The 142697-nt window shown below is 41.5% G+C and overlaps 9 protein-coding genes across 15 annotated transcripts in view; 4 read left to right on the top strand and 5 right to left on the bottom strand.

Moving 5' to 3' along the window:
- ccdc92 (coiled-coil domain containing 92) overlaps positions 1 to 10329 on the top strand; it is a 10528-nt gene extending 199 nt beyond the window's left edge. The window contains exons 2-5 of one of the 2 annotated variants that reach the window (XM_028578768.1): positions 40 to 229; positions 3833 to 4008; positions 7389 to 7430; positions 9077 to 10329. In XM_028578768.1, the coding sequence (XP_028434569.1) occupies positions 3873 to 4008; positions 7389 to 7430; positions 9077 to 9885 (987 nt within the window). In that variant the 5' untranslated portion in view covers positions 40 to 229; positions 3833 to 3872 and the 3' untranslated portion in view covers positions 9886 to 10329. Of the gene's footprint in view, positions 1 to 36; positions 230 to 3832; positions 4009 to 7388; positions 7431 to 9076 lie in introns of both variants that reach the window. The other variant, XM_028578769.1, reaches the window with a different exon arrangement.
- A 6434-nt stretch (positions 10330 to 16763) lies between these two features.
- On the bottom strand, positions 16764 to 21000 carry chmp7 (charged multivesicular body protein 7). Its single transcript, XM_028577590.1, has 10 exons — positions 20264 to 21000; positions 19998 to 20169; positions 19409 to 19594; positions 18735 to 18868; positions 18160 to 18208; positions 17930 to 18049; positions 17738 to 17836; positions 17576 to 17633; positions 17252 to 17485; positions 16764 to 17123 (listed from the first exon to the last, which is right to left on the bottom strand). Exons 1-10 carry the CDS (start codon positions 20524 to 20526, stop codon positions 17068 to 17070), a joined length of 1371 nt encoding a protein of 456 aa, XP_028433391.1. The 5' UTR covers positions 20527 to 21000; the 3' UTR covers positions 16764 to 17067.
- Positions 21001 to 22299: 1299 nt separating this feature from the next.
- On the bottom strand, positions 22300 to 28325 carry lgi3 (leucine-rich repeat LGI family, member 3). Its single transcript, XM_028577589.1, has 9 exons — positions 28123 to 28325; positions 27316 to 27387; positions 26738 to 26809; positions 24939 to 25010; positions 24668 to 24739; positions 24204 to 24373; positions 23951 to 24115; positions 23307 to 23397; positions 22300 to 23151 (listed from the first exon to the last, which is right to left on the bottom strand). The coding sequence occupies exons 1-9, from the start codon at positions 28323 to 28325 to the stop codon at positions 22422 to 22424; spliced, it is 1647 nt and encodes a 548-aa protein (XP_028433390.1). The 3' UTR covers positions 22300 to 22421.
- Positions 28326 to 42600: 14275 nt separating this feature from the next.
- Positions 42601 to 74928, bottom strand: fgfr1a (fibroblast growth factor receptor 1a). 3 transcript variants are annotated; one of them, XM_028577133.1, is made up of 18 exons: positions 74209 to 74928; positions 67575 to 67758; positions 59909 to 60151; positions 59575 to 59664; positions 57929 to 58101; positions 55349 to 55472; positions 54235 to 54425; positions 53771 to 53921; positions 50249 to 50439; positions 49330 to 49475; positions 48824 to 48945; positions 47412 to 47522; positions 45996 to 46186; positions 45749 to 45871; positions 45597 to 45667; positions 45353 to 45490; positions 43171 to 43276; positions 42601 to 43062 (listed from the first exon to the last, which is right to left on the bottom strand). In XM_028577133.1, the coding sequence occupies exons 2-18, from the start codon at positions 67729 to 67731 to the stop codon at positions 42886 to 42888; spliced, it is 2505 nt and encodes an 834-aa protein (XP_028432934.1). In that variant the 5' UTR covers positions 67732 to 67758; positions 74209 to 74928; the 3' UTR covers positions 42601 to 42885. The 3 variants fall into 3 exon arrangements, with proteins under 3 accessions (XP_028432934.1, XP_028432932.1, XP_028432933.1); XM_028577131.1 differs by lacking the exon at positions 53771 to 53921 and adding an exon at positions 52851 to 52995 and having other exon boundaries at positions 50243 to 50439; XM_028577132.1 differs by lacking the exon at positions 53771 to 53921 and adding an exon at positions 52851 to 52995.
- Positions 74929 to 87654: 12726 nt separating this feature from the next.
- On the bottom strand, positions 87655 to 94494 carry ankrd39 (ankyrin repeat domain 39). 2 transcript variants are annotated; one of them, XR_003692592.1, is made up of 6 exons: positions 94040 to 94494; positions 93783 to 93886; positions 93484 to 93687; positions 93175 to 93381; positions 88003 to 88123; positions 87655 to 87738 (listed from the first exon to the last, which is right to left on the bottom strand). XR_003692592.1 is itself a non-coding variant. In XM_028578524.1 (4 exons), the coding sequence occupies exons 1-4, from the start codon at positions 94131 to 94133 to the stop codon at positions 93235 to 93237; spliced, it is 549 nt and encodes a 182-aa protein (XP_028434325.1). In that variant the 5' UTR covers positions 94134 to 94494; the 3' UTR covers positions 92714 to 93234. The 2 variants fall into 2 exon arrangements, 1 of the variants encoding a protein (XP_028434325.1); XM_028578524.1 differs by lacking the exons at positions 87655 to 87738; positions 88003 to 88123 and having other exon boundaries at positions 92714 to 93381.
- A 477-nt stretch (positions 94495 to 94971) lies between these two features.
- Positions 94972 to 105690, top strand: kctd9a (potassium channel tetramerization domain containing 9a). Its single transcript, XM_028577856.1, has 12 exons — positions 94972 to 95161; positions 95469 to 95590; positions 95684 to 95727; positions 95844 to 95940; positions 98945 to 99003; positions 99116 to 99244; positions 99344 to 99411; positions 101011 to 101106; positions 101202 to 101351; positions 102461 to 102566; positions 102780 to 102913; positions 104309 to 105690. Exons 1-12 carry the CDS (start codon positions 95114 to 95116, stop codon positions 104423 to 104425), a joined length of 1170 nt encoding a protein of 389 aa, XP_028433657.1. The 5' UTR covers positions 94972 to 95113; the 3' UTR covers positions 104426 to 105690.
- A 2473-nt stretch (positions 105691 to 108163) lies between these two features.
- Positions 108164 to 108713, top strand: LOC114555865 (progonadoliberin-1). The gene is made up of 3 exons (XM_028578606.1): positions 108164 to 108307; positions 108412 to 108510; positions 108666 to 108713. Exons 1-3 carry the CDS (start codon positions 108170 to 108172, stop codon positions 108711 to 108713), a joined length of 285 nt encoding a protein of 94 aa, XP_028434407.1. The 5' UTR covers positions 108164 to 108169.
- Positions 108714 to 122049: 13336 nt separating this feature from the next.
- On the bottom strand, positions 122050 to 126706 carry npy8br (neuropeptide Y receptor Y8b). Of its 2 annotated transcripts, none has more exons than XM_028578649.1 (3): positions 126544 to 126706; positions 125976 to 126127; positions 122050 to 124516 (listed from the first exon to the last, which is right to left on the bottom strand). In XM_028578649.1, the coding sequence occupies exon 3, from the start codon at positions 124348 to 124350 to the stop codon at positions 123241 to 123243; it is 1110 nt and encodes a 369-aa protein (XP_028434450.1). In that variant the 5' UTR covers positions 124351 to 124516; positions 125976 to 126127; positions 126544 to 126706; the 3' UTR covers positions 122050 to 123240. The 2 variants fall into 2 exon arrangements, with proteins under 2 accessions (XP_028434450.1, XP_028434451.1); XM_028578650.1 differs by lacking the exon at positions 126544 to 126706 and adding an exon at positions 126436 to 126500.
- Positions 126707 to 137795: 11089 nt separating this feature from the next.
- The window catches only part of klhl22 (kelch-like family member 22), an 8498-nt gene continuing 3596 nt past the window's right edge, over positions 137796 to 142697 (top strand). The window contains exons 1-4 of one of the 2 annotated variants that reach the window (XM_028578765.1): positions 137796 to 138602; positions 139884 to 140049; positions 140144 to 140455; positions 141308 to 141717. In XM_028578765.1, the coding sequence (XP_028434566.1) occupies positions 138379 to 138602; positions 139884 to 140049; positions 140144 to 140455; positions 141308 to 141717 (1112 nt within the window). In that variant the 5' untranslated portion in view covers positions 137796 to 138378. Of the gene's footprint in view, positions 138603 to 139883; positions 140050 to 140143; positions 140468 to 141307; positions 141718 to 142697 lie in introns of both variants that reach the window. The other variant, XM_028578764.1, reaches the window with a different exon arrangement.

Genomic DNA, 142697 nt, shown 5'->3' with positions numbered 1-142697 from the left:
ATGGTTTCCCATGATGCATCGCTTTATTTTGTCTAGTAGCTCAGGGAGATGATAGGAACTGACACAGCCAGCCACCCTCCCCTCTCACCCGACCAAGGCGAGCCCCTAACAGCATCACCGACATGCCCCGCAAGGCAGAACGCTCTTAGTCGGTGAGGCCAGTCTATGTTCAGCGACAATTGACAACATTTTGCAAGATATTCGACGGCAGCGTATTTTTAGCCATAAGGTAAGCTCTCCATAAGATAATGTGCTGTTGTAGCCTCGTTAGCTGTTCAGCTAGGCTAGCATAATTAAAGTCTCATACGTAGGCTACTTCCTCTGTATGGAGAGATTGTTTCATTCAAAGACATTTTAAAATGTCTGTATTTCTTTTTTCTTTTATCACTGCAAAAGCAGGACAGCTTATTTTGCCTATTTTAACGGGCAAGCTTCAAATCGGCATTCATCCAAACAGTTAACGTTATATTTTAACCCTTATAAAGGGGTTCGCCTGTTATATCTGTTGTTTTTTTCATCTTCAATCGTTGAGTCATTTTGTGGCAGGTGCGAATATGTGCCCAATGTTGCTAAACCCCCCGGTTATTACAATTAAGTCCCGTGGGGGATTCAACGTATGCCGAATTTACCAGAACTCCTCCACAATGTCAAAAGAAAACATTGTTTATATTCTACGATTGCTGTATTGCCTTTTGTGTATTGCAGGCTATTATTTGGGTGACGGGTTGTAAAGGGAGTTTGGTGTGACGTTCATTATTGCACATATTGGGGCTAGCTTGTGTTCGGTTCTTAAACTGGACAGCTCCTCCCTGGACAGCTGCAGTACATAACATTAGCTGCAAGGACAGCCTTTGTGATGACAGTAGGAAATGCAGTGATGGCATCTTACAGTAGCTACATCAGGTCATAAAACAACAAGGAATGTTAATTGTTGTGAAGTGGTTAACAGGCACCGCTCGCCTGACCCGTTTTGTTTGATTATTATAACGAAATTCATGTCCTAAATGCTATCGCTGTGTGAAGATTGACAATAACGTTTGTGTGAAGTAATGATCCTCTGGCAGCTCCTGCCAGGACCAGCAGCGGTTTGCTGTGAAATGTGGGTTTGGGGTGCTGTCCGCAATGCAGGTGCTGAAATTGAAAGTGCCGTGGAAAGTATCTCTCCCGGGTTAGGCGTAGCATACGTCCTGTAAGCAGTGTTTTAATGGTTATACTGGTTAACCTTTAGTTGCTGTTGCAATTTTTTATATTATTGTTGACATGGGAGGCGTTCAGATGTTGATGATGTGCTAGGAGTAGGTTGATCATTACTACTTATTATTATCTTAAACGCATTTTGCAGAACCAAAGATAAAGTATGCAGATCTTTGTGCAAAGAAACAGCTTCTTGACCGGAAGACTAGTGACTTCTAAGCTGTATCTGTCTGTTTGTTTGTTTGTTTTTTTAGGCTAAGGATGTTAGCTACTAGCTAATGTTTCATGCTGCTGCAGTTCATTGATTATTAATGTTCTCTGTATGGGGAAATTTGCTGGTTTGTGTATTAGGAAAATTAAATACACAGAGTCGACAGAGTCACTGTGGTTTGACATTAATCTCTGTCTTTTATAACAGTTAATAGAGTTGCACTTGGCCATAAACATTGTTTCTGAACAAAGAGACATCAACTTTATTGTCTCTCTCTAATTCATTGAAGTTCTATACTCCTTTTGTACCACTGTCCCCTCCACGCCATGGCATGAGCCATGTTTTGAGGAGAGGTCATGTCTTCGCAAATGGAAAGCTATCCAAGCTATTCTAGGAAAGAACTGGGATGAGAGAAATGCTTGCAGCACAGGGTTTATCGGAAGGACTTCACGTTACTCATCAATAATAGATGATCTCTACAGCCTTTATGATACGTTGCTGACCCTATTTGGGATCACCAGTTTGTGTGTTTATTATCACGTTTTCCTTTTCCTCTGTTAGCCATGAAAAGAAAATCACACACAGAAGACTGTTGGAACTGGGAAGTGGGTCCAGCGTGGTGTCATGGGATATATTATTCATGTTAGTGAGCTGATTATGTAAGAGTGAGAAGCTCTAGGATGTTTTATTGAAGCACACTTATGTATGCAGGGAGATGCTTTCTCTGCACTCAGGAGGGCTGTTGCAGGGATCAATGTGCTCTCAACTCTCAGCCCAGTACAGATGTCTGGCAGAGGGGAGGGGAGGGGAGAGGAGGGGGGGCTAAGTGATTGTTTCTCTCTCTCTCTAGCTTGGCTCTGGAGACAAGGGCATCCAGTGAAGGGAGGGAGGTGGAAGGTGGGGCAAGGCATGGAAGGGAAGGGAAGGAAGAGGCCTGCTTGAGACTGGCAGCCTTCATGCCACACCCAGTGTATGTCAAAGTGTTCATCTTTGTTGTTATTGACCGTGGTATGGGAACTGAAAGTGAATTATTTGTAACAGAAAGAGATTTTATTCCTGGCATCTTTTTGTACACACCACACTTTCAGTGTTTCTACTGTAAGTTCTAATCAAATGACATTATACGGTGTAGATTAGATTTAGTGTATATTAGATTATTCTTACTATCAGCTGTCTGAGTTTTGAAGGCCCACACTGCTTACTCTCAGTTTCTCAATCAACAGCTTCATGTCAGTGATTGGTTCATTAGTACAGCAAGCAAAAACGGAGTGTGCAGCCTACTGTGTTTATGGTCGTTTAGGCTTTCTCTGCTCCAACCTTTTTTTTTATTATTGACAAAATGCAGTTTACAAAAAATCAGGTAAGCAATAATAGCATGTGAACATCAAGTGCACAAACTTATGAAGATAAAACAAATAAAAATAGAAACATACAGGCAATACAAACGAGAAATAACAGACATTACAAACAACAACAACAAAAGTACAAGAAGACATACATTTACAGTTAGTCAGAGGTTTCAGGGAAAAAAGCTCTACAGTTTCCACAATTTTAATACTTTTTTTGATAGCCAATGTTCTAAGTGACTTTAGTAGAGCTTAGGAGACAAAATTAGGAGATGAGTTAGAACATTTCTGCTTGTGAATATAGAATTTTGCATACAGAATAACAAAATTAATTAAATACTCAAGAGCACTATTACCTGAATTATCGTAGAAACAGATGATATCTTTAAGGTTAAAGGAGTAGATAAAGTTGGTGGGTTCAAAAAAGTAAGACTCCAAATCTGTCAAATCAAAAAAAAAAGTGTGAGATATTGTTTCAATATTCTGTTTACAAAATGTACAGGAAGAGTCAATGTCGGTAAATCTAGCAACAAGGTGATTAGTAAAGTATATGTTATGTAAAATGTTGAGGTGTACTTAGCTTTGTTAGAAACACAGTACTGATACGGTAGAAGCCAAGCCTTTCTCCAATTTATGTTCTCAATTTTGGATCTCCACACAAACTTGCCCCTTGGCACAACTGTATTCTTTCTCTCTGCTACAACCTTAGCATTGACCCAGCCTTATTAATGATGATAGCCTACACATCTGCTCTGCATATTACTGTAATAAATGTGCATCCTCACTTAATTCCCTCAGAATGTTTACTGCTCTTTTTATAAATGGACAGGGTTACAATTTTTACATTTCCTTGGTTAGCTGAACTGTCAAATGGCCTCCATTGCGAATGGGTTTGATGGTATTATCCAATAGTGATTACTTAGATTTGTCGTCTAAAGCAGATCGATGTGACTAGTTGGCAGTCGGAGCACGTCCCAAAATGTAAATGTTTAGAGTGAGAATTAACAGCCAGATGGATGGATTTATGTTTATTGTCTTCTCCTTCTCTCTCTTTTTCCTCCTTGTTTACTTATGTATGGAGGTTGCAAGGCTGGTGTGTGTCTGTCTGAACATAATCAGCCATGGCATCAGCAAATGTTACACTGGAAAATCAGCTGCACAGTGCGCAGAAAAACCTGCTCTTCCTCCAGCAGGACCATGCCAACACGTTGAAGGGGCTACACGCAGAGATCCGCAGATTACAACAGCAATGCACAGGTGAGCACGGCCACAAGTAGCCACCTCTCTTCTCTTCATGCTGCTGGGTAAAACCAGCACATTAAAGAATAACACATTAGAGCACATGTGTCAAACTCAAGGCCTGCGGGCCAAATCCGGCCCGCTGCAGATTTAGATCCGGCCCATATATCAATTTGGGTTCACAATAAATTTGGGCCCGCCTAGTTGTGCGCCACACCAAAAACACAGGAAAGTGATTTTTAAACTGCAATTACCTGACATTCAAAGCAGAATTTGGGCAGATTTGCTGACTCTGAGACTCAGAACTTTCCCCAGAAGCAGAGAAAGAGTTTTCATATTCAGGCTATTCAAAGAACTCTTTTGATGACTTTTGTAGGGCTTCATGTCAACAAAAATGCAACAAAAAGCGTACAAAAATGTCGAAAAAAGCAACAAATTTATAAAAACGTGACAAATGTCTGAGAAAGCCACAAAAAAGTCGCAACAAAAACAACAAAATGAGGAAAAAAGCTACCAAAATGTAAAAAAAAAAAAAAAAAGACATGCAGTAACGTAAGTTTTTCCAGTGTGGCCCTCTGGGAAAATGAGTTTGACACCCCTGCCTTAGAGGATATCTTATGAATACACATGCAGGGCTCTAATTTAACTTTATCACCACTGTCCCAAACCGTCCCAAAATACAATTTAGTAAACCTTCCTGAAGGAATTGCTGGCTGTCCCAATTATTATAAAATCGTTTTCTACAATAAAACTATTTCGATAATTAAAAGTGAAAAGTGGCCTAACTAAAACACCATGGAAATTATTGAATTATGAATTAACTCACATTTTATAAAAACATTTGTTACATACATATTTATTGATTTACTCATATTACATGCATTCAGTATATAAGCCAATTAATAAATCAAGAGAGAGAGAGAGAGAGAGAAAGCAACTTTGTTTTTGTCTCTTCTGTGATACGTTTTTATCGGTTTGACTGCTGGTGACACCAGAAAGCAGGGTTCAAAATGAACTTTTTCAGCCACCAGCAAAGTGGCTTGTGAATGTTAAAATTTCTGCCACTCAATAGATTAGAGTTGTGATTTTTGGCTGATGAGTGAAGCAAATCTTTTGCAAAACTTTTTGAATATACTTGATAAAAGAAACATTTCTTTATTTTATAAAGCAGTGCCAATGCATGTTTTACTTAAAGGTCCCATGGCATGAAAATGTCACTTTATGAAGTTTTTTTAACATTAATATGAGTTCCCCCAGCCTGCCTATGGTCCCCCAGTGGCTAGAAATGGCGATAGGTGTAAACCGAGCCCTGGGTATCCTGCTCTGCCTTTGAGAAAATGAAAGCTCAGATGGGCCAATCTGGAATCTTCCCTATATGTCGTCATAAGGGGAAAGGTTACCTCCCCTTTCTCTGCTTTGCCCACCCAGAGAATTTGGCCCACCCATGAGAGAGAGACATCATGGCTTGCAAACATAGACATTATATAAAATGGACCAACAGATCCCTTTGTTCTGGACGGAGACCAGTGAAGGAACAGCTAATGTAAGTCGAAACTGCCTGCGAGCTTCTCCTATAATTCCTCTACTATGCGACAGTAAGTCGCGTGGTTATGACACAATGTTCTGCTACGGAGCCATAATGTGAGGTACAAGGTAATGGATCGTTTTATACATGGTCGTGTTTCTTTAGAAATGAACAATGGACAAATAGAGTCTCCAAACGCTTCAGATGTAAAGTTATTTGCTGTTAAAGTGACGTCAAAATGAATGGCAGTCAATGGAATGCTAACGGCGGGTGAGCGTCTGGTAGCATCAAAATGGCGCCATAGGAGGTTCGGGTTCTGAAGAGAGGCTTATGGTGCGTTTTTGTCCACCGAAGTCGATTTACGAGTTGTTTTCCGGAGTTACGAACCGGAAGTTGCAAAAAGAACGCCACCGAGGTCGTATACGACTCGTCAAATCGTCTGAACTCAGAGGACCCAGAGTTCACTTTCAAAGATGGCTACGTCGTGCATCACACATAGTAAACATTGTGGTTTTCTTCAATTTTAAGCACTTTTGTCTTTGTTGTAACCAAATGAAGAAGTCGTACACATAGCACTGCTACCTATAGGCATGTCGCTACAGTCTTATTAGGAGTTAAATACCGCCTAATTAGTTATTTTGTAGCTTGTGCAGCTGAAATTGGCTAGAGACCCTCGGTTGCTATATGACATAACATAACAGATATGACATGAAATATGATATAACAACGGCTTTAAGCCGAGCCTTGAGCAGAAAGCAGAGCAGTAGCCTAACGTTAACAAAACGTAATTTTCATGTATCAAACTGTGAAATATATATTTGTGTAATATGTCAATAACTGGGTGAATAGAATCCTAAATGTTACTAAAAATGTTACAAAAAATCCATCTTTTCTCCGACTCGTAGTATTGTGTGACAGAAAGAACGCAACAACCCACGGTTATTCGTTTTCCAACATGGATGTGACGTCACACTCGAGCTACTAGTCGCGATTACAAGACAAAAAGAACGCACCATTACCCCCTTGCTTGCAAACAAGCAAAGCATGGCAGTTGGTCAAGGCCACACCCCCACCCTCCACCTTTCCCTCCCCCCTCTCTCCTCCTCAATAGCATTTAAAGCTACAGACACAGAAATGGCACATCCTAAGGAAAGCTCATCGTGGGACTGGCTCTAGTGGATGCAATTCTGCACCAAGGCTGAATTTCGGGAAAGAGACTTCAGATACAGTATTAGGGGACCACTAAGGTCTATATAAAAGAGACTTCAGATACAGTATTAGGGGACCACTCTGAGGCCTATATAAAAGCATCCAAAAAGCATCCTGTCATAGGACCTTTAAGTTAGAGCCTTAAACAGATGAAAAGACAGCAAGATAAACAATAAAGTATCCCTAAATTAATAACTGGCACAGATGTATTACCTAAATGGATATTTGAGACCAAAAGTCAACAAGACGCTGTGGTGCCACTACACTTTAAACCTTTTAGAGAGAATGGGATTACATATGGGAAATGCACTCAAGCATTAGTGAGTACACCCTGCGCTGTAGCGATGAGAAACCTGTATTGAGCATACCAACAGTAATAGGTATTATACTCTTCCACAAAGGGATAATATCAACATGGACACCCAGGAAAACAGGACACTGTATGCTTTAGCCCTGGTTTCCGTATCCTTGGCTAACCTGTCACTAAAGCTCACGCGGAACTCACTAATCACTAATCTTGTTAAATGAAAACTCCGCCATATGGAAAGCGCCTCAAACATGCGTTGCTGCTAGTTAGTCTGTGTGAGGAGCATGCTGTTTGATAGCGGCCCTTTTGCAACCTCATGTGGCCGCACATGCAAGTAACTCTCTCCTTTTTTCACAGATCTGACCTATGAGCTTACTGTGAGAAACTCTGATCCCTCAGGTAAGACTCCCTCTGCACTGTATAGTACACACGCACATCAGTTTTGCCACGAACATTCTATGTTTAGCATCACTTGTTACCATCACTATTAATTTGCTCTATCTTTTGCTACATTAAGCCTTAGCGCGTCCACACTGCTCCACATTTCTCTGCCTGTTTCCCAGTAACAAAGTCCCACCCAGGGAGCATTGCACTGTGGGACTCCCTGCTGTTCATGAGAGCTCCCACTGCTCATTGCCAACCGCCCCTCCCCCGACGTTACCATGGCCATGACATGGAGTCACTGGTCTGTCTGACAGCCCCAGCTCCACTGTCTTTATACTGGCTTGAAGTACAGTTAGGGAGGCCCCTGGCAGGCTGCATACAGTTTAATTTATGTACATGCTGTGTGTAAGTGAACAGGAAGCATGCTGCGTCTCACCAGGATCACTATACGTATGCTACAGGCTTTTTAACATGGCTTGCAGAGATCATCTGAGCAATATTAGGGCCTCCAGTTAGAGGCACTATTATGTTAGCGTGGGACATCTCAGAGATTGGAGGGCAGGAAATGAGATTATCTGTCACAGCGCTAATGCACAGCCTGCAACCTGCCAAGTGCAGCAGGGCTCAGCTGCTCCAACTGGGGTTAAAAACATGTACCAGCCCCCCTCCCACCCCCCTTCAAAAGATGATGAGAAAGCAACTTCTTAACAAATAAATTAAATATCAGCCAGATTGACATGTGATGTGCATACGTTTTAGAAATGTCTCTTGATACATTGTCTATAGAAGTGTTATTATTCAACTTTTGTTTTTGTCAAAGAAGGAAAAGACAATCACAATACTCAATACTATCAAATCCTAATACTTCGATTCCCAATACTAGCATCACAATAAGTGAAAATCACAATACAAATCTAATGCACCCATGTATCCTGAAAGAATCGAAAAAGTATCAGTCCAGCCCTAATATACACAATTGTAATGCACAATTGTATTTTATCCCCCGGTTTTTGCACACATACAAACATGGCTGAATGGGCTGGAACTGGGTGGGGCAGGGGGTGATGCGGCTCAGAGGAGAGCAGTGCCCTTGCTGTCTAGCAGAGCTGAAATGTGAGACTAGAGCTTTTTGCCCACTGCAGATGAGTCTCCATAGGATCATACTGTCTCTGTCAGCTGACAGACGGTCCATAGTCAGTGTCTGTGCTTAATGTACTAATGATTGGTCTGGTCTGGGAATACAAATGTCTCTGCATTTTTATGGAACATCAAATCAAAAAAAAATCAAATATCATGACATTTTATGACCAAATACACTACAATTGGTGCTTTCACAAAATCTATTTACACAATGAGATTTGTGATAAATGATCATTGGTCATGTGGATATAATGACTAAGTGGGTAAAGGCAAATAACAGAAGAGCTAGAACAGTCTGGTAAATTCATGAAATGACATCACTTTCCTGTAATGCAGCCTCTAAAACCAGGAAAAGACACTTATGTGATATTACGATATCCAAAATCTAAGACGATATCAAGTCTCATATCACGATATTCATATATTGCCTGCTGCTTAGCTGCTGTTTTAACAGGATTTGTGTGTGTGTGTGTGTGTGTGTGTGTGTGTGTGTGTGTGCGTGCGTGCGCGTGCGTGCGCAGACAGCAGTGAGGCCCGCTGCAGGGAGCTGCAAAGGAGGTGTGAGGAGCTGGAGGCCCACCTCAAGAAGAAGGAGGAGGAGAACACAGAGCTGCTCAGGGACCTTGAGCAGAAGAACGCCATGATCTCCGTCCTGGAGAACACCATTAAGGAGAGAGAGAAGAAGTACCTGGAGGAACTCAAGATGAAGAGCCACAAGCTGGCCGTTTTGTCCGGCGAGCTGGAGCAGAGAGCGAGCACTATTGCTTACCTCACCTCACAGCTTCACGCCACCAAGAAGAAGCTGTTAGCCGGCAGTTCATCGGAGGCCAGCCCCAACGTCAGTCCGGTCACCTCGTACAAGCCCACGCCTCCGCCGGCCAAGGACAGGCAGCCCGAAACCCCACGGCGTCGCATGAAGAAGAGTCTCTCCCAGCCTCTTCACCCAGAGTTAACAGAGGTGTATCGGCTCGGCCCGGACGGTAGGCGGCTGGTTCTGCGGGAGACAGTAGACGCCATGCCTGACCCCACACCCTTCCTTCAGGCTGGGAGAGACGCTCCCGAACCGCAGGTAGTGCGAGAACGGCCTGCCGTTATCCCTCCTATTGCCTCAGAGCGCTCCCCCGGGGCTCCCCTGGGTGCTACGGCCAGCCCTCGTCACAGCCCCGCTCGGGACCGTCAGTACAGGGCTCACGTGGGCGTGGCACACCGCATCCCACATGGCACCCCTCCCCTGGCTCCACCGCTAGCGGAGCTGGAGACACTGGCAGTGGACCAGGTCAAAGACGAAAAGGTTGTGCGGAAGCGCTCAGGAGCCGACAGGACAGTTTAACACTGCAACGCTAACATGCACATAAACGCACACACACATCTACTGTATACACATACTGCAAGAGCAGGAAGGAGCCTGACCCACTGTGTAGCTTGCTTTTTACGCAACACTGCAATATGAAAAAAAAAGTACATCATTATAATTTTGTTCATGGTATCCCATAAAGACTTGTGTCTTTCTTGATCTACATTAGAAAAGGACTACTATAAAGCATGCCAAATGTTTCTTATTTACAACCCAATGAGATCTTGTATTATACACAGCTTACTTATTCCACAACGCTGTGGAGATAGGTCTGGCAATGCGAGACTATACACACCTTGACTTTTTTGCTTAGACTTTCTCTTCATTCTGTCTTATGTGGTGCATACAACGAATCCTCAGCCAAATATCTGCATCAGTGCCTGCTCGACCGGATCAACCGTACACAAGCTGTGTAGTGTAGTCATGTCAATATATTAGTATATATTAATATTATATTATTAATATATAGTCATATATCTCTGTCTGCTCCATGTTCTCAACAGTCTGGACATATCAACAAACTATATAACAAGATGTCTGCAGCTGCATAGGGTAGAAGGGAAATTATTAAACTAATATTTCCCGAATGTCTTTTCATCTTCTTGTGATATCAGTATAATAACGTTACTGTAAGTACAAGCTGCATAATGTATAATTGAGATGTGCTGGCGAAAGGTGAAAGAGCTGTAATTTCACCTTTCTTTTGTTGGCTTGCAAAAACAGCAGCGGCGCACATGTGTAAATGCAGCGTGAAAGCACGGTGAACCGGACGTACATTTGTGTGTGTGTGTGTGTGAGAGAGCAAGAGAGAGAATGTGTGTGTTTCAGAGAGAGACAATGAAGGCCATTGAGAGAATTAAGTTCTGGCTTAAACAATATCCGTTATTTGTGATACAAGGGCATTTTTGAAAACACTGCTGTAATAGGATTTTGTGACAATATTACCTGTACTTTATAAAGGCTGTGCATTTGTAATGAATTCTTTTTTTTAATTTATTGTTTAATAGGGAACACAAAAGAACCACAAATATTGACAGTAATCACTGCACCACCAACACGGTAATTATAATCAATTAATAATCTGCTTTTCAAATTATTATCACGTGTCCTTGAAGTTAACATATGATTCAATACAATAAAGCAATGCATTTTTGGTTTGGTTACTTGGTTTCTGTGTGTACAGACGGGTGACAAATTTAAGGAAAAGACTATATTAGGTATCTTAGTAAGGTGTTGGGGGTAATTACGAGCCTGCAGAACAGACTTCTCGAACCCTTCAATGCCCCCCTCGTGCCCTGTAACTAATAGTGTAATTACTTTTTTTTTTTAAAGATTATTTTTAGGCTTTTAATTTCACAGGAAAGCTGAAGACATGAAAGGAGAGAGAGAGGGGGAATGACATGCAGCAAAGGGCTGCAGGTCAGAGTTGAACCCACGGCCACTGCATCAAGGAGTAAACCTCTATATGTATATGTGCACCTGCTCTACCAACTGAGCTAACCTAGCCACACTAATAGTGTAATTACTGATACCAAGACGTGAGAACAGTAACAATATTTTATGTACAAGCCAAATCCCTGATCAGGTCCACTGGATGAGTAGGAAGTATAGTGTCTTGTTAAAGCGCACTTCAGAGCTGATTCCTCCTGATCGAGGAGGAGGAAAGTGACCTATGCTAAGGATTATCTGTCTAAACTAGGGTTTTCCAAAAATTGTTAAAGGTCCCATGACATGGTGCTCTTTGGATGATTTTATATAGACCTTAGTTGTCCCCTAATACTGTATCTGAAGTCTATTTCCCGAAATTAAGCCTTGGTGCAGAATTACAGCCACTAGAGCCAGTCCCACAATGAGCTTTCCTTAGTATGTGCCATTTCTGTGTCTGTAGCTATTGAGGAGGAGAGAGGGAGGGTGGGGGGGGGGATTTCACGCCATGGGACCTTTAAGCCAAGGACCCCTTGACATAGAGAGACGGATCATAGGGAAAAGCCCCAAAAAATAATCTTAAAAAAGAAATTTTTTTTTTTTAAGATTATTTTTTTGGGGCTTTTCCCTTTATTAGATAGTGGATAGACAGGAAGGTGGGGAGAGAGAGAGGGGATAACATGCAGCAAAGGGCCGCAGGTCGGATTCGAACCCGGGCCGCTGCAAAAGACTCAAGCTACGTGGGGCGCATGCACTCTACTGGGTGAGCTAGAGGCTGCCCCTCTACATACAGTATATTGTTTAAAATAGAGTTCAGTGGTTTCCCTAGGTTTGTGGAAGACTTAGGTGCACGGATTTGACGGGGGGTATAGGAGTTTCCTCCCTCAAGAAAATGTTAACGTTTTTCAATAAAAAAAAACAAACATTATTATTACCATATTTGTCTAAAACATTGGAAAAGCAAGAGCAGATAATAGATAACACTCAAAGTGGCTAAAGATGTCCACTGGGGACCGACTACAATCATTAAATGTGAGAAAAGTCTTCTAGTTACATTCATTCAGCTTAGGTGGTGCCCAAAAGGGCTCGGGTGCTGCACCCAAACTTTATAAAGGTAGGGAAAACCATGAAGTTGCATATTAAACTGGGCCTACAATAGCGTGTGGGCAGCCTAAAGCCTTTATACATACCTTTTTAGTGCATAAAATACTAAGCTATTAAAATAATTGACTGATTTTATCAATCATGTTGTAATGTTAAACATACATGTGATCTTTAGGATGAACTGTATCTGTGGGTGGCTACTTTAGTGACTACCTTACCTATAGGCCAGTAAGCCTATCATTAATGTGTTTTTTCACAAATAGGTTGATTTATATTTGCTAATAATATATTGGATTCATGTTAAGACTTTTTAGTTTTTGAAGAAAAAAATTAATTATAATTTGGTTGGACCCCTGCAGTAACTCTAAGGACCCCCTAGGGATCCCAAACCCCCTGTTGAAGGTCTCTGGTCTAAACCACTGACATTCAGTATCATATTAATTACATTATGGTGAAGATCTCTCTGTTACTGAAAAGGGACACCAATCTCATCGATATACATCTGTAGGAACAGCATGGCATCTGTTTCTACAGATGTGTATGTACTTCAGCTAGATGGCCACTAGGTGTCCACGAATCACAGTAAAAGCTGAGTGATGGAAGTTACAGTTATGGAAAATAGGACATGCACATCAGGTTACTTCAGAGTGATACGTCATTGAATCAGTGGATTTCTTTTCCTGAACTGAAAATAAACTAGAAGCTGTTGAAATGCCCATTGATAATAATGTCTTTGGAAAAAACTGAAGAATTAAGGTCTGTCACACACAGACTGACAGACTCTCCAGATCCATTAAACCTACCTTAAACATATTATTAGAATTGCTAAAGAAGTACTAAAGAAGTTTAAAGGAAAAGGACAATTGATATGAATACTTTGCATATCTTGAAATAAGGATTTTGATATAACATCATCCCTGGTGTGGATTTATGGCAGGCATCAATAAATCAGAGCTACTTACCTTCATTAATTCAAAGCACATTTCTATTACAGTATTCAGTAATCTGCAGCAGATTGCATGTTAATGGTCTCTGCCTCTCAAATATCCTACATATCCTTTTAACCTAAATCTGGCATAGCGATCTGGATCTCTGTTTCTTCCACTACTGTTTGTTGTAAGTATGTAAGTATGTTTCCTAATATGTTTTTATATTACTTCCAATAAAATATTTTTAGATATTTTCATATTATCAAGATATTATCAAATCAACAGTCTTAGGTCAATATTGTGCACAAAGATTGACACAATACAAAAGCAGAGCTGTTTTTTTGTTTGTTTTTGTTGTTCTTTACCCTATTGGCTTTATTACATGTGTAACCAGACTTTAAAGGCTACTTGTTGTAAATTATATTTAAAAAGCATAAAGAGGCTGTGCTCAAAACGATCAGTAAAGCTACTTTGGCTCTATTTAACAAGCAGTTCATTATCTGGTTGAGTCTAAATATCAGTATGAATAACAGTGACCCCTGGTGGTCAAATCATGGTATGTACTTAAATGTCCCATGACATGGTGCTCTTTGGATGCTTTTATATAGACCTTACTGTACGTACACACCGCCGCCGACTTGAGCTACAAAGAAGCTCTGGCCGACCTGACGTGGCAGCGTTCTTCGATCATGTTCAACACACAATTGAAGACAAAACACAAGCAGCCACTGCACGGCCAATACACTGACACTAGAAACCTTTTATAAATTACATATATATGGACAGAATTTGTATTGTTTGTTGGTCACAGCGGTGTCCGTTAGCAGTTAGCTCGCTCGTTAGCCGCTGAACCGCAGCAGAATGCAGGCAGAGCGAGCAGCCAGCTGTTGACCCGTGCAGGACTTCACCGTGAGCGGACTGTTTAGAGACCATGTGACGGTAGGTAACGTTAACTGGTCCCTATACGCAAACAACGTCACATCATAAATGATAGGGGAACCCAGCAACGGCGATTATGAGATTTCACTCCATTTTCATGGAACTAATGTCTTGGTAGGAACAAAAGTTTACATCGTATGTTTCTCCAGAATCAGCCAGCGAGAAGGACATCTATATTCCGATTGGTTGCTGCCGTTTGCCGCTGCTTGCCGCTGAACCGCGTCATAGCTCATTACCATAAAGTTGACCAAAGTTCAACTTTCTGATTGACGCCCAAAACGCGACGCCGACAGATTTGACACTCCTTGCAGCTGAGAGAAGCCAGCTTCCATTGAAAATGAATGACTTCCGGTATCTTTAGACGCTCAAGTCGGCGGCGGTGTGTATGTACAGTTAGTGGTCCCCTAATACTGTATCTGAAGTCTCTTTTGCCAAAATGGTGGATGGTGGGGGTGTGGCCTTGACCAACTGCCACTTTGCTTGTTTGCAAGGCATGATGTCTCTCTCTTTTTCATGGGTGGGCCAAATTCTCTGGGCGGGCAAAGCAGAGAAAGGGGAAGTAACCTTTCCCCTTATGACGTCATAAAGGGAAGATTCCAGATCGGCCCATCTGAGCTTTCATTTTCTCAAAGGCAGAGAAAAGGGCTCGGTTTCCACCTATTGCCATTTCTAGCCACTGGGGGACCATAGGCAGGCTCGGGGAACTCATATTAGTGTTAAAAAAAAAAAAAACTCAAAGTGAAATTTTCATGCCATGGGACCTTTAAGTAAAACGTGCATTGGCACTGCTTTATAAAATAAAGAAATGTTTCTTTTATCAAGTATATTCAAAAAGTTTCAAATGTTTTCTTCTATTTAACCATGTTACCATTTTTTTCAACCATAGATAGTAACTAATTATTAAAAGAGGGGTGTCTGCGCGTGTGTGTGTTTGTGTATTGTGTGTTTGTGTATTTTAATGTTTTCTGTATCATAATGCAAGCATACAAAAACAAGTCACTTTTGCTTAGTCCAGGTTTCCTATCAGGATTATTGTTTTCTAAGCCTAGCTGCCTATAAACTAGAGAGAAGACCCCCAAAAGTGCTTTAGTGTTTGGTAGATCAAAGCACAACACTTTTATTATACTATTATTAGGTCTCCCATATATGAAATGGATTATTGTACGTGACGAAGTGACTTTAGCGCCTGAAACCAATGTATCCATAGGGGTATCTCAAGCTAACAGGTGCCTACAGTCTCTGGTACATCTATATGAATCTCCTTGGTAGGTTAAAAATGACACAGACCCCACAAGTCTCCCCGAGGTGTCGCGTCGTCCCTGGAATAAACCAATATTAAAATAGCCTTCATTTCAGGTCCGACACTGACATATTAATACCACTACAGATAAGTGATTAAAATAAATTTTATTTTGAGAAACATATTTGGTTAAACTCACTTTAGGTAGGCCTCTCAGTCATCACAGGAAGTTGCAGTGAGACTAAATATATGTATTGATTCAATCATTTTGGCATAATATTCACTTTACTTTCAGTTTCACATTTACAGTTCAAAAGGCCACTTAATACACTTTACAGGACTGTCAATGAGGGACATCAATAAACACACACTACAAACAACAAATATACGTGTTTACACTCTCGTCCAAAACATACCACAAAAATGAAAAGCATTCCTAGTGGCGGCATACCAAAGAGCATATCTTAAAATGCTAAAATGTTCACTTTCGCCGAGAGATCCTTCAGATCTGGATGGCAGAGTAGATCTAAAAGCTTTCAAGTTGAAAAGCCTGTTAAAGCGTAACTCTCGCCAAAATGGAACCTAGGGTCTTTTTGTGAATGTACCAGAGTCAAACTTTTGTTTAAAAGCATATTTAGGACGGAAGAGCAACTTTTAAGAGTTACCGTATTCTTGTTTTTCAGTAAAATGGCTTTTTAAATGGGAGTGCTAGGGGCCCTTTCATGCTAGCCTCAAAATAGCTATTTTTAAAACACTAAGAAGGCTCGACACAACATGAAACTTTGTTCCAAGTATCACCAGGGGCTCCACACCTTAACTAAACCGGTGGACAAGGGATGTACTAAATCTGTGCCTACTTGTTTTTATATCGACTTGTTTTGACTGCCGAGGTGGTAGCGGCCGGACACAACAAGAGCTACGGTGAGTTGTTTAAAACCTCTCTTTTTAGTAAACTCTGGGTACACAAACAATGTTGTCAACGATTTCGTTAAAGTGTGGAGCACCTGGTGATACTTGGAGCAAAGTTTCATGTTGTGTCGAGACTTCTTAGTGTTTTTAAAATAGCTATTTTGAGGCTAGCATAAAAGTGCCCCTAGCTCTCCCATTCAAAAGGCCATTTGACCGAAAAATGAGAATACGGTGAATCTTAAAAGTGGCGATTCCGTCCTAAATATGACGAACGTTTGACTTGGGTACATTCACAAAAAAGACCTAGGTTGCATTTTGGCGAGAGGTACGCTTTAATTTACAAAAGAAAAAAATATATATTTTTTAAAATCCTTTTTGGCATGCCTCCAAAGTAAAGCCATTTTTAATTTTCATTATTGAAGGAAAGTGCCTTGTTTTCATCCTGATATTGATTTTATAACTCTTACAATATGATGATTTAGCAATTGCTAAAATGTAGTTCCTTAGTACTTTATTTTACTTCTATGAACTCTGGCTCACAGAAAATGTTTTAGTGATACAGTTTGATATGTGGATGCCGAGCTTCAAACTTGCCATGTTTTGCTTGTGCCATCACTGTGCCGATTCTACTCTCTTGGCAGGCGACGTCCTTTTCTCCTTTTGAAAGCCTGGACAGAGTGATGACTGTGTGTTACTTCCCAACTTGTACATTACAGTCCAACAGAGAGAGAGAGAGAGAGAGAGAGAGAGAGAGAGGGAGAGAGAGAGAGAGAGAGAGAAATCTGAAAGTGCCCACCTGAATCTGTAAGCGTTAGCTGATTTAATTCTTCCTCCAGCTGCTCAGCGGTAATATTCAGGGGTGTGTAAGGTACCGCAGGCAGAGAACTGAGCAGGTCAGTACCAGGGAGGCCCGGCTCCCCAGAGGGTCGCAGACCTTTTGTTGGAACTTCAGGCAAACCGGAGACGGAATCCGGCTTTGACTCGTCCAACAAAGATTTCAGTTCCTCCTCCAACTCATCTAAGTCTGCATCTACAAAAAAAAAAAACATGACAAACTTAGACCTCCTTGATATTCACATATACAATGTATCAAAGACGTGGCACTAACAGTATGTCATACCTGCGCTGTTCACGCCACTGGATATAGTTTGGTTCACCTCGTCTTGAGTGTCACATAACTGGTTAAATCATATAAAAGATACATTAAGATGTTTAAATGGAAGATTCAGTTGAAGGAATAAAACATACAATGAATTGTCTTTAAAATCAACAGCTACTGTACCTCCTGGATTTGATCCACGAGGCTCTCGGCACGTTCCACAGTCACATCCTTAAGGGAGAGTCTCAGGGCTGACACCCCGGCCTGATAGGCTTGAATAACCTACAAAACATGTTCGGCACACACTAACATTACTGGCAACAAACTCTGCTAACTACACAAAGAAAGAGCGTTGATGTCCATTCTGCCTCTCACCGTCTTATCAGTCTGTGACTGGGCAATTCTGTCCAGGATTCCTCTGATGGACTCCAGTTTGGCAAACAAGCTGTCGGCTCTCTTTTCCACCCTTTTGCGCCCTCTTAAACACCTCAGTGCCTGTGGGTTAGACAGTGAATATTACCAACGAACCCAGTGCTATGACATTTGGTTGTGCACAATAAAATATATGGGGGGATGAGGGGGGTTTCTGTTAAATGTACAAGTACCTGTGATTTCTTCCCTTCCCGGAGCAGAACCCTTGCTTCCTCTCTGCACCTGCAATTAGACAAGACATTCTGACTTTCAGAACCATTAAAATGCAATGCAGTCCTTCTGCCTATTAGTCCAATACCTGTAAAAAAAGATGGCTGAAGCATCGAGTTGCACACATAGTACTAGTTATTTTACAATGGGAGAAAGTTGAAAATCACATACATCTTAAATAACAGTGTAACACTTTACTTGAAGGTATTGACATAATTGTGACATGACACTGTCATAACTATGACATGACACTGTCATAAACGTTATAAACAAGTCATAAACGTTTATGACTTCTGTCATTAAGTGTCAGTCGGTTTTTGTCATGACAAGTTGACATTGTTTGGGTTGTCTTGATTATGACAACTTGACATTAATCAAAGTGACATTACCAGAAGTTGTCATGACAACTTGAAATTAAATTTCTTTGGAGTGTCCTTATTAAGACAACTTGACATTAAACAGGATGACATTATGTCAAGTTGTCATGACAAAGACATCCTCTGGTAATGTCATCCTGGTTAATGTCAAGTTGTCTTACTTGTCAGCCTCAAGGCCAAGTTTCTCCACCCGCTCCTCCAGAAGCTTCTCACTGCGCTGCAGCTGGTAAATCCCCAAATCCACGTCGCTGACGAGGGAAACTTGAGCTTGCCCAGCTTGACAAAACTTGACAACCTGTAAAGAAAGACACATGAAGACAGTTGAAACATAAAACATTAACGCAAGCATTCATAGGACAAACTATCTCTGAACATGCTTAAAGATAGGGATGTCCTGATCGGATTCGGAGCCGATACGGGCATTTTTAACCGATCGAGGATCGTCAGTCACTCCGATCACCTTACTTCAATCATTTACGTCAGTAAGTTCTACACCATAATAAGTACAAGTGGATTTTGTGAGAGTTTTACCAAAATGCTAAAAGTTAAATTATCGGATCGGGACTTGGCAGATATTCAATATTTAAAAAATTGGATGGGGATTGGGGGCCAAAAAAGCTGATCGGGACATGCCTACTGAAAGATAACTTGCAAAAATTTCCTCTTTTGATAATAATAATAATAATAATAATAATAAATTAGATTTATATAGCGCTTTATCATAGAGATTCAAAGTGCTTTGGGGGGGAAGACTACTCTCTACCACCACCAGTGTGTAGCCAGACGCTCACCACACATCAGCTCGGTAGAGAGTTTGAATAAGCGGTTTGTTTACCTTCTCGCCGTCGTGCAACGAGACCGTCACTTGCTTGTCCCTCTGCAGCTGCAGCAGAGCCATGCACAGGGTGCTCTCATCAGCACAGACCTCAGAGGAGAGAATGCACAGATCTTGAAATGACACGATGGAGCGGCTCGCAAATTCACTGCCCCGGTACACCTTGAGTAATTCCGCTGCTTTCTCCTGGAAAACAAAACATTACTTAGCTTTATATCTAGCCATAACATTTATTGTCTGACTGAAATACCAGAGTTGTGGGAAAGAGAAACCACTCAGCATTGTTGCAAGTTGAAATGCGATCAACGCACACGTGGCGGTACAGTACTCCACACACTAGTTTACATGATTCAGTTTTATTCAGATGCATACCATATTTTATTTAGATGACTGTGTAGTGTTGTACTGTACATCTGTTGCAAAAACTGAAGGATGATTAATATAAGGGAACTTCTAATAAATGTAATGCACAGCATATTACTGCAATAAGTATATTTAAAATGCAAAAATCAGGGGGTCTCACGTATCATGATAATATTGTATTGTAGTGCTTCTAAAATCACATCAGGAAACACTGAGTTAAACAAACCTTCACTAGTTCAATGACAACAAAAGACTCCTCCAAAGGCACCTGGCTGCTTCCCAGAAGAGTGGAGAAGGTCCATTTCAGAGGCTTTACCAACAGCAGGCCAACACCCCAGGACAGCCAGCCACAGTCCACATTGGCAGCAAACTCTGACTCCCTCTGGATCTTCCCACATCTGGCACAAGTTATAATACCAGCGATGTAACGTTAGCGACCAGAATGACTCAGAGACATCAGTGACAGAGCTGACACAAACAAAAAGACGTTACCTGGCCATGGACTGGATGACAGTCGCCAAGCCCAGCGGTGATTTTTCTTTCCTCCTAAAAGTCTTGTTCAGCTCCTGCAGACTGACACACACGATGCCTCGGTCCCTGCAGCCTTTGAGAATCAGAGCCGTCCAGAAGTCCATCTTACTGTCCCAGTCCGTCGTGTTGACATCTCGGTTCTCATTGAAGTCCGAGAACATAACATTCATCCGCTCGTCGTCGTCCCATTCGGGCGGTAGGGTCATTTCTGTGGCGTTAGACATTTACAATACCGAAGTCTAAACTTTAGCTTAACCTGTTTACCGACTTGCTCGTTATGCTAAACAGACAACCCACGCTAAACGTTAGCTAGCGTAACGCTACATAGACAACGTTGACGTGAGCTAGCTATCTAGCTACGTTAGGTTAGCACCACTTGCTCTCACTCTTTCCGGGAAACAAATATCACTGTAGCGTTAACGTCATGTAAGATACAATATCGTCTGTCGAGGGAAAAGTCTAAGCAGTGGTTTGCATGCCGCTGCCAGCTATCAAAGCAAAGCCCTCACTCCAGCATGATGCATTAACATTTGGCTAGCACGAGCTAACGTTTCATATATCAACAACAACAACAACATATGGTCGCGCGAGTTTTAGAGTTCAGAACCGTGCGAAAAAGCGGTGATATGTGCTCAAAAATCAAATGCTTTAACTCCACCCACGCAGACACCCTGAACAACAAAGCAAGCGCCCTACGAACCTCTACGTTACGAACACGCAGTTTGCGCTTTATGAGCATCCCTGCAACATATTTTATATTTTCTTCCCAGGATACATGCTTGGTTTAAGTATTTTTTTAATTTGATTTACGTCCAGTTTTTCTGATGATGTCAGTGACGACTACAAACAAACCGCTTTAAATGTGAGAATGTTCAAATGCGTAAATTCATTATTTTTGTTATTAGCTGTTAGTCTACATCTCAAAGGGCCTCATGCAACATTATCCACATTTAACAGCAAATTATACAGACTGATATGTGCTACCAATTCTTCAGAACATATTTGTACTGCAATGCAAGAGAAATACCCGTGGCTGCAGTAGTTGTGTTTTGGGGTTATTGTGGTTTTTAAAAAGCAATTCTAACCACATAACACAGGACACAGGACCTTTAAGGGGACTTAAATTGGATTTAATCATACCCACTTGCCACCCACCCTTCCATGTGCAAATGGACACAGCAACAATTAAATACAGTTTGTGACTATAAGTACACAAAAACATAGGAAATTATTAGAACTTTTTTATAACTTAAATATGCATTCTCTGATCTTGTTATTGCTCCCCAACACCCCTCAAATTGGTTAGTTATAATCACCAAGATTGCTATAGTGCCCCCAATCTTTCAATTTCAATTTCGCTCATTACCCTCGTCCCCAAAACATCCCACTGTTGGGGGATTTGGGAAGTATAACAAAGTTTAAGGATCATATTTAAAAAATGTAATTCTGAAGAGCAATAGGTTCACATTTTCAGTTAATTTTGGGGCCCCTCACTTATTTGCTCATGCCTCTCTGATCCCAAGTCAATTATTGCAGAATGAACATTAAATCCAAAACAAATTTGAAGGTATCTTATATATAAAGATAAACATAATCAAGGATTTCAAAGTAGGCTATTTAAATGGTGAGTATTGCTTGTTTTACATAATATCATTTCTTACCATGTCATGCAAAATGCTACACAAATAGACTACACTGTGAAACTTACGAAACCTTCATAGTTTTACAGTCAGTTACAATATCCAGTCTCATCCAGTGAATAATTCAGTCGATGCACATGCACATCATTTTCACATTATTAAAGTGCAGTATACAATATAGTACTTTTGAAAAAGAATTGGCCTAAACATATGGTTGGCAGAACAGAAGCAGTATGCGCCAATGACATGACACTTATGTTGACATGTTACCGATGCTGTGTATTATCACATTATTTCATTCAGATGTTAAGGGACAGTGCATAAAAATAGATGAATCATTTAATTAGTTGCCTCGCTTAAAACATCAGGTGAAACAGCAGACCTTTAGTTACATGGCTTGAACATTTTGCAGTCTTTCATTTATTTGGCACATGTTGATGAATGCTTAGACCAGCCTCCTTTTCGCTCTTTTAGCATGTCTACTTAGCACTGAGATCCACCACCAGGTGCTGGTAGGCCAGGGTGTTGCCTTTGAAGCTGGCAGCCAGCAACATGTCCTTGTTGTCGACAGATACCAAGCTGAACGCTCGCGGGGCCCTCATGTTAAGCTCCTGGAAGGGCTGAAAGCGCTGAGTGAGGTCATCCCACAGGTATACTCTGGAGAAGGAGAAATCACTTCCGAGAATGAGGTACTGACGGAGGCCTACTGTGAAAGGATACACTGCCATGGAGCCCCGCGACGGAAGAGTCTGGATCTCCACGAAACGCTGCCCTTCCCAGCGGAGGATCTTGGAGTCACCTATGAAGCGCGTGAGGCAAAGGTAAAGAACCTTCCTCACCCAGAAGTGCTTAACCATCTGCACATCCGCTAGCTCAGTGATTTGGGAGAAGAATGCAAACTGCTTCTGGCCTCGGTTCCACTGGTAAACCACGGGCGGCTGAGAGGCGCTGGAGAGGATGAGGTGAGGCTTTCCCCCAACATCAACGAACTCCACATGGGTGTCCCGGTGCCAGGGATGGAGGGACTGGTGGGTGTAGAAACCATTGCTGTTCCAGCGATAAATGCTGGTGGAACCTGCCTTTGAGCTGTCTGCTACTACGAAGTACCACTCTTCATCCAGCTGGAAGGTGTCCACGAAGTTGGGCTTCCTCACGCGAGTGGTGTCAATGTCTTGGATCTTTACAAAGCGCTGCGGGTCTTCTTCCCACCTGTGGTAACAAAAAGGTTGGCATAGTATTCCTAAAGCTTTCCACAAAAAAATAATATTTCTGGAAAATATGCTTATTTGCTTTCTTGCCGAGAGTTAGATAAGAAATTCCAACAGGTTTGCAGCTGTTTGCAAAGATTATATTGCATGCCTTACTTGTAGATATGAGATCCACCAAAAAGTTGAGCAACAACCATGTAAAGACTGTTGCTTATCACCACTGGTTTGCAGTACACAGCAGAGCGGGCTGCAACAGACATACACAGAAGCATAAACACGTTTTTATTAAGAGCCCCTATTATGCTTTTTGGGATTTTCCTGTCTTTAAGTGTGTTATATAGTTTTTTTGTGTATGTTATATATGTATAAAGTACAAAAAAACAACATTTCACCCCAAATGGAGCTTTCTCTCCTACAGACAGCACTTTCTCTCAACTGCCAGAAACACCTCGCCCACATTCCTGTTTGAATTTCCTCAATTAATGATTTAGAATGCCAGCCCAGTTTTTCAAATGTGCGGCTCATAGGTGCTGCCTGAGCAAGCACAGCCCGTCCAGTGACCAATCACGACAGAGTGGGCCAGCTAACCAATCAAAGCAGACTGGGCTTTTCGAGAAGGTGGGCCAAGAGCTGCAGCAATGGGCTGTATGAGAAACATAATGTGTTCTTTTGAACATCAAAGCTATAAACCTATTCTAATAGACCCTAAGAGTATGAATATGATGCTGAAAAGGAATATAATAGGGGATCTTTAAACATAAATTGGTATAATATTTATGCTTTCATAGCCAGCAACTTACAGGTAATGTTATGAAACATCCTGAAGACCATCTCCACATGATCCCATACATACAAGGTGCAGAACCCTGAATCAGGCTGAGCAAAGACCACAAACTGATCCTCATTGAACTCAAAGGACTCCACTGACACAGAGTGGAAAGGGAAGGTTTCATAAACAGCGAAATCTATGGGAAGACAACGCAGAATTACAATACTTATACAAGCAAAACAAGAAGTCACCACCAACAATGTTCGAAAGAGAGAAGGTGAAACCTGCGCTGATGCAGTTGAAGTCTCGAGGTGCGAGGTCGTGGATTCTGCGTCCCTGGAATTCGAAGGGGCTGGCACAGTAGATAGCAGGAACAGAAGTGTTGGTCTTCTCCATCCAGTCCACCAGCCATTTGATTTTACAGTCGCAGCGGAAGGAGTTCCCCCGCAGGTCTCTGAGTAACAGATGGGGGAAGAGAGTCAGTTTATATCCCAAATCCTCAAACACGAAATCTTCCAAACCTAACAGGAAGGAAGGAAGAAAACAGACACAAGTGTTTTTGTGCAGCAGTATGGTTTGACTCAGATACAAACCACAGACTCGATCCAGACAATTGTGCCGACGAGTGTGGTAGTCCACTAAAACCCTCAGGGAGCACCAGCAAACCAGTGTTGTGTAGCGACAGATTGTAAGGTCAAAGCTCTCAGGTTGTCAAACCCTGTTTTTATTTTAGTGAAGGCACACTTACAAATCTGTGAGGATGTCTAGATGTTTGAAGAGATCTCTTGGCAGCTGCTGCAAGTTGTTGTTTGAGAGAGATCTGATTTAAAAAAAAAAAAAAAAAACATGACAGTTATCATTATGTCTTGCTTATATAGTATGTAATTGCTAAATAAATCCCTGCTCTTTTGGAGTCTTTTTCAAATGTTCTGGTTTTTAAATGTATTTGAATCTATTGTGCAAAGTGACAAATGTTTAGACAGGGTTTCTCCATCTTATTAGCGCAACAAAATACTTACAGATGAGTCAGGGATTTGAGCCCTCTGAGGGTATACTTTGAGAGAGCCTGGATGTCATTGTTCTCAATGAACCTGAGGAGAGAACAAACCACTCACATATACCGTACATACGTGTCACACAGTGATGACAACCTCTGGAATTCAGCCACAGTATTATAGGATGTCGTGCTTGCTCGCGGAGGAAGTTGTGTGTTGTCAGTGCAGAGGACAATAGGAGTGTGACCGTAAGCAGCAATTATGTCAGTAATAGCACAGTCTGCATCTGGTGGATTTATAATCAAAAGGTTACGGCTTATCTGTTTTGAGAAATGAGTCTGGGTTGACAACAAATGAATGGTGGTACAATCAGTGGAATGACTGCAAAGAAAAAGTAAAAAGTAAACAGAATGACTTATGGTAAAAGCTAATTCCATGCCTTTGAAATTCATGTGACAATAATATAGCCACTGAGTGCAGAGAGTATTACAAAGGTCTGTGTGTCAGCGTCATTCGATCCCGTCCGGTCTACGTTTTGTCTATTGATAGTCGGGGACAAACAGCATGTGCAGACTCTTTGGAGGTGGCTGGATATAAAAGTGTGGCTTTATTAGCATTCACAGCAGGTAGCGATGGTATTGGTAGTGATGCAGAGAGGCCTGATGGCTGGCCTGCCGCCAAAGCCACACAGCAAGCAGCCTGAGGCATGGCCAGGACGGAGAGCTGCGTGCTCTAAGCCATCAGCTAACTACTTTCTAAAGCCTATCAATTCACAGAATGGCATATTCAGCTTTATCACACTACAGAGGCTATGTGCTAGCTGTCGTAGAAGGATTTATTGTCAGTTTTACTTTTGGCATTCTTTGCCATACTGCAGTGAGTACTGAGTCCAATTCTGAAATATTACAGTGCAGCCTGTAAGGTTAATTCTATTCACTTTGCAGACAAAAATAAACCCACCTACTGCAATTATTCATTCACAAAAGTAAACAATGCATGACAGAAAAGAAAGCAGCGCAAAAAAACATTGCATTACAGAAAGTTATAGCAACTTTTGCTTAACAATTACAGCATAGTGCTAAATGCAAAGCATGATGTCACTCTAGTAGAAGTAAAGCATATAGAGCTGACACATTACACAGCAGTATTTATTAGAATTTTTGCTAACATTATCCGCTATAACCTACTGGTCCTACCAGACCAAGTAAGGTCTACAGCTAGAGCTGTAACAATTCCAAATGTTACTGTACAATTAATTGTCAAAGAAATAATTGTGATTAACAATATAACTGTCTCTTTCAGTTTTTCAAACAAATTAATGTTTTGAATGAATCCCAGGATACATCTTTTGGTTATGTCACTGTTATGTGACCCAGATAATAGTGACACAGCCTATAACGAAACCAAGCCGCCTTATTATCATAAAACATTGTATTTTTTCTTAAATGAACATGAAACTGACAACTACCATCAACAGTCATACATACCCCTTAGGACCTTAGCTAATGTTAGCATTTATTGCGGTTAAACAAAGAAACAGCGATTTTGTAAAAAATTAAAATAAAATTGCAATTAGACAATTATGTAATAGTTGTTACAGGCCTACCTACAGCTTAAGAATTTAACTTCCCATTTTTAATAGTAAGTAGGTGCTATTTCTTTTTTCAAATGTTACATAGACTCACTTTAAAACTGTTCCTGAGCAACAGGTTTTTGTCAGTACATGTACAGTAGTATACATTTGATCAATATTTAAAAAAAAAAAAACACAGTGACTGGCCAAACTCATCTTTGAAGTTCACACTTTTAAGTGAGACACTTACAGGTACTGCAGGTGAGACAGACCAGCAAAGGCATCATCAGCAATCATGGTGAATGTGTTGGAGTTTAAGAGCCTGCAAAAAGGAGGCAGTAATTATCAAGTCATAATAGATAGAAGTTAATACAGTTGCTATCACATAAAACATTCACAGTTTATAAAGCTAATCTTATGTAAACACATAGATGAATTTGGAATTTACACAAAACACACGCAGACCTACACACACACGCACACGCACACGCACACACACACACACACACGGACGTGACCACACACTCATGATTGCATCTGAGTAGATAAACGGCCCTTTGTCTGGCAGAGCAGAACTGTCAGTGATTGGCAATGACACTGATACAGAGCCACTTTACTGCTATGTCACCACTGCTTTCAATAACCATTCATTTCTAGTAGCTGAAGTCACTTTCATTGTCACTGCAAAACAAAAGCGGTCTGCGTGTGCTACGATATCATACTGCGAGAAAGCATACGTGTGACAATAAGTGTTGTGACTGTATTTTTAATCACTGGTGAGAGAAATACTGAATTAAGAGTTTACGGTGTTTAAAAAGTCACGCTCACAGGAACTGCAGTAGGTGAAGGTGGGAGAAAGCTCCCTCTGGGATCGTGGTAAAGGCTGCATTCACCATCGTCCTGTTCAGACAAAAAAACATCAGTTATCATCACCCACGTGTGGAAGATTTCTTGTTCACAACGTTGACTGTTTTGTTATTTCTTCTCTCACATGCAGTTGAAATATCAAGTAGGGCTAAATCTTTTCAAAACTAGGACACACAAGCTCTTTCTTCACTTCTTCTCTATTCTAAAACGAGGGCACCTCCACCAGCCTGTGCTCTGGAATTCCCTTGACTTAATATTCAATCCACGGGCGATATGTCAATATCTCATGAAAGGGGGGCACCCTGTAACCTTCTTCTCAAAACACAACCTTCCCCTATCAAGTGTTAAGATTTCTTTTTCATTACATGTGCTCCATTTATTGGGCGTATGTCTGAAGTCTCTTCAAGATTAGATCTCTCAGAGGAGAAGCAGGTCTCCTGCAGTGAGATAGGAAATCTATTGTTGGTATTTCTCCCTGGAGCTCGACAGGATTTTACTGCTGTGTCCCCTAAACTAAGTTCAGCATATGGTACAATAAATGGACATTGTTATTTTTATGCTGTCTGGTAAACATCTCTCTGTTAATGCAATACCTATGTTCACTTTCAGGTAATTAAAAGACAAGTAGGGATTCATGCATCATTACATAATGTAGGGTGACATCAGTGATGTAGCCGTCTGTACCAGCCTGCATATTGCTCACAGTTCATACAGGTTATGAAAAGATGCTTTTGTAAGAAAACACACACACACAAAAGTTGGACTCACAGGGAGATAATTCCAGGGGGGAAGCTCTTGGGGATAGCCTTGGTATCCACACAGAAGGCACTGTCTTTGGTGCAGGAGCAGGTCGCAGGACAGCGGGGTATCTTGGGGGCTCTCCTGGCGTCTGATTCCCTCGGCAGGCAGAGACACAGACACAGAAGAGACAAGCAGATCAGCCTCGTCCATCTCTGTCCGAGCTCCAGCATCCTTCAGCAGGAGGAAAATGAAAAGCTGTGTGGATGAGCTTCTTGAAGTTTCTCCTCAGTGGCAAGTGGCTTGTTTGAGAGGCGATGGACAGCCTGACTACAACCCCAGCAGTTCTGATTATGCTGAGCGCAGAGTTGAGCATGAGAAAGAGGGGATGGGTGGGAGAGGGAGGAATGGAGGGAGGAGGGGGAGTAAGGGCAGTCCTGTGTATCCTCGGTGGGCGTGGGTGCTCTGCAGCTTCCTTGGATCGGTGCAATCTTTCTCTCTGTCTCTCTCTCTCTCTTTCTCTCTCTCAGGAGCCGCTGCCAGAGTGCACACTGCAAGAATGACGAGCAAGGCTGATTTCTCCGCACTAGGACCTGTAGGCAGCCACGTAGCTGACAATGAATTATTTACTATCGCACATGCAGAAAACCTTAGAACAACAGCAGCAGAGAGGAAGAGAGGGGTGAGAACGTTGGGTCAGGGATGATGGAAGATTTTACTGCCATGTTCTGTGGAGCTCCTGTCAGGTGTGAAGTTGTGTCGAGCTGCTGCAGTCATGAGAGCAGACAAACAGGCATCAAGGATGCAGGGGGAAATGTGTGTGCATGCATCCATGTGTCAGGGGCTGTGTGTGTGGGCAGGTGTTTGTATTCTGGCAGCTTTAAACAGCAACCAGTGCGGAGACTTTTTCAACTAATAAAGAAACACTATTGATGAAGCAAATGTGAATGCCAAAGACTTAACAGAATAAATGAGTGCTTTACCAGAAAAATAGCTAGATCTGGGAGTTTATTAGCATTTGTAATTTTAAAAGACTACTTTTAGATGACAGAGAAGATGAACAACAGCCTTAAAGGGGTGCTCCAGTGATTAAATATTGCACTTCCATTAGGTTGGGGGACTCGCGAAAGACAGATTAAAAAGGAATGGTCTAAATAAAAGCAGCAGAATCTGTGATATCCTGACTTGGTTTGTAGTATGGGTCAAGCTCCACTGGGTCCTACAATTCCCATAATGCATTCTCAATAGCGTCTTGACCCTCTCTGTCTGGTACAGTCAAGTTTGTCAAACTTTTGCATCCAGTTTGTAACATTTAAAGTCCAATCCTGATTACATCATCAGGGTTATTTTCTCAGACTTTAAAAAGTTCCGTCAAAACCACAGAAGACTTAATTGTTTTCACAGGCTGACTCCTGTGATATGTAAATCTTAAAGGTCCTGTATTGTAAAAAATGAGATTTTTTTATTATAAAGCAGGTTGAGGTGCTATATAAATACTGTGAAAGTATCATAAGAGAAAAGCACACAGCCCATATTCAGAAATTGGGCCTTCAAACGAGCCATCAGGACTTCCGTACGGTTGTGATGTCACAACTATACTATAGGTCGAAAGTGCTGTTACAAAGCTGTACAGTCATTCCCCGGCTGCAATGGCAGTGCAGAGATACCAAGAGCACAGATGCCAAAGACCCGGAAATAAAGACCAATCAGAGCAGACTGGGCTTTTCAGGAGGGGGTTTAAAGAGACAGGCACTACAATTGAGTATTTCAGACAGAGTGTAAATACAGGTATATTCAGATAGACAGTATGGAAATTATGTGTTTTTTGAACATTAAAGCATGTAAACATGTTCTAGTAAAAAACAAAAATAGTATGTATGAACCTGAAAATGGGACCGTAAAAGGTATTGTTGTGGTTTTGGGGTTGTCTTAGTTTGGTAGTCTGTTTTCTGTGTTGTATTTTGCTCAGTTTCCTGTCTTATTTTGAAGTCTCTGGTTTTCTGTCTTGTCTTGTCCGATTTACTTCCTGTCTTGTGTTTCCCTCCTTTTTTTGATTGCTCTGCCCAGCCTAATGTGTTTCACCTGTTTCCCAGCCCTTGTGTCACCTGTCTTGTGTTTTCTCATTAGTCTGCGTATTTAGTCTTTGTGTTTCCCCTTGTCTTTTGTCAGATCATTTTGTGTGTTTTGTGTCCCCCCTGTGGAGGTCCTCGTCTATGTCTGTGCTCCCGGTTATTCCTGTTTTCTTGGATTCACTTGGTTTTTGTTGATACCTTTTGTCTTCGTTTTTGGAATCGGTTTTTGCCTGCTGCAGCTAACAGGACTCCCTTGGTTTGTTTGTGTTTCCTTAATAAATCCTCCACTTCAAACGTTCTCCTGCCTGCCTGCCTGCTTTCTGCATTTTGGGTCTGCCATTCCCTACTCCTCCCTGCTACAACCTGACAGGTATAATATGTTTCAACACAGCATTCAAATATGGCGCCCCCTCCTCGGCTCAATGAGCTAAAGAGAAAAGAGAGAGCAGTGGTGGTCCAGCGAGCTAGAGAGTGAATAAAAAGAGGGAGCGGCGTTACCAAGGACAAGGTTGTGAATTAGACCTTATTTTCAGATTGTTTCACTGCGGTGACATTCTAAAGTAAAAATAAACACACACACACACCTCCCCACGACCCTACAGGAAGGTGCCGCATTGCCGAATCTTTTGTGAATACATCATGAATCATCCTCTCTGTGTGTGTTGGAAGACACACACAGACACAGCAATGTTATAATAACCCATTCCTCATCAAATACAAATGCTTTGTAGAATACAGATGCTAAAGGGTGCCTTGTGTGTCGATATCAAATGCCGAGGGGCATTACAAAGCGGTGGTATTTAACGACCTGGGAGTGACCAAAGGCTGCATGCGCTGTTATTCGCTGGGGGTTACGCACACCCACGTGGGTCCCAAAGGCTCTTTGCTGACGCCCATAAACGTCCTGCACACAGCAAAATAAGAAGAAAAGAGAAAATACAGTAAGAGGGCAAGCTCCTGCCTTTAATAGGATTTTATTTAGAAAATTAGAAAATTCCTTTTTTTTGCTTTAATACCATTAGAAACATAATGCGTGAGAATTAGAATTAGTTTTCTTGCCTTGAATTATTTCATGCACACACAGCAGATAAGTAAGAGACACAAGACATGTCAGTTAAAAACATTTCTACATGTCAGTTAAAAATACTTCTGCCATACCACCAGAGGGCGCTGTTGATCACAAAATAAAGTCAATCCAGGGCAGGTGACTGTGCAGGGTGGCTGAATGGCCACTGGCATGGCTGCAGCCTCTGTGCCAGTCATTACCAGCCTCCCTTACAAGGACTCTGTTGTCACAAGCAAAGAGACCCTGCGACACACTGTCTGCCCAGGTCTCAGCACATTGTTCCCAACCCAGACAGGCAGCAGGGAAACAGAGTGTTGTTTTAAACATCTGATCCAAAGCAGCAGTTTTCTGCTCTAATTTTAAAGCAGGGGGCTAACTATTGAGACAATATTTAACAATTCATTGATTTAGTTTTCCCTTAAATATTCTTTCTTTCTTTCAGTCATGTTCTCTGGTATAGCCCATAAGCTATGCAATTAAGTAAAGCATTTTCTTGATGGACGAAAGAGAAAAAGCTCAATGTCCTTCGGGGGCTTCATTTGAAATCTGTGAGACGTTTTCTTTGCTTTGGCACAGTTTGATGTGAAAGAATCTAGTATTTTTTTTTGAACAGTCTGTGAGGCCTCATTGCACGTAACAGACACTTTTACAGAGAGTGATTTCACATGTGAATCAGTTACAAAATGATGGGTGGCGTCTCTTTGTTCCTTATCCAGTTAAGGAATGCCATTTCCTGTACAGCAGCTATTTTAATGGTTCATTTTCTTTTGTGCTCTGGTGCAGTGTGTTTGCGTGTGTCTTAGCTTCTTTTGTTCTAACTGTATTTGTGGATTCATGTAAGTTACGCTCAGTAAGGAGCAGTTAATGCCTGAGCTTACTCCTTGCTGAGCTCCACCCAATCCAAACCTCCGGTGGGAACCAGCATAATTGCATGGCATAGAGAACGGAGCATGAAACAGCAGCTGGAAACCCTAACATGCCCTGTGTGAGGCTGAGGAATCTGAAATGCTGCTGAGATTAATCCACAAAATTCTCTCTATACAAGTATACTTAACTAAATCACAGGGTTCAGTCTAAATACTGGTTTGGAAAATGTGCTGTGAAATAAATCAGTTAAGAATGCATGAATTTTGTCTTCATAAGCAACTATTTTGTATTTTAAATGACAACTTTGGCAGCAACTCTTAGAAGAATAGTTGGAGAGAGTTACATGTTATATGCCTGTACAGTAAATACTGGTATGAAGCTAGAGTCAGCAGCTTAATAGTGGAAAAGGGGCTTTGCCCTGTCTGCCTACCAGGACTTCTAATGCTCACTGAATAATACGTAATATCTTGTTTTGTTTAGTTAAGTGTAAATGTGTTAATTAATTAGCTTTAAATGGGCTGGTAGGTGGAGTTTTTGTTTTTACCTTTGGACAGAGCTAGGCAAGCTGTTTCTATTCGCTTCCACCCCCACCCCTAGGTTCATATTTAGCGTACAGATATTAGAGATATCTAACTATCGGTAAAATAGAGTGATGAAGTATATTCCCCAAATTGTCCCACTATTCCTTTAATGTACTGTAATTCATGTTTTTTATTTTGTTTAAATGTATCTTAATTGTTTTTTAAACCTGCAAAAACATACTTTTTGGCAACTTGGGGCAGCAAAAACAAGTTGTGAACACAAATCATCATTTTAGGTTGATATGGCTAATAAGCAAACAGTTGCTTATTTACATATCCAGGAGTTACTGTGCAACATTATCATTCATTTGGAGCCGTGTTTCAGGCAGCCTGGTGAATGTAATTACAAAATTCACTTTCTTTTAGCTCAGTTTTGGGTCTCTACCAATTCCTGAGAACAATTGACAGCTTAGCTGCTAAATGCTCCAGTATATTCACAAGCTAATCGCTAAATGCTAAAGACAGTGTTTTTTTTTTTTTTACAGCTTTTCACTAAAAACAGCTGCCTGAAAACAACACTATGAGAGGGATGAGAGCGAACCAAACCAGTGAAGTTGTGGGCCGGACAGCTATACAATGAGCTGAAACTTGCCATAGCTCCACAAAGCCTAGGGGAGCTGCAGATTCAGATTCAGGTACATTACTCTCAGCGACCCCTTTCACATTGTTACCCTGTTTCCACGTCATCATTTATACATTATTTTAAAAATATCCATTATAGCCGCCTTTAAGACATAAATGCAGCAGTGAGGACGAACTGTGAGGATTCAGTGTGTTTCTACGAGCAGCACATCTCTCGGTCAAGTACTGTATAACATTAACAGCTGTGCCTCTTGAGCCTCTCGTTTCATATCAACTTTTCAAGTAATAAAAGAAGTTCAGCCAAGCTACCACTCGCTCTGAGAGCACAGCATTAGAAGGAATACTTGGCCATGCTGAGTTTGGCAAAAATGAGTCACAAAGTGTTCTTGTCTCCTTCGCCAGGCTCTCACCGTCTCATTATATCCTCTGCTATTTGGCACCTATGTATTCTAAAATAAGAGCTTCTCACCTCTTTAGCGGCCAGCCCGCTTTGCCGGGAATTAACCCTGTTTGGACAGCTTTAACTCTACATTACAACCATGTTGAACATTGGTTTTAAACCCACATCCCACTCTGATTATGGGCCAAGGAGCCTGGAAAGACCTCTCTGTCTGTCTGTTTCCATTTCTGTTTGGTTTTCACGGTTTAGCCTCCTGGCTGCACAGGAAGCAGGAAAAACAAAATAGGAAGAAAAACCAAATGTGTTTCACCTCAGTTCTTTTCAGGGAAAATCCCATCTGCTCCAGGCAATGTTGTTTCATACAGGAGTCACAAAGGTGTTGGGACTTCACTCAAACATGTATGCACACGTTATGGTGTTTCTATACTGTAGATACTGACATGTCTGCACCTCCTCTGCAATTCTTTATACAAAGTGATTAACAGAGGTGGACAAGGGCACAAATAAAGAGGCAATTCGGAGGCATTAAATCATTAACTTGATCTTCATGTGTCTTCATGAGGCCACTTGCTGATAGATGCCTGTAATTCAGTTGGCCAAGTCTGAGGACAAGTTGACGTCAGATGTCCTCCTCTCTGTGAGTCAGGAGCAAATAATGCATTCACACGTGGCCAAGAAATTCAATAAGGTAAGTGTTTGTCACTACAAGGCTTGCTGAGCACAAATCTGTCATGTTTGATGAGTCTGTCTTTAATAAGCAATCGTCGGGCTGCAAACACGCCAATAAAATTCACAATTATTTTATATTTGACAATAAAGGTTGGTGCCTTGGGCAAGTCTATTAACAGCAATGAAACCTGTGAAATGAAACTGCAGGCTGTGGGATACCTTTAAGGATTTTATACCAAACTGTGCCAAGAAAACAACCATCCCAAATTGCTCCTATTGCTCGCCTCGCTCTCTCAAGTGCGTCTCAGTCACTGGAAGGTATGTCAGCCAATCTCATCCCGGGCTCAATTCAATTAAAGAGAGTACAAAGACATATGGCTCAGGGGCGCCTGATATGATTAGACTTCTGTGCACAACGACGCTGCTGCTTTGATTCATACCCTCTTTTATCTGGTCACTTACAGTGACGGGCTGAAACAACTGAGCCAAGGAGGGCTCCCTCAGGTGGGCTGCTGTATCCTCAAGGGGCTATACAAAGGCCTGCTGAACTCATCTCCGACAATCAACAGGTCATATTGTCATTATTGCTGCAATGGAAACACGGCGCAGTGACAAAACAAGCACAAAATCTGTTTTTTTCTAAGACAGGGATTTTCTGTTGATCAGCATTCTGACATTTTGAGACTCAGGGGATCAAGAGAATCCTCCAAACCGAAGGCTATGCTGCTGTCTTCATTTTTAGTCAGGACAATGCACAGGAGCAACTGTACTCCAGCTCTCCCCCCCTCATCTTCGAGCTGAGCTGCCATAAAAGACAGGTGATACGCCTCTTGGGATAGGGATGTGTCGAAGGAATGCGTGTGCAGGTATCTTGCTGCCCGTGGGGATTGTGGAGAAAGGCCCAGCGCACCAGTTGATCCTGTTTGATAAAGGCCCTGACAGGCCCAGATTATATGTCTCAGCCTGGAGGAGGTGTCTGTGTCTCATTCCTGCGCTGAAGAAAGTCGATCTGGTGGGAAAGAGGCGGAGCCATGCCTGTAGGCGTCAGTTTTTGTATGGACGCCAACACACAACTTGTCGGGCAGACACCACTACCACTGCCCCCTCTCCACCCCCTTGCTAGCTCAACACCAAACAAACACCCTCACCCATCTCATTTACCTGACCACACCCATGCCTCCAGACGGCATAAATACTCTTACCACAATCATGCCAGAGATATATTTTGCTACAGGAAATGATTGCTACAAAACAAGTCTTATTTTCAGTCTTGTTTGTGACACTTTTGCAGACTTCATCCAGTAACGTTTTGGATTACAGTCCATACATTTCAATGTTATTTTGTGCATACAGGTACCTCAAAACATTTACAGGGAATAGGGTCAGGGATGTAGTGGAGGCTAAACGCACGTAAACGCTATTTATGCACCTCCGAAATTCAGAAATCCACCTCTAAATAGCCTATCGTTCCTAAGCCATTCTATATTAAGCTTATGTCGTTTTAGTTTCATATTGTTCATTATTAGTTTCATAGGTTGTTAAACCTAAGACGAAGTCTATCCATATTATGCTGCACTATGGGACTGTCAGTGTTGGCCAATCTCTTGTGTAGCCAGCTGGAAGCAGCAGACTGCATCAAAGACTCGTCAGTCACTAGCCTACACTACATCGCGTCTCAGAACTTTTTTCTATAACCCAGTACACAAAAATACTTAGAGGGTGCATGCAAAGTCCAAAAAAGTGGACCATATGTATGTATATATATATATATATATATATATATATGTCTATATGTCCTTTCACAATAGTTTTTTCCCCAGTGTTTTCAGTAATGCTATCATGACCTGCATACACAACATTTACTTTGAAATTTCCATGAAAAATGGGTAAATATGGGTAAAGATAGTTTTATTTGAAATACTCAAATTACTAACTGTAATTGTTGCTTGATGGTGTTTTAAGCTCCCAACGTTGACTTCAAGGCAGCGCTGCGACCGTTGACTTCAAGGCACCTATCCCTAACTTTAACCCAAACCCTAACCATTGCCTAATCCTAGTGCCTTCCAGGCAGCGCTGCCTGGAAGACAACGTTGGGGGCTTAAAACACCAAACGCCATAATAGTCCATGTTTAATGTTGAAACAGTGTCTTTTTTGGTGAATATTTGGAAGTTTGTGGTATAGGTTGTTTTATGACAGAATAAAACCAAACCAAACCAAGTGCACTATAATTACAGTGAAATAGGGCTGAACAAGGGAGCACTTTATTTCACAGCCTGGACTTACACTGTGATATGGGAACTTATAATATATTCTCAATGCTTTGTCCTGATCGTAGTTTACTAGAATTAAAACGTTACATCGATCACCTCGACTGAAATTCCTCATGCATGCTTTTCATAATAAGTGAGTTGAAATATGTGATCAATTAATGAATGTCAAAGTATTCTTTATGCTGTATGTTGTCCAATACAGTGTAATAAAGTTTGCAATAAGGGTACTAAATACTCCATATTAAATTAAAATCTTTTACAAAATAATTTCTAAATAATTACACTGCAATTTGCAGATTGTAATCTAAAGTGTTATCCCATTTAAACTTTATCCAACTGAGTTTAACAAAATGCTTGTAGCGTAGGGAACGGACACTTCCCCACAAACTTGCTTATGGTTTTTGTGATGTGGGGAAAAGAAGGAAAAGGGCAGCGACTCAGAGACAATAGTGAGACACGCAGTGAGAGACAGGCTGTGCCCCAGGCTCACCCCTTCTGTTATGTTTGTCCCACAGAGCAGCCAGGGCGCCGGGGACCTGTCAATATAGACAGCCATCTCACAAACAGGGGCCCGGGCCCACTGTGGAGAGACAGAAACATCAACAACCAAAGAGCACAGACGAGGAGAGGACACCACCGACTGCCTTTCGTCTTCTGTCAGTTTCTGCTTCAGGAGGCCAACAGAGGCAGCACTGAGACTTCCACATCCGGTGACCAAACATTTATGAAATATCATTAAAAGTAGGAATGCACCGATACCACTACTTTTTTTTCAGACCAACAAGTACAAGTTACATTTAGGTATTTGCCGACCGAGTACTGATATGAGTACTAATAACAATATATAAAAAAATAATAACACCATTAAAGTTCTAACAATTGAATGGCTTGTTTACATAACTCACGGGGAAGGCAAAATGTTACCACACAGGTGACTTCAGGCAGTCTTTCCAGAAAAATGTGGAGTTTTTTTGTGATTGTTGCGGGCAAAAATCCTTGATTATGTGGCACGTTTTCTTAGAAAATGCGATGGAATATGCGGGATATTTATGCAATTTTATGCGATGAAATTGCGGTTTGATGAAAAAGAGAAAAAAATAAAATTTCCCATATTTTGCGCGGAAATCAACAATTTATGCGGCGAAAGTGCGGCGCATTTGAAAAAAATGCGGCCCCCGCATAAATATGCAGACTTTGGCCGATTATGCATTGAATTATGCGATCGCATAATCGCGTTTTTCTGGAGGGACTGATCAGGGAAGCGTGAGGATTTAACAGTTATGTTTGTTTCTCCATCATCTTCGACTCCGGCAGTGGCCATGGTGTCTGGAAAATTCAATCTGCAGGCTACCGTAAACTACGCTGTTTCTTTAGCTACAGGATGTCATCATGAACAACTGGTGTTTTAACCCTTTCGAGTGAAATACAGCGACAATTTAACTTTACCATTTTGAATCGTGTTTAGGCAAGCTATTAGCCAACCGTACATTAACATTACCTGCTGCCAAGTGTAGTGCTAACTAGCGTCACAAGCAGTGATGCATGATACCCGATACCGGTATCTGTATCTGTGCATCCCTAATTAAAAGTATTACATATTTTGATGTGCTGAAAAGTAGGTCCTCAAGAGTGAACTACACCCAAAACCACAGTGGCCACACTGAGACACAAAACAGCTGCTCATCATTTTGACTAGTGTTAATGAGGGTGAGCAAACAACAGAAAATTAAAATTCCTCCTGTGTTTTTTATAATCTGCTGCGGTTACCCACACACACTTCATGTGTGAACTGTCTGAGGTCTCCTTTTTTTAATGTACTCGTCATAGGAAGGAATGCAAGGACAAGAGACATGTCTCCTTCACCTTGCAAATGGACGCTGGCCAGAATGATATTCATGAGTTCCAGTATGGCACTGCTGTAAGCCTCCTCTCTGTCCCTTCATGTGCATTGACAGCTCCCCTCCACTAAACTCTCCTCCCTCGCTCCCATAAATAACCAGTTCATTTGTGAGGAGACAGAGGTGCACAACAACGGGCTGATGTCACCGCTCCTTGTTTTCCTGAAGGCTCAAATAAGCAGAAACACACACACACACACACACACACACACACACACACACACACACACACACACACACCATCACCAGAACCATTATCGCCCCTGGCGTCAGCCTGCCAGGACCCTCCCTCTCCTAACTGCGGCTGCGAGTGATACTCTGATTGACGATGTGTCTCCTCCACAGGGTGGCAGAGAGTTGAAGGGCAGGTCATCTGTCACCGGTGACAGGAAACGTAGAGATTAATGGTGAGGCTCAGGCTTTTCTCTAGACCTAGAGATGATAATCCTAAACTGGAATCAATCAAACCATCTCTGGTAAATATGAACACAAAGCAATTCATCTAACCAAGTAAACATGCATGGGTCTCATCTTGCTCGTATATCACTGACTTTTCAGGAAAAATGTACAGTTTGCAGATGATGTGTTGATTTTTAGTCATTTAATGTATATCTTCAGGATGTGACGATGCATTCATGTCCACGTGAGGTGGGCTGGCAATTAACTGAGATATTTGAAATGAACAACTTCAATAAATTCAGAAGATTAATTTACCAATGAGGAGATGTCAGTGACAAGTGTGACAGTGAAGATATTGTAAACTATATCACATTTACCTTGTTTTTACTTTTACATCCACCAGCCAAATGGATAGTGAAGGTTCAAATTTCCCCAGCAGTCAATTAACATTATCGTTTTCTTTTTTTTTTTGGCTGGTGAGTCAGTGAAGCAAATCTACCAGCCACTTGCATATTCCTTTTACCAGCATTTGGCTGGTGGATGGTGCTGGTTTTGAACTGTGGTTACTCCAGTCATTTAGTATCACACTTCAACTGGTTAAGCTAGGGAACTCACCAGAAACATTTAGTTCAAGCACTCACACCTTCCCGCTGCTCTGAGGCTGTGGGCACAGCAGTGATTTGAGCTAAGTGCTAGCGTTAACATGCTAAAATGCGCACAATGAGAATGCTAACATTGGTTAACTAAATCTAATGTTAACCGTGGTCACCATCTTAGTTTAGCATATTAGCATGCTTACATTTCCTAATTAGCAGTAAACACAAAATAAAGCTGAATGTCTGAAGAAGGATAATTCTTCCAATAGTTGTCGAGACATTTAAAAAAACAAATACCAACCTCATAGTTAGCTAGCTATAGTAATATTTATAGCTTTAATATTATGACATGTATACAGTAAATACATAGCTAGCTAGCTACATGTATTGTTCCAGCTTCAATGTAGCCTACTGTTAAAAGAAATATGAAATGACGTATTTTTTTTAATGCTTTTCTTTGATGGGTGATTAAACTCATCTAGCTTGTCAGAGAACATAAGGTTTAACTAAAGTAGAAACATATTTTATTAAGTATTTCAATATTTCTTTGTCTATACTAACAAATCATATGTTATGTTCCAATCCTTTGCCCATTCAATTTAGTAATACTGATGAGAAGTGGCTCACTGATCCACTGTGCAGGTATAAGTCAACCCAATCATTTTTGTTCCTATTCAGATTGAAAGAACAATAGGTTTTATTTTGGTTAATGATGCAGATCTCCAAGAATACATGTTTGTTAATGATATGCCAATTTTGCTGTAAGATAATGTTTTTGAAATTCCCAACCATGGACTTTGTTGCATTCCCTGTAATTATGATGCTTCAGTAGCACAGAAATAATGTTTTTTTTACCAATATTGGAAAGAAAAGCTTTACCTTCTAAATGTGCATTCTGCGCCCTGCAGTTAAGGGTACAATGTCTTAAAAATAAGCACAGTATAATGGGACACATTATATTAGGCTGACCAGAATTAAGCCAGGTGTTGCTGGAGCTCAACATACCAATTACTGGGTAAAGCTTGTATGGCTAAAATTCCAATCAGTCATCAGTAATTTCTCTGAGAAGACAAAAACAAGACATAGCAGTTCCCATTTAATTAGATGCTGTCACGTTCCCCAATCCTAACTGTTGACAATAAACACCTTCCTCTGTGTGTCTCCATCACAGCAAAATAAAGACGGATTGAATTAATAAATTACAGCTATCAGCAGAGCGCTATACTAAACTGAATAGCAGATTAACTTTTCTCTCCAGAACTCTCCCTGTGCTATCTGTCAGAAGTGATAACACGCTCCACCTAATAGCACCTGTGCTCCTCACTCTGCAGCATTAGCAGGTTATAAAGAGAGGCTTCTCCTGTCCTTCAGATTCTTAAATAGAGCTCTTCATAATCACCTCCACCACGGCTCAGATATAAGGTTGTAGGTTTGTTTGAATCCCGGAAGAGTGTGTGGAAATCTGGAGGTGGCCTTGTATCCTTGAAGGCCATGACAGGTATTGTCGAGAGTACAGTACGTTGGTGTTCATTTACAAATCCCAGCAGCTTGAATTCATACAACTGTCGGGATAAAAAGTAACCAGGACCTGTTCTCTATTATCAAATAAACTGTGCTCCCCTGTGCTGTAATACAGCATGCACAGAAGGCTAACTGCATTGACCCGAGCTCTAACAGCAGGCTTTTAAAAAAGGTCGAGAGCCAGTGGTGCTGGGCGGCTGATTTTAGCCTGTTGCGTGGAGACTGTATTCCAGGTGATGCATCAGCCAATGGCGGGAAGCCAGACGCGGGTATCAAGGTTGGTGTGGCTGATGGATGGAAGTGTAGCACCAGCACTTGCCAAGCTATTCCCACGGCCATAAATTACATGTTTACTGCTGGCTGTAGGCTCTCTGCGCTCGCCAACATTTCTTCTGATGTCAGCAGCACATTATCATATCTAATCAGCCCCCAGCAACCCGTGTTAAATAGGTGGGGAGATTGAAGTGGCCCTCGTTCCATTTCTGTAAACATGATTTACATCACAAACATGAAAATCTTGATATTTATAGACCCGTTTATGGAGTAGAGTTCAAACTCTGAAAGCTTTGGCGGGTAGTTTTTCAATAGCATTTTATTTAATGTAATCCTTTTATGATGACATACGTGTTCTGCAACCTTTCATCAGAAGTTAAATGGCAGCAAATGTAACTCCTGTTATAGCATTTACAGTAGAAAATAAGTTCATCACATGGAAGGCATGCACAGTGGAAGTGCATGATGTTGACTGAAGCAAATTACTCTGGATGTTAACAAGCATGGCATACAACCAGGACTGTTTAGCATGGTCCACACACACACACACACACACACACACACACACACACACACACACACACACACACACACACACACACACACACACACACACACACACACACACACACACACACACACACACACACACACACACACACACACACACACACACACACACACACACACACACACACACACACACACACACACACACACACACACACACACACACACACACACACACACACACACACACACACACACACACACACACACACACACACACACACACACACACACACACACACACACACACACACAAAAAATAGAAAACCCAATATATATTTTCCATTGATGATTATGTAGTAAATTTAGGGGAATCAAAGCTGTGATACAGCAAAAACTGGCCATGTAATCCTCAACAATTTAAAAGATATTCTCATGTAACAACTGCCCCTACAGACTATATTAAAAAAAAAATGGATCAAACAAAAGCATCCTTGTAAAAAACGAAAATAAATCAATTATGGTAATAAAAATAAGAGTACAATGTAAATATATATTCATATTTATAATTTTCTAACTGTATTTACAAGATCGTGAATGATGCAGAGGACCACGGGGTGCTGCGTGTCCCTCGGTAGTACAGTATTTTCTCTGGATTTGGTCTGAAAAGCAGAACATTGTCCTTCACTACTGAGGAAACAACCATGGAGGGGAAAAAAACAAACTAAATCTGACATTATCAGTCAGTCCTTTTGATTCTCCTGACCAGTGGAATGTCCAAAATGGAGAGAAGAGTGGGAGTGTTTTTTTTTTTGTCTCTTTTTTTCCTGACACTGTGACAAACTGCCACTCCTGTTAATACAAAGTGCCCCATAAACATCGTCACCACCAAGAATCGGAAAAACGGCTGCACTCCTCAGTCCATGAGTTCCGACAGGTTCTACGGGGGTGTCTCTCCAAGCGCCTTTCTCACAGAGCACCAGTGGGGTTTCTTTTAGCTTAATCTCTGGGAATGTGGGGATAGAGTCCAACCCCATGAGGCAGGGAGTGGAGGAAATATCGAGGTTTGTCTGAATGGAGATGAGGAATCAGCGTTTCTTAATGGCTGCCCCGTTGGAGTGGGGAGGGAACTTTGGCAGGCAGGGCTCCTCGGCTCCGGCATCGTGAGAGAACACCGAGTCCTCGCCTGAGGAGCAGGTGGAGCTGCGGGTGTCCGGGTAGCTGGGGGAATATTGGTCCAGGGGCACTGACAGCTCCAAATATTCCTGTAGGCAACAAAAGGGAGAAAGAATAAAAAAAAATGAATCAATATTTTTACTTCCAAAACCGACATTTCTGCTTCTTCCTTGTATGATGAGGAGAGGAGGACTGACCTGGTTGGCTGTCATGGCCAGGCAGCGATCCAGGTCCTCTACCAGCTGTTTGAATGTGGGTCTATGAGAGGGCACAGCGTGCCAGCAGTCCCTCATCATCATATACCTGCAGAGATCAAGAGATTCAAAATTGAGCAGTCAAGACTAACTTGCCTTCCTACGTTCCATTCCTATGTTAAAAAGGGGCTGTACAGTAGGGTTGGGTATGGTTTGGATTTTTTACGATTCCGATGCTGAACCGGTACTTTTAAAATGATTCCGATTCCTAAACCGATTCTTGAAAAACTGAAAAATGACGTCAAAGAGTTTTTTTTTTGTTTGTTTTTTAATTATTTAAATTCAACAATATATATGTTTAAATTAAATATATAATAAGTATAGTATTTTACATCTGTTTTGGTGAGCCCAGAGGGAAAATATGGTATTTTAAGAATAACCTACATTTACAGTAGGTAGCCAACAGTAGACTACAGAGAAAGTGTGATATTTTTACGTTTTCTTTTATTGTCCATGCTATTCATGTGGATTTGTTATTTTATCATCCTGTTTGTGATATGTGTGTATGTTGTGTGTGATGTCTTTAAGCTACTGGGACCTTGAATGACTAACTAAGAACTGAAAGGAGGAAAATTTGCGTTCTAATCCAGTCCAATTCCTACTGGTTGCATAGGAACCGGGTTTCGGTACCCAACCCTACTGTACAGGCGGCTGACATTTTTTCACGCCCACATGCACCAACATGCACGCGCAGCAGGACCGGCTATCAAAACAAAGAAACTCCACTATATGTTTACATAGCAAATATTTGTTTGCTGCCATATTAATGTTCAGAATGTCAGATTGTACAGAACCTTTAAAGAGGGGTGACATTCTTGTGAGGAGTGGTTAGAAACTTGCCATCCAGCTTAAGCTAGATGGTGATAGTCTTAAAACAATGCTGAACAATATGTTCCATTTGGAGCTCACTCAACCTGTGAGCACTTTATTTTACTGCCCGTCACACAAACAAACAATGGCAAGGATCATTATTACGTTGCTAAGCACCTAGACTTTTTTCCGATATACTACAACATGGGTAATGTAAATATTAATGCCAAGTGTTTGGGCCAAGCATGAGACGCAGAGTGTTTCAAGAGCCTCGCAGATTGTCTGTCACTTTCAAAAGAATATTGGCTTACTCTTGGCGATGACAAAAGATTGTTTCGATCACAACACACACCCCCCCCCTATAGTTATACTACTGATGTAGGCAACGTCTAATTCAGAGTGAGTCTGGTTGTGACCAGGCAAGCACAATTATTATATAGAGTATTTTGCAAATCTGGAACCACCACTTGGTAGAAAATCATCCTCATAACTTTGACTTGATGACTCCCGGATGATTCCAACAAACAACGCAGCTGTGTCAGGGTTGTTTTAGTCATTTAGTGACCATAGGTCCTATGTGCAGTGTAGGGTTGCACGATATTGACAAAATGTGATATTGCGATATCGATTATGAATATTGCAGTATTGATATTAATTTCAATATTTTTTAAATGTATGTCAAATTGCAAAAGTTATGGGAAAACGCATCAAAATAGATTCATAACAAATACAACACAATGTGTATTTCAACTGATGGTCATATTGGACTGGTAAAACATGAATAAATAAATAAATAAATAAATAAATAAATAAATAAATAAATAAAGACCATGTCTACAGAACAGGACATGTTTTACTGGTTGGACAGTATAAAATATATCAATCAAGAGAACAGGACAACTTTTCTTTTGATTCTCAGATTTGCTCCATTTTGTGGTCTATTTCTTCACTTACACGGTCACTCTCTCAAAATATGTGCAAGTGACACGGTAACTGGCCAATGAAAGGATTATCATTATAGCGTTTCAAGCAGGCTCTAAAATTGAACACAACTAAGCCACACAGCCAATGGACGGGACGCAGCGCTCCACAAAATAAACAAAATGTGCACACTTTCGATATAATATTGCGCAACGTGATATCGCCATAACGATATGGAGTCGATAGCCATACCATTTAATATTCCCCCTAATAGTTTGACCTTACCAAATAAGGAACCCTAACCCTGGAAAAGAGATATTGAAAGTTAACGTGGTAACAAGAGACTAAGGAACATGCAACGCGTTTGATTTGAAGTGTGTAGTAGTTTCCTTACAGCTCTTCAGTGCACGTTGAGGGTTTGTCCATACGGTGACCTTCCTTCAGCAGCTTGAACAGCTCTTCCACTGGGACTCCTGGGTACGGAGAGCCCCCCAGGGTGAAGATCTCCCACAGCAGCACCCCGAATGACCAGCTGCAGACAGAAACAGACAGAAGCTTCTACATTTTCTGCACCACTAAAGGTTTTCCTCACATTCCATCATGGCTGAACTGGAAAAGCAACGACACGCGATACTCACACATCACTTTGGTGGGTGTATATCCGGTCAAACAGAGCCTCCGGAGCCATCCACTTGACTGGTAAACGGCCCTGGGGGAAAGATAGGCGTGTTACAGCTGTCTACAGCGTTAAGGTGTTTCCATGTGTTCAACGAATGATAAGAATACTCACATTGGTGGTCTTCTTGTAGTAATCAATGTGGTGGATATCTCTTGCAAGGCCGAAGTCGGCGATTTTCATCACGTTGTCCTCCGTTACCAAAACATTGCGAGCGGCAAGATCTCTGTGGATGCACTGCACAAAGAACAGACATTAAATAGACCCAATCAAGTGTTTTAACAGAGAGGTGTTGCTCAACCCAAATCTGTACATTTAATATGGAAGGGTGAGAATGGTTGGTTGTACACTTTGTTGTTACCTTTTTGGAGGACAAATACTCCATGCCTCTGGCCACTTGGTAAGCGCAGGACACCAGGTCTTTGATGGACATGTTCTCCACAGGAACTTGGTCTGGGTTGTAGCAGTACTCCATGCCCGGTGGGCGCCGAGCTCGCAGGAACTCCCGCAAGTTGCCCTTAGATGCATACTCTACAATCACATACAGAGGACCTAGAAACAATGGGAAGAAATACAAGAATGAATAAATCATAAAATTAAATGATCACCGTTAAAGGGGGCCATGCCATTTTATTTTATAGAAAAGTGATGATGGCAGCAGTAGGGAATTTTTTTTTTTTTTTTTTTTTAAAAGCACCAAAATAATCTTCATGACCAATGACTTAAAAGGTATAGTGGAGGATTTTCTTTTTCCTGGTGGATCATCAAGACTATTGGTCCTCCTGGTTGTCAATCATTCTGGTTATATGTTTACGTAAGGCCGTTGTACGTGCACGTCCCTAGCTTTCAGGTGTATATGTGTTGTGAGCTTGAGCTACGGTTTCAGCCATTCATTGAAGCATTGAAGCTTTTGGGAGAATATTTCACTCGCTGGCGTGCGCTAAAAGCACAGGTTGGGCTTCCCACTGATGCCTCATTCGTGAAGTTTCTACTCCACAGGTAAAGTTTGGCATGCTATTTGGAGAAATCCATTTAAAATCACTGCTATTAAAAGTTGATGTAAGCTATGACTCGCGATGCTAGGCCTGGCACAAGTCATGCACCGCGCACACACGGTTAACATCTCAATTTGTGAAAAAGTGCAAATCTTCTTTTGGAAAGTAGGCTTGTATGAGCCTTGCCGACAGCAACTTGTAAACAGTGCACTCTCGTGCACACGTTTAATAGGCGTTCCCTCTCGGGAGCAGGCAGAGTGTTGCGCATGTGCATTTTTTCAAAAAGTACAGAGGGCGGTTCTTTTCTAAAATTCGGGAAAATCCTCCACAATACCTTTAAAACTGAAATCTCTTCCTGAGGGTAGTAACTAAAAAGGTCCCCGGATAATAGACCGATGTTAAAAATACTTTGAGATCAGTAGATAAATGCAAATTAGTTGGTAGCCGTTGGTAAATAGACTGGAGCGGACAAAGAGCTTTGTGTTTTAGTATGGAAGCAACAGAGCGGTGAGCACTGCAGGGTGATTAGAGGTTAGTTTCTTTTAGTTTTTTCGTCAGGGATGATTGGAGGGAAATGGCAGCAGCTGTGGTCGATTCAAACTGCGAGCTCGGAAGCTGGTGTCAGAATGGTTTACTCATGCCGTTCTACACATCTCTTAAGGGGTGTGTGTGTGTGTGTGTGTGTGTGTGTGTGTGTGTGTGTGTGTGTGTGTGTGTGTGTGTGTGTTGGCCTGAGCAGGCCAGGGCAGGTCAGAGTCAGACCCCTGACTGTCTGGTCCTACCATCCTGTGTACAGGCTCCCAGCAGATTAATGATGTTCTTGTGCTTCCCAATGATCTTCATCATCTCCATCTCTGAAATCAGGTCTGACAGGTCTTTCTCTGTGGCGTCAGCTGGAGGGGAAGGAAAAAATTAATCACATTAGGGCAATTAGTGGACGTTCTGTTGGTGAAAACCCCCCCCCCAAAAAAAAAAAAAAAAAGCCTCACAATAATCACCCTGCAAAGTATATACATCAACATCGCAGCTCTTGTGGAGTTGGGCTGGCGTTTGTCTTGGAGAATGCTCCCTGGGGAAAGGCACTTAAAAGTAGGAGACAATAAATGCTACTTTCCCTCCATCCTCACTCCTCCTTGCAGTTTAATGAACACTGTTTTATATGGGATGTCAAGGGTTCTCATAAATTTTCCTCCACTCTCCCATTTGCTCAGTGGCTGAGAGCCAATGTCTCTTAGTATCTGTTCACAGTTTTGTTGTTAGAAGTTTTCTCGTCCCTGCAGTCTGGACTTGAGGCTTCTATAAAAGGTTTATTACTAGACACTGAAAGGCTTTCCTATGTGCAAATTAGGGATGCACCGAATCCAGGATTCTGGTTCGGATTCGGCCGAATATTGGGCTTTTTGACGGGGTTCTGTTTCAGCCGAACCTTAGAATTTTTTTCCACCGAACCGTAAACTTGCACTGCGCGCTGGTCGACATAATGTAGGTGGACCGTTCAATGCAGTAGGCTGTGAGAAAGTGAAAATGGAACTCGCAAGCAGAAAAGGCGCCGCCCGGCAGCACCCCCTGCCAAAAGAAGGTGAGGCGACCCAAGCCGAGCCCGACCCCAAACAACACACAACACCACCGCTGCCAAAACACCTGCGCATGAAACATCCGAAAGAATACGAGCCGCGCATGAAGGCATCCACAGACAGCAGCCAAAACGCAGCAAGCCCAGGTACGGCAAAGGAAGGACAGTCGCAGCTAAAAACTGGTGTTAACCACACAGTGCCTCTCCCGGGCTGTCAGCTGTTCTCTCAGCAAATGAGCGTCCCTACAGTGGGAGCCGAGCGACCGAACGGCCGGCTGCTGCTCGTTAGCTAACATTAGCATTCTAATTTCACCCACCCAACATGCCTTCATCATACACTGGTTAGCGAAAACCAGCTTTTGGTTCAAAAAGCGAAAATTTGTCACAAAACTGTCACTCATCTGGCAATGTGCTTTCCTAGGATGTGAAAAGCGTGTGAATTCAACATGAAGTTGTTACATTTAACTATTTTAGAGGCTGTGGACGTTGTTTACTTCATTAATGTGTTCACTGTGTTAATGAACTGAGGATGGGAGTAGGATTCGGTATTCGGTTTAGGCAGAATCTAAAAAGAATCAAGTCTAGTAAATACCCACATGACCGAGAACTTTTAAAACTTACATTTCAGCATTTTGACTGCAACCTTGGTCACACGGTTGGGCTTCTCTTTGTCGAGACCCAGGGCCTCTCCCATCACCACCTGACCGAAGCAGCCTTCACCCAGCGGCTTCCCAAGAACAAGTCTGTGGGTGGGGGAAGAGACAGACATGTCATTTTCAGTCAGTGGTGTTCACCTCCAAAGCTGTATTGTGTGAGTGTGAAGTTTGGCCTTTCATTTTTAAGCTTTAAATTGATTTCAAACTTCAATTTAAGACACTTTGCTTTTGAGCTTAAGTTCAATTGTTACACAGACTGCTGCCCTGTACAACCGCATTGTTCTGGTGGAGTTTAAGGTGCACCTCAACGTCAGCTTTTTAAAGAAGAGTGGGAAAAACTCACTTTCCTTGTGCAGTTGGTTCTTTTAACAGCAGACTGACTATTTCAAACCAGTAACTTTCCTTTCAGGTCACTTGTCTCGCCTAAAAGCTGTAGTTGCCCTGTCTGAAGGTTCGGTCAAGGCAACGTACCTATCCCGGAGAAGCTCCCAGCGGGGATCCTGGGGCAGCTCATACTCTGACACCCCTGACAGCATTGGAGATCCGCTGGAAGACAAGCGGGAGGGACGCACCAGCATCACTCCAGAGTGGATGGAGGAGCTAGAGTCCACAGACACCTGAGGGAAAGAAGACGGACATTACTCCCCTCATAGTGGAACAGACACCAGTAGCAAGTGAGCCTAGAGAAAATGAAAATTACAGAGAAGTTGATAAAATTCCACATAAGACCACGTAAAAAAAACATCTAAACCACTCAGGTGTGCCATACCAATGGAGAAGAAATCCTCCTTGAATACTCGTACTTACCTGCTGTATAAGACCTCAAGGAGCTACAATGAACCTGAAAGCTCTTTGAATGCATGCTTTTAGTTTTCTGTTAGCATAAACATAAACTCTATAAATGTACAGATGAGCCAAAGAGCTCAAATACACTGTGTAGCTTTGAACTAGAGCTGGGCGATATGGAGAAAATCCAATATACAATATTTTTGACCAAATACATGAAAGTAGATATCGTGGGGATATTGTAGGGTTGACTGTTGGTGCGTTCACAAAATATTAAACAAAATGAGAGTTAAATAATCATCAATAATGTGGATACAGTGACTAAGCGGGTAAAAGCAAATAATTCAACAGCTAGAAAGTCTGGTAAGTTCAGAAAATGACATCACTTTACTGTGATGCAGCCTTTAAAACCAAACACTTGCGTCATATCACAATATCCAAAATTGAAGGAGATATCTAGCCTCATATATCGATGTCGATATATCGATATATTGCCCAGCCCTACTTTGAACTTACAAAATAACTGAACAAATGGCATGTGGAGAGAGACCGAAGAGATGAAAAAGGTATAAATATTCCAAACCCCCTATCTACTTTCTGTTACCTGTCTGCGCAGAGGGATGCTTTTGGCCAGCTTGTGGACGGCCAGCTGACTGTTGAAGTCACTCTTCTTCGAGGAGGTGCGAATCTTGACAATAATTGCGATGGCAATCATTACAGCGATGAAAAAGAAGCCCACGCAGTAGATGCCCACCTCCAGGTAGGTGTGGTTGGCTGGAGGATAGTGCGGGACAGCTAAATGGGGGGGAGGAAAGCAGGGTGAAAGGGGGCAGGGAGGGGTGGGGTCAGCTGTCATCCATGAAACCAAAACTACCACAGACACCCAATCACACCATACATACCCAATCTCACACACACACATACCCAATCTCTCTCTCACACACACACACACACACACACACACACACACACACACACACACACACACACACACACACACACAGTTAAAACACACACTCTAAAAACCAGAGCCTTTGACACAGAAAGGACAGAAACTTGCATTGTACCATAATTATCACTTCTTTGAATTACAGGACTTAACACTACATAATTTACTAATATGGTAAATGTCATTGAATCACTGAGAAATAGTTAGGACAAACCCAAGTGACCCAGATTCTGTGTTACACAAGCTTACACAGTTTGATTCAGATAATCCAATTTTTTCACACAAACACACATTCAAATATTTTGTTAATGGACTAAGAAATAGATATAAAAAAAAACAGTGTAACTGTGTGCAAAGGGCCTGATTTTTATACAGAGTGTCAACACTTCACACACACACCTTTGAACAAATCATTTCTACTTCAATCAAATAACCTAATTCACATTTCATGTCTACTTGCAGGTCTAATAGCAGCATACCACAAAGCAGGAGCTCAATACGGTATTGTTTAACTGCTTGGCTCGATCAAAAGAATATCCAATTCTGACTATTTGTAAAGCAATTTTAAACAAGTTGTGTGTTGGTGCTAGTAATACAAAGTGTTTTTTTTTGTTGTTTTTTTTAAAACATTTATGATAAATGTTAACACTTAGAAACAAACTGTCCGATTCAGATCTTGTTTTTTTCCTCCCATTCAGTGAAAACACCAACGTTTATTCATACCAATTCTAGGGGTGTAATTGATTCCATATTTCAGTGACAAAGATAGTTTGGTGCATACCTTGGCTTGGGATGTGGCTTTGTGCGCAGGAGGTAGATCTCACAAATCAGTTATGAATGAATGAAGAATTTCTTGTACATACTATAATAATGTAATTTTAATACTTTGACTCAGGAAAAGCGTGTTCGTTCCTCGGGAATGTTTTAATCCAAACCACCATCTTTTTACTGAATTTAACGAGTCATTTTGGTGCCTAAACGTAACAGTCGTCGTAGCTGTATCCCATCTAGCCTCAACCTCTGGGGTAAACACGAGCTAACTGTTAGCTAATCTCATAGTCTATGGCCTTAAATCCTCTTGGGGTCACTGATGGTGCAGTTAAATGTATTATGGAAATGTATACAATGTCTTTTAAAACCATACAACTGCTCATTACTGTCTGGTGTATTGCTAAAAAAACACTTCTGAATGAATGGATATATTTTTTGACACATTCTGAACAACTAATCTTCACTAAAATATTTTTTTTTCCAAGGCACAATTATTGATGTAACAGCTTTAATGGTTAAGGAGCAGATGTAAATTCTGAAAAGATGATTCTAGTTGCCCATATGCTTTGATAAATAACTAAAAAATGCCAGGTTTTGCATTTCAATTTTAGATTTGCAGTCATAAGAATTCTCCAATTAGATATGGCATTGTGTTGCCGTCTTTTAGTGGGAGATTATCACGTACAAGTAATTTGTGCTTCATGTTGAACAATGCATCCCAAACCAAGGGTGCCATACCGACTGAAGTGTACCGTTACACCCCTAACCAACACCAGCAACACAAGTGAGCGGCACTTGTGTGAAGATGCTGACTGACAAGCAGCTTGATAATTGGAGAAATGCACATTCCAAACCTCCGGAATGAGACACATCCACAACAGCGAGCCAATTATCAAAGCCAGCCGCTGTGCTCACAGCAGGAAATGACATCGGAAGTACATGTCATTTGTAGCGCTTGTCAAAGAAAATCAGCTTTACACCAAATCAAATGCAAACACCAGTTAAAGAGCAGAATGGTAGAGACCGTTCAAAGTGAAATCTGATCAGAGCTGCCAAACAACCCCTCTATAAATTTAAAGTTGTACCTGGCTGAGACCATTAAGAATACTTACTATACTATATACTACTTCTTTTTTTTTTTTTTTTTACATTACTACCGGCCTGTTTCTATATGTTGCATTTTTATGTCATGGTAGACCAGCTAGCAGACAGCTATTAGGTTGTTTGGGCTTTTCCGATTTCATTTAAGAAACAGCAGAGCATGGCTCATACTCTCCCATCTAGAGAATTAAGATGGAGCAGGAGCCATGCTGAGGACAGAGAGGGTTTTAGTACTTGTAACTCGCCCTGGCTTCCTCGCACATTTTGTCAACAGAAATGGAGTCTGACAAGACTCTCTTTCTGGCAAATGTGAAGGTGGACAGCCAGGCTGGAGTTGGAAAAGGGAAACAATGGAAATATAGGAGAGAGACAGAACCACTGATACCTTCAAAAACGGTCAACCATGCAGAGTGATGAGAGAACCCGATAGAATTGCCCGCCAAGCAGGTGTACTCCCCAGCGTCATCAAAAGACACATTTCTCAGTTGGAGGACTTCCATTTCCTTGTCCGTGGTGTTAAGGCCAGCGGTCTAGAAAATAACAGAGGAAGCAGACCCAACAAGAGGCCCAAGAGGGGAAAGGGAACCATGAGTAAAGGATGCTGAAAGAGAAAGGGGATGGAGGAGCGTTCTCCTCCTCGATCCAACACCATCTGCCAGAAAAGTACCACCGAGAGCCCCCTGCAGAGGACTCCAGTATCTGTTAGTGGAGGAGCTGGTTAGGTTGACTCTGCGCTGCTGAACCCCACATTGGGCCACCCCATCACCACATCAAATACCTCAGTCTCATCTCTACATGCAAGAGATGGGCAACATGGAAAACTCCACAGCAGAACAGGGCACACTCAAACTCACACTCACACTTCTGCAGATTAAGTGAGCATTAGACAAACAGGAGGTCTGCGAAACATAGGTAAGTAGAGGACAGCTGGGAAAAAACAAAAAGGGGAGAGAGAGAACCCATGAGCCGTGCACGGAGGACTTTGAAGCGCAAGGGAGCGAGAGTAATAGAAGAAGATGGAGAGAGGCCCTTATTAGGAGGGCACAGCACAAGCATGGGGCAGAAGTGAGAACGGGTCCGACATAAACCTGAGACTAAACACTTTCAACTGTTCTGCTGGGAATTTTCCATAGCGTCATTTACAGTCAGGAGCACTGAGGCAAGAGAGAGGGAGGGAGAGAAACGGAGGGAGGGAGGGAGGAGAGAAACAGCTGAGGTTGTCTCGAGTTTTACGGCCCTAGTTTTCCCAGGTGGTCCTAGAAGCACCTCCGCTGTGTCGCCCCTGTACTGCTGCGTGGTGGTTACCTGTGGGCTCATATCTGGTGACAGTCAGCCAGGCCGACTGATTGGCCTCTCCTATATAATTGGACACTTTACATATATACTCTCCGCTCTCCTCCTCAGTCACATTGTAGAGGGTCAGCACCTGAGCGTCCGAGCTATTGACCCCAGAATGCTGGAAATAAAAACACGTCATGTGCAGCACAAAAAAAAAAAAAAAAAAGAGAAGTATCAAGACACAAAATCCAATTAGAGTAGTTGCAGTGTCTAATTGTTTGGGTGATGGTCAGCGTTACAAAAGCAAGATAAAAATCATTTATTGCATAGGATCCACTTTGGACCCAGACAGAAAGTACTAGGCATCTAAGAAAAGAGCTGACATAGCAGTAGAGGACCATATCTAATCAAAATTGTCCCATTTTAGTTTTAGCATTACAAATAACTTCAACTGGCTTGTTGCTGCAGGATTGATATGAGAAAGCTCCTACCTTGAGGACACGGACATACGGTAAACCATCTGGACCAACTCGGCTCCCGTTGAGCTCAATGTGCTTCAGCCACTGGATATGAGGCTGAGGGTCGCTGAACACCTTGCACTCAAACTCCACGTCGCTGCCCACCACTGCGGTGCGATTCGCCGGCAGGCCAGCCTGCAGGATTGGCCTGTGAGGGGAGCGCTCTGCAACACAACCAAAACGTACACGGATGTTAGTTTAGAAGATGTTAGGCAAGCAGTGAAGCAACGACGTAATATAAAGAGACAAACGTGCAATAATTCAAAAGTACACACAGCTGACTGAACCTAAGCCAAGTAAAACCACCGTTGCGTCAAGGCCTTTGTTACTGGAAATGGCCGGGGGCAGATGGCAAACAAGGTCCCCTGTAAAATAGTATCTGATACTGTGTAAATTACAGACTATCATTTCTCGTATGGAGAATTAAAGCGGCCATTTCCCCAGCTATGTGCTGCTTGTGTAAGAGTTGGCCACAGCAGCAAGTTAAGTATCTGATCTGGAGCCGTTTCTGTGAAATGAAATGTTCTTGCGGCTCCATTTTAATGACTGATAACTCTCCAAAGTAAACCTACAAGTCAAGAATCTGGCAGAATGTCAAATGTCCAGGCTTTTCAACAAGACATTCTTGGGCAATCAGCAAACGCTTGTGACCAAACTCTCCCCTCACTGAAGCGATAGCACTGCTCGTCAGGGTCTGGACCTCTACTGAGGTCAGGCAGAGCCCAGGGGACAACAGCGACGGAGGAAGTGGGACCGTGATTTATAGAACCAGTGGTGTAAGAGCGAGCCCCAGGGCAGGTCCTAGAGGAGTAATCACTTCTCTACTCGACATGGATCCATCACTCAAGCCACAAGTAAGCAGACTTTATTTATCAAATGGCTGACAAAAAACAAAAAAAAATGTCCCTGTGCTTTTGTGACGATTGCATTTGATTGGTTAATCTGGTATGAGAAATTTGTGAAAAAAAAAAAAAAAAAAAAAAAAGACTAGAGCCTCATGAATAGTCAACCGGTGATAAAACCATGATCCAAAAATAAATAAATCATGGTTTAACATACAGACAACATGACTACAGTCAACACTTACCGACTACGTCGAGCTGGTAGGTGTGATTGATGCTGCCGTACTGATTTTCTACCACACAGGTATAGTTTCCCTTGTCAGAGGGTACTACAGATTCCATGATGATTGTCCACACATGGTCACGGACCTAAAGGTTTAGGGGGGGGGAAAGCCATGGTTACAGTGGCGGGCGTATAGAACAGCAATTTATCACCAAAAACAAAAACCATACAACCCAGATCAAACTCCAGGCATACAGTTTAAGGTATGAGACAGAGCAGGTGAAAACATATCTGTGTGCACAGATTCATGATGCGTTAGTTCTTTACGGACACACAAAATCTATCACCGCAGGTTATTTTAGTTACGATAGAAACGGTAAGAATAAGCGCTTAATAGCTCTCAAGAATCGCACCATTGGTTCTTGAATTAAGAGCTAAAATGTTTTCCTTCAAATCTAATTCACATAAATGAGGCCAGTAGTGAGGCAATAATGGCAACAGAGACGGAGCTAGACTGCAATTCTGCGTTTGACAGCAAAAACTTGAACGAACGAGAATTTTTCTCCTTCTGCTTTCTCCGATTATGACTTGTCGTAAATCCAATTTTGTTCATTTCAAGGCAACGGCTAACAAGGTCAATGATGTGTGATGTGATGATAACACCCACTCCCTCTTCCTGTGACAGCACCCAATGTCACAAACAGCGGATCTTTCTCCTCCCTAACAAAGCCCTGAGGAAAATGGGTAAATGGTTACATGTTTCATATACATCTGCCCCAACCTGTCTTATTAGCGCCAACTGATGTCTGGCTCTTTTTTTTTTTTTTCTTTTTTTTTTCTTCAAGACATGTTATAGTTTTTCTTCCATAAATCTGCCAAGACCGGCAGTGTGTGATTAACCAACGAACCTCTAAGGCAACGGCAACATCAAACATGCATATACACAGACTGAGAGCCGTACGGTTTCCCTCATTTAGCTAAAAACATGATGGGGGAGTCCAGCTGCCTGCTGCCAGATGTGTTGTGCTTGGCTTCATATACATGTGGTCTACATTATTCCCGCCCTCCTGCACGTCTCCGTGCAGACGATATGAACAATAGAAGCCCGGCCATAAAAGCAGGAGTGTGGGAGGGATGAGAGACGTCCACAGCCGCTGATGCGGACCTTTGCGCCTTGACTGAAAAAACGGCAGCCAGATGGTTAAGTGTGCTGCCTGGCTGGCTGGGTGGGGACGAAGGGAACAGGCAGCTGAGAGGAAACTCTTAAATGTGTCCCAGCTGGGGAGGGAGATGGGCTGGGGAAGCACGAGACAAGGCTGGACTAGCGTACACCTTGATGGGAAGAGCAGATGCAGAAAGGGAGGGAAGAGGGTTGTTTCTAAGTGTCTGTGAACATGCACAAACATCCCACACCTGTGAGCCAACTGCTACTGAATGCAGCCATTCACGGGGAAGTCAATGTACATACATAATAAAGCACAATCTTTACAGCCTCCTAATACATTCAAGATTATTTGTATTGTCTAAAAAACACTTCAGGAAGTGCAGTGTAGAACGAAAAACCATAAAAACAGAACAGAAAAAAAAAGAAAAAAGAAAAAGACTACTAGCACTATGTAAATGTAGTTATGATACAATGTATAGGCTAAACAATATACATACTGTAGGTTGTTGTAATTTTTTCTTCTTCCTGGTTTCCCTTGTCACAGTCTGGAATTTATTTTCTTTCCTTTAAAATATTTTACATAGTTTTGTTCATTTGCAAATGTGTACAGCTGTCTTTTTTTTATGTAAGGTGGGTGCATTTTATCATGTTATTGTATATTTCTACTTTTATTTTATATGCACAAATAATTAAAAATTATAATACAACTGGCTTCCTTATGCCCAGCAGGAAACGATAGATTTGGCGTTCGTGGCATTAAAGTCAGCCCAAATCTCACAAACATGATAAATTATGTTCAACTCTAAGAGGTCATGATGCCGTTTACAGTAAATTCGGTATAAAACCGATCTGGTCCACAGCCCTCACCCGCCACACCTCTGCTAAGTAAATCCAGAGACAGAAGGAAACCGTCTAATCAACGATTATAACCTCGCAGCTTATCAGCAGTTAGCGTCACATTTGAATACAGCTCAAATATTATATATTATAATAAAATGATATTATAATGTTATCGCAGCACACATTGTATATATCACAGACAGAGCAAGTATCATGGTAGAGGTACTGCTGCATGGATGTAATTACAGAAAAGACGATGCACTGATAGCCAGAATGAGGACAGCCAATTTTATCCTTCTCCCAAACAGATGGCTAGGATTGCCCAACTGAAGGTGTTGTTATGGCACAACTTTCCTTGGGGCTTCTTGCATTGTTTCTCAGGTCAAACGTGAAACTTGCCTCTGCTTTTCACTTGCAGGAAGTGTTTCTTACTCCAGGGGAGGGGGTGGAGATCTAATGTGGCAATGAGATCACTTAACACAGCTCTGCTCCTAGCAAATGAGCTTGGAGTGATTCAATAAGAAATGCTAAGGAGGGTTTAGTGTCGCAAAGAAGAAACGGTTAGTTTTTAGAAAAAGTTAGGTTTTATTTACTAACCTTGAAGCCTCCAATGCGATGGTCTCTCTTGAACTCCTTGCCATTCTTGTACCATTTCAGAGTGGGAGGTGGGTTGCCGCTGGCCTGGCATCGAAACTTCACCGTCTTACTGGCCGGGACAGCATGAAGCTTTTTCTCCATTTTCTCTGGATGAGCCCATTGTGGGGCCATTGCTAAAGAATAAGACAAGAAAAAGCAGTTGAGTAAGAAATAAAATTATGTTTTCTAAAACTGAAAGACACAAAACTTAAAAAGGTGAAAACTAATTTCAGCTCAAGCTCTTTTTTTTTTTTTTTTTTTTTTTTTTTATAAATAGGACATTACATAAGTACCCCTCTGAGAATCACCACCTTATCTTGGTGGAGGGGTACGTGGGACCCTGGGAGATATGCTGTTGAGGGCAATAGTTCCTGGTAGGGTCTCCCAAGGCAAATTGGTCCCAGGGGAGGTGCCAGACAAAGAGCTATTCACAGACCCCCCACATGAATCGGCCAAGAAGGATCAGCAGCACTTTGCCCCGCACAGGAAAACCGGGGCCCTCTCCTGGAGCCAGACCTGGGAGTGGAGGTCTGGTGCCCGGTCCTGGCACAGCTCAAAAGAACTACATGGAGCCAACTTCCTGTGGGCCCACCACCCGAAAGGATAGACATTGGGGTCAGTGAATTGTCAGCTGGGTGGCAGGCAAAAGCAGTGACCTAGGCGTGCTGAGCCCTGGCATCACAGACTCGTTCTAGGGACTTGGAACGTCACCTCTTTGGCAGGGTAGGAGCTACAGCTAGTGCAGGAGGATGGAGTAGTACCTGCTGAGCGCCGCTGGGACGAGTTTTTCTCACGCCTTGCGGTCAAATCATCAGCCACCCTTGGACACTTGGGTAGTGACCAAAAGAATGAGATGGCAGATATAAGTGGCTGAAACGGGTTTCCTTCATAGGTGGGCTGGGCTCACCCTGAGAGATAGGGTAAGGAGCAATGAGTGATGTCTGGACTACCTTGCTTAGCCTGCTGTCACCGTGACCTGGCCTTGGTTAAGCAGCAGAAAATGGACGAATGGATGGATGATATTATGCATGTTGACTTAAAAATAAGATTTCTAAACTACAGTCACAGGGCTTGGCAGTACTGAATGAGTAAGGATGTTAAGTTTCTTTAAATAACATTAAAACATTTTTTAGATGCTGTGGCTTTGCCTACTTTGCCTCTGTTAGAAACGTATTGTGTGCATTTCAGGGGGAGATAAAGCTCTGGAAGTCAGAGTACAAACTCAAGGCTGGCACGCTTGCTGTGCTTGGCTGCCGCTGGATTCTTTGTGGGCAGAGTGGGCAGTAGGAGCCAGATGACTAAGCCTGAGAGTTTTAATTACTCTATAGACAAATTGGAAGACATCTAAGGTTAACCATGGTTAGTCACCGCAGGGATTATTCCACAAGCGAAAGCTGTCACCAAGATAGTGAAAACGCTCTGATTAAGAGTGAAATCATTCACCCAAGTGTGACCCACACACACATGGCAGACCCATAACTGAATCATAAAGCTTTCAAATCACTGTCTATTCATGACAATTACTCATAACCCTGTGACTCTGGGCAAGCAAGTAATGACCATTTGTTGCAGTAGCATTAGTAACTCGAAGAGATCAGCACACTTACGCAGCAGTTTTTGACTGCCTGACGGCTTGTTTTCCTCTGACGAAGACTCTTCATCTTCATCGTCATCCTCCGATGAGGCCAGGGTATCCACTAGAGAAACACAAAGTTACAATTCCATTTAATCTGATCCAAACAGTGCTTTGTCATGTCCATGCCCCTTAACGGCTCACTTTTCATTTGTGATGGCAACATTTTGATGGCATTTCATGCCCATTATCTGAATTATTTACTTTTACACTAGAGTACAAGAACGTGACTATTCTGTGACACAAAAGTAGAATAACTAAATTACAAATGCTGCTCCGATTCATCTGCGCCGTGTCTACCACTTTACCTGTGACGTTAAAGTAGACACTGTGGTTGCCGAAGGTGGTGCACGCGTACAGGCCAGAGTCAGTCAGCTCCAAAGTCTCGATCTCCAGCTGGCCGCTGCGGATGTGTGCGTGTTCTCCGTCCACCACTGCCACATGGTCTTTGGTCCAGTTGACAGCATGGAGGGAGTCTTTGGCAGAGCAACTCAATTCCAGGCGATCCCCAAGATAGAGCGTGAACAGCTCTGCTTGCGTTTCCACAGAGACTACCAAAAAGAATAGTCGGACATGGTTTTATACCAACAGCTCAGTAGGTTATTTAAAACTCAGTGATTATATAAAACACAAAAATGGCTCCATGAGCACATACAGTACAAAAGCTAATTTCTTTGGCACAAACTATGTATATGATACATCTGTAAGTCATTGACAACAGAAGAGTCACCAGGATTTCTGTACTAAAATGAAATGCACAATATCTCTGACTAAAGAATAACTAGGGGGGTACAGTGTCTTTTTTTTTTTTTTTTCTCTTCATATGGCCCGGCTGGGGCCGATCACCAACTGATGGCAACATTTACGTAGAGCCCAATAGTTTCTGTGATCACAGAATCAGGGTCGGAATAGCAAAATTAAAGTTTTAAATTTTTTAAAAGCTATAACACAGATTTCATTAAGTCAGTGCTAAAAGCTAACTGGAGATTTGAAAATACAGTGGGACTACGTCTACGTCTCCAACCGAGCTGCCCCAGTGTAACTGTAGTTTCAAAAAGGTTTCAAAAATGCATTTATAAATAATTCCCAGTGGCTTAGGCCTGGTGGGGGGAAAGTTAGGCCCGGTGGGCCACCAGGCTTGCTAAACACTGGGGGGAAAACACTGACAGCAGAAAAGTCCTTTCTTGATTTCCTCCCAGGAAAACGGCTGCCTAACCTCTCCCTCAAATTAAATCATTTCCCAAATTAGTCAAGGCCCTATCGCCAGGCAGGCAAGGAGCTACTTGGGAAAGGAAGGTGAAATTCAATTAGAAGATTGAAGAGAGGGGAGACGTCACGTAGTGAGACACCTGAGCCGCCCCCGTTCTAAATGACTACATAGTCCGCAAGGGGAAGGGGGTAACCCAATTATGCTGACACGTTGTACATCACAATAGTGTTGTTTGTCTAGTTACAAAAAAGATAAAGATCGCCAATGGCCAAAGTCAACCGATTAATCGATTATCAAAATAGGTGCAGATTAATTCTTTGTTGACTGACTAAATAACAAATGGACTAATAGACCAACTAATAAAAGAGCATCAAACTTCATCAGAAAGACTTTGTTCAAGAGATTGAGGTGAGGTTCTCTAAGATATTTAGTTAACAATGAACAATAAACAAATAATGTTTAAAGTTTACGCTTCAAAAAAATGACTCGAATGATTAACCGATTATTAAAATAGGTGCAGATTTATTCTTTGTTGTCCGACTAATTGAATATTAGTTTCAGCTCTAGTATACATTGTTCTGTCCCAGTGCCAAGTAGCACAACAATGTAATGTAATCCCCTGTGCCAGCACTTTAATGTAAAATCTGAGTCATTTCACTCATCCTCCTTTCCCATTTCCTACACAGTCCCTTCGGCATTATAGCAAAAAAAGAAATGGAGCTAGATAATCAAATGCCATAGCGGTAAGCGATTCTTCAGGATGAGATTAGTCTGAACTGTTCTCAAAGCACACTGTAAAACGCACTTCCTCACAACAGGAAGCACATCTATACAGCATAACCTCAGGACAACGTCAGCCAACTTGACTAATCCCTCCCATCGTCACAACAAAGGCCTCCAAACAATAAAAAGGGGAAGAGGGCGCAGGGAGAGCGAGCCAGTGAGCATGTGCACAGGAGCGAGCGAGCGAGGGCCTGCAGCGGCAGGTTCTAGTGCCAGTTGCTATGGTGACCCCACTTGGGCCTAGTAAAGGTATTTCCTGGATCACATATGTCTGACAGGCCCTTAATCCCAGCAGGAAAAGGGGCCAGGGGGTAGGCTCAACTTTCTCCTCAAAAACAAAACCGAAGGGGGAAAGCAGAAGAGGCATTTAGTGATGGACTGCAGCCATCCAACCAGGAGACTGCCTTCAACGCAACATCGCTGCGCTGTGTGTGGGGGCCGGCCAGTAAGTTTCTGTCCCTGCCCTCTACACCACACTCAGACGCCACTGATAAAACTGTGTCAACATCCCAGCTGTTAATCTGGCCGCAGACGCCAATAAAAAGGTGTACAATTTGCTTGTTACTTTATTGTAGGCCACAGTGACGACCATTTGCTCTTCTGTGACAACCTACTTAAAACTGGAGTAAGACAGGGCCCAGCGCTAACTTTTTAGAAGTAGTTGCCAGCTTGGCAAGCTTGGAGCAATTCATTTCTTATGCAACTATACCACACATTTTAATAATGAAACAATGAGTTCATGGCTTGCAATATAATTTCCCATACCTCTCAAATAGGGGTTCAACATATCACAAAATTCACGGATTGGATCAATTTTCAGATCAGCACAAAAATGGAGGGAATTTAAATGATTATTAAAAATGTACGACAGCGGTAATGGACAATTCCGCTTCCAACCTGTAGGGGAGCCGAAGCAGGAAAAGTGCTCTAGTGTTGCCTTTAACGTCTGTTTCGGAGAATCAGAGAGCAGCACAGACATTTAGGTGGCACCGCAATGAGGTACCGAAATCCGCGTTGCAATTCCGTCACGTGGAAATATTAGCACCGGATTTTAACATGCGCAGTTAACGTGAACAGAAAATTGCTATGGACTATCTTTTCACGGCAAATGTGCGTGTGTGTGAAAGTGGTCGCACAACAGCTACAATGTTGTGCACGAACATAGTGTTGAACTATGTACTTCACGGAGACAACCAAATATAGACTTCCTTTGAAATAAGATTTTCCAGTTATATAAGTTTTGGTTAGTTTTTATGTATTAAAAACAAAAATTTAACAGGTGGTTGTCAAAGGTTGCCAATTGACCCAATATGGGTGCCAAGGGCAACCGTTACTGTCGAGTCCTGTAAATAAATAAACAAAAAACTTATGTATGTATGCACGCACATACATAGTTTGGACACACTTTCCCATTCAATGCGTTTCATTCATTTTTATATATATATATATATTTCTACTCTTCACACTGAGGTAAGTGCCAAGTTTCCAGCATTTCCTTTGAATCTGAGGACGTTTCATCTCAGCTAATCCTCCTGCCGCTATGATTGGATTAAAATGGATTAAGGACCATATTTTCAGAAAGCAACCCATCTGGAATGTGTTCCCATCAACCATTTTAAAAAAAACTGATTGACATCATTTAAAATCAGCCTAATGACATAAATCATGAAAGAGATTTTGTGAAGAAGAAATCATTGAGGAGGTTTTAAACTAGGTGGAGAGGGGGCTCACTAGTCTGTAAATTCAAGACCAGCTAAAAAGGAAGAGTTGGCACCAGTCTATGGAACCTTCTCTGACTACAAGATAGGAAGCAATATGCTGCGTGAATGACTTCTGGGATTTCCTGCCCTCACTGGAGTGATGGTTGAATGCAGGGAAGTCGAGCTGGTTAAGAAAAAAAAATGACTATGGCAAGTTTCCTCTGCTGATTTGACCACACCAGAGTGAAGGGGTGGGTGACTGTAGAGGGGATTGATAAGAGACAAAAGGCAGGACTGGCAGGAAGCAAAAGAATAGGACAATGCCCATTAGCAAGCCTAAAAAAAAAAGTTCACTGAGCGAGTGTCCCTCCTGAAAGCACTCCAGTGGAGGAACTTTTCATTCCTAAATGAGCGGCTGACAATCAGCATGGATTAACACTTGGGAGCTACAAGGATTACTGTGCAGGGCAAAGTTGTTCCAGTGTCATTCAAATGAGTTCAGTTACATTAAGCCTTACATTATGGCTTAAAAAAAAAAAAAAAAAAAAAAAAAAAAAAATGAATTCTTAAAAGAATGAAACTTTATTGGTTAGGATTATTTTATTGATCTAGTTCTATTACTACTGCTATCAGTATGGTCTGCTCTGCTGCTTGTTTGTCTAAGGAACCACACAGGCAGAGACTTTTAAGACATGTCGCAACAGAGACGAAAGCAATCCATTACACTCAAAACAACACATGCGTCGCTGTCCTTTCTAGCCAGATTTTTCCCATAGGTAATTATCAGGAAAACCTGTTGCTTAGCCATTTAGAGCATCACACTGCATCAGAAAGCCTTTTTTCAAAAGACTGGAGTAAGGATTCTTCTGGACATTTCAATTGCTTCACAAATTCTGCTTATTCCTTACAATTTTAACTTTGACATCATGTTTACTGCTCAACCTCTATCCATAAATAGCTTTGGGGAAACATGTCATACACACAGAGTAGTCAGGATCCGGTATTGGAGACTGCACTACTCAGTATGACACGATGTGCCCTGCCATGACATGAACTTCCACGATTACCTTAGAAGTCACTGCTCCATTATCTTTAATGTGATTATTATTGTCACTGTTCATCACACCCCCAACCGGCCCCGTCAGACACCGCCTATCAAGAGTCTGGGTCTGCCGAGGTTTCTTCCTAAAAGGGAATTTTTCCTCGCCACTGTTGCAACAGCCACTGCTAATGCTTGCTCTTGAGGGAATTACTGTAATTGTTGGGTTTTTGGAATTTATAGAGTGTGGTCTAGACCTACTCTATCTGTAAAGTGTCTCAAGATAACTCCGTTATGATTTGATACTATAAATAAAATTGAATTGAATATGTACTTGCTTTACCCATTCTTAGAATGATACAAAGGTTTCTAATTATACAAAATGATAAAGCATTAAAGTGCTCATTTTCAGGTTCATAAATTGTATTTAGAAGTTTTAACAGAACAGGTTTAAATGGTTTCATTTTCTTTTTAAACACCAGATTTCTGTTAAACTGCACATTGCTGCAGCTCCTCTTTTCACCCTGTGTGTTGAGCTCTCCATTTTAGCTACAGAGTGAGACATCTCACTTTGTTCCTATCTTAGTTGGGAGTCGCAGATGCGCAGTAGCTAGGTAAGCACTGCTAGTGGTCAGTTAAAGAGTATGAGGGCGTGCCACGCTAGCATTATAACGTGTTACAAAGTGACGCACGTTCGTCTCTGATGTAAAGGCTGGACTACAACAGAGCTGTTTGGAGCAGTTTGTAAACAGTGTTTTCTGTTGGAAATGGTAAGTCCCTTTGGGGTGGACTTTGGGCTTTTCACTTTGTAAACCTATAACGTGCACAAAAACATATATAAACACAAAAGGAAAGGGAAAAGCCAAAAAGCATGATATGAGCACTTTAAAGCTGATCTGTGTCACTACAGTGATGATATATGAGGATATAATTCCACTGACCGATAACGAACAATACCCAGTTGGTTATCGCTGAGTTGAAATTAATGCTCACAGAGAAAAAGTAAGATTTATCTAGTGTTAATTCAGTTCACTTGTCCTCTCTGAGAGTCAGCAGAGCCATGCTCCTCTGGGCCCCATCACTGTCTGAGAAGAGTCTTTCTCAGGACTGTGGCAGCTCTGGACTTTATGAGTCCTCCACTCAAGGGTCAGGGGCTCATCTACTTTGACTGACAGCAGAGCATCGAGTAAACAAATCATCTGGGAACGCCATATAAATAACTTTTTGAATTTCACTGTCACAAACAAAAAGATTTACAGACATCAAAATAAGGAAGACAAAAATACAAGTTTCTCTGAATGATCTCACTGAGAAAAACTTAAAAAAGGGTCGGTAATCGTTTGGATGGCTGTCTTTTTGGCCTCTGAAGAAATGTAATCCATTTCATTTGTTCAGGGACTATTATTTTCTTATGTGAACAACTTAAAAACAAAATACCCCCCCAAGACAAACAAAAGAGGCACGCATAAAACATGACCGTTGTTTCCACAACCAAGACAAAAGGAATGCAACCAAATGCTTCTACGGTGATTGTTTGTCGACAGCTGAAGCCATCCGTCACCCAGCAGGGAAGCGGGGAGAAAGTGAAGCATTCCCAGGCAAAAGCCAGTGGGGGAGCAGGAGGAAAAGCACAGAGGCGCATAGATAGTACCTGGCCATTTGGTGATTAAGAACAGGGTGGAGTGTAAATGAATCAGACTTCCCCCCCACCCTGCTGGAAATTTACGGCTCACCTTAGAAGACAAACATTCTCCTCAGAAACCCTATCCTTCAGGATAAGGGAGGGCTCAAAGTAGCATCTTCTTTCCTTTTTTTCTTTCAAAAAACAGGCTAATTTATGGTTTCCCTGGCAGTTAACTCCTCTCCCAGTGACAACAAATACCTTTTCATTACAAAAGGAGAAGAGGAGCAGGGACTGCTAGGTAGTGGGGCTGCCCGTAGGCTACAGATGGGAGTCATTTACTCCTCCCTGTCCCACTGTTGGCTTAAACACAGCCGCACCAAGTTTATTTTAGGGCTTACAGCCCAAGAGAGACCCTCTTGCTTAATTACTCTAATTATAATGCTGAGCTTTATCATATTCTTTTGCTGCTCCCCACTTCCGACTGCAAAGTGTAAACATCCAAACCCATCTACCCACAAGTCCAGGCAGCTATTACACTGCTGGACTGTATCCAAGAGACACATTTTTAAGGATTCGATTTCAGTGCCTCTTTCCACTTTTCAGAACTTGTGTAACAGTCAGACCGGGCTAAATTCTTTGTAGGAGAATCTTAAAGTTGTACTGGCCAGTGGAACAACAAAATTAAATCAACCGACCAAAAGATCAGTCGGTGAGATTTGTTGAGAACCCTAATAAGCTCAGAGTATGAATTGGTTTAGTTGACCAAAGGTGTAACCAATAGTCCCAAAACACAGTTGTGCTACATCTGACGCAGTAAAGGGCACTCAAACATCAGACTCGGGCAAATGGGGGTGGTGGAGGTAACATTGACGCCACCAAAGCCTGGAGTGTGTTAGGGATACATTCCTGTACGAAGAACAAAGCTTTGATTATCAATGGACTGTTTCTCGAAAGAAGTCAGACTTAATAAATTCAAAAGAGTTAGGCTATGTGCTATTTAATATTACTGCAACTAGAAAAAAAAAAAAAAAAAAAAGCAGGGTACAAATTAAGTCTGAGTTAAAGCTACATTGTGTAAGAATTTCTCCCATCTAGCGGTGAAATTGTGTATGACAACCAACTGAATATTACTTTCTAGCCCCTCCCATTCCAATCGCGTTTTAACTGCTACGGTGGCCGAACCCGAAATCAGCTCTTAGCTCTCTCCATTGTTTACACGCAGCTGTTCTAGCCACTCCAATATTAATTTATATTAACTTGTTGCTTTGCCTGTCGCGTGGTCGTTTTAATTCTCTTTTTGACTTCCTTGGCGAGTAATCTCCCCCTGGCATTCGTCAAGGTGCCAATAGGTGTAAGAGGGCGAAAGGCGGAGGCATGTCCCGCTTTGGATAATGCATTTTAAAGATGGAGGCGCAACATGCCGGCCGTCATTCGAGCGACTCGCCCGTATGTATTCTGAATGGCAGATTCTACGCTTACGAGAATACTTTGATTAGTTGGTGGAAGTAATTACACATGAATGAGCACATATTTGTGAAAGAACAAATTCTTTTTTTTTTGCTAAGAATCAACTCAAAAAATTACACAATGTAGGTTTAAAGTTATCAAGCCATCTTACCTTCATCGGTGCTGCTGGCAGGGCGGCACTGGGTCCTTAAAACTTGGGCAAATAAAACCAGACTCAGAAGTATACTTGGCCTCATCCGCATCCTGCTGAGGGAGCTACAACTGTTGGCTTTTCTGCGACTGGAAATCCATTCAGACCGGTAGGGCATCAGCAGCGGGTCATTCACAGTGCTAATCTAAAAAAAAAAAAAAAAAAAAAAACACGACAAAAATAAGATTCATGCATGAGCACGTGAGCAAGCCTCGTGATTTCAAAGTTTATGACGAGTAAGAAAAACGAGTCAAAATCAGTTTAGGGTACATGTTTGTAAGACAGAGACATATTTGCTTGGATTAGGCTAGAGGAAAATAAACGTAGCAAGAATTAAACATTTTTGAAAATGCTGTTCTGTGGCTTTTCAAAACTGAAACAAAATCAATTTTATAAATACATTTTGTTGACAAGGAAATTCCTCACTCGTCAAAAAAAGGAGAGAATATTCTGTATGACCACAAGGTTGGGGGTAGAAGGAGCTTGTGGGCCTGCTTGTACAAGAACACTGATAAGAAGCTGCAGAGCATGAGGCTGGCTGATAGCTCAAGCAAACAAACACTGGCTACATCTCGCTCAGCTCTTAGGAATTCAATAATAGGTTTTTAAGACTTCAAAGTAACGATCGGAAGTATGAACTCAAAAAGACTGTCATAACACACAGACAATGTTTGAGTTTTTGTTTTCGCTGCTAGGCCACTTTTGGGGTTGGAAGATGTACAGTAGTGGACATGGACATCTGCTTGCATCATCACCTCTACAGCATCTGGCCACAGAGATTAATGGTGTGTTCTTTTTGTCTTGTAATCGCGACTAGTAGCTCGAGTGTGACGTCACATCCATGTCGGAAAACGAGTAACCGTGGGTCGTTGCGTTCTGTCACACAATACTACGAGTCGGAGAAAAGATGGATTTTTCTAACATTTTTACTAATATTTAGGATTCTATTCACCCAGTTATTGACATATTACACACATATATTTCACAGTTTGATACATGAAAATTACGTTTTGATTAACATTAACGTTGGGCTACTGCTCTGCTTTCTGCTCAAGACTCTGCTTAAAGCCGTTGTTGTCATATAGCAACCGAGCGTCTCTAGCCAATTTCAGCTGCAAAAGCTACAAAATAACTAATCAGGCGGTATTTAACTTATAATAAGACTGTAGAGACATGCCTCTAGGTAGCAGTATACAATGCTATGTGTACGACTTCTTCATTTGGTTACACATGTAACCTGCCCCAAACCCCCATAACCCCCCCTTGAGGAATTTGTTTAAGACCAAAAAAACTACAGCCTGTTACGTGACACCCTTGTAGAGAGAGACTGCGGGGCCATCATTTCCACGCTGAGAGATCTATCACCTAACAGTTGGTTTTGGTCCCCAAACCCAAATAGCCCCCCCCCCTCCTCCCCACAACCACTTGCTCCCATGAGTTTTCAGAAAGGGTAAAACAAATGCTGGTTATACCTAGGGCTCAACGATTAATCGCATTTGCAATAATATCGCGATATGTTAAAATGCGATTTCCTAATCGCAGAGGCTGCGATTTGGTCACGTGACTCGGGAGAACAAATCAGTCTGCACGCCGCAGAGAAAGCATCAACTTAGCATGCCAACGCCACACCGTACCTTGAGCAGACTTCTGTCATTCAAACAACTGAGTTGTAAAACTTTCACAGACATTTTAATAAAATTAAGGGTTTTATCCGGGCTCTGTATGCAGTTAATGGATACAGGCACGTAGAACTGAAGGCTCGCTTAGCAACGATTAGCTCTGATTAGCGGTTAGCTAGCTAGTTCTGTTATAAAGATATGGAGCGCAGGAGACTGCCGCAGAGAGGGGTAACAACCAGACTGATAAATGACGTTTTGGGAGCTTTCATAGCAGCGTGGCCGCGTTGTTTCAATCGTTTTATTAGCACCAGCAGCATGCTACTGCTAACGTAACGATAGCCTCTCTGAGCAAGTGCAACATTGACGCGGTAATGCCGCTTAACGAGGGGGAGGGGCTGGAGGCAGCTCCTCTGTGTGCACTGTTATAAAAAAAAAAAAAAAAAAAAAACATCATTGTATATACTATATTTTTACTTATTTAACTGTCTAGTAAAAGTTCAAGGACAGTGTTTTAAAAGTGCAAACCACGTTTACATATGTTTATTACGGTAAATAATAATTAAATAATGGGAAAGATGGATAAAGAAGCTTGGTCATCGCAGCTCTGTAAGCAGTGAGTCAGTGTTTGGGGAAGGCTCCAACAAAGTGCGAGGAAGTAGCTTCTTCAAAGTATGACACAACACTTTGTCATCATACTCCCACGGGAGCAAGAGTTAAACATACAGTGTGTCTTACCATCCACACAGAGGGGACACTCCTCTTTGACTGGCGAGTAGGTCAGGACAGAGACTGACCGACACATTGGCAGGTTGATCTCATTGGCCGATATTGGCTTATTCTAAATGTTAGCATCAGAAAAAGAAATCGCAGTGCACAAGAAGTATAGGCATTTTTGTATATATTTCAACCCAATTTTGTCAGATTGATTTATTTTCAGTGTAGTTTTTAACTTATAGTTACTATTAGAGCTAGACCGAGAAATCGGCCAGGCCAATATTAGCTTATTGCAGGTATAGAGAATTGGTCGGCCGATAAAAGAGTCATAAAATTGCAGCACTGACATGCCAAACTAGTATTGGTCATTTTAAAACTGTGTAACCATTATAGCTTGTTTTTTTCCCCAGCTGTAAAAGGTCCCGTTCAGAATGTATATTGGTCACAATTCTTTTAAAAAACAAATCTAAGGGATCGGTGTTAGATTGTTGTTTTTGGGGTTTCTCAAATATCAATATAAGTACTGGACCAAAAAAAAAAAAAAAAAAAAACTAATTTCAGGATGTAGTTGCTATACAAATTAAATTTTATTTAGTTTATTAATCAAAAAAGGACTATTGTGTTTTACCTACTGTCATATCTTGTTTCTCAGTAGTAAAATATACTGCCTCAGGACATATCCTGCAGAACTCAAACACATTTGAGAGATCCCTGCCAAATAATATTTGAGGACCCAAATTATTAAGTCACATTCTGATTTACATAGGCTAAATGACCCATGGGTAATAAATGAAGAAAAATTACCCACCAACACATCTCACACCTGTGAGCTCTCCAATACTTCCGTCCTTTACTCCTTTACTGGGGCCACTAAAGGCCCCGACACACCAACCCAACCATCTGCAGAAAAGGCAGTCGGACTGATCAGTCGGCTCCCCGAGGTCCAAAAAGTGCCTCGGAACACACCGAAGCGACTCCGACTTGAGCGTACGTTATGCGCATGCGCGAGAAGTAATACGTCTCCATAACTGCAGGCGGCGCTAATCTGTGTTGTCGCCCAAAAAATGAGAACCGGCAGCTGATTGGACGAACGAGTCACGTGGGTCTGGCTTCTCCAGCCGACCATAATGGCGGCTCGTTCGGAATTCGTTCGTGTATTTTACGAAAAGTAGTCCACTGAAACGTGTTTCTGAAAACATTTTAAGCGAGAAATCGGCCGTGCAGTTGCTGAATCGGTCTTCATTTCAGATCGACAAAGGTCAGTTTAAAAGATTTTCGTCAGATTTTGAGAGGCGTTCGTCAGGCTCATCCTGCTCGTCATTTCCGGGTTAGCACTCCACCAATCAGATTGGTCATTGAGTCTGACTGCCCGCCCTCCAATTCAACATGTCAAATCGGCCCAAATGAAGGCCGACGGCTCCTCTGACGGACGACGGCACAGAACACAGCAAACAGACTCAAGTCACTGACCTCGCCAGACCGTCCAATGGCCGATAATCGGATTGGTGTGTCAGGGCCTTAAAAACACATCTACTGGTTCTGATGGATTAAATTGTCTACGTTCACTTCACCAGACTTGTGTAGTGACTAACCAACTATCAGGCAAGTCTAAACCCTTGAGCAGCGGTAGATTCAAACTGAAGTACCAATGACTTGGTCTTACACTGCGCTTTTTGGTGCAAAACCCTCTTGTTTCCCCACTTTCTAAACCTTTATATTTGGGGGATCTAAGACGTTGTTGGTATAACTGTTGGTGAGGCATGAAAATACATTTTAAGTTTTGTTGCTCACATTTTTCAGGAAGCAATTTTGCTTTTCAACGTGTGAAACAAAATGGATTAAAAAAGCCGCAGAAGCAGAATGAGTCATAGCTAATGAACAGCGAGTGACTGCTCAGAAAATTTAAATATAAAAGACTTGCATTTGAAAAGGATTACAGACATTTAGCTGCATAACATAATGCTGTACAAAAATCACATTTGGTAAAATCCCACTTGGTTTTGTAAGCTCGTGAAAGATAACACTTCATTGAAAACCTGGCAAATAAAAAAAGGGTTTAAACTACCGATTAAAATCGGAAATCTTTCGACAGAAGTGGGCACTAATTGAAAATTTGCTTGAAGTAAATATTTAATATATATTAATGTTTGAAACATGCAGACAATGTACTGGTATGTGGTGTATTGTCTGAGGTGCTGTCAAGGACTTTTGTATTTATTTTAACTTTGTTTGTTTGTTTTTTTTATAGATGTAAATGAAAAGTTCAATAAAAACACAGTAAAAAAAAAAAAAAAACTACCCCGATTAGAACATGCAAGACACATTTAGCTTCTTTCATTATACAAAGACAAAAGGTTACAGGCCTAACCCATAACATGGCCTGCACCATAATTACTGTTCACTGCCATCCATGCATAAAATTCCTCAGCACCCAAATTCTGGAGCCCCCTTTCCAGTTAACTGTGCACTCCCAGCCAGCAACAGGCCAGTCTGCACACTGCTGCAGTTGAGGGGACATAAGAGCATCAGACCATCTCCCTGAGGTTACTGTTTTCACAAAAACAGACACTTCTGGCTTTTTCTTTGCAGCCTCACAATCTGAATCAGTGGTTTGCCGCCAGTGTGCCATGGAGGGAGATCAGGTGTCATGAGATTACACTCAAATGTAAAGACAATCAACGTCAAGCCACCCGACACTACACCATTTGGTTGACACTTCAATTCAAAGTGCTTCTCGGTACATTCAGTGCTTTTCAGTATGCATGAATGTATACGTTTTCCAAGGGAGGTTAAATCGGGAAACACAACTCTACCCTTGGAGAGGTTACTAAAATCCACGGAATATGTTGCATCGGAATTTAAAAAAAAAAAATCAGCCTAAAAATTCCTGAAACACGCACACACAATGAAATTAAATCCTAAACCTCCTGAAAAACAACTAAAATATCAATCTGAAGGATGACTGACTAAAATCTACTTACTAGTAAAATGTACACCACACAAAGCTGGCAAGGAAGCATTTAATTCCACACTACATTTCTTGATGGATTTAGTTAAATACAAATCACAAAGCTCGAGTCACAATAACTTTGTGCCAGGGGAGCAGCGTAGTAAATTAAAGGACAGGACTATTCCTCACTTCCCATTATATGGTTCAGGAGAAAACGTTTTCCCTCCTGGTGAACTCCCTGTGGATGTGCTGCTTTTCTAAACCATCCATCTTCTCCCTCTCCCTTTATACCATGACATTTAGAGCTTTACATAACATCAGACTGGCCCCTCCAGACCAAGCCTTCATGACAGATGTAGTAATGATGGCTGCCCTCTGAGAATTTAAAGATTTTACTTTACTGCATTTCTGAATAAGTAGTTGGTACCACGACTTGAGTGAGATGATGTGAATTGAGCTTTCTTGGTTAGGTTTGGTACATAGCTATATATGTGTTAAATCTACGGTTTGGTAGTTTAGTTTGAGCCTGTGACAAAAATAGGACATGGGCTAAATACATGGCTGAGGATGGATAAGGTGACAATTGGGATCTTTTTTTTTTTTTTTGCATAGATACAACCCAATTGATAGCAGCACTACTGTAAACATAGCCTATATCACAAGGCAGCAAAGAAGTTCAGAAACGTGCTACGGATCCATTGAAGACAAACTCCATTGTTTATAAGAAATAACGCCATCATGTGCAGTCTTAAACATGTGCTTTCTAGGTTTGATGTGGGGAGTATTTGTTCAAGTTAATTATCTAGCTAATCTGATTAAAAGGCGCAGCCAGCTGTGACTTTAGACAGAATACCGAAGGAGTTGTTATAGCAGGGCTGCAGGAAACATTTGGGCCTTGTGCTTTAACGTGACTCTTAAGTTCCCTTTCTTTTTTCAAGCATGGAGGAGACTTGAGGTGTTACTACGCATGGAAACGGACTAAAAAGGTCTCCTGAGAAAGCAAAGTACGTAACGTTACGTAAACAGACAGTTTCCCCCATTTTACTCATCTTCAGAGCACAAACAACATATCATGTAAAAAAACAGGTGGTTGCGTGTCACAAATAAAATAACTGTCATTTTAAGGGCCACAATTCTTGAATTAGCTCCTTTTTTTTAAACGACAATTAAGAGGTTCATCAATAAAAATGTATTATTTCAACGGGGAACACCAGCTACAACGTTAAAACCCTTTAGCACGTAAACACAAAGTGAAGTGAAGCTAACGTTAAATCGGAGAGTCAGTGAAAGAGTAGCTAAGGCATCAGCTCACCTTACTGGCGGGGGGCTGTGAAACAGCCAGCGTTGGTCAGATAAGGAAGACTCCGGAGCTGAGATTGGATGCAGAAAAAAAAAAAATTCCCGAAAAACAGTAACGTTATATCCAGAGAAATGTGTGGTCCGTTAACGAAGCTCTACTAACTCCAAGCTATCAACGAGCGGCTAACAAGTTCGCGCATATTTATTTTTTTGCAAAACTTGTGCGACAGAAAGAAAAGAACGTGCGTCCCCCACTCCGAGAAACCCAAATAATCAACGGAGCGAGAAAGAAAAAAAAAAAACTTCCTATAGCGTTGAATTGGTTTTATTTTAACGTTTTCCTGATTTGCCTTGCGACACGCTTCTTTTTAATCTTAACGGTACCTGGCTAACGTTAACCCAAACAGATCCGAAGAAACTACGCGAGTGCAGCCTTATGCGCTAGCTCTTGGTCGTCCCTTTATCCCAAACGTTTCGCTCGCGATGAAATGAAGTCGCCTCACCTCCGAAAACAGTATCCTAAAGTTGTTCAACTCACTGTAACAAAATATCCGCAAACAAAATGCCAATTCGGTGTTATATTTCTACAAAAGAGTGGTGCTTAAATTAATCCTAAAAAGTATTTTGACGATTCCTGGCGGAGAAATGCTGTTAAACAACGAAGAGTCCGGGCTGCTCCAAACCAAACCTCCCCCCTTAAATCTGAGAGAATATGCGCATCCTCCAGACCGTTGTCAATACCAAGGCACTAACACACACAACTTCCTGTCTCTAGCAATAAAATAAAGGCCAACACCGGCAACAAGAGGCAGCAATTGACTAGCTACATAACTTTTTGACTAATATAGTTGGCTCAATACACAATTGCTGTCCAGCATGTTTATTTCGCTCTGCTTTGTGAGACAGAGGTCATCTTTAGCTCCCATTCTGTTGTAGCCAAATGGTGCTAACTTTAGGTAAAAATCTTTTTAAACACTATCTTTTGCAGAAATAAAGGGGAAATGGCTGGGGACTATTAACGCTTTAATTAGTGATTGTTGAGTTAAAACAGAAAAGCACCATTACATCAAAATGGAGAGCTATTAGACCACCTCTTCATTGCTTTTTACTTTTACTTGAGTTTACCTTGTACGTATTGTATATATTTCCAACCATAGTTATTTAACGAAAAAAAAAAGTTTTCTAATAGGATGGCAATTCATCTATAGTGTGCAACATCTGCCACGTTAATTATTTTTACACAACATATTCACTCCATATTTAACGCATTGTTTGTTTCGATTTTAGTTTGTTGTTTTGCTCCACATAAATGAGGATTCCCCCATCTGTGACGAAAGTGCAGCTTTTATTTTGAATGTCAAACAGCCTGAATTCCGACATTATTCAGGCTGTTACTTTCCAACTTGACGCAGGTCTGCCCATGCAGGCTGGTAGTAGGCTCCCCGGCCCTGCCATCCACAGCACCTTTTCAGCAGAGCTCCAACTCTTTGCATTGTGGGATTGGAGACTACACGATACACAGGGTAATACTGTAACTGTAAATAATGCTCCTGTGTACATTTCAACTACCACAATGGAAATAAACTACATAAACTAACTACAAACTACGGACTCAGTATTGATCAAATCACTATAAGAAAAATATAGGCAATACATAAGAAATATCAAACAAGATCCCTATGTCATTGAACACTATAATGCACACCACTTTTACTTATTAATCCCACAACAGGAAAAGTCACAGTTTTAGCAGCAAGGGATAGGGGGGGAAAGTACAAGACACTATAATACTATATATATTCCTTGCACAACCTTGCCCTTGCACAACCTTGCACAATAGGTTTATTTACATCCTATCATTACTAGGGAAACAGTTGTACATTTTTACTCCCCAACTTGTTGAAACAGTTGTACATTTTATTTACATATTGTATATATTTTAAATATTGCTTGTGTAGTATTCAATTATTTAATGTATATTGTTTCCAATTATTGAATGTATATTCTGTATGTGAGCTGTGTGATATTTTGCTACTGCAACACCGTTATTTCCCATTTTTTTTGGGATCAATAAAAATCTATCTAATCTAATCTATAAAGATAAACAAACATATAAATTAAGAAAATAAATAGTAAAATGTATTTACAGTATTGAGAAAATAAATAGTAAATAGGTCAAGGTAAAGGTTACTTTAGGATTACTAAAAAAGTCCCATGTAGACATAGAAGGACATTAATATACTGTAAATGTGTGTTGCATTTTGCAAAGACTTTGAGCTCTTATTAAAAACTTTAACGATGAGACGTTCCAAACTAAAAGCATTTCCACTTTAAAAAAAAGTTGCAATAACATCCAGGGAGCCCACGCTGATGGTAGACGTGAGAAGACAAAGGTGTATTAGTGTAAAGAGATGTTTACTTACTGAATGAATGAGTGGAGTGGGCAATAATATAAGTGTGCATCTGAGGAGGGAAATTGGTTTTCTTTGCAGGAATTCAGACAACCAACATGAATTCTAATTCACTGACAGAAAGTAACCACTTTCATCAACTTCCCGTTCAAGGCGACTATAAAATAGCTTTATTGTGCTGGCGTGAAGATCATATGCTTTGGCAGCATTTCAAAGAGCATCAGAATTTCAAATGTATCCGCCAAGTCAGCACAAACACAAGTTTGCACTGCCTGATCAAACACATAGTTCATATGTGAAGACCTCATATGGTCTTTGAAAAATGTCAAATGATTGAAGCTTTTTGTGTTTCAACATGTATTCATCTTCCATGCATTTATTTTGTTAAAGCCGGAGATCTTTAATTCAATTTATTTTATTGGAGATCTAAATTCAGTATTTTGAAGGTCAGTACTAAGGAATCACATATTTAAACGACAACTTCTTTTCTGGACAGGACGGGACAGTTTCTTTCTGCATGCCACCACTCTGATGAAGAGGTAAAGAGATATTTTGCTGGTTTGAATCCAGCTCTGTGTCATCTTTTTGTGTGTGCAGATGAACGGTGTGTTCGGAGCACCCTGAGCTTCTATAGCAGAGGTCTGCAGCGATCCACAGGATGATGTGAAAGACGGATCTCGGCTGCTCTGAGCACTGGTGTCATAGAGGGAAGCCAAACACTGTTCATTTTAACACACTGCCCACACAAAGATGACACAGAGCTGGATTAAGAACGTCAAAGTATCCCTTTAATATTAGTTCATAGTGTCAACAACCCTGTAACACCAAACATCCACTGTACTTCACTGTACCTGTAAATTATATATTTTATATATATAGTTTTTATTGTTATGTCTATTTCTGTTAGCCTAGAAATCTAGACGCACCCTAGCGGCAGCAAATTTAATTTGCAGCCAGGGGGGTCTAGGCACTCTCCATTGACTTGCAAGCTGGAAAAACCAAACTCTGGTCAGGCCAATCACATTGTGTATAGAGTCGGTGGGCGGGGCTTATGGCTGCAGCTGCTGGGAACAGCGGTCTTCTGGAAGACTTGGAGTTAAGCTTTTCTTTGAGAAAAGAACAAAGAACGGCACTGAAGTCATTCTTAAAAAAGGAAGATGTGTTCGGAGTTTTGCCGACCGGATACGGCAAAAGTTGAATCTATCAACTAGCTCCGTTACCTTCTTCGCTGCTCTGCCTGGTTGTAGCGCTATCCTATTGCGAGCAGAGGGAAATTTGAAAGACAACCGTTTATCCCGCCCCTCGGATTGAGCCCTGTCAATGGTGAGTTCCCAGACCCAACATCTTGATCTGTGTCTGGATTGTCAGGCTATATTTCTGTTCAAGTACATTAAGAGTAGTCTGGATCAACAGAAGTATATTTTCAGGATAATTGTCTGACATGTCAATCACCTTCTGCTCTGTGTGTGTTGCCGTTCTCAAACTGTGTTCGCTTCAGGAAACGACAACAAACTTTGAACTAGCAAGCTTCACACTCAAAAGCTAGTTTAAAAAAAAAAAAATTGGGGTTGTGCAACAAGACAGGCCTGCTTGGTTCTATCAGGGAATGATTGTAAAGATTTACAAAGAATATGTTTACGGCATTTACTCTCTAACTGGGACGTTTTGGGACCGATTGGTGGAGATTGCATTGGACAAAATACACACGGTAAGTATAATTAATATATGTATCCAGCAAATTTATATAGCTCATGTATCTGTATTGTGTGAACAGTTAACTTCATTTAATATTGTATGCAGTGTTTTCTTTTGCGGAGTGCAAATGTCACTGTGTCCGGAGCTTAGCGGCGCCCAAGACGATTGTGATTGGTTTAAAGAAATGCAAACAAACCAGTGTTTATTTTCTCCTATCCTAGAATGTACAGTATGTGTGGTGTATAGCCAGACCTTACTCCACACATGCTGTGGGGATAGGTCTGGCAATGTGAGACTACATTAAGAGTAACAAAAACCAGAGTCAAATTCCTTGTTTGTATACACACTTACTTGGCCAATAAAGCGGATTCTGATTTTTAGACGCTACACTTTTCTACTACCTGTCCTCTATCGAGAAAGCAAACACTATCTTATTGCTGTTATATTGGTTGTAACACGAGCCCCAAACTGAGCTCCTATCAGCAAACACAGGAGGATCTTGGCATGATGTTACAGGATGTATGACTTCTTTGACTCATCCAGATTTGATTAAGCGTTGATATTGTAATCAATCCACCTACGAAATAACATTTTAGATTATAAAGTGAAAGTGCAAGAAGAGATCAAAACAGAACAATACACTGTATAAATAAAAACGTTACAAAAGGAAATACATCAAAACACAAACCTTTCAATGCTGTACGCAGTAGAGTTTAGGGGCTAGATAGGTGAAGATACTTGAAATACTAAATGCTGTGATATTGTGAATTTATCTAACATTTTATTTATATATTTTTTGTTAACCGCAGCTTTGCAATGCGCAAGCACTCAGTAAAAGGAGTGTAATTAAATGCACATCACATGCAGATGCAAAATTTGAATGTTACATACTCTTACGGAAAACGTTGTCACTTGTGTTATCAGTTTAAAACCTCTGTTCAGTTCAGTTCATTTCTTAAAGGAACACACCGACTTATTGGGACTTTAGCTTATTCACTGTATCCCCCAGAGTTAGATAAGTCCATACATAACCTTCTCATCTCCGTGCGTGTCATAACTCTGTCTAACACACCCAGTGCTAGCCTCGCTTAGCACAGATCCTGGAGGTAACCGGCTCCATCTAGCCTACTGCTCCCAATAAGTGACAAAATAACGCCAACATTTACCTATTTACATGTTGTGATTTGTACAGTCACAGCGTGTACAAATAACAAGGTCATATGAGACACAGCCATATTCTAACCGTATACATATTTTCTCAGAAAGGCGAAGCACTGCTACTTCTGCTACTTGGGCGGGGTGATTTGCTAGCAGCACCTGAAGCCCTGTGGTGAGGAGCAGAGAGTTCACCTGGAGTTCGCTCAGAGTTGGAGTAATGGAGTCGCTAATCACTCTGCCCAAGTAGCAGTGCTTTGCCTTCAGATGAATGTGATGTGAAAATGTTGGCGTTATTTCGTCACTTATTGGGAGCAGTAGGCTTTAACACGTCAAAGTCTGCAGGACTTAGGAAGTATTACTGCATATGTAAAACAGTTGTATCAAGCCTTTTGTGGCTCCAGAGGGAGCTGTGTGAAGTCTGATAACTTGCCTAAAGGGCATCACTTGATGCAATTAATCAGAAAAAAAGCTTACATCTCTGGTTCTGTTGTATTGATTTTTATACCTTTTTGTTGACTGGCCATTGTGAGTCTGGGAATGTTAGGAATAGCCTAGCTCAACATTTTGGGAAATATTGCTTATTTGTTTCTGCCGAGTTAGATGAGAAGTTTGATACTACTCTCATATCTTTACACTAACTATGAAGCTACCCCCAGCAGCCGGTCAGCTTAGCTTAAGTTAGGTTAGTACGAAGAGTGAAAACAGGGGTTGTGTGGTTTTACGGGAGGTTATCTGACTATTCTTTGGCTGGGTGCAGTGTCTTCCTGCAGTCTTGTCGTCACGAGGTTGTCAGAAAACTAGCTAAGACAGACAGAGAGTGACTGGAATAATGAATAAGACAAGAAGTAGTCCAGCACATAACACAATGACATGTTTTTACATTTCGGTTTTTAAAATCTTAATTAGTGAGCTTTTAAAGGTACACTGTGTAGTGTTTTAAGTATTTTATTAGCTAAAATCAATGTCTTCATTCATAAATATGTCCTCATTGGTGTAAAATTACCTCTGCCAATGATCTGACTTATCCTCGTAAGCGAATTATTTCTTATCTGTAGTTACATTGGACGGGCAAGTCCAAGGAGGCTTCCATGTTGTTCCGCCATTTTGAAAAACTAATCACTTAGATGGACAGAAAGCACTAGCCTACCTGTCTAGCTAATCCACAACGCGTTTTCGTTCAGAGCCAGCGTCACGTTACTGAAACCAGCTGAAACGGAGAAGGAGATCAGTGAGAGGCGCTTGTCCCCGGCAATTTTGAAAGCCTGCACTGCACTTTAGTTCATAATGGAGATCCATACTTATGCCGAGCCACAGGAGAAGGAATCCTCGTCGGCAAAAAAGCAAAAAAATTGGAAGACGTGTTGTCATAGCTTCTTGGTACATAATGGCTACCGTAGTTGCAACACGCAATTTTGAAAAAGTGAGGCGCTAGAGAGCACTATTCATTTGAATGCAAAATACAATTTGCATTCAAAATTCAATTCAATTCACCGCTAGATGGGAGACATTCCTACATAGTGTACCTTTAAGGTGCTGCTAGGCAGATGTTTTTTAACCTTTGGACAGAGCTAAGCCAGCCGTTTCTCTGTTTCCAGTCTCTCTGCTAAGCTAACTGTCTGCAGGCTGTAGCTTCGTATTTCACGTAGGCTACAGACAAACCCTTGACAAGAAAGCAAACATGCATCTTTCCCAAAATGTCTAAACTATTAAAACTTCTCCTTCAAGTTACAGTGACTGACTAATGCCGAAAGGACATATTGCCTTTATGTAACAAGTTTTGATTGGTGTATTTCGGTCAGACACTCTTGCATTTCAAATTTCTAAACTGCCTTTTTTGTCAAATGCACTTTAAGCTCAAATTATCAATTAACTCAAAGAGAGCTGCTGACTATGTAGCAGATGGAGTGTGAATCTGACAACCACATACATACCAGAGGAAAAACCAAGCATGTTTATTAGGGTAACTAATAGTGAGAGTTAAACGTGCAATGTGCAGCCACATCTTACGAATTCAGAGCTTCAAAACGTGACTGAGAAGACCTTTGATGCAACAAGCAGTTTGAAACCACATATTTTCGAGACATTTCGTTTTGTATCACTGATAAAGAGTTCCCTTGGGATGTGCAACACGCTGTTAATGATTTAAATAGTCTACAGACGACAGAGAAGAAAGCCTTGGAAGAAGTCATAACATATGGGGATGGTTTATTCATTCTGTTGCTTATTGTTTTCCTCCGATGATAGGAGGTGACTGATCTGAAACTCTTCACCCCAGTCTGAGCAGTGACAGCTGTGGGTGGTAAAGATTCTGCAAAACAGAGGGGAGAAAATAAAAAATAAAAAAAACAATCGCAGACCAATAAAATATAGTCTTTGGTTGTTTATTGCAGCACTGGGGAGACATACTGTCTATGTGTCTATACTGGTTCACTGGCACACATAAGAGAATGAAAGCTAACTTGTATAATGAGGGACTCATTTGAAGAAAAAAACCTTCAATTATTAATCATTAACTTGTCCCTGTGATGTGTACATGCCATGGTAGCTCAAGACACATATAGGCGAGCTTACCGATGGGCTATAAAATGAAGTGATTAAAGTTTATGAATTCTATTAATAATTTCACAGTGCAGTTACGTTTCATATGTACGGAAATGTTAAAAAAATGTTGTCTACAAAAGATGGAATCATGTAAATTAGTTATTTACATGATTTGAGATAGGACCGGCACTACGTAGGCTTTAAAGTCAGTTGAACTTTCGCTCCGATGCATCTGACAAAAGCTCAGCCTAAACACAATCTGTTTTAAGATGAGGTGGGGCATTTCTGATCACTCCTCACTTCCTTTCAGTGTAAGGAAATGTGCCGGACACTGTTAAAGCCAGGAATACTGTATGCAAAAGCAAACTGAAGGAGGCGAAGCCACACATCAGCATGGGAACAAACAGAGAGTCATGCAATCCTCACAGTGAACAATATCTGCCCCTGGGATGCTTTGCATGATGATTTCCCTAGCAGCTTCTTCATCACCCCAAAGTGGTGTTTTATTGTCCTCCCTTTTCGTGTTTGCATTCCATTGTTACTGGGCAAGTACAAATATCCTCCTTTATGCAGAAAGGCCACAGACAGGCCTTCCACTACGTTGTTTGAGCCCAGCCCTCATCCATCCGTCAGCAGTGCCCTCGTTCTACACAGGTCCCCCCAAACTCTGCTCACCACCCCCAGCCTGCTCTTTGACATTACTCTGTTGTGGCTTTCCGGGCCTTTATGCTGGCTGTTGTCTGAGGCAGATTGAAGACCCTTTGTGTTTGTCAGCCCCTGTCCCGAGTGGCCGGGAGGAACCTGCTGGGCTGCGAGTGGAGAGACAGGAATGCGCATATGAATGGGCTAGTGTGTGCCGGGCACCTGCTGATAGAGGGACGGCGTGCTTCTATGAGTCTTAGTTCATCAGCGTAACCATCTTGTTCAATTACACGTGCAGCGCGGTGTTGCGTTCCCTGGTCATTCACACTGAATGGGAGTATTGTCACTGCAGTTGTGACTATTTTGCTGTTTGGTATTGTAGGGGAGTTCTTAACAAATGCTGTGTCAGCAGCATTGTTTTTGGTGTGAATAAGCATCCCCAAATGCAGCTATTTACATCTGCCCTTCTATTGTACTCCAACTATATTTCCCATCATGTCTAGATGCAATGATGATTTATCTGATCTGATTTATACAAAATAAGGGCTTGCAGGATCTTGTCTTTACATGAAGCCTGCCTTTTATGCTTCATTTCTGACGATAAATGAATAAAAACGGAGACAGTCAAAGAAGACAGTTTTAGATATAACGCAGTTCCCCAAAGCCTTTGTCTGACCATTCATCATTATTTGAAAACCTTTTTTTAAAACAACACCACTCTGTAAACATACTATATTACAAGTTCTGCATTTAAAATGTATTATTTATTTTTTAAAGCTTTAGCGCGTAACTTTTTGATATTAATGAACGCCCGTTACATCCAAGCCATTGCCAAATGAGTTACTACAAAGCTAATTAAAACTATCAGCTCCACAAAACTCTCTCTCTATTTCTCAGTATGGCTACGTTCAGAAGATTGGGTCGTCCGGTGACTTTCCCACGCAGAAGCTCGAGTGAAGATAATGACCTCTTCGGAAGAGTCCATCATGTTTTCTTAATCCTACGTGTCCTCCTTGGCTACTAGCAAATGTGTGGAGGAGGGGTGGGGGCGTGTGCGCGATCACAGAAGGCTTGTATCATGTGGACGCGCCCACAGTGTTGTTGTCATTACTTAGAATTCCTCATTAAAAACAAAGTGAGGTTGAATGACATTAAATCATATTGGATAGCCAGATATTTCTTTAAACCAATCACAACCGTCCTGGGCGGCCCTAGGCCCCAGTAGTGGAGCTAGCGAGAGGGACGGGACATCCGGCACGTCTCCTTTACACGCTTTATTCCAGCAATGTACATCCGTTGAGCCAGACTACACATAAAGCAGATATGTATTCAACATTAGAACTCATGTTTCTGCCAAACTACAGTATGTCCAATATTATAAATGAATGTGCAATATTTACTCTCCTGTTTTTTTTTGTTATTGCTGTTTTTGGTCTTCACTCCTGAGGAAAATATCTGGCTCCTCAGCTGCTTAATGCTCCACTATGTAAAAAAAAAAACTGAAGTTGCAGGCTGGAAAAACAAAAACATTCGCTCAGCTCTGATAACTTAAGATCCAGGCGTCCGATGACTAAAATCATTGACTGGGTTCAAATATATATATAAAACGACCATGATCTAAAAAGTGTATCGTAAAAATGTAGCTTAAGACTGGATACAAAGTCAATTTATGACAACCACAATGCTGACGCACGCACAAAGGGGAAATATGACGCTATTTACAGGTGACGTCGACCAAATGACACAGACCCTGTCCTTAATTAAAATAACAGACTTCTTTTGAACATTGTTGTAAAGTGCTAATATTATGGGGCGACCTCTAGCTCACCCAGTGGGAGCGTTCGCTCCATGTTGGCTGGGTCCTGCAGCGGCGCAGGGTTTGGGTCCAACCTGCTGCCCTTTGCTGCATGTCATCCCCCGTCTCTCCCCCATTCATGTCTGTCCACTTTCAAAATAAAGGGAAAAGCCCCAAAAAATTATCTTTAAAAAAGAATTATGCTTTTTGGCTTTTCCCCTTTCCTTTATTGTGTTATATATCTTTTTTGAGCACATTATAGATATAACGTGCACAAAATTGCCGATTTCCGCGCAAAATATGCGGGGCTTGCATGATTTCATAATCCCCGCATTTTTGTTGCAAAAAAGTCACATATATCTTAGCAGAAAGATGAAAAATGTTGGTTTACTTCACACAAGAGCAGCCATTTTCCCCTGTTGCCATGGGAACATGATGAAGTGACGTGAACATCATCAAAAAGCAGGGTGTTGGGGGAATCACTTTTTTTTCTCTTTTTCATCAAACCGCAGTTTTTGCAAGTTCCCGCAATTTTTGCAAGTTCCCAGTTCCCGCAATTTCAGCGCATAAAATTGCAGAAATATCCCGCATATTCCATCGCATTTTTTAAGAAAACATGCCTCATAATCAAGGATTTTTGCCCGCAACAATCACAAAAAAACTCTTCTTTTTTCATTTTTCTGGAAGGACTGGTTATAATGCTCACCAATGTGTTAGCATGGCACGCCCTCATACTCTGCTTCTGACTGGCTAGTAGTCCTTACCTAGCTACTGCGCATGTGCGACTCCCAACAAAGATGGAATAAAAGTGAGATGACTCACTCTGTAGCTAAAACAGAGAGGTCAACACACAGGGTGAAAAGAAAAATATGGTGTTTTAAAAAAAATTAAACCATGTAAACCTATTCTGGTACAACCTCTAAATACAATTATGAACCTGAAAATCACTTTAATGTTATAAACATTTGGGATAATGTAAGTACACGACTCAATAAAATATATAACATAGGTCTGGTCGTTTTTAGACATTTTAATGTGGAAAAGTTACATATTATAGTATATTATATTTATACAGGTAGGCAAACGCATTTTTGTCTCAGTGCATGCATTGTCTTAGTCCGGCGGTGCTGCCGCTAGCTTAGCTTAGCGTAATGAATGGAATCATTTGTTGCCGTTAGCATGTCGTGAATAAAAGTGACCCAACAACAACAAAAACAAAACCTAATAACTTCTTGTGGCCTGTGTATTCACAACAAGTAAAAATAGCAATGCAGATTAAGACTAGACGATTTCCTATGTAAATATTGACTTGGGACTATATTGGGTGAAAGTAGGCTACAGCCGAAGCACTGCTACTTGGGCAAAGAGATATCAGCAGCCCGTGGGGCTCTGCGGCCGGCGCAAAGTCACTGTTTATGGGTTACTGGACGGGCAGTGGCCCACCAAGCCCCGCCGAGCCCCATGGAGCTCAGTCAGGGCAGCGGCATTTGGTTGTCCAGCAACCCAGAAACAGTGACTTTGCGCCGGCCGCAGAGCCCCGCGGGCTGCTGATATCTCTGTGCCCGAGTAGCAACTTCCACCCAATATAGTCCCAAGTCAATATCTACCTACAGTAGGAAATCGTCTAGTCTTAATCTGCATTGCTATTTTTACTCGTTGTGAATACGCAAGCCACAAGAAGTAATTAAAATTTTTTGTTTTTGTTGTTGTTGGGGTCACTTTTACTCACGACATGCTAACGGCAACAAAGGATTCCATTCATTACGCTAAGATAAGATAGCGTAGACGCGTAGACGCAGACCCCTCTGCGTCTACGCCGGACCCTACGCCGTAGCCTGACGTGCACCTCTCGAAAAATGTAACTACACGTCGCCGCGACGCAGGTAGCTCGGCCGTGGTTTGGTAGAGTTGTATTTCTCCCGACTCATTTTCTGGTTCTCCTCCATAAACAACATGAAATCAAGGAGAGGGTTAACTTTTCCTGCTAGATATTTCCCACTGTGGTCAGAAAGCACAGAGGAGACACTTTGTTTCTCTACTATGACTCTAGAGTCGCTACTCGCTCCGCGCTCCGAAGGTAATCGCCGGCACTCTCTCACTTCTCTCTACCACACACTCCCCACACACACACACGGCTCGACGCACACACCAGCGCACAAGTATAAACATCAGGCCACTTTAAAAAGCTACGGCGAGAGCTCTGCGTGGAGCCGAAGCACAACTATAAAAAGGCCTTAAGACAATGCGTGCACTGAGACAAAAATGCATTTGCCCACCTACAGTTTATAAATATAGAGGAGACGGTGAATAATGGTGGCGTATTCCTTTAAGGTTGTAATTTTAAGATAAGTTTGGATAACTGTTCTCGTTCTGATTTATGTTATCAGAGTCTTCAAACGCTCCATCGTGTAAAACCAACTTCACTGACAATTGTATCAATGAGTATGGGACGGAGAAATATATTGTCTAAAACTTCTGTACATATCAACAGCAGTCTGTAGATAAAATTTATGAATTCTTATTCTTCGCTATAAACTAAAGGGGGGAAAGGAGACCAAAAAAGACATGCGAGTTAAACTTCATAGGACGGTCGACAAGTAAACCTGTGCATATAAACAACGAGCTAGAAAAGCTCAATTTACTCTGAACTAGGGGCATACACAGTAGATTAGTATGGGCAGTTGATAGTGCAGATTTGGCAGATGATATACATCATAACCTGATTTCAGTCAGTCTGGTGTGATGGGACCTAGATATATGATCCCAAAAGCTTCATTGATTGTCCTCTGACTCATATGGTACAGCTTATGGCTTGTTTGTCTGGCCCTGCTTTTGAGAAGATTACATCTCCATAATCAATGAAAAAAAAAAAAAAAAAGAAACCATCCAACACAGAGTCTGAGAAAAAAAAGAAACATCTGGGAAAATAAACTTTCTCCCTCAAATATACCCACAATATGCAGAAATCACAGCATGTTCACAATTTCCTGGGGAAACTTTTTTCAAGATTATGGTCGCTGGAAGAGACGTTATGACATTGTCCAGATGTGTTGGTTGAATTTTTAGTCCAAATGTGGCTGCAGGAACCTTAATTCTACTGGCATGGCTTTTATATATTTCAGATTAAAATATGAAGCTAACGAGTATGTTGATTATATCTACAAAAAACATGTTTCACATGGTCCCGATTTGTGTTTGGCTGGATCACCTGATAAGCCGGACATTTCCCACAGTCACAGTGCCGATTGCCTGGAAGCTGAGCGGCTGGCCCCTGGTCTCATGGCTCGCATCACCCGCTGACCTGGAAAATGGGAGCATAAGATCTGCAACATCACTTCAACCAGCAGACAACATGCTGCTTTGAAGTGGGAGTGGGCCTAAATTGGATTATGCAGCATCTCTAAGGAGCAGCTCCCGTAAATTTGATTACACACGCCCCCTCACCCAACACCTACACTCCTATTTCCCCGATTTCCCCGACGCAGATGAGACGAAATGGGGCGGTCCTTCATGCCAGAGTCTGGCCCTCCAATTCTTTATGTGTGCCCATCTGCCAGCCATTTACCTGATTACGTTGGGATAAGTCAAACAGCTCCGGCTCTGCCAGGGCAGCTGGGAGGCAACAGAATGGCATTGGTTTTGTACAGGTGGACACAGGAAAGATAAGGACCAGATGAGCCTTTTATCTGTGGTAACAAACATCCAGATATCACCAAAATGGAGATAATTGGCATCTGGCACAATGGAATAAAATCATGATTAGTTTTTAGTCACAAAAACTATTTTTAAAGCTCAAACGTCATTTTCAAACTGGAGAAATATACACAGAGGACAAGCTGTTCTCATCATCCACTCTCAAAGCTAAAGCGCCGTCTAAAATAAAGTCCCAGGCACTGATTTCAAGTCCTCCACGCAAGCATGGTACACAGACCACCTTCTATTTGTGAGGAAAATAACATCCAGTCCTGGTTTAACTTGGGCTCATTATGGTGGAAGTGGGTTCCAGGGCCAGTTTCATTGCTTTCCAAATAAATCTCACTAAAAAGAGCTGTAATCCAAATTCCTCATCTTGTGGAGTCCTCCCATTACGAGAAAGCTCTCTAAAGCGATGCTTAAAAACCACACCTTATCCCTCTAGATAGCACTCGTTGTTACATGTGTACTGACAAAACAGAGTAAAGTAGCACAGTTAATTGAAAGAAACCATTTTTTTTTTTTTTGTAAGTGTGGAAAATGTCTTTTTCTTCCCTGACCAATCTGCTTATTTTCACCCACCACAGGCCAGCCTCTGATTGTTTCCACATAAAGGGGAAAAGCAGCTCTGCAAATTCAGACCAGCTCATGAAAAATTACCAAGAAAAAAATGAGCCCCTTTAATATTCCTCCGCTTTTACTGAGTGACACAGACGCTTTTCATTACCTCGCTCACTGCTAGCAGATCTAAGACGTCAACTTTGATTATGTTACACAGAACCTGGCAAGGGATCAATCAGAAGGTACTGTGGTGTGTGTGTGATAGTCTGGGTGCCAGTCAACATTACTGGTCTGATTCAAATAGCATAATGTGCTTTGTTCTTCCTGCCACTGAGAAAACAAACCGGGATATCTTCGAACCGTTCTCCTTCAGTGAGCAGCGAGCGAGCCCCTGCTATTACTGACGTGTGGCACTCAAAATGGGTGCTCCTCGTTACAGCTCCTCAGCTGTGTGGAAGGAGGAACTTGTCACTGAGCGTAAACAGCTCTGTTGGCTTGGTCCTGCGAGCAAAAATACCCCCACCCCCCCTCCCCTCGCCATCTACCCTCCAACACCCCATCTCCTTGTGCTGTGTGGCGTCAGCTGCAATGAGCTCCAGATGTGGCCTGGCACCCCTCCAGTCACGGCACTGGATGTGGTTTGAAAGGTAGTTTGGAAACACCGCCCACAAGCGGACCCAATGAAAGTTGGTCAGACTGCAGCGAGGGGGGTTTCTGTCGCGGGGGTCGTATTCGTGCGGAGTGCAGGAGCACAGAAGAAGTGCAGGACACGGTGCAGGACACGGTGTAACTGGAGGGCTGAGGGGGAAAGGTATCAGCCTCATGTACAGTACAGGCCAAAAGTTTGGACACACCTTCTCATTCAATGTGTTTCTTTATTTTCATGACTATTTACATTGTAGATTCTCACTGAAGGCATCAAAACTATGAATGAACACATGTGGAATTATGTACTTAACAAAAAAGTGTGAAATAACTGAAAACATGTCTTATATTTTAGATTCCTCAAAGTAGCCACCCTTTGCTTTTTTTGATAACTCTGCAAACCCTTGGTGTTCTCTCAATGAGCTTCATGAGGTAGTCACCTGAAATGGTTTTCACTTCACAGGTGTGCTTTGTCAGGGTTAATTAGCGGACTTTTGTCCCTTATTAATAAAAAAGCAAAGGGTGGCTACTTTAATTATAAGATTATTAGAATTATTTGTTTGTTTATTTGTTTTTTAGTTGTGTATTGTGTTCGATTGCTGTATGGTTGGTGGCAAACCAGTTTCCCTATCGGGATTAATAAAGTTTTTTCAATTCAATTCAATTCAATTTAAAGAATCTAAAATTTAAGACATGTTTTCAGTTATTTCACACTTTTTTGTTAAGTACATAATTCCATATGTGTTCATTCATAGTTTTGATGCCTTCAGTGAGAATCTACAATGTAAATAGTCATGAAAATAAAAAGGAAAGGCATTGAATGAGAAAGTGTGTCCAAACCTTTGGCCTGTACTGTATGTGCATGTGTTAATTATTGAACATGCTTTGAATAATAATAATAATAATAATAGTTGAAAGTATTTCCATCTGTTTCAGTAGATATGGAAATATCAACATCCTTTATTCACCCCCAGGCTTCCATCCTTTGTACCCTTTTGCATATAAATACTGGTTTAAAAAAAAAAAAAAAAAAAAACTCTGTAATGAGTCCTGCCTTTGATAACTAAACAAAGGACGAGTTATTGTGGTGAGAATGGCAAAACAAAAGCTAATAACTGCTAATCTAAAAGCTCAAATAATACTTTAAAAGTTAAAAAAATATATATATTCCAGCACGGCAGTTTCCTTTTCGAAATCCATATAAACAATGCATGATGGTTATTATGGATGGAATATATATATTCCAATACAGGTCACAATGATATAAAAAGAGGTATCAATATGGTGGTGGACTAGTAGCTGGAGAGGTGTCAGTTCACCTCCCGGGCACTGCCAGGATGCTCTTGAGCAAGGCACCGAACCCCCAACTGCTCGGGGCGCCTTTCCATGGGCAGCTGCAGCCCCCTCACTCTGACATCTCTCCATTAGTGCATGTATAGGTACTGAGCATGTGTGTTTATTTCAGGCCTGTGTGTAATGTGTATTCTAACAACAGAGTGAAAACACTGTAATTTCCCCTTGCGGGATTAATAAAGTATAAATTATTATTATTATTATTTATTAAACAACAAATTAGCAGCCCGAGTTTCCAGGTTGTTGGACGGCTGTGTGGTTTGAAGTCATTGCTTTACCAAACAACCATCAACATCTGCTCTCAGTGTAGAAACATGTGAATGACTTACACCAGAAGCAGTAGGTCCTAAATATTTGCTAAACCACTCGGAGACATAAAACTTACGTACAGTCGAAGCAGCTGAGACGGGTTGCAAGCAACAGCTCATGAGCAAAATATGTAGGCTGAGCATGAGCGCTCCTAAAGACCATATCAAATTTTCAAACATGTCATGACTCATGTTTAATGATACCAATGTGTCAAAATGACCTGGAATTATCAGCAGTCTATCTGTTGTTGTGTTTGATTGAAAACGGAATTAACACACATTACAGTGTTCAGAACAGTGGCGTCAATCCCTGTGTCTTACTATCAGCTGGGACGGTCACACGGATGCTTTGCTCTCTTTCTAACAGTTCCTCCAGTTTGGTTTTTCAACAGTATGCTGCGAGGATTGAATGAGGTCACTGTGTGTGTGAGCTGCTAGCTAATTCACATGCTGTAGTGAAAAAAAAAAAAAAAAAAAAACACATGCAGCTTTTTAGACAATAGCTCCCCCTGCTGCCACACATGTAAAAAAGAAAATAGCCCAGCAAGGACCACTTTACATACATTTGCCAGACAAAGTTTTTACAAATAACCCAACACGGGCGAAGATGTTCTCCTCCAGTTTTAATACAAACTGCTTTGTTAAACAGGTCAGGCGTTCGAAGAAAATCCCAATTCATGCTGCATTGAGAGGAAACGCTGCACAAATTCATTTCAAGTTTTACACATATGAGGGTTGAAGTGCATTCATTTAGAAGAGAAGAGAGAAACGTCAGCACTCATAACAAGAATTTGTGCTTTTTTTCTTTTTGTTCTTGTCACTCTGTCTGTCAGGTAACTTGCCTGCCTGCTCTGCTCTTGTATCCAATTAAGAAATTTGAGAAAGTCAGGCTAATTCCACAGTGAAATAATCCATATTAAAGATCATTGCACCTACGCACCTTTAACGTAAAAGATTCAGCTGCATCAGATTGTGAGGTGGTTGTATTCCCTTGATTTTTGCCCACTGATCAATAACATTTGTCTATTTCCTTACCACTCAAACCTTACACTAAATACCTCAGATGGAACTTGCTCTTCATGGGAGTAAACAGAATTAATATCTCCACCAAAAAGGTTATGTTTTCGGCTTGGTTTGTCTGTTGGCTTGTTTGTTTGTCTATTTGTCAGCTGGATTACCTGCAAAACGACTGGCCCGATTTTCATGACAATTGACAGGGCTGGTGGACGGGTGTAGCATGGGCCAAGGACTGAACCCATTCAATTTAGGAGCCCATCCAAATCATCACGGGGCAGATACACACATGTCGCTATGTTAACATGGCAACATTTGATATGTTTTATAGTTTCTATAGCTTAGGAGGTGTAATTACTACACAAGCAGTAGTCTCGCATTGACAGGCCTTCCTCCACGGCGCTGTGGAGGAAGGTCTGGCTAGTCCACACAGCATTCTGCGATGGGAGAAAAACGTGCTCTGGTTTATTGGCATTAAACCAATCACAATCGTCATGGGCGCCGTTAAGAGCCGGGCAGAGCCACGGTGCCGCTGCAAAATAGCCTCGGGAAGGAACTTGTTTTGGTGGAACGTGTACGTTCAAAGGTTGTTTTAGTCGTGCGGCAGAAAACTCAGACTGGACAGATAGTCCGGCTAGCTGTCTGGATTTACCCTGCAGAGATCTGAGGAGCAGTTATAGTCCTCAGAAATCCACCGGAGTTTCAAATTCCAACACAAAGAAATCGGAAGGTGACGGACATCCGCCGCAAAAGAGGGACAACCGGCGGAATTTCCGGGGGCACCGCAGCAATCCCGGAATTGGAACGCCATGGATATAGACTACACAAGCAGTAACCTAAAAAAAGAAAAACAGGATAATGTTTATGGTATGAAGCTAGAAAATGCACACCCTAAAGAAGGCTGCTTTGTGCAGATACGCGTGGGTTTCTGCCCAGCTCTACTCTTAATGTAAGATTTCGATATGAAACAGCCATCTAAATAAAGGCTTTTTATAAGAATTTTCACAAGAAGAATGCCTTGGATCTTTTTTTTCTTAGAAAATGAAATGTTGTGTCCTTCCAGTTTGGCTTGTTGCTGATGTTCAATGGAGGAAAGAAGCAGCCACACGTAATGTAGTGTGAATCCCAGTCAAGATCAGTGTTCTGACCTATGCAGACCTCACCTAGTATGTTTTGAGCTTATGTCATTTTGTCTGATCTCAGCATGCCCCAGATGCGGTGTGTCACCGAGGTGGTTTTAAGAGCTCCTGCAGGTCTCCCTGCGGTGCCAGCTGGAAGGGGAGCTGGAGCCTCTTGTTCACCTGGCTGCAGAGCGCTGCACAGTGCTCGACAAGCAGCTGACATACCTCTCCGTGTCCCTGTTCGGCAGCCTGCCCAAGCAGTTAACAGAGCAACACATACAGGCGCCGGTTAAAGTTAAATGATCATCAGACTGTCTCTCTGGAAATGCCTTTATTATGTTATTGCTGTACCTTATGTAAAGGAGATGCACCATCGTCATCACAGAGCATTGGATCTGCTCTGTGGTGCAGCAGGAGTCGAACCACTTCCAGGCGGCCGCAGTAAGCGGATCGATGGAGCGGCGTGGCACCGCCTGGTGTCTGGGGAGATGCACAAGCACCATTCTCGAGAAGAAACTTGCATACAGCGTGATGACCACTGCGACTTGCATAGTGCTACGATAAAATACACCCCAAAAAAATGTATGCAGGAGTTTAGATACATGAGAATAGTGGACGATACAGCCAAAACATCTCCCAAGCAAACTCACCAGAGCTGTGTATCCAGCTGAGTCTCTCAGGTTAGGGTCTGTGCCCTTCTGGACCAGGGACCTGACCCTCTCCAAGTCCCCATTCATTGCAGCAGACCAGACACCTGCATAGAGGAATGACACACAGCACTGCACTTTATTGACAGCTCAGTCAAGTCAGGAATGACAATAACTGTTAGCTAAGCCATTTGATGAAAATATATTTTGCATATTCTATATAACTCCATTAGAACCATGGTTTAACTCTGAATGCAAACCTCGTTCAAAATCCATTTCACTCAGCGTCTGGTAAACACTAGGAGAGGAGACTGGATGGGAGCAACACGAACACTGGTGTCTATCAGACGCCATTGTTTTAATTGGCACTAACAGAATAAAAAATAGTTCCCTATTGATTCAAACCGCTGAACCCTAGTTTTTGTTTTGTACAGGCATGGATTTAGCATTTACATTATGCCTTTTGACAGTTCCGTGTTTCTTCTTCTGTTCTATATGTGGAACGTTAGGCGACTTTTTGGTGCATTACCACCACCAACAGTCGAAGTTATAAAACACACAAGCCCACAAATAAAGTAAATTAATGTTTAACCGAATGACCAGATACAGGTTAAAAAAACGCGAATGGCTAACAAAACGAAAAAAAGGACGTCTACAAGTGTGTCCAGGCCACCCGAGGCCACCCCATACAAAAAAAACAAGCGTGCCTACGTGTGAACGCTCCGACCAATTGCAGAGCTGCAGTCAGAAGGACCCCTTCAAGTGCTCTCTGATTTGGTGTGTTGTTGTCCCAGTTTTTTGGGGGAAAACTTTTACTTTTACGGTCTATGGGAAAAAACTTTTTTTGCTGTGGCGGCATTATGATTATGAAAAGCGAACTGTTACATTGGTGCAACGGATCATTTGATTTATTAATATATCACCAAAAACCTACTCATCACTTTTGTTATTAATGGATTATATGACTCATCTTTTCCGTTCCCTTTAATGCTCTATATTGCCATTTGGACAATATGTGATACGCTGATAATATATAACACTTGAGACTGTAATAGCAAATGCGGCCTAGAGGGCGAGATACAAAACTTTTAAGCCATAACGTTACCTAAGCATGGGGTAAGCCAACTGTCGTAAAACCCAAAAGAAGAAGAAGAAGCATGGGGTAATATTGTTTCTACCAGGGTTTCCGATAGCTCCTGAAGGCATCTTTTGTCTCGTGTTGTTGTCTGATGCAGCTAGCTAGCCAGCTTGAATCTGCAAGCAAGTGTTAGCTGGCAAACGCCACATTTTTGTGAAAATTGTAATAAAGCACTTATAACCAAAGCGACTAAAGAATGAGAAGAGTTACCCTCTTTGTTAACGGGACATCTAAAAATGGCAAGGTTAGTAATAACTGTACGACTGTTTAGTTAAGGACGTGGGCCGCAGAATGACTGGCTTTTTCCACTGTAATGTTACTATGTTTTATTATAGTTTAAGTAATGTATGCTAATCTTACACTGTACCTACTACATATCAGCAACATATGAAGTCAAAGTTTTTATTATATTCTTTCCAAACTTACGATAGCAATTATGTAACTGTTGGCACAACCTAAAACTGCGACTCATTAATCTTGTATTAGGCAGGAGTGACCCATTTAGACTTTAATCCCTAATACTTTACTGATTTTTAAACACTTCTTTTTAGGTTGTAGCAGTATACGGGACCTTGTCTGACTTACTATCCGTAGCAAGCAATAAATTAGGAATCAAAGCTGCTTCTTTATACAATGGAAAGGGTGGTCTCATAGATGACATCGCCCTTATAAGGTAAGCGCACATGCAAGATTATAATAATTTTATGTATCTGAGCGCATTATGAGCATGCCAACTTAATCTGTGACTTGTCTGTGTTTCTAACAGAGATGACGACGTGTTGTATGTGTCAGAAGGAGAACCATTCATTGGTGAGTGCTGTCTGACATGACTGCTGCAGGCAGAAGGCTCATCGCTGTCAACTTGTGTGACGATTAACACAGACACTCTTCTTCACACGTCTTCTTCTTCTTTTTTTATATCACAGACCCTCAAAATGAAGCCAAGGTTGCATCCAGTCAGCATGGAGCACACACTGATTGGCTGACCCTTAATATAGGTGGTCGTCCCTTCACCACCACCAGGTATCAGTGTTCTTAATGTAGGGCTGTGCTCGATTGAAGTCGACTAACACTCATTCAATTGTATCAACTATCGATTAGTTGATTTAATCGACAGATCTGTAAATCTGAGTTTCTCCGCAAAGAGTCATGCAAAAGCACCACTTTAATTCTTGTGTTTAACAGAGATGTGCTCTAATGTTTCTTGAAACTAAGTCATTCAGCATGAAAAAAGCATAAAACATGACTAATCGACTAAAGAAACCTAAGTTGACTAAGACCAAAACGACCAATTAGTCAACTAATCGACTAAGAGGGAGCAGCCCTATCTTAATGCTGTTTTTACTAGTAATAAACACATTGTTGCGGCTGTAAGCAGTCCAACAAAGTGCTTCTGCGAGGGACTAAACACGGAGAGATGCATAGACACACTGTGACGCGCTCCAGATTGTATTGCAGTGATTTATTCCTCTTCTTCCACACGTAAAATACAACTAGCACTGCAGTTACCAAATGGAAAATTACCTTGTGAGTAGAAATAAGTGCGTTAGTGTGGCGGTCAACAGAAAGTGTTCGCTCGCAGGCTCACCCCCTCTCTCTCTCTCAAAGCCCAAAAAACCCAACAGGTGAGGCAAACAAATATGTTATCACTTCAGCTCAAACCGCGATGAAAACGCCCACCACCTACAATATAAGTACACAATATAATAATAATAATAATAATAATAATAAATAATCTAAATGAGACCATAAACAACATACAGTATGTGGCTCCTACACATATTATGAAAGACCTGTGATTGCTATACCACACTGTATATTTAGTTTAGTTTTCCTCTGTTACAGTTACATTTAGCTCTGCACAATATATACATATATTTTTTTATCGTCATCGCGGTATCAACTGGCACAGTAAACACATTGCGAAAGGATGCGACTAGGGTTGTAAGGGTTCACAAAATTCACGGTTTGGTTCGATACGAGACAGTGGTGTCACGGTGTGGTACGTTTTCGATGCAGCAAAAAGAAAGAAATGCCAGAGAAATTTACTTGATGTATTTATTTATTAAAACTAACACCATAACGTATGATCTATTTTACTTTGAACAATGACAGCGCTATACTCAACCCATCTTCTGGGGTGTCTTCTTAGCAGCATATAAAACAAAAAACGCGTCTTATAAAAGAAATATACACGTTACCGTCACGTAGTTTTGTGTAGCCCTTGACGTCCAGCCGTCTGCTGTCAGAGCAACAGCTGATGCTTCGGACAATCGGTTCTCTATTTGGGCTTTTTTTTTTTTTTTTTATTATACAAAGCAGGAATTACGGTCTGGCTGAAATGGGCCCATGAAGGAATAGTGTAACAGGGCTCAATTACTTTAACCATGTTCGTAAAACCTGCGTTTTCCACTACATAGTAGGGTCTTATATCCGCAGCTACAAATGTACCAATCGCCGCAGTGATGTCTTTTAGCCCTGTTTGAATCAGTTGGAAATTGCTACTTAAATGCTTAAAAGTTTGTGTGTTGCTTCTTGTTTTCATCTAGTTCCAGTTATTGACACTGAGGTAAATGAGTTGACATGTTTGTAGTATTCCCACTGGTGTAGCCTATTCTTGTGTAGCAGATGCGACATACCATTGTTGTTTTTATCCACCACTCTCTTGCCATCGCCCCCTCATCACTTACAGGGAAACAAAAGTGGCTCCAAACGCCAGACCTGTTGGTTATAGGAGGATCTTCTAATTCTGGTCTGGTAATAGTTGTGTAAAGCCCCTGGCACACCAACCCGACGGCCGACCCTCGGCCGGAAAAGGCAGTCGGACTGATCAGTCGGCTCCCAGAGGTCCTAAAAGTGCCTCGGAACACACCGAAGCGACGCCGACTTGAGCGTGCGGTCTGGCTCAGGTTAAACTCTTTGTGAAACATGAACAAACAATGAATGCCACAGTCATTTATAACGGAAAACGAAATAAACTACTTTAACGTAGATTTTCTTTAGGGCTTTATTACGTGGTATCGGATCGGTGCATAAACTCCAGTACTTCCCGATACCGATACCAGCATTTTAGGCAGTATTGGAGCCGATACCGATACTGGTATTGGTATTGGAACATCTCGTAATAGGAACCAATCTTTGGTTCCTCAGGTGCAACCCTGAAGCACATACAGTTTTTGACCACATGCACACAACACCACAACACTACACATACAAGCAGTGATTTGTCTGGAAACCCAACTAAGATCTCATGGAAATAAATGGAACCAAAGGTTTTAACTGCAAATATGACTTGGACTTTCATTGATAAAAAGGTAAAAAGGGCATCAGTTACTCTACCTGTGGAACAGCACCTCAGGGGCTTAAAGTTTGGCTTAGCCTCTACAAGTTGCATTAACGTTACTAGCCATATTGCAACCAGCTAGTTCAGCGTAGCATGCCTGCCTGGAGTAGAGTGTTTTTCTTTGGGAGTGGGAGGGGCAGACAGCACGTTGCCTGTTACGTCGTTTGGGCTGCCTTGTTGAGTGCAGCGGCACTGAGAACATTATATTTAAGCTCTTTTTTTTCAAAATGAAATAGGATTAGTTCAATGAACCATTCGGTTTGTAATGAGTACCTAATTGAAAGCCTCGTACCAAACGTTACAATGCGAATACGTGTATCGTTACATGCCTAGCTGCGACATACCGCGTATGACACTCCCATAGCTGAAAGAAAATATCAGTAGAAAACTGCACTTTATAGTTAGCCTGACAAGCCTTTTGTATTCAATTAAATGTTCAGTTTGTTTAATAAAAGAATGTTGGAAAGGATTTCCTTTGATTTGATTTAAATTCAACAAGCAATTTGTTGTTGCAGAATACGGAAAGCAGCGTAAATGCAGAACTTAGTACACGTGAAGTAATATTGTTATTGTGATATTCAATAACGTTATCGAATATCGCATATTTTCCTCATATCGTGCAGCCCTAGTTACATTTCCACTCTTTGTCTTTTTTTTGCTAAATGTGTCTGTTTTTGTGTTCAGGAGCACCCTGGTCAGCAAGGAGCCAGAGAGTATGCTTGCTCACATGTTTCGAGAGAAAGGTAAGTTACGGCTACAGAGGCGACTAGCCAATCAGTAATAATCATTTCGTTTTTGTTTCGTGTGAGGCATCTTTTTCCAATGTGCTTTGTCAACCTCTGTGTTTGCTGCCAGATGTGTGGGGGAACAAGCAGGACAGGCACGGGGCTTACCTAATCGACCGCAGCCCGGAATACTTTGAGCCTATTCTCAACTACCTGAGACACGGTCAGCTCATTATCAATGAAGGCATAAATATACGAGGTGAGCTTTCAGACGAACCCTAAATGATGGAGTTCAGCCGAATCACTCTGAGGGGGTGTTATTAAATAATATTTTTGTTTTGTTTGAAATGTTTTCCAGGTGTCCTCGAGGAGGCTCGCTTTTTTGGAATTGAGCAGCTCGCTGAACAGCTGGAAGCAGCAATCAAGGTAATATGGAGTGTGGAATGTAAATGGTTTAATTCAGGAAAAGTGACCATTCCTTAGAATGCATTGTGACCAGTGGTGGAAGAAGTATTTAGATTAATATTCACAGTACATATTCTTCACTGTCTGTTGCAATTCGCTCACGTATGCTAACTCATAAGACAAAACTCACACATTCAAGTCGAGTGACGACGCTAGGAAGACCGTTGCAGTGCTTGCGTCATTCCCTTACCCCTCCTACCAGTTCCGATGGCCACTTGGCCATTGCGAATGCAAATGGCAAAACCGGTTTTGGGGAGAGCAGTTAGTAGAACTGTTTAGAAGTGGACTGTTCCTATAACTACGTTCCCAGTTTTCCTTCAGTTGTGATTGAACTGTATTTTTGGAGTTACTATATAGGCCAACTTTGATCTTGACATATAGGCTAAGCATTCTGTAGCAAATAACAATAAACCCACTATTAATTACATTATCTTAATGCAGTGTAACTACTTCAGCATGTAAATAATGCACCTAAAATACAAACGTGAGCGATCACTATTATATCAAATCAACAGCCACGTGTAATTTAGCTAGCAGGTGAAGAACACAAACAACGAAAATCACCAGTTAATTTAAATTTGCGAGACCAGGCTTAAATGAACTGACAACATAAGTTATACGACTTACAGTTCTCAAGAACTACAATACCTACTAATACCACACTGTAAAAATACTCTGTGTCAAGTAAAAGTTCTGCATTGAAAATGTTACTTAAAAGTATGTATCATCAGGAAAATGTACTTAAAGTATTCAAAGTAAAAGTACTCATGCAGAAAAACTCCTCACGTTTCAGAAACTGGAAACGATCCAAAGAGTTCTTTCACCCAACTAAGTGTTTAATCGGCTAATCAATTCAGCTGCACTTGTATATTGTTGGGTACTTTGACTTATAATAAAACATTGTATTTTATAAATTACATGTGTTTGTAAAGTAAAGTAACTTACAAACAGTAACAGTACTTGAGTAAATGTACTTAGCCTGTGTCTCATTCCGCATACTTCCATCAGTACACTGCTAAGTAATGCCGTGGTGCCCACTTTTGATGGTTAGTATTGTCCCAAAAGGAACACTTGTGTTAAAACACTTAGCGGAAATGACGAATGCAACACATGTGAACGCGACTTTCCAGCAAGGTGGAGGGTGGGGGTGTGGCCTTGACCAACCTATTTCTCGCTTAAAATGTTTTCAGAAACATGTTTCAGTGAACTATTTTCGTAAAATACGAGATCGTATTCCGAACGAGCCGCCATTATGGTCGGTTTTGAAATTCGGGAGCAGCCGGACCCACATGACGCGTTCGTCCAATCAGCTGCCGGTCAACGTCCCTGGTCCCTCCCCTTCCGCTTTGTAGTCAGGATGGCGCCCGTTTAGTGCGAGTAGGGTCCATCGTTTCACACTGAACTTTTTGACCGTTTTTAGGGGGTCATCCGGGTACTTTCAGTGCACTGACTTTTTGCGTTATCAACACTATATACTTAAGTGTGCAAGTAGGCGGTTTGAGACACAGCCTTAGTTTGATTCCACCACTGATTGTGACTCACCACTTCCTTTCCAAACAGAACACACAGCCACCGGAGGACCACTCTCCCATTTCCCGCAAAGAGTTTGTTCGTTTCCTCCTGGCAACGCCCACCAAGTCAGAGCTCCGCTGTCAGGTACGGCTGAATGAAAATGTTTTCGTTCACGCCACCATTTCACCATTTCACCATGTCAAGTTCATATTTCACACCGTTACTCTCACTGTTTTTAGGGTCTTAATTTTAGTGGCGCCGATCTGTCCCGACTTGATTTGCGCTACATCAATTTCAAAATGGCTAACCTCAGCCGCTGCAATCTGACCCACGCCAACCTGTGCTGTTCCAATCTGGAGCGGGCTGACCTTTCTGGAGCCAACCTGGATGTAAGTCTAAAAACCCTTTTCTTGTCAGCACTAAATAATCCATGTGCACATACTCAACTGTGTCATTTTTGTGATTGTTGGCTTTCCTGCAGGTAAACAAAGGATATTATTTTTTTTTTTTTTGACCACTTCACACCTGCTGTCCCCCCAGTTGTGTGGAAGAAGGGCCCTTCTGTTCTTAACCATGTTTTATATCTTTTGCTACGTTCATGCCTCGCATCCACACTACTCCGGCGTTTCCGTGCTAACATTTGGAAACACTGCTGCTCCCTGTTGTGGTTTGAAAACCCCCGGGGTTGCGTTGTAGTCCGGACGGGCGCAAACGGAGACCTTTGGAAACGACGATGCACGTCAGTGAGTCTTACTCCGGATTTCCACCGGAAAAATTCCCTGTGTCAAAATTTTTTGACCCAGAAAAACAAAAAGTTGCATGGTCGATGTGAAGAGACAACACAAGGGTTAACAAATATTGTTTCCCGTCGGGTCTATAAGAAAAATTTAAAATTTAAAATTTCTAAATCTAAATTTTATTGTGCTCTAGTTCTTAAATAATTTTGAACAGGTCTTAATTTTCCTACACTGATGTAACTCTACCTCTAATGCTCATTATAATGAAATGATGTTCCTGCAGCGCTTTGGAATGTTTGTTTTTTTATTGTTTTTCTTTTATTGTAGTTCTTTCTGTCGCTAGTCCAAATATAATTTGCTGTTTTACGACTACAAATGAGACTAACATGCAACTTATATTTCAGCCATTCTAGACACCAGTCCTGTAATGCTAATGAGGAAATCGGGGAATTGTTGCTTAGTTTTTTTTTATGTCTTCATATAGTTCTTAAATTGAATTCACAATGGTCTAAAAATGGTCTTAAAAAGTCTTAAAATGTGACTTGGTGAAACCTGCAGAAACCCTGTGTGGACAGAGATCATTTGTGTCTCAAAACGCCGCTTAAAAATGAAAACGTAGCTTAGATGTAGCCTCAAATTCACCTCGAGAAAAATAAGCAGACTCTACAAGGTTACTCTACATACATTTCTTGTGGAGTGTAGCCCAATATGAACGTACAAGAAGATTATGAATGCGTTTTGATCTTTGTTGTCTTTTGAAGGGTGCCAACTTACAAGGAGTGAAGATGCTCTGTTCCAATGCAGAGGGAGCTTCTCTCAGAGGATGCAATTTTGAAGATCCATCTGGACTGAAGGCCAACCTGGAAGGTAATCCATCTAGTAATTCCCACAAGAGCAAGCATTTAGTGCGACAGTGGCGAGGAAAAACTCTTTTAGGGAGAAACCTTGGCTGGTGAGGAAAAGTCCCAGGCTCTTTTGGTAAGCGGTGTCTGACGGTGCCGGTTGGGGGGTTGCCGGTTCACACGGTTCACACAGTCATGTTTTAACCAAATGTTTTTTTTTTTTTTTTTTATAAATCAGGTGCTAACTTGAAAGGAGTTGACATGGAAGGAAGCCAAATGACCGGCATCAACCTGCGTGTGGCCACTCTGAAAAATGCTAAGCTGAAGAACTGTAACCTGCGGGGAGCCACTTTAGCAGGGACGGATCTCGAGGTGAGCCATCACATGGGCTTATCGCCGAAAACACTCAGCTGTTGACTCAGCTGGCAATCTTATTTCCAGCAACTGTCAGGGCCAACAAGGATGAAACAGACAAACGTTCCTGTAAATGAAAAAAAAAAAAGCAGTTAATACAAAAAGCAGTTACTACAGTGAATTCAATCTTTTTTTTTTTTTTTTTTATTGAAATTGAATGGTTCATCTGCCTTAGGTTGTTTATGTTTTTGCAAGTAATTCAAAGTGTTCCTAACTGGAGATTTCAATTTGTTTTTGCCAGACTATGAGATTAGGATGTTTTGGGGTGGATTTTGCCTTGTGTTCAAAGTAGAGGACTAGAACCTGATGTGTGCATGTGATAATCAATTTATATATCAAATCATGTCACTGATTCTTTTTCCTGCAGGATAACTTGACCTTTTGACCATACATGTTGAGGGTTTTACACAAGCCTTTGGAAGCAAACTAAAAGAAACAGGGCTAAGCCATGTAGCGCAAGAGCTAACATGATTAGTGATAAACAAAAAAGTAATCCACAACAATTTTGATGATCAAAAGTGCCAAAAAGTTAGCCTGACAAGCCAGACCCAACATCAAGATGTTGGGTCTGGGAACTCACCATTGGCAGGGCTCAATCCGAGGGGCGGGATAAACGGTTGTCTTTTTCCCTCTGCACGCAATACGATAGCGCTACAACCAACCAGAGCAACGCTAGTTGATAGATTAAACTTTTGCTGTATCCGGTCGGCAAAACTCCGAAGACATCTTCCTTTTTTAAGAATGACTTCAGTGCCGTTCTTTGTTCTTTTCTCAAAGAAAAGCTTGACTCCAAGTCTTCCAGAAGACCACTGTTCCCAGCAGCTGCAGCCATAAGCCCGCCCACCGACTCTATACACGATGTGATTGGCCTGACTAGAGTTTGGTTTTTCCAGCTAACAAGCCAATGGAGAGTGCCTAGACCCCCCCCCCCCCGGGAAATTAAATTTGCTGCCGCTAGGGTGCGTCTAGATTTCTAGGCTACCAAAAAGTTATTAGTTTTCTTACTCTCTCATGACTGACATGAAGTGATTATGTTTGGGTCTAGGACTGTTGGTTGGACAAAACAAGCAATCTAAATATGTCAATTGACGCTTTAGGACATTGTTCACTATCTTCAGGAAGTTCATTCGTATTGTATCCTATAATGATTCATCAAAACCATTACAGAGAGATTTATTGATAATGACAACAATCGTCACCAAATGTGTGCATGTTTTCCAACCTGCTCCTGTAAAACATTTCTAATGCATCACTTTTTTTTTGTCTCTCTCTCTCTCTCTCTCCAGTTACATTGCAGGTTTTTCACCCGACACATTTAACCCTCCTTGTTTTGTCTCTGCCGCACTTTTGCAGAACTGTGACCTGTCCGGCTGCGATCTACAAGAAGCCAACCTGAGAGGCTCCAATGTCAAGGGAGCCATTTTTGAAGAGATGCTGACCCCTCTGCACATGTCACAGAGTGTCAGATAACTGGACACACACATCAGTCTCCAGTGTGGGGCCACAGCTGGCTTCTTTATGGCTCTTTCCCCTCCAGTATATCGCCCTACTTTCAATCTCTCTCTGCCTGTCTAGCAGTACAGGCAGTTGTATGCACATCCCTGGCATTCCATCTATATTGTGTTAGCTTTAAATATCTTGCACTAGAATTTATTCAGGGTTGTCTATGTATGTTTGGACCGTAGGGTGTTTTTAAATGTTCAGCTGCATATATCACCAAAACAAGAATAATGTTCCTGGTGTATGTAGATGTGTCTGGATGCAATCCATTGACTATACTCGTATAACGTTCTACATAATTTATATTCACTTTGTTTTACTTGACATGTTAATGGGAGTCAAAATCTAATTATTACCTGTGTGCAGTCAAGTTCAGAGCACTGAGCTGCACTGGATGCTGCTGTAGCAGAAGTAGGTGTCCCTTACCAATAACTGTGTCGTTTATATATTCCTCTTGAAGTATGTAACTTCATTTTGCTGGATTCAACATATTATAAAGGAAGCAATGCAAGCCAAAGCCATAATGATAGCACAGTCTAAAAGGCTGAAAGTGCTGTTCGTGCACAGTCAAACTATGCGACAGGCTAGTTTTAAACACAGCTTGGGTATGCAATACGTCATTTACAGCTGTGAGGTTTCTCCTTTCTTACTTTTAAATATTGTGTTCTTCTTTTTTTTTTTTTTTTCGCGCTCCGTGAATCTACCTCTTTTTTTAAATCCGGTGTGCGAGTGATCCACAATTGCATGAATTTGACTGTGGCACTGCTTATTGCAATGTTTATGTATGACATTCATTATTCTTCAGTTTCCCATTCGGAGCAAACCCGGTGTGCTTTAACAGAAAGCCATTTTCACGTGTTAATGTTGTCAAAGTGGGTTCGCCTGGAAACATGCTCCATGTATCGATGTATATCACTTAATCATGCTTTGAAACTTATTTGCACAAGTATATGTTAACTTGTACCATGTTATACTTTTTCACCAAAAAAAAATGTTTTTGGTGCTTGTAATCTAATGTAAATCAAATCCAATGTTTCCAATACTTCCAAAAAAACATTATTATTATATATATATAGCATTATTATTAGAGCTGGAGCTGGAGATAATCAGATATCACGATATTTTTGACCAAATACGTCGATATCGATGTTGTATGGTAGACTATTGGTGCTTTCACAAAATATTTACACAATGAGATTTGTGATAAATAATCATCAGTAATGTGGATATAATGACTAAGTGGGTAAAGGCAAATAATAGAATAGTTACAACAGTCTGATAAGTTCAGAAAATGACATCCCTTCACTGTAATGCAGCCTTTAAAACCAGGAAAAGACAACACTTGTGTCATATTACGATATCCAAAATTTAAGACTATATCTAGCCTCATATATCGATCTATTTTGGATATAGTGCCCAGCCCTAATTATTCGAGTAGGCAGGTGTTGTCAGTTGTTTTGTCACGGATCTCCCTTCTGTTGTCCGCAGAACAGCGTTTGCATGTGTGAAGGCCTGTAGGCTACTAGTCTTTGACTGGTAAAGTTTCTCTAGCTGTAGCTCAAAGCTGCTCTGATGCAATACTATTCCACTCGGTTCAATAGTAGGTACCCAGCCTGTGAGAATGAATGATGAAGGCAATCATGTGTTCATCAATCAATCAATGGAAGAGCTATGGTTATTTATTTTAATACATCTCGCCGAATGCAATATGGGGCAGTGGTGGCTTTGTCTTGGCGACAGGGAGTGGTGTAGGTCTCCCTATCTATGATTATTGCACTCAACCGTGGAAATATATTTCCATGAATGACTGTTAGAAAAATAAATTGCTATGAAGAAGAAAAAGAAAAAAAATATTTGTCTTTGTTTGTTTTTTTTATCATTTATTGTGGCTCAGCTATGAATTAACGAGCGTTTTGTGCATTCAAAATACGTCATAAAAAGTGACAGACAGGAAATGGCTGAAAATGGTTGTCCTGTGTAACTTGTGTATTTTGCGAAAGGGGCAAAAATCACACAGTGTAATCTTGTAAACAGCTCTAGAGGCCAATAAGTGTTTTTTAATCCCACTTTGTGACCCCCTGTAGTCGAGTGTCGGGCTAAAAGGAAGGGTAGGCAGGAGCATAAGCTTATATAAACCTTTGAAAACAGTGTGCAGCAGGATTAACAAAAGGGACAGCAGACGAGAACAAATCACAGGAACCTGCCCGACTTCTACACACAAGGTAGGAAATTCTGAATGGGTTAATAATTGTAAAATCTGAGAAGTAGTGCTCATATTATGCTCATTTTCAGGTTCATAATTGCATTTAGAGGTTATATCAGAATAGGTTTACATGGTTTAATTTTCAAAAAACACCATATTTGTGTTGTACTGCACACTGCTGCAGCTCCTCTTTTCCCCCTGTGTGTTGAGCTCTCTGTTTTAGCTACAGAGTGAGGCATCTCACTTCTGTTCCATCTTTGTTGGGAGTCGCACATGCTCAGTACCTAGGTAAGGACTACTAGCCAGTCAGAAGCAGAGTATGAGGGAGTGCCATGCTAGCAGCTAGGTGAGCATTATAACTAAGGGGGTAAGCCTCTCTCCGCAACGCGTAGCTCCTATGGCACCATTTTGATGCTAACAAGCACTCAACCGCCGTTAGCATTCCATTGACTGCCATTCATTTTGACAGCGAATAACTTTACATCTGAAGCATTTTTTTGGGGGGGTATTTGTAGGCGTTTATTGACAGGACAGCTGAAGACATGTAAGGGGAGAGAGGGGGGAATGAAATGCAGCAAAGGGCCACAAGTCGGAGTCGAACCCGGGGCCGCTGCGACGACAAGTAAACTTCTATATATGGGTGCCCGCTCTACCAACTGAGCTATCCGGGTGCCCAACCCATTGTTTATTTCTAAAGAAACACGACAATGTATAAAAGGCTCCATTACCTTGTACCTCACATTATGGCTCCGTAGCAGACGTTTTTAAAAAAAATAAGCTAACGATTGTGTCATAACCAAGCGAATTACTGTCGCATAGTAGAGGAATTACCGTATAGTACAGGAGAAGCTCACAGGCAGTTTTGACTTACATGAGATGTTTAAGTTTAATTACTAATGTTAACTAGCATTTTAGTTGGCAATAATTAGCCTGTGCCCATGTTATCTCCTTACATATACCTACCCTCTCCATCTCTGCAAGATTGGGAATGATTGAGATTTCTCTTGGCACAGCTACCAGAAGACTTCCAACTTTCAGACATGTTGCTCACGTCACATCTACGTCGTCTCTCTCAGTTGGAGGCTGCTCAGTAACGCTCAGCGCTCACCGGAAAAGTGCTTCTAATATCCTTCACTGGTCTCCGTCCAGAGCAACGGGATCTGTTGGTCCATTTATTTACTGTCTGTGATTATGACGTGTGTTACAAGGTGACGCACGTTTGTCTCTGAAGTAAAGGCTGGACTACAATAGAGCTGTTTGGAGCAGTTTGTGAACAGTGTTTTCTGTTGGAGATGTTAAGTCCCTTTGGGGTGGACTTTGGGCTTTTTTTAAACCTATAACGTGCACAAAAAAAGATATACAATGAAGGAAAGGGGAAAAGCCAAAAAGCATAATATGAGCACTTTAATTTAGGCTAAGAGCTATAACATTGTTTGGGGTTAAACTAAAATGTAAAAAAAATAAAATAAAAATACGCGATATACCTATATGTGCAATGTTTCTTCCTCAGAATGGCTACAAGAACCTTGGCAGTGTGGCTGCTGCTTGTGGCGGCAGAATGGCCGCAGGGCTGCTGTCAGCACTGGTCATATGGACTGAGCCCGGGAGGGAAGAGGGATCTGGACAGCCTTTCAGACACACTGGCCAATGTAAGTATTTATCATTCTCATGGTTTCTTACACATCTCGTCAGCATTTGTTAGCCCTCCTTTCCTTCTGCTCCTATTCATTGTGATGTTTTCTGCCTTCAACAGCTAGTTGATGAATTTCCACACGTGGACACACCCTGCAGTGTTTTGGCTTGTGCAGAGGAATTACCCTTCGTCAAGATGTACAGAGCCAAAGGATTTCTTGTAAGTTGGGCTCACTTCCAATTCTGCGTAATAGTTTTTTTTTTTTTTTTTTCTTCCCTCTCTCTGTGGATGCATATGTGATCATCCTCTTATCACATGATGGTTCTGATAGTTTGAATGTATTCTCACAGGTGTATGCTCTTGTTCTCTTTTAGGGCAGTGTCGCAGACAGGGAAAATGGACACAGAACATATAAGAAATGATGATTATTTCATTCTACAATAAATTATTATATTAGCATGTCACTATAAGTGTTGTGGTTATTGCTTGCCATGATATATATCAGAAATACAAGCTCGAGGCTCTTTTACTTACCTCTAAATACCTCTGTGCTTTAATGCAACAACTTTATTTACACTGAACAAAATTATAAACGCCAACACTTTTGTTTTTGCCCCCATTTTTCATGAGCTGAACTCAAAGATCTAAGACTTTTTCTATGTACACAAAAGGCCTATTTCTCTCCAACACTGTTCACAAATCTGTCTAAATCTGTGTTAGTGAGCACTTCTCCATCCACCTCACAGGGGTGGCATATCAAGATGCTGATTAGACAGCATGATTATTGCACAGGTGTGCCTTAGGCTGGACACAATAAAAGGTCGCTCTAAAATGTGCAGTTTTACTGTATTGGGGTGGGGGGTCAGAAAACCAGTCAGTATCTGGGGTTAGGTTAGGGTTCATCCGTGATGAGGGTTAGGCTTAAGGTTAACCCTAAAACCTCTCCAATGAGCCAGATGCCATCGGCTATGAGCATTTGCCCACTCAAGTCGGCAAAATGCAGTCAGGTTGAGAGAGAGAGAGAGAGAGAGAGACAGAGAGAAAGCAAGAGAGAGAGCGCAAGAGAGGAACCTTAACCCTAACCCCCTTAAAGGAACACGCCGACTTATTGGGAATTTAGCTTATTCACCGTAACCCCCAGAGTTAGACAAGTTGATACATACCCTTCTCATTCTCTGTGCGTGCTGTAATGCTGTCTGACGGCTCCAGCGACATCAGGCCAGCACAGAACATGCAGGTGAATGGTTCCAGTAATCCTACTGCTCCGAATAAGTGACAAAATAACGCCAACATGTTCCTATTTACATGTTGTGATTTATAGAGTCACAGCGTGTACAAAAAACAACGTAACATGAGACACAGCCGTCTTCTAACTGTAAACAAACCGGGAACTATATTCTCAGGCGGAAGAATATAGTACTTGGGCGGAGTGATATGCTCGCAGCAAGTCTGTCTGAGAATATAGTTCCCGGTTTGTTTACTGTTAGAAGATGGCTGTGTCTCATGTTACGTTGTTTTTTTGTACACGCTATGACTCTACAAATCACAACATGTAAATAGGAACATGTTGGCGTTATTTTGTCACTTTTGTCACAATTGGGAGCAGTAGGCTAGTTGGAACCAGTTACCTGCAGGATCTGTGCTAGGCTAAGCTAATGCTGGAACCGGGCAGCGTTACAGCACGCACAGAGATGAGAAGGGTATGTATCGACTTGTCTAACTCTGGGGGTTACGGTGAATAAGCTAAATTCCCAATAAGTCAGCGTGTTCCTTTAAGATTTTTGAGAATAAAAAAATGGGGGCAAAAACAAAAGTGTTTCGTTTATAATTTTGTTCGGTATATTTAAATACGGATTCACATCAAAATCTTGGCGGATTTCAAGTCTTACTATTATTTTGATTTATGTCCCAGCAGTTTCATGATTATATTTAAAAAACAATTAACACAATGCAGTGGTTTGCAGGTAATGCTGTGTGCAAAACTGCCGAAGGGGAAAAAAAGCCATAATTCAGGATGTTTGATGGCGTTATGTACAGCATGTTTTTGTCAGTGTAACTGCTGGTTAGCAGTTATACATGGTGATATATGGCGTGCCAACTAAGTAATGAACTGTACTGTACATAGTCTTCTCAAGGCAAGGCAGCTTTATTTGTATAGCACGTTTCAGCAACAAGGCAATTCAAAGTGCTTTACATACAAACATTAAAAGAGCAGTTAAAAACAATTAAAACATCTGTTAAAAGAGAATATAAAAAACCCCAGCTACAGTAGAATAAGACAAGTATGAAATACAAGAATAAAAGTTACAGTGCAGTGAAAGAAATGAACAATTCCATAAAAAAGAGGGCAACATCAAAAAGAAAAGACTGTGTTTGTTCCAGATATTACAAGGTTGTTTTCCCAAAAGATTTGGCTGCCCTCGTTTTTAAAGATGCTTCATATCCTTTATTTGGTCTCTCCCTTTTCTATTCTACATTCCTCGATTCGCTCATCTTCTTACATTTTATTTCCTTCTGCTCCCTTTTTTATATTTCCACCGTTTGTATCTTTCATATTCCTTCCAGCTTCCCTTCATTTACATCCCCACCTTTTCTATCTTTCATGGATGAGAGGATCTGTCTCTCTGTCTTTCTCCCATTGACCCTTCCACTACTTTTTTTTTTTTTTTTTTTTTAAATTGTATCTTCCTTCCTTCAGGCTACTTCTCCAACTCTCCGCAGCCCACCCACCATCCACTCTTTCATAAAACTACCCTTTCCTTGGGTTTTATTAGTTTCTTGCCTTCATTTTCTTCAATTTCCTTTTTTCTGCCCTCTCCACCCTTTCTATCCTACATGGATGAGATGTAGGGCCGTCTTCCATCCTTCTTCATTTCTTTCTTTCACCTTCCTCTTTTTCCCCCTCCATCTTTTCTTTCGTTCATTACCTTCTCTTTGAATCTTCCCCTTTTCTAACTTTCCTCTCGCGACCATCCTTCTTCTCCTTCCTTCCTTCCTTCCTTCCTTCCTATCCTTCCTTGTTTACCTCCCCATCCTTTCTGGGTGGATGGGAGAGGAAGGGCTTTCTCCCATCCACCTTACTTCATTTAACCACAGCTTTTATTTCCCTCCTATCTATCCCTACTCTGATAAATCTTTGTCCTTCTCCTCTCTGTCCTTTACCTGCCGTCATTTACAGCTCCACCCATCCTATAATTATTTCCCCTCTTTATCCCTTCCTATCCTCCTTCGATCATCCTTCCTGTTTCTCCATGCTTCTCTGTTGTTTGTTCAAAGCGTCTCTCATCCCAACGTTTCTCATCCCTCTACACCAACGACTGCACCTCAGGTCTGGTAAACAATGTTTTGATAACGCAACAGTCACCGGCCTCACACAGTGGTTCCCAAGTGACTCGTGACCTCTTAGAAAAAAAGAAAATCAGTGTCTGGTTGAAGTCCCTTGTCACATGCTTTAGATGTTTGTTTTTTTTGGGCTTTTCCACCTTTATTTGATAAGACAGCTAGGTGAGAAAGGGGAAGACATGCATGAAATCATCACAGGTTGGACAGATTGCCCTTCTTCTCATGGTTCACATTTAAATGAAAGTTTTGGGGCCCAAAGAGGTCAAATTATCAAATTTTTCACAAAATAAAGAAGAAAATTGTTTGATAAATGAATACAAATCTGTGTAGCAGAAGTGTTATTTTACAAATCATCTCACAACCCCCTCATATTTATCCTGTGACCCTCAGGGGAGGGCCCGAATGCTAGTTTGGGATCCCCTGGATTAAGATACTGCATATAAAATCAGCTTCACCTTGACAAACAGTAAAATGCTGCTACTGACACATCAGTATTATCAATCTAATAATATCAAATATGACTTCAGTCCCAGGGCCAAACTTGTTTTAGTGCGTTTATTTGGATACTTTAGGTATATTTTGTTGTTAATACTTCTGTACTTTTACTTAAGCGAAATAAGATTTTTAATAAATGAAAGTTTACTTACACATTTAGGAGAAGTGGCGAGAAAAGCATTGCTGCCTCGACCTTTTCACAGCAAACATTTTTGACTGGTCAGCAGGAACGTGTACCAGTTCCATTAACTATCCCAGTAAACCATGCACAATCTCAGGGCTCTGAGACTAGCTCACCGAAATGGTGTGTGTTTCTCCTGCTCAGTCAACATCTCTGCTGTGAAAAAAAAAGTATCTTGAAAAGTAAATCCATTTAAACTGGGTCAACACGAGAGGAAGCTACTAAAAGTCCAGAATATTTTTGTTCTTTCAGCAAAAATGTAACCGGGTCATTGTGACTCAAACGCTACTGATGAGTCAACTCAGTGCTCAGCCACCAGATGGCACTAGAAAACAACATGAAACTGCATCCTTAAAGTTTCTACTTCTTCATTGCTGTAGCGTTTTAATGTTGTCTGATTCATAGAATAATGTGCCATAAAATCTAAATCTAGACAATCTCTCTTGTCTGCTGCTGAGACCGTGTCTACAGTATTGTCCACAAGACTATATGAAATCCTGTCAGCACTTGTGTTTGTTCACCTTGATGAGGACATATGTGTCTGAAGCCAATTTATTGTATTGTAATAGCTCATTGCTTGCTTGGCTTGTTTCATGCACACTCCACAATCTCCTTTGGATTATAAAAATGCTTATTCATGGTTTGATAAGCAACATGACATTGATTCGACCAGGCGACACATGTGTGGGTGTTTGCCAATAGCGTATGGAATTTAAACAAACTGAATAACAAATCGAAGTGCATTCATCATGGAGATGTGAAAGTACAACAGCCTGTAATATCCTGCTGAAGAGCATATGGGGATCTCCAGTGGAAAGTGTGTTTTTCAAAGTAGTTCAATCTGTCTGTCACTCTGCTGTTACTCAGCAAACACACACAACACAAAATCACTTACGTGTGTTTTCAGCTACTTTTGTTAAATATACACCAGACACCATATGGGTCAAGTATTGTCCTTTATTGAAAGTGATTTGATAAGGGATTAATACAGCACAGCAGGACATACAATATTTACTTAAGATCAATACCACTGTGTTCAGTGCCCACATACTCTCCATTTTAAAGTCAAATACATCATATCTGAAGCATTACTTGCAGCAAGGAGCATTATGTAGCATTTTGTAAAAGTGGAAACATCAATGCAGCCCTAATATGGGTTGTTAAAGAACAGATTTAGACACAAGCAGTGTGGCAATCAATGTTTTCAAAGAGCACTGTAATCAAGAACATGACACTGCTGAGCTTGTACTCTTACAGTAGAGCTACGAGGTCCGCCAGGTTACTTCTAATTAGTCTCACCGAGACCAGCCTGAAACAGATTGAACTACTAAAGGGGCCATTAAGGGCCATAATGAACGTTGTGTGTTGAATGTTTGCTGGCTCCTAAACTTGTGAGGATAAATCAACAACAGGCCTTTTTTACAGCAGACATTTTGACTTGCCATAGCAGGAAGTGCTAATTACATTAAAGGAGTAGCTTAACATCTTGGGAAATGTGCTTGCCGAGAGCAAGGGGGTAAGCTTCGCTTCAGAACTCGAGCCATCATGGCGCCATTTTGTTGCTAACTGGCCATCACCTCCTGTTAGCATTCCTCTGACCGCCATTTTTTTTTTACGTCACTTGACTGCGAATAACTTTACATCTGAAGCGTTTAAAGACTCTATTTGTCCGTTGTTTAGTTCCAAAGAAACACGACAATGTACAAAAGGCTCCATTACCTTGTACCTCACGTTATGGCTCCGTAGCAGACGTTTTTGTAAAAATAGGCTAACGATTGTGTCATAACCAAGTGACTTACTGTCGCATAGTAGAGGAATTACCGTATAGTACAGGAGAAGCTCGCAGGCAGTTTCGACTTACATGAGATGTTTAGGTTTAATTACTAATGTTAACTAGCATGTTAGTGATCAATAATTAGCCTGTGCCCATGTTATCTCCTTACATACACCTACAGTCTCCGTATCTGTAAGATTGGGAATGATTGAGATTTCTCTTGGCACAGCTACCAGAAGACTTACAACTTTCAGACACGTTGCTCACGTCACATTCTCTCAGTTGGAGGCTGTGCAGTAAAGCTGGCCATCACCGGAAAAGTGCTTCTAATAGCCTTCACTGGTCTCCGTCCAGAGCAACGGGGTCTATTGGTCCATTATATACTGTCTATGGCCGAGAGTTAGATGAGTAGATTGATACCATATGAAGCTGCCACCAGCAGCTGGTTAGCTTAGCTTGGCATAAAGACTGGAAACTTGGGGAAACGGCTAGCCTAGCTCTGTCCAGAGTGGTCTTTATGTTGAGCTAAGCTTACTGGCTGCTGGCTGTAGCTTTATATCTGCCGTACAGACTACATAGTGGTATCTTCTCTTCCCTTTTGATGTTATTCTCTTGTCTGCATGAGAAATATATGAAGCTACCACCAGCTAGCTTAATTTAGCATAGGCCTAAAGAGGGAAACAGCCAACCTGGCTCCGTCTAAAGTTAACAAAATCTACCTACTAGCACCTCTAAAGCCCACTAATATAACATTTTATCACTTGTGTAATCTACACAAAAACTGTTAAAATAGCAATTTTCCATTTTATGTATTTCTCCTGGTTGGGACCAGTTATTCCCCGAGGTGTCACCTTTACACCTATGTTTTTGTATATAGAGGCGTAGTCCCTCACCTTCCGGTGGACCACTATGGGACCTCATTTTAGGAAAAAAATATGCCGGTAGGAAATGGTGAGAAACAAATAATTATTTGATTTGATATTATTTGCAATGTGCCATTGAATTTAATTTAATCCTGTTTGAATTGAGCCATTAATTACACATAATTTAAAAAATCATTTTGCAAGTCAGTTTGTTGTAAAACTGTTGAAGTACAAGACTGTAAAAAAAAAACGTAATTAGAAAAATTCCTCACCTCAAAGTTGCATATAGGTGACGTCTCGCTGAAGCTACGATGCTGGGACGTAACGTTACTCACACAAGCAGAGCAATCTCACATCTCGGCTGATTAAAAAGAGGCTGGATAAAACATCAGGTAAGGTAACGTTACATGTGTTGTGGACATATTTGGTTGTGGAACATAGCTAATCTTGGTAGCTAGCGAGCACGCCGAGCATTGAGCAAGGTGACGTAAATTGTGCAAGACAAGATAGTTCATTGAGCAATTTCACACAAAAATGATGTCATACCAGGGGCGATTCTAGAATCAGACCTTTAGGGGGGCCCCTAATGAGACTGTGACACGGATACAGTGCCTTGCAAAAGTGTTAACCCACCCCCTGCTAAATCAGTAATTTCATTATCTGATAATCTCTGAGCTAGCTACTGAACAACAACGTCAGCTATTTTTTTTAACTAAACCTGTCACAGTAATAACAACCAATTTGACACAATGTTCTAACATTCTAACAACGTTTCCATTTGGGTTCTATTCTGCGCCATGAAATTACCAATTTCTTCTCTGGAGACTGCCAACTTTAAAGGTCCCATGACATGGTGCTCTTTGGATGCTTTTATGTAGGCCTTAGTGGTCCCCTAATACTGTATCTGAAGTCTCTTTTATATAGACCTTAGTGGTCCCCTAATACTGTATCTGAAGTCTCTCCCAAAATTCAGCCTTGGTGCAGAATTACAGCCACTAGAGCCAGTCCCACAATGAGCTTTCCTTAGTATGTGCCATTTCTGTGTCTGTGACCTTGCCACTTTTCTCGTTTGAAAGCCATGATGTCTCTCTCTCATGGGTGGGCCAAATTCTCTGGGTGGGCAAAGCAGAGAAAGGGGCGGTAACCTTGCTCCTTATGACCTCATAAGGAGAAGATTCCAGATCGGCCCATCTGAGCTTTCATTTTCTCAAAGGGAGAGCAGGATACACAGGGCTCAGTTTACACCAATCACCATTTCTAGCCACTGGGGGATCATATGCAGGCTGGGGGAACGCATATTAATGTTAAAACACCTCATAAAGTGATATTTTCATGCCATGGGACCTTTAAACTTCACAACCACACTCCTGCTCTCCCTCTAACAGATCAGATAGAGCAAGACTCAGCCAAAGGCGGGAGTTTGTCACAACCACCTCTGATTGGCCAAAACTATGTTTCTGTTGACCCTCTCTTTGACGGGGTTACAGGTGCATGGCATCGGGACAGACACACAGGATATTAAACCTGTTTCAAGCCCTTTGAACCTGTAATTGTTTGTCCTCTGTCACTAACGAACAAGTTTGCAAACTAACTTGAAGCACTAAAATTGATAAAAAAAAAAAAAGTTTTTTATTATTAAAATTTTTAGGGGGGCTGAGAAGAAATTTCGGAGGGCTTGAGGGTCTTATGAGTCGTACTTCAACAAACCTAAGACAAACTGTGACTTTCTGAAGTTGCAATGTTATCTTTTGAATTGATATACATCATATGTGTAATTGACTCAATTCTAAAGGGATCAAAACATTATTTGACTCTTCAAATTCACTACCGTACATATTTGTTTTCCGAAATAAGGTTCCATGAGGTCCACCGGAAGGGGAGGGACTTCGCCTCTCTTTGGCTTTAGCAAATGAGATACACAGTAGGAAAAAAATAAAAAAGAGATACACAGTAGGTGTGTGTTAGCTAATTAGTGAGCTTTAGAGGTGCTGTTGTTTTTTAACCTTCAGACAGCTGTCTCCCAGATTCCTTTATTTATGCTAAGATAGCCATCTCCTGACTCCAGTTATATATTTGTTGTTGAATAAGCACTATTATAATGCATTTGTTCCATGTATTTGTTTCCATGTGTCATAGTAGTAGCCATGCCAGTGAATCAGCATGCACAGTAAAATGGCCCTGGCAAAGCTAAATGGAATACAGTCATCATTAACTTTATTAATTAGGTCTCCGCCTGTAATTTTCCTGCTACAGCTGCAGTAAAAATAAATCCATATTACTTTACAGGGACTGCTTACAATTATTCCACCTTCGAAAGAAAGTCAACAAGAAAAGTACTGTATGTGCCATCAAGTAGGCCTACCCTCAGCAATAAAATGGTGTCTCACTTTCTTTTCCGTCCTTCTTTTGAAGCGAGAGAAGCACCTGACTGAGCTGGTTCCACGAGAACTACTTCAGCTCCTCTGTCTGTGTTTGATAAAATGCCTTTAATAGCTTGGTGCTCTATGTCAGCTTGAAGGAAACCCATTGAAACCCCTGAGAAAGCTGTAACCAGGCAACTAAAGTATAGTCTGTGGTTTACCCCTTCTTCTTCTTCTGATCAAAGAAAATGGAAGGTCAGACCTAGAGGCCAAATCCTAAATTGCTAGGGAAAGATTGTAGAGAGGAAATAATTTCTTTTCCGTCTGTTGAAAAAATATCTATCTATCTATCTATCTATCTATCTATCTATCTATCTATCTATCTATCTATCTATCTATCTTATTTTTTGTAAAGATGGCACATGCATACAACCAACCACTGAAACCAATCCTGAAAAAAACTGGCTGACACCAATTAGGGGTTTCTATTCCTGGTTGTCAAGAGTGCTTGTGTTATGCAAGACAAAACTGTGTGTGTGTGTGTGTGTGTGTGTGTGTGTGTGTGTGTGTGTGTGTGTGTGTGTATTAATTCTACAGAAGACAAGATTGAGGCCCGGAAATATCTTACAGTATACTATTCTACATTTATTTCAAAGGCGGAGACACGCAGGACCGATTTGTCGTGAATTCATCCCGGAGGAATACACGTTTGTAACCCAGGTCGGGCTCATAAGCGGGCTGACACAAAATGTATGCTGTTATGTTGATATCAAAACTAATAAACGTGTCAAAAGCAGGAAATGCTGCCTGAAACAAACCCTTCCTCACAAATCTGATGAATGAGCAAGCGCCTGATCCAAGGCGGAACAATTAGGGCAATTGAATAAAAAAAGGAAAGGAAGGAAATATCGACTGAGCTTATCTATGTGTTTGACTCTAAGATGAGCTACCTGTCAGTTTCAATGCGGCATACATATGTTAGCATATATATATTGCCGTGATTAGGATTCCGCAGGCAGCAGTCCAACTCCCTCTGACCTTTTCATCTGCCGGAACAAAAATATGAGTTCCTTCTCACAAGGGATCGAAGGTGCACAAGGACCATGTCAATGTCAATTTATTTATATAGCATGTTTAAAAAAAAAAAACTTGGTTAACCAAAGTGCTTTACAAGAAACAAAAAAACAACTATAATACAACTGAATAAAGGAAAATAATAAACAAATAAAAGGTAATAATATCTTTCCTTAACTGGAAGGAAAGGCCCAAAAAAAAAAAAGATGTGTTTTTAACAGTGATTTGAAGTGTTCGAGAGTAGGGGCAGTTCTAATATGAAATGGTAAACTGTTCCACAAGTTAGGGGCGGCTAACAGCAAAGGCTCGGCCACCTCTGGTTATGAGCTTGGTTTTTGGCACATCCAAGAGGACCAGATTGGCTGATCTCAGCACTCTTGCTGGAGTGTGAGCATGAAGGAGCTCGGTCAGGTAAGGCGGCACCAGTCCTTGGATAGATTTAAAAGTTAAAGGTCCTATGACATGCTGCTTTTTGGATGCTTTTATATAGGCCTTAGTGGTCCCCTAATACTGTATCTGAAGTCTCTTTCCCGAAATTCAGCCTTGGTGCAGAATTACAGCCACTAGAGCCAGTCCCACAATGAGCTTTCCTTAGGATGTGCCATTTCTGTGTCTGTAGCTTTAAATGCTATTGAGGAGGAGAGAGGGGGGGACAAGGTGGAGGGTGGGGATGTGGCTTTGACCAACTGCCATGCTTTGATCGTTTGCAAGCCATGATGTCTCTCTCCCAAATTCTCTGGGCGAGCAAAGCAGAGAAAGGGGAGGTAACCTTGCTCCTTATGACCTCATAAGGAGAAGATTCCAGATCGGCCCATCTGAGCTTTCATTTTCTCAAAGGCAGAGCACCTCTCAAAATGCGTGCCTGCTAGTAATAGAACCAACGCCTATTTTTCATGCGACACGCAAGGGTGTTGGAAGCGTTTCCAGGCAAAATAGAATAGGAAAATATGTTTATATGTCATTTTGACACAAATACATTTATTAAATGACATTTTGATGTTTGAAAGTCTCTAGGTTTTGACATAAATGCAGATATTAATGTAATTAAAAAAAATATATATAATAAATAATGATCGATTCTCAAATATTGCACCTGTCAATACAGAACAAGATATTCTGTAGACTATTTTGCTGTCAATATTGCCGACGTTGTTGTTGCTGTAATCAAATCAGTATATATTTATGTTTAACATGGAGTATACTACTGCTCGAGTGCAGTAAATCAATGGGAAACATCCATGTGTATAGACAAGGCTAGCAGCCGATGCGCCGCGTCAGACACGTTTCTGGTGTGCAAAGACAGAAAACGTCACGCAGCCGCCACGCAACTGACACGCGACAGACACGCCACGCTCACCCCACGCAGCCAGTGTGCAGGAGCCCTAAGACATGTTATCTTTTGAATTGATATACATCATGTGTAATTCATGACTCAATTCTAACGGGATCAAACAATTATTTGACTCTTCAAATTCACTACCGTACAAATTTCCACCAGAAGGGGGAGGGACTTCGCCCCTCTTTGGCTTTAACAAATGAGATATACAGTAAGCTATGTGTTAGCTAATTAGTGAGCTTTAGAGGTGCTGGTAGGCAGATTGTTTTTTTACCTTCAGACAGCTGTCTCCCAGATTCCTTTATTTATGCTATATAGCCATCTACTGGCTCCAGTTACATATTTGCTGTTGAATAAGCACTATTATAATGCATGTGTGCGGCATATGTGAATTATATTGAAATCACCACAAACAATGGCTTTGTCTGACCTCATCACATACAAGATTTTGAAAAATCCTTTTGTAGCACATCTAAGTTGGGACCCCTTTATACAAGTTATAATGTAATTCCTTACGCTCAGTGTGGACCCTGCAGATTCACTTTATACTGTAGATCCTGTGAATGCTGTACACGCCTTTTAACATTTTCATCTTTAAAAGCTTTCCACAAAGCAAGGGAAAGCATTGAAAGCTATTATTCTAACAATTGATATGGGGACAAGGCAAAAACAGGGTGAATTATGCCCTCTTCTTCTTAGCACGGCAGGCAAGAAAAATGTGACAGAAGAGAATTTCAATGCTCAAAACAACAGCTTGAGGAAATCTCTCGCCAACTATGTAGTTCATGCTGTTCCTGCGATCTGGAGCGATTTCTCATATGAGAATCTCTCTAAATGAAAACGCAGAGAGCCATGATGTTAATCTTTCTGGAACTGCTCCACCGACAAGGAGAGTCTGGTCCTGTGGACTGATTAAGTGCTTGCCTCCAGCTCAACTTCATTTCAGTGCCCAGGCCCCTTAGCAGTTACTTGGGTAACAATTTAAAATGGCATCATTTGAGTTCCACTCGTTGTTAAGTGTCGCTGGAGTACGACAGCACCTCCGGCATCTTGGGTCCTTTCTTCCAGACAAAATCAACACTGCTGTTTCATTTGATGGTGTTTTTTTTTTTTTTTTTTAAAGGAAAGACAGACGAGAGGAAGGAACTGTAGGATAACAGAGGGGGTTGAAGGTCTGTAAAGGTCAGCTCAGACAAAGGCAGCGGAAGCACACTGTCAATTATGCTGACAAGGACCTCTGAGAGCTCTCTTATGGGCTAAATTGCTCTTGGACAACAGTTTGTTAGGTTGTGTGTAGTCTATATCCTTCGCGTTCCACTTCCGGGATTGCTCCTGTGCTGCAGGAAATTCCGCCGGATGCATGTATTTTCCGTTTCCTTCCGCTTTCTTTGTGTTGGAGTTTTAAATTCGGTGGATTTATGAGGACTATTGTTGACTGCTCCTCAGATCTCTGCCTGCTAGCTAGACTATCTGTTCAATCTGAGTTTTTCTCTCGCGAGACTATCTTGCGGCGGCTCTGGCTGTGGACTTTAGCACCGCCCATGACGATTCTGATTGGTTTAAAGAAATGACATTAAACCAGAGCACGTTTTCCTCCCATCCCCGAATGCTATGTGGAGTAGCCAGACCCTCCTTCAGCACGCTTTGGACGAGGGTCTGGCAAAGCGAGACTAGGTTGTGTGAGATGCCTTCAGAGTCAAAAAAAACAGATTTGGCTTTCTGCGAGGTGTGAAAACATGCTACACTTGACCTCCTGACATTAAAAAACACCAAAGCTTAAAGGCAGCAACAATCTCACCCTTTCTTTTACTCTTGGTTGATATACTTTGTCTTTGACACGGATAAAAGTATAACTATTAACATGCGTCCCCACAGCATGAATATTCAGCACAACTCCCATTGATCTCTCATGCTGTTTTTTTTTTTTTATCCTCCCCATGCTGTTTTAACATCTAAGGCACCAAACACAACACTGATTTATTCAACAGTGCATGCACAGCAGCTAAAATGTGTCGTGATCTCAGACGTACCCCTAAATAATGCACACGGAGGCAGCACACTGAATTTGACCTCAGGAAGAAACAACGATTTTGCAACAATTGACTGTTAAGATTTTCTTTTTCTGTACACCACAAACCAGGATGAGGATCCCACACCGACTCCACACTGCTACCTCAAGTGGAAACGTGCGGTCTGGTCTCCGTGTACCATTTGAAGCCTTTAAATGTGAGACTTATAGACTTATAGGGCACATAGGACCGATCAATTATCTGCCAAAAGCTGACAGATGACAGAAAAATCTATTCTGTGCACACTCGGAAAGCAACAACAACAACAACAACAACAACAAATGCAGTACAAGAATTGATTAAAACCAAATATTACAACATGGAGGTTATCATTAAAGGTAATAGCTGTTTAATTTAGTTCAATACCACAAAGAGAAGTGACTTACAACAGGTTTCCTAGGAGATATCCGCTATGCTACACAATGCTCTCCCCCCAACCACACCATAAACTACACATTTTACAGGCCATACATGTATTTAGCAATGCTATTTACAGCAGATGAACCCCGCTCTGAATAAGTCCTTTACCGCTTCTTTGATGTCTTGATATATGGTTGTTAAATGGCACATTTTATGAGAAAAAAAAAACCCACCCCACTTGCACAACACACTGCAGCGCAGACTTTGGTGGAAAGCATGGAATGTATATAGCTCTCGCCAAGGTTCTCTGTAAAAGATCATTACATTGTTTGTGGTGATTTTAGGTCATGATAAATGCATTAAGATGATGCCAGTAAATTGTCTCAGTGAACGCCTGGAGTCCCATTTAATGCACTAATGTTCTCTCCTTCAGTTATGTAATGAGCTACTCGGTTGATAATCATTAACACATCAAAGTTTACAATCTCTCACATTTTTTTTTTTATCAATACTATTAATATAAAACAGCAAAATTGAAAACAACATTTGCAGTGCCCCAACCCCTTTTGTCCTTTCAGTTCTCTCGGGGGGGGGGCTCAATTCACATTTAAAGCAGGTAACAGTGTGAAAAGCAAACCCAGCTGATATTCAGTGAAACGTGACTTCTGAGTAGATCCCAGTGCTTCAGAAAAGAAAACATGACAGATTTACCAGATGAAATGCTGTCTAACAAAGATTCCTCATGTGCCCACAGCACACGAGGAATGGACTATACAGAGTTGTAAAAGTGTTCATGTAAAGTGCCTTCACTCGCCCTACAATACTTAAACTTGTCCAACCTTTGCACCATCAATGTGTTATCTACTTCCTCTTACATGCTAACTCATACTGAAGCGAGGGCGTAGGCCCGTGCTGGTAAAGTGTCTTCAGTGGGCTCTCTCTGGACTGCTGTGCTGTGAGGTTTATAACTTTGTAAATGTACACCTCGCTTTCGGACACAACAAAGCAAAAAAAAAAAAAAAAAAAGCTCCAAAGGATGACACGATGAAGGCTGAAGAAGCAACCAGTAGTCTCTTTGTCTTTCACTGAAAAGGCTTAGGACCTAATGCTCATGCTCATAGACCCATTGCTCAAGATTGACCCCTTGGTGACTTCTGTGCTGACAGTGGAGAGCGGGACGCTCTCGTAACTCTCCGTCACCCCCCAGCAGCGGCAGCGCAACAGGGTAGACTTCACCTGTTTCTGGAAATTGCTGTTGAGGAAACCATAGATGATGGGGTTGACGCAGGTGGAGGCCATGGCCGTGAGGTGGCAGGCTGAGAAGATGGCGTCGTGGCCGCAGGACGGGATGGCCTCGTGGTTCCAGTCGAACACCGCGTTGAAGACGGTGAGAGGGAGCCAGGAGAGGGCAAACGCCACCACGATGGAGAACAGCATGGCGTTGATCCTGGTGGCGCCCTTGGTTTTCTTTTGAGTGGTGTTCCTGCCGCGCTCCACCATGTCCTTCCGCCTCCTGAGGCGCAGGTAGACGTGCAGGTAGCAGATCATGATGAGGGCGAGAGGGAGCAAGTACTGGAAGACCAGCAGGGAGGTGGTGTAAGCTTGCCGCTCTTGAACTGAGGGCCACCGCTCCATGCACACGAGGTGGTCGCTGCCCGGGAAGGGGAGACTCAGGTTCTGGAAGGGCAAGGTGAGTACGCTGTACGAGAGGAAAGGCGCCGAGATCAGGCAGGCAACGATCCAGGTGACAGCCACGGCCATGTAGGACTGGCCCACCATGGGCTTCCATCCTGTCGGGTGGACAATGAGCTGGTAGCGCTCCATGGCGATGAGGACGAGGGAGAAGATGGAAACGGTGACCGATATGCACTCGATGAACGGCGTGAGCTTACACAGGACCTCACCTAGGATCCAGCGGTCCATCAGCGTGTAAATAATAGTCACTGGCAGGCACACGACGCACATGAGGATGTCAGAGCAGGACAGGTTGGCGATGAAGATGTTGGTGACGTTGCGCATCTCCTTGTGCCGTGTGATGACAAACACCAGGCAAGAGTTACCAATGAGACCTACTGCCATAACTGCACTGTAAGCGATGATGAGAAAAGTGTTGCCACTCACTGAGAGGGAGCACTCGTCGGTGAAATCCCACGGTATCTCTTTCCACAAGGCTTGGTTGTGGTTGGTGTTGTGCTGTAGCTCCATGGCGGCTTTCCTGGGCTCACTTCAAAAGCCGATGGGGGGCTTAATGGAACTAATTTGTTGTGTGTCACACCTGCTGTAATTACTTCATGAATAACATTTGCATTTTTTTACAGCTTTGCCTCATCCTCAATCTTCGGCAGTCTTTACAACGAAATTTACTTGCTGCCTGAAAACAAGGGGAAAAAATGAAATGAGTGAGCTTGTATAAATTTCCAGTCATGAAAAGTGTATTTCTAAAGTTAGGAGCTCTTGAGATATTAAGAGGTTGGTTTATCACTCAAATTGAAATGTAGCTCCCATTAAAACTGCAGCATGCGAGGAAATTGACCCTAACTTGCTGAAAAAGCTCATTTCATCATTAGACGGTTACTACTTTTAAATAAGGATATGTGGCAGAAACTGATTCTCTTGCTTGCAGGTAGTTTTTTGTTTTTTTGTTTCTTTCAGTGCTTCTGAATGTAATCGCACAATTGTCTTTATGTCGTGTTTAGTGGTTCAGTTTCATCTTTGTACACACCGGCAGTGGATTCAGTATAACAAAAAACAGAGACGTATGAAGGGAATTATCAATGCTGGTATAATATGCAGATATCATGAGACTGATTTTCTATCTCCTCAAGGACCGGCTATGAGAGTGAAATGATGCGCTGATAGCATGCCATCAAGAAAACAGCACAGATCCAGACTTCTTGGCATTGCTATAATGGCATGCTGATTTGAATTTCCATCACAATAATGTGATAATGACTGCTCCTTCAGGGACAATCATTCCCTCTCACTGTTTTTTCCCCTTTTGACAGCGGGAATTTATTCTGTTTCTGTCCATAAAGAACAGACACCTCTCGCTGTCGCTGAGCATTCACAATAGATTCTAAAGCACATGTGGTCCTTACAATCTCCAACAAATTAATGTACTGGAAAACAGAACTGAAATACAATTTTGTTACACCAAGACCAAGAACCTTAGTAGTGTGTGTGTGTGTGTGTGTGTGTGTGTGTGTGTGTGTGTGTGTGTGTGCGTGCGTGTGTGCGTGCTCGCGCAGCAGTGAAAAACAGTACTGATGCCCTTGGATCAAATCTTCAGAAATGAACACAGCTATGCTATTAGAATAACAATCTACAGGATTTATCATTTTTAATTGAGGACTCCTTAACGATGACAAATGTTGACAGGCAGGACGTTAATTGCTTGTGGCTGTCTCTGTTATGAGCAGAAAGGTCCTATTATAATGTGCTGTTTAATCTGTGGTGATTACAAAGATAATCATAACAAAAGTAAACACTTGTACCTGGAGCTAAGTACGGGAATACCACATATATATATATATATATATATATATATATATATATATATATATATATATTATTCACATATAAAAATAAAAAAAAAAAGACAAAGAAATCATTGAGGTCAGGGGGTGGAGGGGGGGAGGGAGGGGATTAGTCTCAGAAGTGGGATGTTTGTAAATTGTAAATGAGATTTTAAATCCTTATCTGTCATTGTTCGGTCACCTATCTGATCTACTTTGACATCACACAAGTCTCGATTTTTTCATGCGAAAATGATTATGGGCGGATGAAAACCACATGAAGGGATGAAAAAGTGTCAAGAGGGGCTACTGTACCCTGGGTCTCTTCAGCTGTCCTGGATCCACTGTCTGTCTTCAGCTGTCAGCTGGATCCACTGTCTGTCTGCAGCTGCGTGTCTGACGCGGACTCTCTCGGCTCCGGACAGGTGGCGGAGACTCCTCTGTCCTCCAGTGTGCTCGCTGCTCTCCTGTCAGGAGAGGGGGGGGACAGGACATCACTCATTTCCACCTAAACGTCCACTAAACCTACACTTAAGGACAGCAAGCTGGCCACTAAGTAAGAAGAAAACTACAAATAACATCAGAATTAGCTCGCCTGACAGCACAGGGGAATTCAAAAACACCAGCGCGTGCGATAGGACGTTTAAAACTCCCTGTCGTTACACACACAGACACTGAACCCATAAAGAAGAAAATGTTAGGCTACTGAAACTGAAATATTAGAGTCGTTATGGAGCTTTGTCGTCGCATGTCATAAAAATACAAAATAACCGACCTTATAGGAAACATGTCTTTCCTACTTTCAGTTAAAAAACCCTCCACCCCTTTAAACAGTTGCAGGCTAGCTCGAAATGCCGTGTCTTAATTAGCCGTTGTTTCTTACCGAGATGTTGTTTCCCCTCAGGCTTCCAGCGCTGCTTTGCATCAGGTGAGACACAACAAGAGTTTTTGGTCGAGGAGAAGGTAGGAGGTGTCCTGCCAGGAGCACTGATAGGAACTGAGATAGCTCTTAAAGCGACCTTATGCCTCAGACTCAGGCAGGGATGTGATTGGGGACATGTTACATAATAATATCTCCGTGGCTCGCACGCACGCACGCACGCACGCGCTCTCACAGGGGCCAACGGGGGAATTGAGTTATTTGAATTTTTTTTTTACTCGTGGTCTGTTTCACTATTAGTGATGATTATTTGATGATTAATTTAGGCTGTTGTAAAGGGGCACGCTGAGCCTTCTCGCATTGAGGCAGGTTTCATTATAGCCTAGCTCCCCAATGAGAATGTAGGCTAATATTGATATTTTGATGAGTGCAATGTTTCAAATTCCAATGGGGATTATTGTGATTGCCATAAAATGGCATGCATGTGAACTATATAATATTGTGTTCTTCTGTCCACATGGGGAACATTTCTAAATCAAGGCTGTATAGCGATGTGGAAGTATTTAGCTGTGGAAAACAGAAACAATGCTGTTTAAAGAAATTCAGACAGATTTGAAGTCTTCACACCCTGAGGGTCGTGTGGATACAAACAGCTCTTATGAGTAGTGTTTGTTTTATGTAGACACACACAGAGTGTACATTATAAGGGGACTACTACATCATCTTGTGTTACATTGAAGTTCATTTTGTCACCCAAACACCACAATGCTAATTCTGCATCTAAAAAGAAAAAGAAAATCCCAAATCATTTTCAGCTGCCACAATTTAGTAATGACTATTGATGCACATCGATTGATATGTGCATGTATTCAAGGCCATTAACTCACTTCTCTATAAAGATCATTAAGCTCGTCAATGTGTAATGTACTGCAGCCCATATACCCAAAGCCAACCACACAGGTTATCTGCATCTGCAGTATTGCATAATGTTTTAAAGGTCCATACAATTAAAATCATCATCACGATTAGAATCCCTGTCCCGATCCCTCCGCAGAAAACACCTCAGACTATTTTAAACGCATTTTTTGCACCTCTCTTGCTAGTGCAACAGATTGTTAACTGCTTCTTCACACCGTCCCCACACACTCCTGTTTCAAGTGGAGGCTGTACGAGAGAACAGTAATAGCTGTTTTTATTGAGAGAGAGAGAGAGAGAGAGAGAGAGAGAGAGAGAGAGGGCAGAACAGTGAAATGACTTGCCACCAACAACAACAGCTCTGTGGGTGTTTACTTGCCACAGAGACACCTGTGTCAAGTCACTCAAGACAATTCACATGTACACATATTTTTCAGACAAAAGCCAGAATGCTGAAAAAGAATTTGGGGGGGAACAGTACTGCAGGGCTGAATGTTTCACCTCGAATGAGCAACTATTCAATATAATGAAATTTGGAACGGTGGTTGTACCTCTCCCCTCTTGCAATCTCTACTACTTTCACTCACATTTGGATTTTTCTTTTAACTTTAATTTTCTTTTTAAAATGTCTGTGTCTCAATGTCCAGACAACTGAGCACTGTGGTGACATGACATTGTTGGGCTTTTTTGACAGTGTGTCCACCACTTTATTTATGATTGACAAGTGACAAGTTGATGGGCTCAAGGGCATTCAGCCCAATCGAGTGTGGCCGGAGAAGCTTGTGCAATCTGGAAAGGAAGAATACCTCTCATGGAAAAAGGGAACATGGTTTCTGAAATGAACATTTCTGCCACAGAGCACACATAAACAAACAGAAAGCAGATAGCAGTTTTGTACAAGAACAGATAACATGTTCCAAACAGTTTTGAAACATTATCTCGCTGTTGCATGAAATATTTGATCGCTCTTTGATCACTTCTTTTATTCGGTACACTCTATCAACTGTTTGGACTCCCATCTTGTGTCCATTTACACAATACATAAAGTAACTTGATTCAAATATATGTCCATATTTGGATTCAGAGAGAGACTCATTACATAAGGCATTTGTGAGTGGTTCTTGTGGGAAAATTTTGGGGAAATAGTTTTATGTGTCACTGCCAGTGTAAATCAATATAGTACCATGCCCTATTAAGAAGGAATTGTTCCCCTGCTGTAGCTCCACAAAGGCCTATCCTTGTTAAATAGTATTTGGGGAGCAGTTGTTCCTCTGTGTTTTTAAGCCCATCGCCGGTTTTTGGGTGATTTATTTGTGTTGACAAAAAAAACCTCTCACTTTAACAGACCTTTAATATCCTCTGCTGTGCAGTGAGGCTTCACAATACATTACAGCACCAGCCAGCCAGAACAGAGAAATACATGGTGGCTCTCTGTAACTTCACACTTTGTTCAGTCGTGTTTTAAAGGAGGTCAAGTGGATTTTTTTTGTGATATCAAGAGGACCCCTAAATAATGAAAAAGAATTTGTATATTTTTAAACCTACTTCATGGTGCTGTGAGAGGGGCCTTTATGTTGTGGAGCCAGGCTAGAAAACTAAGTTAGTTAGTGTTTGAGCTCTGGAAGTGCCAGGAAGTTATCGTTATGAGTTATGGAAAAGAGTCAGAATTATAAATTAAAGCTATTTAATATTTAACATTGATTGTGAGTAGCACAGATTAAATGAAGTTATGGCATTCATAGAATGCGTTTCATTTTGTACGTAGCAAAGGGTTTATTGTTTATTAATGGGATCATATCGTGAGTTCTAGTGTGACGTGTCTGAACCTATAAGAAAGCTGGCTCACAAAAAAATGAATATTTAAAAAAATAAAATAAGAGGCAGACCAAATTCAGATCACATCCATGCTGAACATTCAAATTATGCTCGCAAAAATTAGTTATAGTTGTTATATGGTCTTCTACTTGACCTCAGTGCTGACAGTAACTGTTATGAAATATAGAAGTCCGCTGAAGCACGGAAGGGAGGTGGAGGGGACGGGATGAGGGGGAGGGAAGGGCGAGCTAGTCTCGTTTTGTTTAAAAATACTTTGAACGTCAACAAGAACAACGTCACCCAACATCGCTTAGAGCACCTTTAAGTACAGTACTTGAGTAAATGTACTTAGTTACATTCCGCCACTGGGTGTAAGTATCAAGAGATGAAAAGAATGAAAAGATTTACAGTCACTAACCCAAACCCCTAATGCCATGGGAATGTTCTGTACCAACACTGTATAGTGCTAGTCATATATTAGTTTGTATAAATATCAATATGTCAGACAGTGCAAAGGTCCTTGTGTGTGTGTGTGTGTGTGTGTGCAGGTTGAATGCAGCACAGAGCAACATAATTGATGTACTAATTCAATCAAAAGCTATGTTATACACACCAGTTTTTTGAATTGCAATATTTGATTTTGTTGTGATTTGTATGTGAATGTATGAATGATTTATGATTTTAATGTGATGGGTGTTGTATGCGATATGTATTCTGTTTGATATCAATAATAATGTGTATGAGAAAGAAGGAAAACAGAAAGAAACTAAAACAGGAAAGAAAAAAGAAATCGAAATACGTGCAATAAGTGATTACATAATCACGTCTCTCTGCTTAATTAAACGTTTGATCTGCCCACTGTTCACACCCCTCATATGGCAGCAAACTTATTCCAGGATTTTTATGGTGTGAAAAGCTAATAGCTAACCATACAAAATCTAAACATGGCAGAGGTCTAATTCATCATCTAAACTCAAACAGTGAAATACTAAGGTCCATATTGATCATGCCGCTTGATTATTCCTTCAACCCCTCTCTCATTGCAACCCTGAATCCATACGCATTGTGTACAGGGCACTACTCATTGAACAATCTCTTGCAATATTACATCCCTGTACAAGAACCAAGTCGAAGTGATCCTTGACACCATCACTGCAACACGGTCCTATAAATCCCCTGAGGCTCTAAATAACCCCAGCCAAGAACAAATGCCACAATGCCTCAGGTACTGGTAGATGACAAACAACCCCCATCGGTTAAACAGATCCCATCGGACACAGAAGCTCACCTTGATGCTCCTCTGTTAAATGTGACTTTTGGGAGCAGCTGCAACACTGGTGAGTAATAAAGAAAAACAAAATCCATAAACTGTAAAACTTAAGAGGCAACCATAGTGTCAAACCCACAGAGCATTGTCACCCAACTCTGCAGTTCCCATCAACTCTACAGAGCAAATGAGCTATATCCTCTTTCAGCTCATTGGTTTGTTTTTCCGGCACACAGATGAGCTGTTTTGGTTGAGTCTCACCGCTCTCGTCAACGATCTACGCCTGACGGTGATAATTAAACACTAATGTTGCTCCATATATGCTGGATGTGTAGCTAAATAAGTAGTCTTGCCTTGCCAGACCTTCCTCCACAGCGCTGCGGAGGAGGTTCTGGCTAGTCCACACAGCATTACGGGATGGGAGAAAAAACGTACTCTGGTTTATTGGCTTTTTTTTTCTCATTTACATTTTTTTTTAATTCTTAATAGCAGAGTATATGAGTACAGGGTTGGTCATACATTTCTCAACCTTGGCATAAACATACGACATGTTACAAAGGAAAAATAAAACTTGAAAAATAAAGTAAGAAATATAAGGGGGAAATCCAGTCTACAGAAGGACGAAGACGCTATGCTGTATGTAGTCTCTGCTTTCTTAGGTTGAGTTGTCATTAGCCCTTGTATAGGTTCAAAACAGATCCCAAGAGGTCATCCCATCCTCCGTGTTAGTTTGTGAAGCATAGACTCATAAGATGCTGTCTCCACCATTGAATTAGTCCAGTCTTTCAGATTAGGAGATACAGTAGTTTTCCAGTGTCTTAAAATAACTCTAGAAGCTGTGACCAAGCCCACCATAATGACAGAAAAAGTTATTTTTGATATATTCGGTATTTGTGATCTGTCCCCTAGTAAACATACGGCAGGAGTCAGGGGAATCACTGAACCTGACCAGTTACTCAGGAAGTCTACAACCTTGACCCAAAATTGACTCACTAATGCACATTCCCATACACAGTGAAGAAAAGTTCCTACCTCTGTTTTATTATTTTATTAAAAACCAATCACAATTGTCATGGGCGGTGTTAAGAGCCGGACAGAGCCACTGTGCTCCTGCAAAATAGTCTCAGGAAGGAACTTGTTTTGGTGAAATGTGTGTACGTTCAAAGGTTGTTTTAGTTGTGCAACAGAAAACTCAGATTGGACAGATAGTCTAGCTAGCTGTCTGGATTTACCCTGCAAAGATCTGAGGAGCAGGTAACCATAGTCCTCAGACACCCGGTGGAATTTTCGGCAGCACCGGAGCAATCCTGGAAGTGGAACGTTGTGGATATAGACTACTAAATAAGCAACAGTTTGCTAACACGTTAGCCGTATTAGCTTAAAAGGTGATAATATGTTCACAGCTTGTTTCTGTTGCCCCTGTGTGGCCAAACATCAAGTACTGCAGGTTTAAAACGCATGTACTTTATAATTAGAGTTAAAGGAATAGTTCAAAATTTTGGGAACTAGGCTTAAGTTATTATTTAACTTTCTTGAGGAGTGTTAGATGAGAACATAAATACCTCTTATTAAAGATATAGCCAGGAAATGGTAAGCTAAGCTCAGCATAAAGATAAACGAAGGTAACAAAACCTCCAACCAGTTGCATGGATCATACAAATACGATGTAAATTGGTGAGATTTAGAGGTGGTGGTAGGCAGATTTAGTTTCTTGAAACCAGCTGTTTCCCCTTTCCCCCAGACTTCATACTAAGCTAAATTAACCAACTGATATATTACCATAAAGGCATGAGAGTGAGAGAAATCCTTTAATTAAACTCTCTGCAAGAATAAGTGCGATTCCTTTAAACCCATCATTGACACCAAAATTCTCTACATATGTTTCCAAGTCACTACCAAAATGGAATCTTAGTGTTAGTTTTGGACTGTAAAGTCTGCAAAGTATGAAATGAAACAAAGCATATAATAAAATGATTTCATTGTTGGTATGTGCTGCTTCAATAATTACATTTAGTGTAGTGGAATAAACTGATTTAAATGAAGGAAAAGAGCAATAGAGAGAGACAGAGAGAGAGAAAAAGACTTGAGATTGGGGTTTATTAAAACACAATTGCATTAGCAGACCGAAAGTTAGAATCAATCCAGTGTGCATTAGCCCTGCTGACCCTCCTCCTTTAATTCATATAAATGTTCTGAGTGTCCTTCCTGCTTTCTAAAGCCACATAAGTATTCTACTCAGTTCCAGTCATATCTGTGTGCTCAGACAAACAATTCTTTTTACCCCCTCACTTTTCCCTCTGTGTTCCTCTGTGTCGGCGTATGATTCAGAATTTACACTAACATTGTCACAGCAAATAAGACGGTGGGTGTCACACCCCAAAATAGCCCTCATAGCCCAATAGCAAGAAGTGAAAACTTAATTCAGAAGCAGCATAACGCAATAGAGGGACAGCAAGTTGCTATTGATCCACAGAAGCTGTGTTCAATATGAGTCCAGACCCACTGACATATGACAGATGCGACCAACCACCCGCTCAGGTTCTTGGCCACAGTTTAGCTTTATCCCCATTCAAATGTGGTCAACCATAAGTCCCATTTCTACTTGGCATCATAGCAAGTGTTAGAGAGGATGGCGGTTACCAGGGTTACTGTGCACGGCTGTTTCTGAAAAGCTATTGAAATCGCACAGAAAATGCATACTGATCATGATGAGCATAATGTAAATGAATCATTTCATGTCTCATTTTACATCGCTTACAATATTCCATTAGCAGTGCAGGCAAACTTTACACGACAGGCAAACTGTACATGACACAGACCAAACCAATCTTTGGAGAGCAGCTGTCAAAGCACAGTCCGGCTGTGCTATCAGGTCTCTGCTTGCTGTCTTTTAGAATGCTTTCCACTGTGGGCCATGCTAGAAAAATAAGGTATGATCCAGCCTCTGCCGATTTTTACAAGAAGCCATAAAGTTGTGGCCACTCCTTTGACCATCTTTAAAACAGCACTGATGGACAAGCATGTGGAAGGACTGTCCGAAACTTGTAGAAATATGGTGACTTTACTTTTTCTTCTTTTAGATGAATATTAACTGACAATTATTGCAACTTGTAGAGCAGACAAACCCAAGGAAGAAAAAACACAGCGTGTTGGAGCCATTTTCACCACTTTGTTTGTATAGGCTAGTATGTTGGTTATGTCAAGGTGCAGTTTTATGTTTGAGCACTGGGTGGAGCATGGCCTTTGGGAAGGCATAAAGCTAATCCACCACAGGTACACAGGTGTGTGGAAAAGCGGAAAGCAGACAGCTTTCTACCGTGTCAGTCGTGTCAGTTTGGGCAGTGTTTCAGTTGTTTTGACAAGGAAACTAAACCAGAAATGAAATGAAATGGACTCTATGCTTGTGTGACGGTAAGCAGGCCGTTATACAGAAAATAAATGGGTCACAGCACCGAAATACAGATAAATTGTGGACATTGATTATTGGCACGCAGAACACGCGTCCGAACAAGTTCTCCCCAGATCCCACCATATTGGCCTAATGTAGGAGTTGATAAAAGACTCTACACAGCGCTCTAGCTGACTATGGTCAAACAAAAAATCTCAATATTTGGTTACACTTTACTTGAAGGCATCTACATAAGAGTGACATGACACTGTCATGAACATGTCATAAACAATATAAACAAGTCATAAACAACGCTTCTGTCATTAAGTGTCATTCAGTTTTTGTCATGACAAGTTAGGGTTAGGGTTAGGGTTCATGTGTCATGACAGCATCATGTGTTCATGACAGTGTCATGTCACTCTTATGTAGATACCTTCAAGTAAAGTGTTACCCAATATTTTCCCATGTAATTTCAATTATCCAGATTCCTTACTGAATTCCATACAGATTAGAAATTTCAATTTCTTTCTCCAAACAGTCCCACTGTGGTATGCCATTGCAATTTCTCACAAAATGATTCATAATCACAACAAAATTCACTGAGGCCGATCTGTCCAAATCCTGTGGCAGTATAAACGACCCCCCACTGCTTATCATTTCAGGGTAATCATGTATCAGCCGGTGGCCGCCGTACTAAGACGTTTGGCAGGCTTCATCGAACAGCGGTGGAAAGAAAATTGATTGCTCGCCTCACAGTCACAGAGCAGCCCCAGCGAAATTGCACCTGCCAGTATACACCTCAGTCACTTTACAACCCCTCCATTCCACGTATGAATCACAGTGCGGGGAGTGTGTATATTATACAGTAGACACAGTTCATTTCACACTGCTCCCATTCCTTTATAGACTGTCCCATTTTGAATTTTGACATGAACTCTTCAGTTTTGCCTTAGTATTGACTCTGCAGTAAAACTTTAAAAAAATATTTTCTATAAAAAGGCTGCTCAAATTTTACCTCTTACAGTCTAGATGCAAGTAATAATGGTGGTACAGTTTTTGTATGCTATATATTTGCTTCTCAAACCTAAGCTACACTAAAAGTAGCAGGTAGTTAGCATGGAAACCATCTTAGATGGGGTGGTGCAGGCAGAATGAATGGCACCGCCGGAGCTGTGCTTTCCCAAACTAATCAGTATTGTCCTCTGCTCTGCCCATTTCTTCTCTTATCATATGTATCATACAGGAGACATGCTGCTGAGCATGGCTGCTGAATTTGCTTTTTATCCCAGCAACCTGCTGCACTGCACTGTTCCTTGTTAGAGCCATTGTTCCCTTTCTACTCGGTAACTTTTCTCATCATATAATGGTCTCGTTCAGTATTTGTTTGAATGGAGATTAAATGCTTTAACAGTTGCAGGATGCTTATAAAAGCCCAAGGGCATGTATTGGTAAGTGCTGCAGCCAACATCCCTTTTGGAAGTCTGTTTGTAGTATAGATTGACAGTTAATTCTGTAAAAGCAGCCCACTTTGTTTTCATTTCTTTGTCATTTCTTCCTCCAGCCGCTGCCGCGCCTGCTGCACAGCCTTGTCATGATGAGAGGAGACGGTCCGCTGCTAATGTACTGGAATGCTCTACTCTCAATAATGGCAAAAACCAGGCTCTCTGTGACCTCCAGGAAGGTCCAACAAAAACAAAAATCATGCTTTCAGTCTGACGTCACAACAACAAGAGCAATTACACAATCCTAAACTTGATCACTAATTGATTACCGGTGATTATGTCACCCTAATCAGCAATGTCTGAACATTATTCTAAATTTATGGTGAGCCATTAAAAAGTGAAGTGTGCATTGGTGTGTGATATTCACTGCTAAGAAGGTATGACACCTTATATTAGAAAATAAAATCACAGAATAATTATAAAATTTCACAATAAAAGTCAGTCATCACGATGTATGTTTCTGGTAAACCAATACCTGTATGGGTACCATTAGCAAATTGAAATCTAACAAATGAAATGGTAGTATCACTTTTAGCAATAGCTTTAATGTCTGCCACTGGTTTATTTTTCTGGGTTATGACTGTTGCCATTGTAACACTGTGGATAATTGCAAAAAAAAGGGCACCCTGATAGCTCAGTTAGTAGAGAGGGCGCCCATATATAGAGGTTTACTCCTCGAAGCAGCGGGCCCCGGTTCGACTTGTGGCCCTTTGCTGCATGTCATTCCCCCCTCTCTCCCCTTTCATGTCTTCAGCTGTCCTGTCAAAATAAAGGCCGAAAACGCCCCAAAAAGAATCATTAAAAAATTAAGTTGTGACTTTGGCTGCAACTAACAGTTATTTTCATTATCTATTAATCTGCAAATAATCTAACCATTTGGTCTATAAAACTTCAGAAAATCGTTTAAAAAAAAATGCCAATCACAATTTCCCAAGGTGACGTTGTTTCTTTAAAAGAATATGTAATTAACAATTAACAACAATTAATTGATCGTGAACAGTTATTTTCCTGCCGACTGGCTTATCAAGACCATCACTTTGATGGAGTCACATTAGGTATGCAGTGTCTCAGCAGTGTGCATGTTTGTTGTTCAGGGAGCAGCAATAGGCTCTATGACTGAATTTCTTCAGCCACATGACAGATTTGTCAGGAGGAAAAGGGCCATTCTGCACCCAACACAAAAAGCCAGGGGAGCTTTCCCCCTTCATTTCCCCCTGTGCACGCCACTGCAATGTGTATTAGACTGGAAAATAAATCAAGTGATGGATTATTTCAACAGTGTTTTGCAAGTGGAAAAATCTCTACTCTTCGTGTCAGGAAATGATAAATGCAAATTGAAACCTCGGCAGAAGATGAATGAGATTGTAAAAACCAAGTAATATGGAAGCCTCAATTTTTATAAAAAAAAGAGCATCATGACCGGCTGCCTTAGAAAATCTATCAGGCAGCTTCACGCAGTTATCAGACAGTGGAAAATCAATCTGGAAAGTGTTTGATCAGATGGAGAACAAATATTGGAGGGGCAAAAATGATAAATTCAACAAACAGTTGGCAAGAAGGATAAATAATTACTTTAGACTTGAAACATCAAAGTTCTTCTAATTATTTGATTTTGTTGTGTCAAATAAATGTATTAAAGACAAAGATATATTGTGTATTTGTTGTTAAAAGAAACTTTATTTGTTTCGGAAAAGGTGAAATGTGCCAGTAAGTGGATATAGAACATAGTAATACCATATTGTACTCCATTACAAGTTAAAGTCACATATTTAGTACAGAAGTATTCTCTATCAAATCAAATGTATAATGTATCTGAAATAAATTCATTATTTGTGCAAAAAAATGCATGCATTAATTGGAATGTATCTAGTTTAGGTGGTTATTAGCCTAACTGCTATGTAATTAGTCTGTGTAGCAATTGAAAAATGCAAAATTTAAATAAAATAAAAATATTTACGCCTAAAAAGTAGTGTAGAGGTGTAAAGTTATAGAAACATGCAAATAGCCTACTAAAGTAAAGACCCAGTGCCTCAAATACTGGTGTATTTGTCTGACCAGTTAGAAATGGCCAGTTAGAAATGGCCTTTGAGACATTTGAGAAGGAAACAGCACCCTCTTGTGTTTACAGAAATAGTCACAATATCTAAACATTTGTTTAACTAAATACTCATTCATCAATAGAAATACTCAGAAACTAAACTAGGGATAAAAAAGAATAATGGCTCATTCTACCAACACCTTATGTTAAAAGACAAATTGAAACTGTCATATTATTTGCTTGCAAGTGTGACAGACGTCTCTGATTGGCTCTTTCTTAGAAACTGGGCGGGACAATACGACAGCAGTGACCAATAGTGTGCGAGCTAACTGCCCGACACCAAAAAGTAAACAGACTTGTTTTGATCTGTCAAAACATCATGCGACTGCTGTAGCAAAACGAATTGGGTGTCCTTGTGACTAAACTCTTTATATAAAACGGTTTGTATTTGATGATCGCGACGATATTTTCGAGCAGTCGTTGTGTTTGAATTTTTAAGTGTCTACGTTGCGGTTTTTATAGTGCGTTACAGCAGCTAGCAGGCTAACCAGCCGATAGCTTACTAGCTTATGCTCTTCACCGTTACAACTAACTTAACATTAGCGGACAGCGCAGTGGCAGCTAGCAGTTCGTCGAGGGAAGGACGTATGTAACTGACGTTATACTTTCATATCTTTGTAGATAAAGTTATCTCGTAAATTGCGTGTAGTATTTCTAACTACATCTGTAGCGTTACGTTACAAAGTGACATTTCAAGCAACCTTAACCACCCTTCTTTAGCCGCTAGCTGCCCAGCCTATTCCTACTTTTCCTGTATATTTCTCTACATGCCAACAGCAGAATGTGGCTCATATTAATAACAACAATGTGAAGGAATACGTAGAGTGGTGTTAGTACTAAACAGATCAAAGTGATGAAGCCTGAACATCAATACCCTGCCATGTCTGAGGAAGGAAAGCGGAGTCCTGGCCGCCTGAGCCGACAGACCTACAAAAGTTCAGCCCATTTCTGCAGCCTGCTGGACGGCCTCCTGGCTCTCAGAGAAAGTGGCATACTCTTTGATGTGGAGCTGCTGGTGGAGGGTCGAGCCATCAAAGCCCACCGTATACTTCTGGCAGCCTCTTGCGATTATTTTAGGTAAAACTCACAGCAGGGTTTCCTTGGTGCTTTACTTTCAGTTTCTTTATTATTCACTTACATTTGTCTTTAGAGCAGCACAGTATGTATATACCATTGTTATGACCGTGCTCCTAGGCCACAGCAAATACACCCCAGGGTAAACTTTTACTAAAATATACTTCCAAATCAGACAAAATTAAATGATCATTAAAGGGTGTGGTTGTCAGTATAGTCAGTGGTGTAAGTCTGCACGAGTGATGGGTGCATGGATGGATGTGCTAGGGATGTAACGATTACCGGCAAACCACGATAAAAATGTTGACGATAACAATTACCGTTTTCATTTCAAATATCATTATTATCAGGGTGGATTACCACGGTGCAGAAACCCTGTGTTTAATCCTTCCCAGCTTCATCCGAGTTGGCAGGCGCACTACGTAGCCTCCAACATGCATTTCTTGAAGTTGGAATCATGGCGGAAGGAGGAGATGACAACGCTAAGGACATTTATCACCCCTCTAAGAGGACTAAGTCTGAAGCATGGGCATATTTTAGCTAGTTATCCTGTCTGCAGAACGTGCAGGAAAAAAGTTGCTGCTAAAGGCAGCAATACGTCAAATCACCTGACTCATCTCCGTGACCATCACCCACAACACTTTTGAAAATACCACGATAATATTGAAAACCGTGATCATTTTGGCCACTATAACCGTGAGGTTACATTTTCATACCGTTACATCCCTAGATGTAAAGTGCAAACAAAGCACAAGGCTTAACGTTCTCAGGCACCATGCCTGAATTCAGGCATAGAGCAGTTTAAAATAATACTTGATTCAATACATTGTGCACATGTCCTCCAGGGCAGCATGTCAGACTCACAAATGGTTTCTTGCAAAGCATAAAGTTAACCCATGACAACATACCCAAACCACCAGAGAAACAGGGAGCGCTGGAACAGCAGCAGGCAGGCAGCGAGAGAACACAATAGCGCTGCAGCCAGACTTAAATAAAAAATGGATTCAACAAGTCAAATCGGCCCAAATGAACGCTGACGGCGCCTCCGACTGACCGAACACACCGAACAGACTCGGGTCACCGACCTCGCCACGCTGTCCGACGGCCGATAATTGGGTTGGTGTGTCAGTGCCTCAAGAGAAAGCCAGATGCTCCTGCTGCATGATATCCATGCAGCTAACCTGGGTCATTGTGGCCATGTGGTATGCATCTCATTGTCACTGGGCCACCAGGTAACCCCAACATAAGCCATTCAACAATATGTCACTCCCTGTTCTCCACTAGGGGAATGTTTGCTGGAGGCCTTCGCGAGACACAGCAAAAGGAGATCCCAATTCATGGAGTATCTTACATGGCCATGAAAAAAATACTCGACTACATCTACACTTCAGAGATCGAGTTAGACCTGGAGTGTGTGCAGGAAGTCCTGATAGCCGCCACACTAGTACAGGTAAGCTCTTTGTTGTTCTTTTCGCTAGGCTATGTCACGTTGTTCATCGTTGTATTTCCTTTAGTTAATCCGTGTCCTTTTTTGTGTTTTAAAGCTTGAGATTGTCATCGGCTTTTGCTGCGATTTCCTTTTCTCCTGGCTGGACGAGAGCAACATCTTAGAGGTCCACAATTTAGCTGATCTCTACGGACTGCAACAACTTAATGCCAAGATCCACTCCTACATCCTCAGGAACATTCAGACTTTGTCTCGCACCGACGTGTATCGAGAACTCTCCCAAGATGAAGTCTTCAGCGCGCTGAGCAGCGACGAGCTTCAGGTGAACAGCGAGAACGAGGTGTACGAGGCGGCTCTTCACTACCACTTCAGTCCGTTGCAGGTGGAAACTGACCAGGTGTACTTGCAGGTCAGTCCCAAGGTGTGTCTGCATTTTGTACTCCTCTCTTCATCTCCATCAGATACACACTATATACAGTACAGTCCAAAAGTTTGGACACACCTTCTCATTCAATGCGTTTCCTTTTTATTTTCATGACTATTTACATTGTAGATTCTCACTGAAGGCATCAAAACTATGAATGAACAAATATGAAATTATGTACTTAACAAAAAAAAGTGTGAAATAACCGAAAACATGTCTTATATTTTAGATTCTTCAAAGTAGCCACCCTTTGCTTTTTTATTAATAAGGGAAAAAAGTCCACTAATTAACCCTGACAAAGCACACCTGTGAAGTGAAAACCATTTCAGGTGACTACCTCATGAAGAACATGCAAACTGTAGCAGCTAGCAACGTGTCTCTCACAGAAATAGAGCATTTTCCGTGGTCAAACAAACCAGCCGCCGCTAACGTTGGAGACAGACACAGCAGAGCGAAGTCTCCGTGACAATGTCTAATTATTTCAAATGAAGTGAGCTGCTTTGACCATGGTGATGTGAGAAACGTGCACTATTCCAGAACACAGGACCTTCTTCCTGTATTTACTCCCTCGCTCCCGCCCCCCAGACACATCTGACCAATAAGCGGAGTGAACGTCCTCGCGCCGTTTTGTAGTGACGCATTTTTGGTACGCTTGGATTTTTCTCCGTGTGAAACGAAACCGAACCAAAGGGGGAAATCGCTCCGAGTCAACGGATTCGGACCAAAGCAAACAGAACTATAGGTGTGAAAACGCCCTCACTGTGCTTTAGTTGTACTCGCACACATCTTTTTATCAGCCTGAATTGCAATCAACTAATGTAACTTTTTGACCCAAAGGACAATCTCAAGATGCTCGATGCTGTGCGTTTCTGCCTAATTGAGAAGCAAGTGTTGCAGAGGCTGCATGGCCGACTGCACCAGTGTCCACTGAAGGATTGTGTGTCAGCCGCGCTGCGATACCACGAGCAGGAGATCTGGCAGCCCGTCCGGCAGAGTCCTCTCACCCAGCCACGCTCCACCTTCCACTGCATATTGGGCTTCGGGGGGATGTTCACCTCCAGCTCCCTCACAGAAAGCGAGCATTTGTTCCAGGTGTTCCACCCCAGCTGGGGGGAGTGGAGGACTCTCACTGCAGCTCACACCCCCCGAATGTCCAACCAGGGCATCGCTGTGCTCAACAACTTTGTGTATCTGATTGGAGGAGACAAGAACACCAGTGCGTTTTGCGCAGAGACCCGCTGCTGGAGGTGAGATCCCATCAGCAACTATTTTCATAAAAGAATAATCCGTCCAATATATTTTTTTTTTTTAATACAAAAAGCTAAAAAATGTAATTAATGTGACCGGATTATGTAGTGAGCAGAGGGTTTAACTGTTGAAAAAATAAGCCAGTGGATTCTATTGGACAAACTTTGTTACAGCGTCTCTGTTTGTTAACTACGACAAACATATCTTTGGCATTTCTGAACTGCAGTCACTGCAGTTCCCTATCGTCTGACATATTGGATTTGCAATAAGCTAATATTGGCTGATATGTAAGCCAAGCGGGCTCTGGTCTATACAGTAGAATGCCATTTCCTATGTCAACATGTTCTCAGATCGCTTGCTTTGTCTGACCAGCTGTTCAAAATCCAAAAGAAATTCAGCTGACACTGATATAAAACAGAAAAGCAGCAAATCCTCACATTTGAGAAGCTGGAACCAGCGAACGTGAGGCATTTTTAGCTTGATAAATGCTTTATTGCATTATCAAAATGAATGAACAACTAAACTTTGAGTGACTAAATTATAAGTGTTGTTTTTGGTGGTGTGAAACAAACATATGTTAAAAGTTACTTAAAGGGACAGTTCACTCCAAAATCAAAAATAACATATTTTTCCTGTCACCTGTAGTGCTTTTTTTTTATCAATCTAGATTGTTTTGGTCTAGTCCATATCCTCGATGTTTCACTTCCGGGATTGCTCCGTTTCTGACGAAAATTTCGCCAGATTTCACTCTTTTCGGCTGGATGTCCGTTACCTTCCGCTTCCTTTGTGTTGGCATTCAAAACTCCGGTGGATTTCTGAGGACTATGGTTAACTGCCCCCTCAGATCTCTGCAGGGTAAATCCTGACAGCTAGCTAGACTAGCTGTCCAATCTAAGTTTCCTGTTGCACGACTAAAACAACTTTTGTTCCACCAAAACAAGTTCCTTCCCGAGGCTATTTTGCGGCGGCTGCTTAGCAC

This window comes from Perca flavescens, chromosome 5, assembly GCF_004354835.1.
Source record: "Perca flavescens isolate YP-PL-M2 chromosome 5, PFLA_1.0, whole genome shotgun sequence".
In the NCBI taxonomy this organism is placed as follows: Eukaryota; Metazoa; Chordata; class Actinopteri; order Perciformes; family Percidae; genus Perca; species Perca flavescens.
Note: the sequence above shows the minus strand (reverse complement) of the source record. Positions and strands in the feature narration are given on the sequence as shown.

What these genes read in the sequence shown, in the direction of transcription:
- LOC114555865 (XM_028578606.1), top strand. Translation starts at nt 108,170, where the DNA reads ATGGCTACAAGAACCTTGGCAGTGTGGCTGCTGCTTGTGGCGGCAGAA. An exon ending in TTTCAGACACACTGGCCAAT is followed by an intron (nt 108,308 to 108,411) that starts GTAAGTATTTAT and finishes TGCCTTCAACAG; the next exon opens with CTAGTTGATGAATTTCCACA. An exon ending in ACAGAGCCAAAGGATTTCTT is followed by an intron (nt 108,511 to 108,665) that starts GTAAGTTGGGCT and finishes GTTCTCTTTTAG; the next exon opens with GGCAGTGTCGCAGACAGGGA.
- lgi3 (XM_028577589.1), bottom strand. Translation starts at nt 28,325, where the DNA reads ATGCTGGAGCTCGGACAGAGATGGACGAGGCTGATCTGCTTGTCTCTT. An exon ending in CTGTCTCACCTGCAGTACCT is followed by an intron (nt 25,011 to 26,737) that starts GTAAGTGTCTCA and finishes TTCTCTCCTCAG; the next exon opens with GTTCATTGAGAACAATGACA. An exon ending in CTCAAATCCCTGACTCATCT is followed by an intron (nt 24,740 to 24,938) that starts GTAAGTATTTTG and finishes TTTTTAAATCAG; the next exon opens with ATCTCTCTCAAACAACAACT.
- kctd9a (XM_028577856.1), top strand. Translation starts at nt 95,114, where the DNA reads ATGAGAAGAGTTACCCTCTTTGTTAACGGGACATCTAAAAATGGCAAG. An exon ending in AGAAGGAGAACCATTCATTG is followed by an intron (nt 95,728 to 95,843) that starts GTGAGTGCTGTC and finishes TTTATATCACAG; the next exon opens with ACCCTCAAAATGAAGCCAAG. An exon ending in AGTCAGAGCTCCGCTGTCAG is followed by an intron (nt 101,107 to 101,201) that starts GTACGGCTGAAT and finishes CACTGTTTTTAG; the next exon opens with GGTCTTAATTTTAGTGGCGC.
- ankrd39 (XM_028578524.1), bottom strand. Translation starts at nt 94,133, where the DNA reads ATGGCGTCTGATAGACACCAGTGTTCGTGTTGCTCCCATCCAGTCTCC. An exon ending in TGAAATGGATTTTGAACGAG is followed by an intron (nt 93,887 to 94,039) that starts GTTTGCATTCAG and finishes TCCTCTATGCAG; the next exon opens with GTGTCTGGTCTGCTGCAATG. An exon ending in CAGCTGGATACACAGCTCTG is followed by an intron (nt 93,688 to 93,782) that starts GTGAGTTTGCTT and finishes ATTTTATCGTAG; the next exon opens with CACTATGCAAGTCGCAGTGG.
- chmp7 (XM_028577590.1), bottom strand. Translation starts at nt 20,526, where the DNA reads ATGTCTAACGCCACAGAAATGACCCTACCGCCCGAATGGGACGACGAC. An exon ending in CGTTGCACGACGGCGAGAAG is followed by an intron (nt 18,869 to 19,408) that starts GTAAACAAACCG and finishes CTTTCTTTACAG; the next exon opens with GTTGTCAAGTTTTGTCAAGC. An exon ending in GCTAACGCTTACAGATTCAG is followed by an intron (nt 17,124 to 17,251) that starts GTGGGCACTTTC and finishes CACTCTGTCCAG; the next exon opens with GCTTTCAAAAGGAGAAAAGG.
- fgfr1a (XM_028577133.1), bottom strand. Translation starts at nt 67,731, where the DNA reads ATGCCCTACCGGTCTGAATGGATTTCCAGTCGCAGAAAAGCCAACAGT. An exon ending in TGCCAGCAGCACCGATGAAG is followed by an intron (nt 60,152 to 67,574) that starts GTAAGATGGCTT and finishes TCTTTTTGGTAG; the next exon opens with TCTCTGTGGAAACGCAAGCA. An exon ending in AGTATTTGTCCTCCAAAAAG is followed by an intron (nt 45,872 to 45,995) that starts GTAACAACAAAG and finishes TTCTTTGTGCAG; the next exon opens with TGCATCCACAGAGATCTTGC.
- npy8br (XM_028578649.1), bottom strand. Translation starts at nt 124,350, where the DNA reads ATGGAGCTACAGCACAACACCAACCACAACCAAGCCTTGTGGAAAGAG.